This window comes from Myodes glareolus, chromosome 3, assembly GCF_982192425.1.
Source record: "Myodes glareolus chromosome 3, mMyoGla1.1, whole genome shotgun sequence".
NCBI lineage: Eukaryota > Metazoa > Chordata > Mammalia > Rodentia > Cricetidae > Myodes > Myodes glareolus.
In genome coordinates, this window is record NC_142028.1 from 59,388,960 (window position 1) to 59,533,138 (window position 144,179).

The 144,179-nt window shown below is 44.6% G+C and overlaps 2 protein-coding genes and 1 pseudogene across 2 annotated transcripts; 1 reads left to right on the plus strand and 2 right to left on the minus strand.

The window, feature by feature from the left end:
• Positions 1 to 239: 239 nt before the first annotated feature.
• Positions 240 to 64,185, minus strand: Fam194c (family with sequence similarity 149 member C). The gene is given in 19 exon segments (XM_085686739.2): positions 240 to 419; positions 909 to 1,043; positions 1,550 to 1,645; positions 6,043 to 6,185; positions 7,313 to 7,420; positions 9,137 to 9,440; positions 22,831 to 23,077; positions 24,517 to 24,640; positions 28,820 to 28,951; positions 35,133 to 35,253; positions 36,730 to 36,879; positions 41,385 to 41,654; positions 42,528 to 42,672; positions 43,024 to 43,032; positions 43,746 to 43,862; positions 48,407 to 48,547; positions 49,602 to 50,433; positions 55,285 to 55,408; positions 62,989 to 64,185. Coding segments are annotated over 17 exon segments (2,811 nt in total). The 5' UTR covers positions 50,077 to 50,433; positions 55,285 to 55,408; positions 62,989 to 64,185; the 3' UTR covers positions 240 to 325.
• Positions 64,186 to 67,555: 3,370 nt separating this feature from the next.
• Positions 67,556 to 87,477, minus strand: Ccdc174 (coiled-coil domain containing 174). The gene is made up of 11 exons (XM_048438388.2): positions 87,357 to 87,477; positions 84,704 to 84,808; positions 83,502 to 83,602; positions 79,500 to 79,558; positions 76,694 to 76,868; positions 73,810 to 73,905; positions 72,971 to 73,113; positions 72,411 to 72,505; positions 70,317 to 70,449; positions 69,214 to 69,366; positions 67,556 to 68,116 (listed from the first exon to the last, which is right to left on the minus strand). The coding sequence occupies exons 1-11, from the start codon at positions 87,396 to 87,398 to the stop codon at positions 67,839 to 67,841; spliced, it is 1,380 nt and encodes a 459-aa protein (XP_048294345.2). The 5' UTR covers positions 87,399 to 87,477; the 3' UTR covers positions 67,556 to 67,838.
• Positions 82,409 to 82,955, plus strand: LOC125403195 (small ribosomal subunit protein uS17 pseudogene; annotated as a pseudogene).
• Positions 87,478 to 144,179: the final 56,702 nt, after the last annotated feature.

A 144,179-nucleotide genomic window follows, 5' to 3' on the forward strand; every position in this document is an offset into this window, starting at 1 on the left:
ACCATCCAGACCCTTCTGAGGCTCCCCAGGGTTGCTGAATGGTTGAGCAGGCAGGCCCTGGACCATGAGACATTTGTTCACCAGAATGGCAGATTCAGGCTTATTCCTGGACACAGAGGAAGCTCTGAGTTGGAAGTAGTAAGTTTCTAAGAACATGGCCTGAAACTAGTTGCGGAGGCCTTGGGCCTCCTTGGAGTCAAAGCTGGGCCTTTCCCACCCACCACTGCCTCACCCAGATGCTGGAGGCATGCACATTTATTGAAGGGTGATGGGAGACCAGGAAGTAGGGCTGAGTGTGGGGAGGGCATCGTTGGCTCTTCCAGTGTCACTTCTTAGAACCTGACTTCTTACTATTTAACTTCTTACTGCTCCTCCTACTCCTGAGGAAGGACTGCAGTTCTTCTTCAGGCTGTTTCAACCTAAATATACAACAGGAAGAAGCAGGCATTGGGCAACAAGCGAGCAGGGCATGGCCCACGTGATGAGGGCCCTGGAGGGAAGAGTGGCAGGGGACAGCTCCAACTTTGGGGACCAGTGGCACCATTAGTTTAATTTTAGCACTTTTCCATCTTTCTGAAAAGAGTCACACTACAGAATTTTGATTTGGTTCCCTGTCACAATCACCAAGGAACCTGCTGGAGTCGGGGATGGCCTCCATCCTTTTGACAGATGGGCCCAGACTGTGGGGCCTTGCTGCAAAGTGTTATATCCTAGTGCACAACCCTGACACCCAATGGGATACTGTAAAACAGGCTGGAAGTCAGGGGCTGGCCTGTACCTTGGAGGGACACAGATTTCCAAGGCATAAGCCATGCCATGGTAGCCTTAGTGGCCTGTGATTAAGCTAGAGATCCTATAATGAGCCATTCCTAATCTGCCAACCAGAGACAGACATGGGGAAAACATACTTGTCAGGGGGGGTAGAAGGTGCTTTTTCCACTTTGTCCCCAAGCGCCATTGAAGAGACACTTCCTTCGAAATCTTCAGATGGGGGCCTTTTAGATGACTCAGAATCTTCCAGGCTTGTGATAAAGGTTGACATGCTGTAGGGAAGGCTGGTAGGAAGGCACAGCATAGGGATCAGAGGTCAGAGTCTAGAGTTTTCTCAGTGCTATACCACCCTATCCCAGTTCCTAGACAGGCCAGCAAAATACTCTTCCCCCCATTTGTGCCAAGGGAGAAACTTTCTGCTCTGGGGACTCGGGAAACCTTGGCTTCTATATGGGACTGCATAGTCCTCGTTCCCGTGCCACCAGCTACCTGGTTCATGCTACACTGAGCATAGGCAATGTCCGCAGGATACAGAGGGCTTTACAAAGCAGAAAAGGAGAGGTCAAGGAAATGATGCCATCATGCAATGCTGTGGACTGAATGTGTCCCCCAAATTCATATGCAGAAGTTCTAACCCCAGAACCCTGGCATCAGTATAGATATAATTAGTTGTGATGCGGTCATTCTGGAGTGACTAGTGCCACATCAGAGTAATGCTGTCACCAAAGCCAAATAGAGGCTAGAATGTGACTTGAGAAGGACTATGGTCCTCTGGTACCTGCATCCAATTTCCAGTCCTCAGAACTGAGATGATGCGCAGATGCTGCTTAAGCCACTCAGTGTGGCTGCTCTGGCTGCTCTAAAAGTGCTGTGCCTACATGGCAAACAGACCACTGACATGAAGTGCACTCAGTTCTCAAAACAGGCAGTCTATCATCAAGGTGCCAGGAGATTCAGTGCCCGGTGACACTCATGGATGATATCCATGGATGGCAGCCTCTCACTGCTCTCACACAGCAGAAGGGGTAAGCTGGCTTCTAGGTATTAACTTCACTCATAGTCTCTGTACGTGTGACCTAGTCACTTCCCAGTGTCCACGTTCCTAACACCATCGCCATGGAGCTAAGGATTTCAGTACATGAATCTGTGGAACATGGCCCCTTGCTGCAACCACTTCTCCTCACTAGTCCCTGGCAACCTCCTCTTGTGGCTCAGGTGACCCTGCCTCTTCTAAGGTGGGTGGGCAGAAACTATGGCACAGTACAGTAATCCGGGGTGAAGAACTCTCTCACAACTGGTAGCACTCAGAGCACACCAAGACTTCACTTGACGTTCATAAAGATCATGACTATTCACAAACCCTTTGACGTTCTCACACAGGCATATGCATACCAGATTATCTTTACGAGGCTTCACTCCAGTCTGTATGTCACAGGGTACTTGACAGTTTATAAGATGCTTTGTCCTTCATAGATTGCCATGTAGTTTACCAAGTGCTGTGCTGTGCAGGGCACTTCATAGATGACTGGCAACTGTGCACGGCATGTGATAGCTTGCAAAGTACTCTGCTGTTTAGGTTGAGCTGGTCTGAGAGGAGGCCTAGACACCCTCCCTAGTTCACAGGGCACTCAGCAGCTCCCACTGCCCACTGTGACTTATCAGGGATGTGGCAATTTACAAAGGACTTTGTCTCTCACAGATTTCACGACCATTTGCAAAGTTCTCTGTGGTTCACTGAGCACATTACAATTTACACAGCATTCAGTTTATGGGGCCAAGACTGTTTTCGAAGCACTTTGGTCCCTGCAGAGTGCGGCCGTTTCTGACAGAGTTTGATTGTCTCCTGTACGAACAGCTCTAAAAAGGTTATGTTCCATTCCTTCAGGACATGACTGAAAACAACGGTCATAGTTGTACTGCGGCCTGGACTTATCCCCTATTCAAAGCACATCCTTTTCCTTGCTAGCCCTCAGTTTCTTCTTCTGTAAAGTTTATGTGCTGTGCCAAGAGCTCCTGACTCAAGGTCAGGATCCTGGGTTGCTTTTCTGGACATAGCTACCCACCCAGACTCTAGCAACACTGAGCAGAGAACTTGGAGCCTACAGTTCCTCACTCCTCTCCCTGATGACCATGCCATGTCCCACAGGCAGCAAAGGGCCACAAGATGTCACGGGCACACTTGCAAATGTTACACAATTGCATATTTTGCTGCCACAAAAGAAAAAGAGAAGAAACCTGACCAAAATCTTCCCCACTGAGCTCCTGTAGCAACTAGGGACAGACTAATACTCTTTCTAATGTCCCTGTCTCTGCAGTCTTCGCAACCTGATTGTGAACTTTTAGCAACTTTTTGGAGGACTAAGGGCTCTTCTACCTCCCCAAGTAGGTTTAACACCTCTTCCAGGATTGATCCTATTTTCCACTTTATTTGCATACCCACATTCAGCAAATCAGAGTCCATCAGGTACCCAGTACATTCGGACGGTCTGGGGGATGAAGAGACAGAAGTGTTGCTAGAACCGAGGGAGGAAGAAGAAAAGGAAGACTTCAGGTTGGGCTCCAGCCAGTTGCTCATCTTCACTGAAGGAAGACTGCCCTCACTGAAGGCAGCCTTTAAGACAGGCAGGGGACAGAATTGTTCCTATGCAGGAAATTCATGTGAGCCAGCCTCCAGGACATGAACAGTAGCGGCAGGCAGGAACACTCATTTCTGCCTCAGCCTCCAAGATGCTATACTTCCACTGCAGATGACAATTCATTCCTGAGCTGCTTCCAGCCTTCATGACCTTTGTGTTCCTGTTGTTTGACCAGCAGATTTGTTCTGCAAGGGACTGCTCTACATTGGTGCCCTGAAGTCCTCCAAGAATTTTTAAGCTGTTAAAACTTTTCAAAGCTGAAAGAGCTCTAAGAGGCTATCATCCTTCTGCTAGCAAGAATTCAAACCTGATACATTTAAATTGTCAAAACCTGTGTACCAATCTGTTTAAAGTTGTTTTTTTTCCCATTTAAAGTTGTTAATCTCAAATTGGCACTAAAGCAATAAACCAACCTCCTATTGGTTGTCTTCACTGACTGGTCCACTTCATTCTTGAGGAAAGGAAGGATAAGAACCCAGGTGGAGGGAGACAGGAAATGTTTCCACTAGCCATTTTACTGCTACATGGAGGGGGGGGCTCATACTCACACACTTCTGGGACTGCTGCAGGCTAAGTTCCTTTGTGCTTCTAGGGGACAAACTGTTTTCTCTGGTCTGCTCTCCCATCCCCTTAGCCTCCCTGGAAATCTCACACTGCCCTAATTTGGTCCCTCTTGTACCTAATCCTCACTGGAGTGTGAACATGGCAGGGTAACACCTCTCTGCTCACAGACACAGGAAGTGGAGCCTGCAAACCACATGTGACCTCCCTTAGCTGTCCCCAACCCTAGAGAAGAAGGCAGGGGCTAAGTGTGAGTATTGTGTGCAGGTAGATACAGTTTCATTCGGGGATGTTCATGTGAGGACCACATTCTACATGTCTTCCCACTGAGGCTGTCTGGCTACAGACCTGCTGTGCCCTCCCACCGAGGACCCAGAGGCTTGGGTGAGGAAGCTGAACTCTGGGCCCACAGATAAATTTTCATATACCGTATCCTTTGTTGCATAGTTTTCCATAAACTATAAGGTGGCCACAAGCACAGTAGGGGGAAATAATTAGACCCCTCACTATTTGTTCAAACTGTAAACAAATCCATCTTCTTTTGCTGTTTCCTAGTATCTTTTTGTTACAGGGATCTAAGGTGCTGAGTTTATGGACATAAATGCTCAGTAAGACCCAACATATCTCTGGCACATTAACTGTAAACAGATCCTGAAACTCAGCTTTAACTCCCTGGACCTGCCAACGTCTGGTCTCCAGCTGCTCTACTCTCTTCTCTTGGTGTTCTGAGTGATAGGGACTCAGAACACTCAGGATCTTCTGTCTGTCCTACCTTATCCCTACAGGTTCATCCTCTTCCAGCCAAAATATTGGGGTCACTTGGTGTGACCTTCATGGATTGTCCATGAATGTATCCCCAACCCCGGGGAGAAGCAGACTGAAAAAAAAACCAACTCAGCTCCTTGGGGTGAACTGACATCAAGACAGAAAGCTACACTCAGGCATGGTGGTACACACCTTTAATCCCAGTACTTGGGAGACAGAGGAAGGTAGATAGATTTCTGAGCTTGAGGCTAGCCTGGTCTACAGAACAAATTCCAGGACAGACAGGGCTACACAGAGAAACCCTGTCTTGAAAAACCAACCAACCAACGAACCAACCAACCAAACAAATAAACAAACAAAAAGATGGAAAATTAGCATGGGGGACTTAACTTGGTGCTATAGGGGTGCGCCACAGGTAGCTTAGGTCTGCGTATAGATATTACAGATTACATTATCCTGGATTTCATCATTGTTTACCACTTACAGAGCTTGTTAGCAAATACTCTTTTGTGAAATCCTTACAGTCCTGCGAGACTGAGTATTATCTTCATTGTAAAGGCAAAGAGTTAAAGATTTGGGAGTTCACCTGATCAGCCCACCTGACAGTCACCCAGATAATGTAAGGCAAAGGTGGGGTTCTAACCTTGTCTTAGGACACCCAACCTAGCAAGTTTCTCAGGAACCTGCACTGTGGAGCACAATGGAATCCGGAACCTGCCAGTCTTCCTGGAATGCAGCCTTTAGCATAAAGCCCAGGCTCCTCCTGGACTAGACGAGAGTGTCCTGAGCTCAGACTACCTTCTGTCACTCACCAGAACCAGCCTGGAGATGCTTAGTACGTGGCAGCACCTTAGTTGGATGCTGATACCTAAGCCTATTCCACCAATGACTGTCTGTGTCTATGAGACCCACATAGCAATCCAATAGAAGCCAAGGTGAATGTGCACACAGGTTGGACCTGATGGGTGTTGACTGAGCCTCCTGCCCACCCCAGGCATATTTACACTATCTCCATTTGAGCAGGACATTGTGGAAACAAGTAGTGCTTTTCTCACGCAGCCCTTTATCCAAACTTACAATCAAAGAGACTAACAGTACAACCCTTTTCACCTCTTCCTGCCTATTCTTTCTCTTCCCCTGTGCACCTGCAAAACCCTCCTCCTGTAGCTTTTGTTCAGGGGACTGTAGGAAGAGATAGCACTCTACTTTCCTGGCTCTGGCTCTCCCCCACCTCACTTCTTTGGGACTACCTGCTTTCCCACCCACGGCCCCATTATCCCATCCTGTGTGATGCTTTATCCAATTTTACTTGAATTTGTAGTTATCTGGCAGGAAGTAGCCCATTTTGCAATCCTGTCGAGCCCGGAAGATCTGTTTCAGTAGATTCTGCTTGCTGAAGCCATAGCCATTTAGGAGACAGCCCCCAAAAAGGAGCTTCCCCCCAGCAAACATCTGTTGGAAGATAGGAAAGAAATGAAGTAAGAAACACTTCAGTGTATTGACATAGTGGCATGACCGATAATGACAGCCAAGTTCCAAGTCTTGGTATGCCTGGCCACAGGTCCCTCAGAGCCGGGATAGGACTCAGGCCTTTGACAGCATGGGAATGTGTGCTACCCTCCCTCAGCAACCCAGGGAGACATGATTGAGCCTAGCCCCTGCAAGGCCCTCTTTAGTCAGAGGGCAGCCCAACCTGCCCAGTTTTTGGCCCCTAATGAGGGCCTGTCAGATGTACACTTCATACTTTCAAGACTCCTACCCACCTACCTAGAGCTGTGAAGCCCCTTCTGCTTCAAACCCACATAATAGGATGTACCATTCAGCTCATTTTATGAAATGGAGGTCTCATACCCTCTACTCCATTCTTCAACATGGACATCTGTCTAGAGATGGCTAGGCAGGGGTATTCATCATACCATTATTATGGGAAAAAGAAAAACAGGAATAAGGGAGAGAGGAAAAGAACCCAACAGTCCAACAAAAGCAGCATGGGTAGTAATAAGACTCATCCAGTGGTAAAAATGCTGGTGCTACAAACTGAAGATGTGGGATGATGCTCTGTTATCTTACTGGAAAGACGTTGCCCTAATATATGTGTGTGGAGAAAGCAAAGTATCTTGACAGCAAAGGCCAGATACTACAGTGTCAGGTGGATGTGGCCTAGCAGGGGCTCCAGAACCTAGGTGCTGGATAGATGAGCAAGATCCTGGGTGGTAGGAAGGTGTCATTATTTTTCTTGAGGGCTGGAGAGATGGCTCAGTCATAAAAAGCTAGGCTCACAACCAAAAATATTTTCTAGATTGCACACGCTATTTTTCAATAAACATACAAAGTTTTATAATATTTTAGTGTAATTTAATAACAATCAGATGAATAGAATTTGATTTTCTGTGTTAATGTCACCCAACCCCTCCATCTCCTAGGATAGGGATGGGAGTCTATTGGGTGACTGTCAGGAAGTCCTGTTCTCTGGGCCTCAGTGTGGGTAGGAGAAGATTGCTTTACCCCCCATCCCCCATCTGGCTGAGACAGTAGTGGTTGGTGATGGATGTCCAGCCCTTGGCAGGGCCCCTGCTCACCAAAACCATCCCGTGCACCACAGCAAACTTCTGCACCATTAGGGGTGGATCCTTCTGTAGGGGGCTGTCTAGGTCATACCGCAGCAGACGATAAGGGTCATGCCGGCACTGCCAAATAGAGATGTGGGAACTGGTCACCCTGATGCAAGAAGACATGCGTTAACTTCCCTGAAGCCATCACTGTCCTCAGAGGAGGTCTCCAGATCTGCTCTGAGCCCTCTGTGGAGGATGTCATCACTAGAGTGACCCTCCTGCATGTGACAGCACTAGGTTTGCCCTGGGATCTGTGGACTATGATGTCCCTCACTCTGGAAGGTCTGAAGATGGGAGTCCTGCCCTAAGTGGACCAGATTTAGGAAGCTATGTTGCACAGCTCAGAGAAACTTTTTACCCCACCTCTCCCTGGCTGACCCTCTGGACCCCTTTGTGGTGTTCAGTCAGCCGTTGTGGGATGAGAGTACTAATGACCAGTTATTAGCCAGGGCAGAAGTTCAGTCTCTGTAAAGACCAATACTACCTTCCATGCCTATCCGCAGACTCACCGCCTTCCAACTACTTCAGGTCAGATCTTGGCCCCATTCACACTGCTTGTGGCTGGAGTAAGACACCTAAGCATTTTATTCGTTAGTGAAAAATTAATAGCCCCCAGGTGAACATTGTACATTGCCATGAGGAAACAGGTGAGCACAGAGCAGGTTCTCAGTGAACATTCTCTAAATTGAAGTAAGCTGGAAATGAATGCATGAAATAAATGTGGCTCTGTTGCAGGGCTGGGTGCAAGGCTTGTGGCTGGCTGCTCTCTTGAAAAGAGTCAAGAGAAGGGCCCTGGTGGGGAAGGGACATCTGATTTTAGAAAGGCCCTAAATGCTGAGCTCCTGGAACAGGCTGGCAGGCAGCACTCCTAGAAAGAAAGGTTAAGAGGGAGTATTCAGGCAGACCCCTACCCCAAGTTTTCCACACAAATTTAGAACTCTATAGCAGCGGGGTGTGACTGGGGAGTTGGGTGAGGGTGGGGTGCTGGGAGTAGGGAAGGGATAATGCAACAGGCTTTAGGGGAAAGACAGTTTAGAAGAAGTCACCTAGCTCACATGTCCACATGAGTCTGGGGGCTTCTCCAACACTGTTGGGGGCACACTCAGGATGAGGAGGCTGGAACAACTCTAAGAGAGAGGAGGTTCCCTGTGCCCTAAACCTTGTACTCCAATACCTCTTAGACAAATTGGGACCTCAAACCGTCCTCATCCCTACACAGGCCCTGCCAGAGCCCTGAGCATTCTAGGCAGCTCATCCTGAGCCCAGGAGACAGAAGTCACACTTCCCAGAGCTGTCCTGCCATGGCCCTTTCAGAGACCTGTGGCTGCAGTCATACTGAGAATTCCTTCAGGGACTGGCTCATGCTGAACCAGCAATAGGTGCCCAGAGCCTGGCACAAGTCCAGCACATGGAGGGACTTGGGAACAGTCCACATATACTGAACTGTAAGAGCATGGGTGGTGGGCACTGTCTTTGCCCTGAACATTCACACCACTTGTGGACACAAACTGTGCGAAGTTCTCTGAAAGAAAAAGACTGTGTCTTGACCTTGTTTCAAAGGCTAGAAGAAGCATCTACTCTGATGTGGTGACATTCATCCTGGTAGAGAAGAATGAGCAGAAGAGAGAAGATGGGACAAAATGCTGCAGAGAGAAAGGGGAGCGTATGCCACGGTTCAGGAAAGGAAAGGAACTGACAGACACCTAACCCATCCTCATACAGTGGAGGTTATATTTGGTTCTGCTCTCTGTCCCTGGCCCAAGGGGTCTCCTTGCTGGATCCTGAACCAACCTGGGTGCAGGGTGACGAACGGCCCTGCTGCCGATGGCTATACAGTGTGTCCAGCAGCCATTGCAGCTGTGCAGTATTGATGGGATTCTGGCTTGACATTATCCCAAATACCAGCACTTGGTTGGGGTCTCGGGGTGCAGACAGGAAGCGCTCTAGCTCCAAGTCAGACACCAGGGGTGCCTTCACAATACACTTGCAGCCAGCCCGGATGTCTTCCTTGCGAATGAGCCTCCGCAGAACCAGTGGGCAGTCATAGGGTGAGGCGGCCCATCTGGTGGGACTGCGTACTTCTCTCGGCTTCCCTCTACAAAAGGGAACACAGTGATAGGAGCATGTGAGCAGGCTTCAACCTATGACCCTACAGTTCTTGTTTCTAGACAGAAAGAGGCCCACTGCAGTGCCAGGGCTGTAGGCAGATCCTGGTCCAGGTCCTCAGAGGAGGGACCCCTAATCATGCCAGGCCTCAGTTTCCTCATGTGCAAAAGGAGGCATAAGAAGTTATTCGACTAACATGTCAGTCATCCATGATTCTCACGCCACACCCCTATCTTACCATTCCCATCCACAAGCCTCTTCCCCAGTTTGACAGATCCATATTTGTTGTAGAATATTATTTTAAGATATGTTACATTTGTTTATGATGTGGAACATTTGTTTAATGATGCAAAGATGTGGAGCATTCTTTTATGTTGCATTTGTTTAACTCTGTGAAGCTGTGATACTTTGCCTGTCTAAAACACCTGATGGTCTGATAAAGAGCTGAACGGCCAATAGCGAGGCAGAAAAAAGGAAAGGCAGGACTTGCAGACAGACAGAATAAATAGGAGGAGAAATCTTTGAGGAGAGTAGGAGAAGCAAGAGAACAAGGAGGAAAGAAGGGGACTAGCCACACAGTCAGACATGGAATAAGAAGGAAAGAAAAGATATAGAGAAATAGAAAAAGGTAAAAGTCCAGAGGCAAAAGGTAGATAGTATAAGTAAAGAAAAGTTGGCTAGAAAAAAGTCAAGCTAAGGCCAGGCATTTATAAGCAATAATAAGCCTCTGTGTGTATTTGGGTGCTGGGTGGCAAGCCCCCAAAAGGGCCAAAGGATAAAAAGTAATAAAACAACAAATTACACAGAATCTAACTGCCCTCCACTACCCCCAACATAGTCCATCTTAAGAAGTTCCTAGGGGTTTACACTTCCCTCCCTGATCTCTCTTGGATCCACTAAGGGATTCTGTTGGAGGCAGCAGCACTCTGTATCAGATCTAGCTTCTGCTTCTCATTCCCCTCAAGCTCCTCATACTTCCCAGCACTCTCACCATGTTCCCTAGGAAGTCTCGCATGGCCAAACTGACTTCTGCCTTTGCTTATTCCCTCTCGTCACCTTTACATTTATTGAAATGTTGCCTTCCTGTTGACTTTCTAAGCACCCCATTGAATGTTTCCACCTCAACACTCTTTCTTGCCTATTTTCTTTCTCTCAAGCATTGCCTACTGTTTAACATACTATATATCCCCCCTTATTTTTATTATTATACTTTTCTATTCCACTACAAGTACCAAGAAATTAGCTACCTGCAGTATTTCGATTGGTGGAATACGACAGGAACACGTGGCAAATCAAAGATGCAATAGAAATTCAGTCAACACTCTAGCATTTATCAGCCACCTCCTATGTGCTGACATAGCAGCATGGTGCTTTGTCTAAATAAGCACCAGTAGATGTAAAGTACTCTTTTTTTCACTCCTTTCATCATTGCCGTCTTACACATTTAATATTTTACAGGCTCTATGGCCCTTGAATAGGCATTTCCATGGTTAATTTTGTAGAAACCCCACAGGACAGAAACTGCTATTACCATTTACAGGTCAAAATACAGTAGGTTCCCTCCCATGGGTTGCCCAAGCTCAATGAAGTCTTTATATTAGCAAGGCCTCAGGCAAATCAGAACCAAGTCATCCTAAAATAAGAGCAATGCCATGATTCATCATTTGTTAAGTTTGTTTTGCACATATTCATTTTATTTCATGTGTATTTTCTTTGTATATAAGTGTGTGCACAGTACACAGAAGAGGCCATCAGACCACCTGAAACTGGAGGTGTGAACTGCCATATGAATACTAGGACTTGAGCCTGGGTCCGCTACACTTCTTTCTTTTTCAAGACAGGGTTTCTCTGTGTTACAGCCCAGGTTAGCCTGACTTATCTTTTTTTTCTGACAGCGTCTTGCCAGGTATCCCAGGCTGGCTTTGAACTCATGGTAATCCTTCTGCCTCAGCCTCCTTTGTGCTGTGATTATACCCATACACTATCATACCTAGTTTTACAATTTAAAATTCTTCAGAGGAAATTTAAATTCACTGAGCAAAGCTAGTAAGTGAATCTGTTTGTGGAAGAGGGGTGGAGCACAGTGATGGAGCACACATTTAGAGTATGTGAGGTCCTGGATTTGACCCACAACACCAAATAAATAATAAAAATAAAGTAGAGTATTTCTTGTTTAAGAACCTAAACATCCATGGAGAATCTTGAATCTATTCACCATGATTTATACCAGAGATATTCAAAGTGATTAAGGCTTTTAATGTGGGAGAATTTGACTTTATAATTTCTTACAATTTGTAATAGTGAAAATAGAACAAATTAATTCTGCAATTTTGGAGCAAGGAAGCCTTGCAACCAATTTAAAAGTCCAGAACTCAAACTGGCTATGGTGATATAGATTTGTAATCCCAATTCTTGGGAGGTAGAGGCAGGAGGACCAGAAGTTCAAGGTCATTCTCAACTACGTAGGGAGTTCTAGACCCAGTCTGGGCTAGAAACCCTGTTTCAAATGATCAAACAAAGCAAACAAAGCAAAGAGAAAAGACCTTTGGGGTAAAAGTACAAAACGCAAAGAAGAAACTAAGGCAGGAACTCCATACCCAGCTATAGCGAGTAGTTGGTTGCTATGTGAAGACCCAGGAGTGTATTAGAAAAGCCAACATTTGGGGCTGGACAGATGGCTCAGTGAGTGAAGTGCTCATTGTGCAAGCATAAGACTTAAGTTTGTGTTCCTAGCACACATGTAAAAAGCTGGGCATGGCAGGGCACATATATAACTCCTGGAGGTGGGTAGTGATAGACAGATCCCAGGGTCTTGCTGGCCAGCCAGTCTAGCTGAACTACAAACTCCAAGTTTAGTGAGAAATCTTTCTCAGAAAGTAAGGTGAACAATGGTAGAGGAAGACACTGAAGTAAATTTACATTGGCCTCCACATGTACTGGTTCCACATGTATACTCATAGATAAGTACATCCACATATAGTACACACACACACACACACACACACACACACACACACACACACAGATGCACGCAAGCACACATGCATATACACACAGACACATGCATGCACACACCCCCACACACGCATTAACATCTGTTGAAATGAGGACAAAGTAATGAACAATCAATTTACCTACAAGGATTCAGAACGAGTTCTTAAAACTTTGGAAACAGAGAAGTCAACAAAATTAGCAGGGTAGAACATCAAAACTATTATTCCACTAGAGGTGGCAACAAAGTTGGGGAAAGAGAGAGGGAGAGAGGGAGACTGGGCCAGTATGTATATAGACAAACTGACCAAAACCAATCAAAACAAACTTAAGTAAAGCTCAGGAACCAGAATCTGCCAAGCTTTGGGGCAAGGAAGCTGGTATTTCTCTGCCAGTCCTATTCCTAGCTTGCATGCTGTTATAAAGTAGGCAATGTGGACTCAGACTCAAAGAATTGTGGAGGGGTGACTGACCTGTCTGGGTTCCCTAAGGGATTAGCTCAGGACCTGCCTTGAGAAGCCCCAGAAGACAACTATTGAAAACACTTGTCATAGTCAGTTCTATCTATCAACTTGACACCAGAGAAAGCCTCAGAATGGCCTGGGCATGTCTGCGGGGATTTTTCTTTATTGCTAAGTGATGTGGGTGAGCCCAGCCCATGGTGGTTGGTGCCATCTCTAGGCAAGTTGTTTTGGGCTGTCTGTGAGAGGTAACTGAGCAAGCCAAGGGAAACAAGTCAGTAAGCAAGGTCCCTACATGTTATCTGCTTCTGTTACTGTCTTCCTTCAGAAATGAACTATAACCTGTATGTCAAATAAATCCTTTCCTCCCTATGGTGGTTTGAAGGAAAATAGCTTCACATGGAGTGGCACTATTAGGAGGAGTGACTTTGTTGGAGTAGATGTGGCTTTATTGGAGAACGTGTGTCACTGTGGGTGTGGGAGCGATGCTTTGAGATCTCCTGTGCTCAAGCTACACTCAGTGTGGTACACAGTTCACTTCCTGTTTACTGTGGATCGAGGTGTAGAACTCTCAGCTCCTTCTCCAGCACCATGTCTGCCTGCATGCAGTCATGTCCTGTCATGATGATAATGGACTAAACTTCTAAAAATGTAAATCATCCCAATTAAATGTTTTCCTTTATATGAGTTGCTGTGGTCATGGTGTCTCTTCACTGCAATAGAAACCCTGACTAAGACACTCTCCCAGTTTTATTTTGGTCAGTGCTTTTTCACAGCAACAATGAGAGCTAATAAGAACACATGCAAAGGCAAAAAAAAATATCAGGCATGACTTCTTGTGCAAAGGAAAACACATGGGCATAGACAAAAAAGAAAAAGAAAAAAGAAAGCCCCAATAGGAAATAAAAAACCAAAAGATGAAGGAAGGAAGTATATGGCAAAATGGAGGCTTTAAAGCTTCTCAAGCACACTGGAGGACCGAGGTGTCAGGTTGGGAGAGACCCAAGACCACCCTCATCTTTCACCTCTGGAGCTATGCAAGTATAGAGTGATAATGTTGATACACAGTTGTGGATGCCCTGGGCAAAGGCTAAAAGGAGTAATGCCCCAACACAGAGCTATCTGCAACAGCAAAAATGTTCTGGGCCTTAGCTTCAGGGGCTCTCAGGTTAAATCACTAGCTGAACACCAGTAACTGTGAGCAATAAAGGACATTGTCCTCGCAAAAAGAGTTTGTAAAAAAACTAAACAAACAAATCCAACACAAGGAACCCTAGGGAAAAAAGAGTTGGTCTTCAATGGCTACTATATTTAAAATGATCAGTTGTCAAGAAAAGGTTATAAGGAATATACAAAAAAAACACTAAGAAGAAATTGCTCCTTAGGAATTAGACTTCCTAAAAAAGGGGTTTAAGTTAACTTTTAGATATACTCAAAGCAAGTCAAGGAACAAGAACCAAAGGAACCCAGAAGAACAGTGTCTCATCAAACATAGGAAATCAATAGAGGCAGAAATTAAAATATAACAAAACAAAACTAGAACTGATTGCACAATGGCTGAAATGAAAAAGTCAACAGTGAATCTCAGCAACAGAGAGCCAGCAACATTAGTAAGATTAGTATAGTAGACTCTTCACAGACAAACTGTTAAGAGAAAGGCAGGTGTGTGTGGTGGTACTGCAAACCCAGTATTCAAGAGGCTTAAAATAGGAGAATTAAACAGTCCCAGGCCAGCCTGGGCTATTTCTGAGACCCTGTCTCGAAGAACAATACAGCAACAACATCACACACACACACACACACACACACACACACACACACACACACACACACGAGAACCTTGAGAGGAAAAGAAGAGAAGCAACCCACCACATTTAGAGATAAGTTGAGGGGCTGGAGAGATGGCTTAGAGGTTAAGAGCATTGCCTGCTCTTCCAAAGGTCCTGAGTTCAATTCCCAGCAACCATATGGTGGCTCACAATCATCTGTAATGGGGTCTGGTGCCCTCTTCTGGCCTGCAGCATACACACAGACAGAATATTGTATACATAATAAATAAACAAATAAATAAATAAAATAAAAAAGAGATAAGTTGACAGCAAATAAGTAAATAATATATAGAAATCTTAATAGAACCATGATCTATGCTCTAATACATGTTCTCCATAGGGATGCATTTTAGATTCAAATATATAATTAAGTCGAAAATGATAGGTTGAAATAAAGTATATCAATCAAATAATATTTAGGAAAAAAGGAGTAGTTATACTGATACCAGAAAAATATAAGTAAAAAATCATTATAGGCTGGGACCAGAAAAATCACTCACTAGTTAAGAGCATGAACTCTTCTTGCTGAAGATCCAAGTTTAGTTCCCAGCACCATACTGGATGATTCCAGGAGATATGACACCCTCTTCTTGTCTCCACAAGCACCTGCACTCATGAGCATATACATGCACACATACACATACACAAATAATTGCAACTAAAAATGATATTAAAAGAAAAACATGACAATGGAGAGAAGTTATTCCATGTTGAAACACAGTGATTATATCTGTATGTATGGACCAGGGAGTCCTAAATACATGAAGCAAAAAGTGGCAGAAGTGAGAAGATAACACTAGAGATCCTACAGACATTAAGGAGATCATATGAGCTCAGCCAGTAAAGGCACTGGCCAGAAGTTCGACAACCTGAGCTCAATTCCTGGGACCCACCCATTCACATGGAGAAAAGAGAGCGCCTACCTCAGCAAGAACCTGCCTATCCTCTGACCTCCCTTGTATACTAGTTACAAGTGATTATGCACAAATACCAAATAAACATAAAAAGTTTTCGAAAGAAGTTACCAAGGGAAAACTAGGAATAACTCCATGTCTATAAATCCAATAATTTGGATGACTAATCCCCTTAAAGACATGAATCACTAAACATTCATTCAAGAAAAAAAAACAAGTGGCCTAACTAGCTTCATATTTATAAAAACAATTTTGTTTTTAAAAACTTCCCTACAAAGGAGACTCTGAGTAAGATGGTTTCTGGTTAATCTTAGCAAACCTTTAAAGGAAAAGACCTGGATCCAACACAAATAAAGGAGATATACTTCCCAATTTATTTTTTAAAAGTCAGTATTGCTCTTGTAAGTCAGACAATAATATTTCCAGAAAAGAAAAATCATTCATGAAGAACCCTTACAAGTATATATGCAAAAGCTTAAACAAAATCTTAGCAAGTTGTACCCAGAAATACAGGGGGGAAAAAACCTTTATAATTGAAAGAAGTTTATCCAGAAATACAAGGCTGCTTCTATATTTGAAAGTCATGTTAATAAAACAGTACAGAAAGAGACCCACATAAATATGACCCGCCGTTTTTCTTTAGAACAGGGCAAAGACAAGTTAATGAAGGAAAGTATCTATTTTTTTAATGCTGTGGAAACAAATATATAAGACCAACAAATTTGTAAGATCTGTGTAAAACCAACAAATTTCAAATCATACACTGTATCTTATACAAAATTATCTCAAAATGGACGCAGTGTGAAACATAATCTAGGAGTTAGGGAAACAGTCCATAAAGTAAAAGTGTTTGCTGCACAAGCACAAAGACCTGAGTTAAAATCCCCAATACCTAAATAAAAAGCAGGGTATGACCACAAGTTCCTATAGCCACAGGCTATGAGAGAATGGAGACAAGATTACTGGGACTTGCTGAATGCCAGAGCAACTCAGAGCTCAGTGAGAAACCCTGTTCCAAGGAAATAAGGCAGAGAATCATAGAGTATTCAATGATAGGGCATTCAATGTCCCCCAAGTGTGCATATGTACACACACACACACACACACACACACACACACCCCATTTTTTTAGACAGAGAAAGAAGAGCAACATTATCACTGGTAAGAATGTGGAGCAACTGGAGAACTGGAGCTCTCATACACTGCTGCTGGGAGCTGAGCTTGCTAGAGTGACTGGAAGACCAATCATCTATACAGGGAGCAGAGCATATCTATACACACTCTGGTTTTATACCTTGGCATTTGATGATCACATGAAAGACAAATGCCCACAGCAGCACAATTTTGCAGCACAACAGCCATGAACAACCAAACACCTATGTCACTAGAATGCACGGTCCGTGGCATGATCACAGAATAAATTGTTATATAGTGAAGAGAGGAAACAAATGAGTGCTGTGCACAGGACATTGGGAAATGTCAATTCATAACAATGAATGAAAAAAAACACACACCAAGAAAATAAACCACACACATCCATTCACATAAAGTTAGAACAAAAGCTAGTCTGTAGTGTTCACAATGTTTGGCCTGGGGAGGAAGGAAGCAAAGACTGGATTGGCATAAAGGAACTTCTAGGAAGTGGGTAAGGGTCTGTTCCTGACTTGGTGGCTACCGGGTCTGTGCACTTGAGCCATGTGGGTAGAATTTTCTCATTCTTTATATAGGTTTTTCGAGACAGGGTTTCGCTGTAGTTTTAGAGCCTGTCCTGGAACTAGCTCTTGTAGACCAGGCTGGCCTCAAACTCACAGAGATCCGCCTGCCTCTGCCTCCTGAGTGCTGGGATTAAAGGCGTGCACCACCACCACTTGGCTCAGTTTCATATTTTAAAATATATACTTTAAATTATACATGTCTATTTGTAAACATGCATGTGCCATTGCACACATGCATGTGGAAGTCAGAGGACAACTTGTGGGACTCAGCTCTCTTCTACCATGTAAATTCCTAGGGATTGGACTCAGGTCATCAAATTTGATAAAACAGTCCCTTACCCACTGAGGCATCTCACTAGCCCCAATATACATATTTTAAGCTTTTTAAAAAAAAAGATAAATTAATGAGGTTCCATTTCCACATATGGGATGGCACCTCTAGCATAGCGAGGCGACTTGATTAACCTCCTGCTTGCTCCTGTGTTCTCAACTAATATCATAGCTTTATTCTTAAAAAAAAAGATTTTTAAAAATTACATTGATTGTGCGTGTGTATTTGTGCCACAGCGGAATGTAAGAGTAAAACTTTTAGGAGTCAGTTCTCTCCTACCATGTGGGTCTCAGAGGTCAAATTCATGATGTTGGGCTGGTGGCAATTATCTGTACTTGCCAGCTCTATGGCCTCCTTTGTGACATCCCAACCACACTGCTCTTAATAGCTCTCACACATGCCAAGCTTGTCCTTGTCCCCTGGGGCTCTGTAATATTCCTTTATCACATCTCTTTGGGCGGCTTCTTTCTAATCCTTCACTTCTCCCTTTAAATATCACTTTAGAACAGCTTTCCTGACCCTCTGATTGAAGGCAGTCTTGCCAGTCTACTCCACAGCCACTCTGTTCCAGGAATGGGCTAGTCTTTTCTACAGTGGACTGGAAAGTAAGTATCCCACCCTTCAGAGGCCTGATGAACTCTGTCACGAGGACTCGGCATTTTCATGCTATGGGGAAGCATCTATGGAAGGTGGGAAATGGTGGACATGGCTGTGTTCCAATAGAATATCATCAACGAATACTAATGAGTTTCCTCTCATTTCATATGTCATAAAATAGTCTTCTTTTGGTTCTGCCCAAAGCATTTAAAAATAGATTAAAAAATTAGGCATCCAGGCTAGATTTGGCCCATGACCAGTCTCTATTATGTCACACTGTTCTAAACCTTTTCTTATTAGCCCAAGGGTGATGTGGGATGCCCTTCTTTATGCTGTGAATAGGTTTTATTATAGTTGGTTAATAAAGAAGCTGATTTGGTCAATATTCAGGCAGAATAGAGCCAGGCAGGAATTTCAAGCAAAGATAAAGGTAAAAGGAAGGCAGAGTCAGAGAGACGACAACAGCTGTTGAAGGAGTTAGATGCCAGAGTATTACCAGTAAGTCACTGGACACGTGGTGATGCACATATTATTAGAAATGGGTTAATTTATATGTAGATCTAGCCAGTAAGTAGTCTGAGCCACCAGTCAAACAGTCTGATGATGTGGGATTCCCCTCTGTATGCTGTGAATATGTTTTATTACCATTGGTTAATAAAGAAGCTGCTTTGGCCTATGGCAGGGCAGAATAGAGTAAGGTGGAATGCCAAACAGATAGAGGAGGAAAGAAGGCAGAGTCAGAGAGATGCCATATAGCTGCCAAGGGAGACAGATGCTGTTCAGAACCTTACCAGTAAACCAGGAGCCTCATGGTAAAATATAAAATAATGTAAATGGGTTAATTTAAGATACAAGAGCTAGCTAATGATATGCTTAAGTGATTGGCCAAGCAGTGTTTTAATTAATATAGTTTCTGTGTGATTATTTCCAGTCTGGGTGGCTGGAAAATGAACAGCAGTCTCCGTCTACAAATTGGCGCCCAACATGGTTATTTGAGAACTGACAGACTAAAAAGAAACCTCCAGTTATATTATGGCCATCTGGAATGACATCATTTTTGGGTCAGTGAGATGGCTTATCAGGTAAAGATGCTGTGGCTGACAACTCAGGTTCAATCTCTGGAGCTCACACAGTGGGAGAAGAAAACCAACTCCTGTGAGGTATCCTTTGATCTCTACATGTAGTCTATGGCATGTGTATACCCATATACATACATATACATAAACAATAAATAAATAAATGTTCAAAAAGTCAAAGATACCATTTAAATCCATGTGTATCTCCTACCCTTCTCAACCCCTAGAGTGGGAGCTGCAAAGGCAGGTGATGGAGGAGGGTTATCTGTCTATTGTGTTATTTTCATTGGTCAATAAAGAGACTGCCTTGGCCCTTTGATAGGACAGAAAATCAGGTAGGCGGAGTAAACAGAATAGAATGCTGGGAAGAGGGCAATGAGGCAGATGCCATGAAGCCAGCCACCAGGTCAGACATGCTGAATCTTTTCCAGTAAGCCACCACCTTGTGGTGCTACACAGATTATTAGAAATGGGTTAATCAAGATGTGAGAGTTAGCCAGTAACTAACTCTCTAGAGATAATGGGCCAGGCAGTGTTTAAATGAATACAATTTGCGTGTTGTTATTTCTGGGGCTAAGCTAGCTGTGCGGGAACCGGGCGGGATGAAAAGCAGGTCTGCCTGCAGTTCCTCACTACAGATGGCACCCAACGTGGATAACTGAATCCACAGAAAGCTTGAGAAAGCTTGGGAAAGAATAGAGTAAAGCATGTTTTGTTGGTAGCAGCAATTTCTCAGGTCTGCTCTGTTTGCTAGAGGCAAGCAAGCACTCTCATCTAAGGGAGGCTTCCTGACTCAGCTTCAGCTGCAAAACCTTGCAGCTCTTTTAAAAGGTCCTGTTACAAAACACTTAAATGGTGTTGACAAAAAGCTGAACGCATGCTTTTCGGTTTTCAGCTGTAGCAGGAAAAAAGCTGTGCCGTTTTAAAATGCCAGCTTTCTGTGCTGTCCTGCCAGGGCAATCTCTGACTCTTTCAGGCAGGCAGTCCGACTGAGTGTGGTCTGTGAGCAGAATGCTGCGGCTTGCTTGCTGACACGGACTTTGAAATGCCACAGAGTTGTGACAATAAAAATGGCTTCAGCAGTACCTCTGTCATGAGGCTGGAAAGCTAAGAAATGGCCTAGATCCAGCTGTCAAAGCCACGGTTTTAGGCTCATGTGGTCAGAAAAAAGGAGAGATATACAGTAAAGAGAGATTCAAAGATGAAGAAACCTCTAAATGGTTTATAGTGTGTTACAAATAAATGCAGGATAAAAGTTAAAGTTCTTAAAGTAAAAAGAGAGTGGTTATGTGTGGTGGTACACACCTTTAATCCCAATGCCCTGGAGGTAGAGGCATATTGACCTCTGTGACTTCAAGGGGTAGAGGTAGATTGACCTCTGTGACTTCAAGGTGTGGTAGCACACACCTTTAATCCCAATGCCTGGGAGGCAGAGACAGAAGGATCTCTGAGTTCAAGGTGTGGTAGCACACGCCTTTAATCCCAGCACTGGGGAGCAGAGACAGACAGATCTCTGAGTTCAAGGACAGCCTGGTCTACAGAGTTATTCCAGGACAAAGATATACAGAGAACCAGTCTCAAAAAGTAAAAGTAAAAATAAAAGAAATAGAGGTTAAAATAAAGCCATCATAAAGATGGAAAATACACAGAGAATCTTGATACTGTATGCTATTATGCTCTCTTTTAATTGTTTGAATGCTGAGGAAGGAGCAACAGTCGCCAAAAGACATTTGCTTATAAATGCTGCAGAATTAATCCAAGATAGATATTTTGAAAATACCTTGACTTCAGAATTTGGGTCTAAGAATATGATGCTTTGGAAAGGAGGTCCTTCTTTTGTTTTCACAGAGGATGAGACCCTGTGGATTGCTTCTATCCCAATATGGTATGATAGACCACGTCCTCCTGAAAGGTTGCTGTGAACACCCTCAAGAAATTACTTCACTCAATTGCCAACTGAGATGAACCTGGCAGACAGGTTATACCATGAAAGACCTGATTAACTGTGCCCCTATACAGCAGGAAGAAGTTTGGAGAGAAATAACTACGTCCATATTCCCAAATATTGCTTATAAATGTTCTTTTACATTTAAAGGGGGATATGATACAGAAATGAATAATTTGCATTGGTATGGATTTTAAGGTCAATTTTGTTATATGTGTATATATTTCTGATTTTGATTGTGTAATTCATTCAAAAATGCAATGTATAATTAAAAATATAGGTTGTTAATGGATAATCATCGATAATAGTCAAGCTTGTAGTAATGTTAGCCTGATTTTCTAGAAGTGCATGGATATATTTCAGATAGACATTCATATCTTTCAAAGACTACAGAACATGGCATTTAATGTTTTAATAACTTAGGATAATGAGACACGTTTGCTCCTGGCAGCACCAAGCTACTTCAAGAGGAAGATCGGCATCGAAGAGGCTCCTTATGGAGTTGGTTAGCCATTTGGGCAAGAAACTGCTCTTGCCTGGACTGTTGCATAAACTGGACACAGAGAACCCGCAGAGAGAGGACTGCTGAACTTGCCTAAAGGTGAGATGATCTTTCAGGGTTCTTGATTCATAAAAGAGTCTACGAGACATTCTGCAGGACACAGCAGATAGTGACTGAACTGCCTTTGAAATTTCCTGCTTCATGGAAATGTCTCTGGATACTATGGGCCTGAAGGCCGAAGATGGATGCCCCAACAGTACAGAGGAACTTTGGGTGACTGTCCAGGCAGCAAAATGTCTCTGTCATTTCTAGAGTTTTGAAAGTTGCTTACTTCTTGTTTACTTAGGTAATATTATATCCTTCTGGAGTCTTTGATGGAGTTGAAGAATGGATAGTCATAGTTATAGTTTTCTATTATTATGATAAAGATATAGTTATAAATATTGTGACTGTAATTCTTGATTGATAACTGTTTTGTTATATGTAATTTTAGTATGTTAAAATGAAAGCCTTCCTTTTTTGTTTAAACAGAAAAAGGGGAAATGATGGAGGAGGGTTATCTGTGTATTGTGTTATTTTCATTGGTCAATAAAGAGACTGCCTTGGCCCTTTGATAGGACAGAAAATCAGGTAGGCGGAGTAAACAGAATAGAATGCTGGGAAGAGGGCAATGAGGCAGATGCCATGAAGCCAGCCACCAGGTCAGACATGCTGAATCTTTTCCAGTAAGCCACCACCTCGTGGTGCTACACAGATTATTAGAAATGGGTTAATCAAGATGTGAGAGTTAGCCAGTAACTAACTCTCTAGAGATAATGGGCCAGACAGTGTTTAAATGAATACAATTTGCGTGTTGTTATTTCTGGGGCTAAGCTAGCTGTGCGGGAACCGGGCGGGATGAAAAGCAGGTCTGCCTGCAGTTCCTCACTACAGGCAGGGGGCTTGTGTGGATCCCACTACATTTGTACTACCCATCACATCCCCTGGCTCTATGAAAGAAATGAAGGATTAAGCCAACCTTGGTGTGACTTTGGCCTGGACTTTGTTATTCTTCTTTCGAACAGGGATCAAGGGTGTTTGTATAGACTCTTCCTTCAATGTGTCTTCAATTAAAGAATCAGGTCGGGCTGACTGGGATCGTACAAGGGTTTCTCCTTGGTATAAACTTGACTTACGGCTCCGATCAGGATAAGACCCAGATTTCAACTTGACACGACTAGCTTCTGTGTCTTCCTTCATGGTGGGATATTCTATAGTAAACAGACCTGTCAACAAGATTACTGTTGTTACTTTCCCAGACTACCACGCCACCTCTGCCCCTGTTTCTTGGCTCCTACCACCTGGACCATCAGAGTCTACTTTAGCTCATACCCACGGACCCCTCACTGACTTTTGTCCAGCCTGCCTTGCTCTGTATCTAGCACATTGCCCTAGTAAGTAGTCAGCAAGAATAAACACATCTCATTTCTAATTGTCCTGCATGATCTAGCTTCAGTCTTACTTTCCCAGATGCCCTGTATTTCACTCAGCATTTTATAGCACTCAATAGTAAGGTTAGGTACACCATGTGTTCCCTTTGCTGAGAAGAGGCTGGTTTCATCCTCCTCTTTGGTGTGTTGTGGGATTTTTGATTCTCTGTCTTGCTTTTTTACTTAGTCCAGTAGAAATTTCTGAGGCCAAAGACCTACTGCTCCTTTATTCGCCTAGCAAGCATTTATTGAATGAGTATGCTATGCATAAAGACAACTCAAGACAGGCCTTTTGCTGCTGAGAAAAGAGGGGATGGGAAGAAAAGGAGATAAGTATTCACAAGGCTAGGTAACAAGATTTTTATATATAATTTATTTAAGTTTATCTTATGTTCATTGGTGTGAAGACATCACATTTCCCTGAAACTAGAGTTACAGACAATTATGAGCTGCTGTGTGGGTGCTATGAATTGAACCCAGGTCTTCTGGAAGAGCAGCCAGTGCTCTTAATCACTGAGCCATCTCTCCAGCCCTGGTAACAAGATTTATACATAGAGCAGTGTTGAGAACCATCAGAGCAGCCATGGGAACCATCAGAATAGGAAGGGGAGCCCTACTTTGTAAGGGAAGTCAAGGAAGGCTCACAAAGGAAAGGTACAATTGAACTAAGCCTCTGATGCCAAGGAGAGATTCCTTGGGGAAGCTGTGTGGGGAGCCAGGCCCAGCCAGGAGGTAACAGTAATATTTCGTAGCACCGTGTTTCCAAGGGCTACCAGTAGAGCAGAGAGCACAGACATGAAAGCTCCTGAAGCCTGTCTGACTAGGCCCAAGAGTGCTCTGTGTCTGGCAGGGACAGTTTTGTGAAGTGATTCGATTTTTCTCTTCTTCTGTTATCCACAGAAGAGAGAAGAGCAAATGACAGTTATAAAGGATGACAGATGGTACAAGGGACAAAACAGAAAGGGCCCAGAGGTATGCACAAAGTCTATGAGCAATGGAAAAGTAACATAATTGCATGGAGACACTGAAGGCACATAGGGAGAAAGTTCAGGAATTAAAGTTAGCTCAGTTCACCAGTCCCAGCTGTGTGTCCTCAGGCAATCCCCATAGAAATACTGGTTGCCCTTACCTCTCAGGAGGCTGAAACTCAAGAGGTGAAAAGGACTGAATTTTGAGACAGGTGACCCAAGATTTAAGAGACCTTCTAGTAGGCCTACGCACCTTTCTACCCTTACCTGCTGCCAGCAACACAGAGTTCATAAACTGAGTCACAGTCTTCTGAAACCGCTTCTTGATCTCAACCAGGGCTCTGTTTATCTTTAACATCTTTTCATCCACGGTACTGATTCTGCGAACTGGCTGGAGGAAGGCAAAGGGGTTTGGGGTAGTGGTCACCTGTCCCCAGGGAGCTGTCTGCCTGTTCAGCAGGACTGACTTTGCTCTGAAGGTTAAGGGGTTGTTCCTTCTTCCTAGAATACATCTCTGTCCCTCCTGGCCCAGTCTTTCCTGAGTCAGGGCCAGCCCTGACTCAGATTCTCCCATTGTGGAGGGCCTCTCTGATTCCACTGTGTAGTACTACTGCTTGTATTGACTCTCACTGTGCTGTGTGACTGTAAGACAAGGTAGCACTTAACTAAGCAATTGGGTGCATATGTTTTGTCCTCCTAAACTGCAAGCTTCTTGGAGGTGAGGACTGTGTCTTGATGTGCTCTGATTTCATGCAGAAGTGTTCAATAAATGTTATTGCTTTATAAATAATTTGATGCAGAGAGGCTCCTCTGAAGTGTCCACTGACAGTCTCTCCTTATGGTGCATATACATCTTTTAGAATTCTTCCACCCAGCCAGCTACCAGAGTACTGGCTGTGGACAACTCATAGTTGGAAAGCTATGCTTGGCCAAGGTTACAGAGACCAGTGGGTCACCTACTGCACAAAGGCCCAGGCCTTTTACCTGGAGTTGGAATTACTCTGCTGGGTCACCTGGACTCCCTTTGGTATCCCAGAGGCCTTTGATTCAGCTTCCCTGAAATTCAACCTTTCTCTTCCCTAATCCTCAAAGTAGTCATTTCCAGTCAGCTGTGTGCCAGTCTTGTTTTCCGAGGAAGCTGCTGCATAGCCGAGTGCCTGCATGGTACTGCAAAACCATACTCAGAATCCAGAGTTCACTGCAGTCAGTCTTTCCCCGGGAAGCCCTTGTTTCCTTAGCCAGTGGCATTTGCTCTCTACTAAACATCTGCATCTACCCATTCCCAACATGTTTGCCTGGGTCTTTTCAATTTTTTCACTTCCTTTATCTCTTAACTTGGCTGGCTCCTAAGGAGCAGGATCTATGCTTTTCTGTTGCCCTCTTACATTAGTGGAAGTATGAGAAAGTTTCTTCTGTACAATTTAAGTCTCAGGTGGAGTGAGTGGGATGAGGAGTAGACAGATATTCTGGACAAGGACTAAGTTGGTCTTTTTCCCCTACAGGCAAGAACCATGTAAAGGATGGCCTCGGTTACTAGCAAAGTCCCAGCCTCCTTCTGAGCAGTTACAGCCACTGCTTCTGGGCTAATTTTATTTATTTATTTGTAATTTATATCCACCCTGGCTCCAAAAAGGATCTGAAGTGGCACTCTTGGCTAATAAAGCATTTGAGTCAAAGCATCGCCTTGCTTCCAAAGTGCTGCCTAGATAAGAAATATTTAGTGAGAAACCAGGCCTCAGGGCCATAAAAGCTGGGTCTGCCATTCTGCCTGTCGCTGTGATAGGCGGCTCTCTCTGGGATGGGTATCTGGGGAAACCATTTAACAAGCTTCCCAATGACAGAGACACTACCCTCCCCCAGTTTCAGCCTTTCTAGATGGCCATGGATTTTTATAGAACTAGAGCCATTCGAGCACACATGGTATGTTTGAAAGGACTGTGAGAATCCTAGGATGGAATTAAAGTCAGGTTGGCCTTTACACATCTCTATATTGATGGGAAAACGGGCTCAACCAGAAACGTGCCTGGAGTAAGGCCCTGTGGTCTCTTCCTAACCTGGGCTCTTTGCCAGACCCAGTACTCTGAAAGTTTTCTTGGTCCTTGAAACTTTATCAAATCCAAGGATCTAAGATGACCAGTTATTTGAACCTGGGAAGTTCATGCAAAAATAACTCGAAATGCTGAACCTGGTGTTCAGGACAAAGATTGGAAATCCTGTTGCTTGCAGAAAATGATTATATTTATTCATATATTTATGTTCATCTAGTTATAAATATACATTATAGAACATACTGTGCATTTTTTAAATACAAGCAATTACAGACAATGCTTTTTTGGCAGGATGCCTTTACTGTCACCAGTGTTTGTCATATATAATGCAGCATTTTCTGAGGCCATTTTAATGCATCGGCCTGTTTATCCCTACCTTAAATGTTCCCAAGATAGTCATGTTCTTTGAGTTATTGAGTCATTTTAGCTAACTTTTCACCCTTCTTCTGCACTGTCAGACTGTGCCTTTGTGAGCCTCTTGATGGAGATACTACCCTAGACATTTAGCATGGTCTAGTAGAAATACAATGTGAGCTAGTTTAATATTTAGCAACTACATTCAAAACATCCTAAAGTTATAATTCTAACAATATATTTGTTTTACTCAGTATATAAGAATGATCACTTAACACACAATGAAAATTTGAAATTACTGAAAAAATTTATATTAAGTCTTTGAAACATAATGTGTTTTTTGTTTTGTTTTGTTTTGTATTTTACTGAGATCTCTGATCAGTTTGCACTCATTGCACTTCAAGGGTTCAACAGCCCTGTATGACTTTTACTTGAGTCTGCCACATTGAACAGATGCTTTGGGCATCTAATTCCGGCTCACTAAGTTGTACTAAGGTAAGGCAAAATCACATTTGAATTACTTAGTTTTCCTAGGCTCAGAGTGTGCTTGCACACAAGACTTGAGAGTCATTTCATTCAGCTCTCAGGATGGTCTTTAAGTTGCTTATATCATGGCTCCCAGGAAACACTCAGAGATCATCAGACATAGTATGCATTTAACAATGATCATTAGAGTAAGAACCTGGAACCAAATGGACATGAGAGAGGAATCAACATGCAAGCGCATTCATCTCAACTCATTCGACAAGTCTACCTGCCTGCCATGTTTGCTTCCTTACTCCCTTCCTTTCTTTTTGCTGGGGATGGAACTAGCCTCCCATGTGCTAGCAACACTCTACTCTGTACTGCACTTAAGCCCACTGTAGGTATAATTATTGAAGTTGATCCAGCTTGAACTCACAGGCATCTGAGTGTCTTGATGTTTCTATGAGAGCCTTGATGAACACTGTCTCTCCTCATGTCTCAGCAGCTCCCATATGCCTGTTACATGACACTAACCAGGTTGGACTCATAATTGGTTTGTGTTCTTCTGTGCCTTAGATTGAAAGTTCTATTCACTAGAAAGTGCCTTCATTTCTGCACCTCTAGCAGCTACTGTGGCACACTACAAGTGTTAACAAATGCTTGCTGGGTTACTTGGTAAATCAATGCGAGAGAAATGCTGCTAGAATGAAAATGCAATGGGTAAAGCAGGCACGACGCTTTCTTCTGGGAAGAGCATTGTCTTCTTCATAAACTTTGGGTCTACAACGAATTCCTGTCCCATGTCTTTTGTAACTCAATGTCAGCTATCTTGGAAAGCCTGAGAGCTTATGGCATACTATGGTAATATCCCATAGCTTAAGAGCCTCTTGGCCAGATCCTTAAAATTTACCATCCCAGCAGAACATCATTGAAGGGGCAAGGGATACTATTTGTAATTTCTGTAGGCAGACAAGTGTGAATATGGACTGGCACTGGGTAAACTGCTTCTGGTCCTATAAGCCAATGCCAGCAAAGTATCATCAGGGGAATTACAGTGATCTGCCCATTCACAGGAGCTCTTGGTTATTCCAATTTTCCTTCCCATGCCAAGGGTTGCTTTTTGGACACCTCAAGGTTTGGGGATGGCATCCTCTTCATCTGCTCTATCTTTTCCATGATGCTGATTTAGCCCAGGCCACAGCTGGACCAGTGAATGGAAAGACTGAACTTGAAAAGGTTCTGTTGAATTTTATCCCCTCAATAAATAATGGGAAATACAGTCACCACCTTTCTTTGTTTGTGGGATCTATATCCTCACAGATGTGAGCATCTCCACAGATAGTTCAACCTGAAGGTGCTCAAGTCCCTTGGATAAATGGTGTGGGATTCATATCCCGTGTCTTTTAGCCGTCTCTAGATTACTTGGCATACTAGTACAGTGCAGGCCTTGCATCAGTTATTGCTCCACTGTGTTATGCAGGGAGTGAGGCACGAGCAGTTTGTGTGTGCTCAGTTCAGACACAGTACCTTTTTCTGAGAATTTTCCGTTCATAGTTGCTTAAATACGAGGATATGGAAGAGCCTTGCATAGGAGGTAGTTGGAGAAAAGTTTCAGAGCTATGATGTGGCTAGCTTTGCTGAGACACCCTGGGTCAGGGCTAGATGCCCCACCTACTTTGCTCTACTCGTCTACTTTGCCTTACCCGTTTGTCATGCACTATGCCATGGGGACAGCTTTTGGGCGACACACTGAGTGTTACCGTCTCGTTCATGGAGGTGAAGGTGACAGTGATGGAGTCCGGCCCCAAGACTGTTAGCCTCATTTGTTCATTCACCTGCAGGTAAAAAAAACAGCACACGTAAATCCCCGTTTCTTCCAAGTCTGAGGCACAAACCCTTCTTGGCTTGGAGCTGAGATTTGTAAGCTCTTTCTGGGCCTTTTGCTAGAATCTAACTTTCATGCAGAAGATGGAATAACAGTGTTCTTTGGTAGATTAGCTGAGAAAGTAAACAATGCCTTCTTTCCCTGTTTCCTTCCTTCCTTCCTTCCTTCCCACTGTTGGAAACAGCTGTGAAAGAAGCACAGGTGTCAAGCAGGTGAATCTGTCTGAATCCGTAAGCTGCCCTGGGATGTGACTACTCAAACACCAACTAATTTGAGTCTTGTTCTGTTAGCAAGCTGTTCAGTCTGTCTGAATCTCAAACCCTTTAGCATGATGTAGCCATGGGGCTACTATTCAAAGGAGGTTTTTAATGACAGGAGTGTCTTTTTAAGTCATAAATGCTCCTGCCCTCATAAAAGAACAGTGTCAGAGGATGTAGAACAGGGCAGCTTGTTTAATTGTGAAGAGTTTGCCAATTCTGAGTGTTACTCATCTGAAACCACAGAGCGTGTAGCCCTTCATCACTGTGCTCCTCCCAGTCTTCAGTGTTCTGACCTACAACATCTCTTTAACGACAAGATACCCCAGACTGTTCTGCATCAAGAGAATTCTCTGCTCTGTTCTGCTCCTCCTACTTCCACTAGTTCAGATATTGACCCAGTAGCCAGGGCTTCATTTTCTCATCACTGAGTCTCTGCCTCACACACAATGTCATCTGGATCTGGCCCATCAGTATCTGAAAGATAATAAACCATGATGTGCAAAATCTCTGGATATCTTCAGACATGCTGATATCTCTGACTTAAGAGAAACTACCCACTCCGGGTCTTCTTGAGAAACAGAATAGAGATGTCTTCAGGAACTCAAGCTTTGCCTGAGGGACCAGATTCTATTCTAGTTTTGCCTCTTAGCAATTGAATAATTTAGGGAAATCAATAATACAGTCATTCTCTAAGGGTGCTGATATAGTCTGTGGGCTAAAACATGCACAAAGTTTAACATAAGCTCCCTGGGGACGTGCCCTGCTCTATAACCTCAGTCAAGGCTCCTCTTCTGAAGAGATCATTTGATACCTGGCTTATCTGTTCTCTCCAAGTTCTTGTTCCAGGTCAGGAATAAGGTCATAGGTACCCAGAGAGCTTTTCTACTAAGTCAAATCATGATCATCTAAAACCATAAAGGTATAGTAATATATATGCAAAATATTATAACAAGTTTGTTATTCTGCATGCTAACTTAAAAATTAATTTAAAAATGCTCATATTCATTCCTGAATCCCAGGACTCTTGCAATGTCTTCATCCTCATCTATCTCTGCAGTTCATGCCTGAATGCTAGCATTCATCTGATGAAATGGTCCTGTTAAAAAAAAACACTGCCAACATCTCTAACTGTGCTAGGTCTTGCTAGTAACTGCATTAATCATTCTACTCATTCATCTGCTGGTCTTTCCTTTTCTAAAAGATGTATTATTTTTCATTGTGTGTGTTGGGGGTTATGTGTATGCGAATGCAGATGCCCACGGGGACAGAGTCTTCGGATTCCCTGGAGCTGGAGTTACAGGTCATTGTGAGCCATCCAGTGACGGTGTTAGAAACCAAAGTCAGGTCCTCTACAAGAGCAGTACACAGTCTTAAGCACTGAGTCGGTGCTCTAGCTCTGGTCTTTACTCTCATTAACCTTCCACATTGAGGCTGAACTGAGCATTCCAGCTCTCAGTCAAAAAGCTAAGCAGCTGACCCTACTTCTAGTAGAGCTAAACCAATGCCTAAAAGGTTGAACCTCCCACAGGTAACTAAATAGTTGACGAAAATGAAAACAACCCCCCTCCACCCCCCAAAAAACTACTTAGTGGCTCAGAAGAGTGAGCACAGTCAGGCAGATTTTGAAGAGCCAAACTTAAGGATGAGTATGAAAGGAACTTCTGTCTCAAAGTTCTAGCTGAGAGGTGAAAACTACCACTTTCTGGTGAAGGATGCAGAGATCAGAACATGGGCAATAGAAGTCACAGTAAAGTATACAAAGAGTTCTGGAAGGGACTGAGTCCGAGAAGAGTCTAAAATTCTATGTACAAACTTTCCCACATCTCTGGCCAGTCCCTAAACCCTGCATGTGAAGACAGTCTCAAGACAGTTCACAGAGAAATTTAAAATGCTGTGATTTGAGGTTCTGTCTATTGCTGATGCGGAAAAGTTCATAGCTTCAGTTTGACCAAGTTCTTTGCCTTTTAGAACAATCACATCCAATACCATTCACAGAAAGACACTAGAATTCTGAGATTCCACAGCGTAACAGTGGCAGTCTATAACCCAAAATTCTGTGGTAGAAGAAGGAATTAAAAATAATGAGCCATTCTCAAGGCAACAGGTCAATGACTGAAGTTGGCCATGTTTGACACAACCAGGACACTGAAATCTTTACACATTATACTCTGAGACACCTGATGCAACAATATTCAATGATGTAAGGGGAAATAAGCTTGTGAATTGTTGAAAGGGAAGCTCCCTGCAAAAGGATAATATATATAAAAAACTAAAGAGAATTCTAGAATACTGAAATTTAAACTTCTTATAAGGTTATCATAAAAGCAAAAATGAGATGACAAGGAAGTCAGAGAATTTGGAAACAGATCAAGAGAAATTACACACTTCTGAAAAGCAAAGAGAGAAAATTAGAACCACAACAAAAAGAGCTTGAAAGACCCATGGGGCAGTCAGGAATTAAAAGCATTTGCTACTCTTCCAGAGGACCAGAGTTCAGTTTCCAGAACCCATACCAGGTATCTCACAACTGCCTTTTAGGGGATTCACCATCCTTCCCTGGCCTTCAAGGGCATCTACACACATGTGGCACACAAACACACCTTAAAAGTATAATACATATAATTGGCACCTCCAAAGAAAAGAAGAAAGTCTGGGACATAGTTGTATTGTGTATTGTTTATACTTCTAGAAATGATAGAAGATTTTTCAAATTTGATTAAATGCATTTACATATACTTACAATTTAAAAGATTAAAACACAAATAAAATAGAATAAACATGACAACCATACTTTAAAAAAAAACCATCAAACTTAAGTGTCCTAGTTTGCTTTCTATTGCTGTGATAAAGACCATTTTGCCCAAAAGCAAGTTTGTGAGGAGAAGGTTTGACTTCCATGTCCCAGTTGCAACCCATCACTGAGAGAAGCTCACACAGGAACTCAAGCATGGCAGGAACAGAGACAGAAACTCAAGTAGAGGTCATGAAGGAATGCTACTTATTGACTTGTTCCTCATCACTGTTCAGCTCTCTTTATTTTAAAACATTTATTTTTATTTTATATGTATGGGTATTTTTCCTGTATGTATATCTGTGCACCATGTGTATACATTGTTCATGGAGGCCAAAAAAGGGAGGCGGATCCTCTGGAACTGGAGTTACAAATGGATGTTAACTGCCACAAGGATGCTGAAAACTGATCTTATGGGAGAGTGGCCTGTTTTTAATCACTGAGCCATCTCTCCAGGCCTTCGTCTTGCTTTCTTATACAACCTAGAACCACTTTGCCTAGAAGTAGCATTGATTACAGTGTGTTGGATTCTCCCACATTAATCATTAATAAAGAAAATGCTCCTGCCACAGACTTGCCTACAGGCCAATCTAATATGAGAGTCAATTAAAATTATCTCCCTTCCTAGATATGTCTAGGTTTGTATCAAAATGACAAAAACTAACCAGCACACCAGAAACTGAGAGAAAACCTTTAAAATGTAGCAACCAGAGAAAGCAAATTTGGGTAACTACAGATTCAGACTTCATCCTAAACTATGGAGGAAAGGTACAATGTGACACTATTTTCAAAATGTTAAAAGAAAAAAGAAAGCCAATCCAGAATCTCATATCCCATAAAAATATCCTTTAATGGCCAGGTGGTGAACGCCTTTATTCCCAGCACTCAGGAGGCAGAGGCAGGTGGATCTCTGTGAGTTCGAGGCCAGTCTGGGCTACAGAGTGAGTTCCAGAACAGGGTCCAAAGCTATACAATGTCTTGGGGGAAAAATCCCTTAACAATGACATTTTTCACATGAAAACAACAGCAAACTTGTTGCCAAAAGATCTCTATTTATAGAAATGCCAAAAAAGTTCTTCAGATTGAGAACTTCAAAGTAGCTTGGATTTGGAGGGCAAAATGAAGGGAGTTAGAAAAAGCCAGTATTTGAGTTAAAACTGGTTAAATACAGCATGCAAACTCTCCAGAGCCTGATACCTGGTGCCTGTCATCCTACTCTATGTTATCTACTTTCTTCCATAGGAAGCACATATGGATTCTTAACAGGTGCCACACCAATCCCCCAACACAAAGCCTTTAGAAGTAATGGTCATTCTTTCATTTTACTGAGAATTGTACTCCCTTCCCCACCTCTGAATCAAGCACTGTCACTCCAAGTTATAATTCATGGGCCACTTTCAATTCCAGGCAACTTCTGATCATATAGGCCTTTGCTGTGCACCTCCCAGGGGAACTAAAATATAAGGCACAGTGCTAAATAGCTGGGCATGACAGTGTACACCTGCAATCCTAGCACTCAGAAGACTGAGCAGAAAGATAAGGAGTTCAGTGCCATTCTATCTGTATTATTGCCACAGACAGGCATTACTGTGCAGCAATTTCCTCTGAACTGAAACACTGTCCTGGAGGGAGGAAGGAGGCTCCTAATACTTAGGAAATAAACAAGTTTAAAAATCCAGGAAAGCTGAAATTTAAAAGATTGTTAGGGCCCCTGCCTAAGTTATGCAAGACATAAGTTCTGGGGAGGAGACTCTGGGGTCAGCTAAGCTGTGTAGAGAGACTCTGGTACCTGTCTAGCTGCTTACAAGCTGTATAAAAAACTCCAGGGATGCATCTTTTGTGGGTTATCAAGCATGCCAGGGTTGGATGTCTGATAATGCAACTAGTTGCTTTAGAGTCAGGTTTTGTGAACATGAATATGTTCACAAGTAACTCCAATAAGCCTGACTGTGGTAGAATCATTTCTTTAGCCATGCATTTATGCGCTATGTAGGGTGAATAGACATTTGTTCACATCTTAGGAAAGTCACATAATGGGCACACACACACACATACATACATAGACACACATAAAACCCTATAAGGTCAGCAAGATGGCTCAGTGAATAAAGGTGCATGCTTCCAAGACAGACTAGGGGATTCACATGGCAGGAGAGAACAAATTCCTTGCAAAGGTGTCCCCTGACCTCTGCATGTGTTTTATGACACGCACGCACGCGCGCACACACACACACACACACACACACACACACAAAGAAATATGTGCTACATATTTATTGAGTATGTTCCTTACATAGACAAATTGCTGTCTTGCACTCTGATAGCTGAATAACAATTTTGGCCTAAAAGTTATAGAGATATAGAGACAAATGAAATAAAGCCTTACTTCTAGCCTAAGTATGCCAAATTTGATTTTGAGACACAGCTAGTTCTCTGATTAGACAAGTCCTACTTACTGAAGGTAGAATGTCTTAGCTGATACCCATAATGTTCCCTTCTGTAAATATGCTTAACCACAGTGAAATTTTCCCTCCATGATCATGAAACATAAGGTTACCTGTAAATAGACATGTAGGCAAGAAATTACAAAACTGATGTAAGCCTATAAAAACTGTAAGAAACTATAAGTGGGCAGTTGGACTTGCAGAACATGAGCTCAGCCCAAGCTAGCTAGCATAAAATGAACCCAAATTCTCCAATTCTTCAGGTATTGCTTGGTTCTTTACTAGCCAGTTTTCTACAAAATAAATGTAATAAATTTCTAAAAACCTGAAAATTAAATTATCAAAAATAACATTGTTAACTACTGTAACTGTTGCTTTGTAAAATGAATATTCCACAACAAAATGCAACAATATAAATAAAAATCAAATAGAAAAGAGGTTGCCATGAAGGGTCAGTAAAGTAGCCCACAGTTGCTACAGGCTGGAGGAAAGCAAGAGAACCTACTCTAAACCACTACTGACTGACTCAACCTCTGAAGATCATGTGGCTGCTGGGGCAGTGCAGTCTCACAGGTGCCTGCCTTTCGATGCTGAGCAGCCTGTGGAAGCCACCTCCCACCCATGATGCCCACATACCTTGTATTCCAGAGAGAGTAATGTCTCAGTCTTGTTAGTCCAGCTCCACTTATGGACTATGCAGCCCTTTTGGTCATTTGTGATTCCACCTTCCTCATCCAAAACCAAGACATATGGACTGCTGGGAGATACACAGAAGATAGAAACTACTTAGAGGCCCTGAAAGAATTCCCTCCTTACTGCAGGCTACACACAGGCAGGGCTGGGAAAGCCTGCCCTAGTCTGAAGAAATGTTTACCTGACACAAACAACCTGAGGAAGGGAAGGAAAGAATCTGAAGACTCTTGTGAGCAGCTTCACCTTTCCACCCACTGTAGTCTAGGACTCCTTACACCACCTGACGCTAGTGGGGCATCTTTGGAGAGGGGACAGGCTGAGGCAGATAATGTAGGCTCAAGCAAAACCCAAAGGATTAAAAATGAATTTTTTTCTGTAGTTCTGTAGCCTGGCACAAAGATATCAAGCACCAAAATGTGAGCTACAACATCCAAACATGAAAGTAACACCTTCCAAAAACTACTTATGAAAAGCTACACAAAGGTCAACTCTTAGCTATCAGGAGAATGTGCTGCTCTAAATCTGAACTGTCAACTTGAGTAGCTTGGATATGCCTAGATTAGTGGAGTGTGCCTCTGGGTTTATCTGTGCTTTCAGAGATGGACGGATCCTATGTGTTCTGTCCTGATCAGTAGATTAATCCTTTGATGGGTTCATAATATGCTGGCATCATTAGGAGGTAGGGAAAGACAAGAGGAGGAGGAAGCTAGTCACTAAATTGTATCTTGGGGAGGGCTGTATTTTGCTCTGATCCCTTGTAATCTCCTTTCTCTATTTCCTAAGTCACCATGAAATGAACTGCTCTAATCCATTGTGCTATAACAAACTAACACCTCTGAAACTGCAAACCAAAATAAATCTCTCCTTCAAGTTATTAATGTCAGGTACTTCACCACAGTAATGGGTAATAAATACACCACACAAGTTGTATTCACAATTTGTTTACCCACTCCTAGTGTAAGATACTTTTCCACTAAAAAATTCTCCTGGGGTGAAAACTGGGGGTGTGGCTCAATGACAGAGTGCTTGCCTAGCATTTATGAGGTTCTGGTCCTTGGCACTGGAAAACAATGGCAACAAAAACCCTGTGTATCAGTCAGGTGGTGGTGCACACCTTTAATCCAGCACTTGGGAGGTAAAGGCTGGTGGATCTCTGTGAATTTGAGGCCAGCCTGGTCTACAGAGTGAACTCTGGTACAGCCAGGGCTACACAGAGAAACCCTGACTCAAAAAACAAAAACAAAGATTAATAAACAAACAAAAAAACCACCCTGTTTATCGGACCAAGAATGGAGGGAGATCTTGGTGTTCTGGTGTACCAGTGGGAGGACTTAGAGTAGGTTCCTTCTCACTTTGTAAAGTACAACATGTACCTAGAAGCTGGGCCTCAAAGAACCACAGGTTCCTATGGGTACTGCTTCACCCTGCCTCAGCACCTCCCTAGACTCCTTAAACTAGAAACTTTTAGTCACTAATTATACACAGTACCAATTATCTCAAAGGATACTTCATGAGGTTAGATGTCCCTTGACCTACTCACCAGTTCTTTAGGTTGTAGTAAACACAGCCTTGGCCATCAGCATTGAACAGAGCCAGGAAGGTGTTAGGCATGTCATTAAAGAGGCAGGTGATGGGTTTCCCTCTGCAGCATGTGGGAATCTGAAGCATGGCGATGTTTCCGGAGGGATAGCTGGCAGACACAGTCAAGTCAAACTAACACAGCTCTCCAGGTGCTGGCTATCAGGGTCCCCGCAGAAACAAGCCTTCTTACAAAAGGATGCTTCTGTTGCGCACTGCTTCCTTCCTTCAAAGATCCTGCCTATGCTTTGCATGTGTCACAGATAATTATGGAACCCAGCCATGCCCCAGGTCCTTCCTCTCTACTACCTTCTGGGAAGTGGTCCTTTCTCCATTTCACATGTCAGGGTTTTCACAGGTCTAAATGGTACTTCATAGACTTTTAATACGAACACATGAAGGTCTTGGGTGCAGGGTGAGGAGGTCACCCCATGTTTTGTCTCATCTTACACCACCAGCGAGTGACAGGGCCAGGGGATGATCTCCAGAACCAGCAGTATTTCTAGTACTGTCAGGCTGCCTCCCCCTTGGGCCAATTTAGTGGGAAAGGACATTCTCTCTGCTCCTTCCTTATCTTGAGAGGTCTCAAGAAGCACTGGTCCTCAGAAGAGCTGTGTTGGCAGCTCCTTCTCTATACAGAACTGCAGAAGCAGTGTTCCAGGTAGGACTGTAGTGACTGGTACTGCAATCTGTCCTCCTAAATCTTTCCCACCAGCCAAATAAAAACAGAAGTGAAAAGAGGGAGGGTGACAAGCAAGTGGAAAAGACACAGAGTGACACACAGAGTGACCCACAAGATGGCACAGACCAGAAATTCTAGACCTAGATAGGTAGTCCAATGATTGAAACAAAGATTACACTAAACAAATGAAGCAGCAAGTTAAAACAATAAAAGAAAAAATAACTGTTTTGGAAAGTAAATGAGTTGAAATTATACAGATTGTACATTATAAAGGAAAAGAAGGAACTGTATGAGAACTTATGCCTGGACTTTCAGAACTTGGGACACTGAGGCAGGAGATGATTGTGAGTTCTAAGCTAACCTGAGCTACACAGTTTCAGGTCAGCCTAAACTACAATGTGAGATATTATCTTTTATTTTTAATCCAAGAAAGAATAGATCCTCAGAACCCCAGGAAAGATCATTAGAAAGTCAGGAAAGAGAGGAGACGGAGAGGAAATCTACAGAAGCAAAATATACTGAATGAAGCTGGCCATAGTTGCACATATCTTTAATCCTAGCATTTGGGAAGCAGAGGCAGGCAAAAATCTCTTGAGTTCCAGACCAGCCAGGGCTACACAGAGAGATCTTGTTTCAAAAAAAGAAAGAAGAAAGAAATTTCAAACAACTAAAACAAAAACAAAAACCAAACTGGGAAGATTCACAGCACGTGTTGATTTAAAAACTTACCACAAATCTTTAATAATTGAACCAATGTGATATGGCATAAGGATAGACACCAAAATTATAAGAGTAGATTAAAAATAGACACTTCCATCAATTTATTTTTGCCAAGCTCTCCATGACCATTCCAAGTGGAAAGAATGGTCTCTTTGACAATTGGCACTAGGACAGTAGGATACCCGTGTGCAGAGGAATGAAACAAGGCCCTTAACTCATATAAGATGTAAATATTGGCTCCAAATACCTCAAAGATTTATATTAAGAGCTTCACCTATAAAGCTGATATAAGAAAACACAGGCTAAATCTTCATGACCTTGGATTTGGCAGTGATGTCATGGATGTTGAAACCAAAAGCATGATTAATAAAATGTGGAAATTTGGACTTTATCAACATTAACAACCTTTGGGGTTAGAGGCAGAGCTCAGTGGTGGATGGAGCATGTTTGGTACATTTGAGGCCGTAGGTTCAAGTTCTAGCAAGTGCCACACCAAAACACAACCAAGGCATGAGCAAAATGCTAGAACACATACTTCTCCAAACAGAAGCAAATGTAAAGCTGCTCAACATCACTGGAATCAGGAAAGCACAAGTCAAAAACAGGGGGTTCCAGCTGATTTCTGTGAAGAATGGTGACACGAACACAGAACTGGTTCTGAGGGCTGGACCAGCAGGTTCAAATCAGCTATGGCTTGCAACCTGATGACTATGAACAAAGACCTACCATTTTTATCTGAGCTCTGTATGTAAAAACAGAGTTGGTGGCTAAAGCCACTGTTCTGAAGAAGCCAAGAGGTGAAGAAAAGCTTTCCAAACATCTTTCACTCGGGAGGGACCCAATAGCTGGCTGGTGTACCTTACTTAGCCTTTGGACACAGAGACACAGAACTTCTTTAAGATTACTGGATCCAGCTCACTCATCATGTAACCAATAGAAGTGAGGCACACAGATTGAGTAATGTGTGCAGGGTCACTGTGAGGGCTAATGTGGACTGTCAACTTCATGATATTTAGGATTACATAGGAGACAAGTCTCTGTGGGTGTCTGTGAGAGCACTTCCTCCGAGAGGGTTTTAACTGAGGTAGACCTAAATGTGAGCAGCACCATTCCATGGGCCAGGGTCCCAGGCTGGCATTCATCTCTGTTTCCTGGCTGTGACTCATGTCATCAACCACTTTGCACATCTGCCCTCATGCCTGACATGAAGGCCTATACCTTCAAACTGAGAGCCAAAATAAATTCTTCCTTCCCCAAATACCTGGTGTGGTATTTTGTCACACTGACAAGACAGGAAATGAATGTAGAGAAGAACTGAACCTGGTCTCTGTAATTCCCAAGGTGAAAACAGACTAATTGTCAAGATGCCATCACTGATGAAGTAGAAGTCGAATGTCCCTGCAGCAATGGAGAAGAGGTTTGAGATGGTTCCATATGAGGTATCCCATAATTCTGAGACAGGTAGGAACAAAGATCCATGGCAAACATTCTCTGGTCCCATTGCTAGAAATCTAACCTGTAAACACAGTGTTGAATCTGGTTAATGTAGTGAAGAGTCAGAAATAAGGGGCTAAGGAGCTCCACAACCTTCTCAAGCAATAGCTACCTTGGAAGGAGTTTGCCTCTTCTATATTGGAATGAGGAGAGGCAGGGCTGGGAGGGTGTGAAGAATGGATCCATTTATGGGCAGAGAAACAATGAAACTCCTTTGACATGGTGCTTAAATCTTTAATACCCAGTTCAGTAAAGTGGAAGTAGAACAAAGTGAGGAGGCTGTTTCTGGGCAAACTTGTTCAGTGCCATGGCCCCATGAAAGGAGCTGAGCTAACTCAGATACCCACCCTCTGCTCCAATGGTAGGAGATCTGATTACCCAGGGCCTTCCAAGTCTTCCTTCTATGCTTTTCTACTATGCAGAATGATCTTTAAGGACATAATGTTGGTATCTGAGAGAGGACCAAAACAGAGGCACAATAGCCTTTTTTCTCTTGAGGCTTTTTCACCAAATTCCTTTTGTGACAAAGAGGTCACACTGCCTCTTTGGGGCTCAGTTTCCCTGTTTCTACAACAAAGGAGCAAAACTAGATGACTCTGTGTCATGTCTCCCATCCTTGAAGTTAGTGTAACTCAGAACCTGGAATAAGTGTTTTGCCTCCAAAGGACTCAGAGTTCACATTGCCCTAAGGCTGGACATCTGGATCTGGTGTAGCTCTAGAAGATGCTGGAGAGGAAATGGGTGAGATGTGCCTGAAAGGGACAGTAAAGGGGACTTTTCAACTCCATGTTTTCCAAAAGGATCTCTCTTTTTGACCTTTATCGTCAAATTCAAATTCCTTTCCTAATTTTAAAAGACAACAATCAGACTAAAGTTGCTCCTTCTGAGGTTCTCACGAACCAGGTCTATCCAGTTCATTATTGACCCACTGTACATAATAGCTACTTGTTACATCTCTGTGAGTAGAAAAAGCAGCCAACTCAACCCACTCCAAGGCATGGCACAAACCTGAGCTTTCTGGACTGGAGTTCAAGCCCAGGCAAAAAGGCTGTTTTCTGTGGGCCGCAAGTTTCCTGCAGCTGCAGCTCACAATTTGCATGTGTGTGGATATGCACATATATCCATATTTCTAGAAAGAGGGTCTATACTGCCCATCAGATTCACAGGGGGAAATGTGTCCTCTTCTGCCACTTTTGCACCCAACATTCACATTCAACCACAACCAAGCAGACCTCAGTTGCGGTCAAACAGATGTGCAGCAAGTGGGATGAGTGCTTAGACTCTAAGCACTCGAACCTTAGAGGTGATGTGCAAGGACCACAGGGTAAAACTAGTGAATAAGGAACCGAGAAACAACCCCTACCACAACATTTAGGGACACCTCACTTTTTCTCTCAGCTGGAAATGAACTGCCCTGTCTATAGCTTTCTCTCTCCTGGTGGATGCCTTGAAGGCAAGGATCCATCTACACAGACAAGATTTTCACAGGTATAAGGAGCTTGATATACTCCTACTGATGTGAACTATACTGGACTTGTACTTAACTTTAAATTCCTTCCTCACTCCCTCCAGAGCGTGACCTGAACCACCACTTATCCCTGGAGCATCCTCACCAGGTTTCTCTAGTTGACCAAGAATCCCCATTGACTAGTTAGCTGTTTCAAGCCCTGGAGTTCTCTGGGGCTGAGTTGAGGAGAAAAACAAGCCCATCAAAAGGATATTAAATGAAGGAAGAGCCATCATAGAAAGTGTAATGCAGCTTGATTGGCTTCTTGGGCCCCTTCCACTCTTGAGAATGGCGACCCGTGTGAGCATGGTGGCTGGAAGGCTGGTTAGGAGTGGAAGCAGTAACCTGAGTCCCCGCAGTGGGAGGTTGGTGAGGGTCCCCCTTGGAGGTCAACATTAAATGAGAGGGTATCTTTGCCCTGTAGTTGCGTAAAATCATGGGGCAGGAGATATTCCTCCCTTTCCACAAGATCCTTTCGGCTTCTCTGTGGGAAGGAGATGAACGCATCTTCTAGGCGCCCGGTTCTCTCTCTTCAGAGAGGTTCTCTATAGCCCCTTCTTAGCCCAGTCCCCTTGTCCTAAAGGACACATCTTCTTCCCAGTCTTCCTCATGAGCAAAGGCAGTACTTTTAGGAGGAAGTGGGAAGGTGTCAATATGCCCTGGAAAGACCAGCTGTGTCTGACTGTCTGTCTGGACCTATGGAGTAGGGCTCTATGGAGCAAACTCTGGAGCAGCTGGAGACAGACTATTCCCTCATCCGCCCTACCCCCCTCATCTAGAATGTCATAGTACAGAGGTAAACTGGGTGGCTGTTGCCTACCTCTGCCGTGGCCATATGATCCCAGGAGACATATATAACTTAGGTATGAAAAGGATTTTAGTTTTTATGAGCTGGGCCCTTAGAAAAATGGGTTTTTGTTAGGCCTCACAGTATCCCCAAATAATATACTAGGAATCACCTATGTAGATGATATATTTTGGGGGGAGATTTTTTTGAACACTTGGAAAATTATGCCAAAAATTAGCACTTGGGGCATAAAGTCTATGAATTGCCAGGAGCCACACAAAGGACTTCCTTGGGCGAGGGAGGATGTTACAGAGGCAAAGAGCATTGAACAGGAATTGGGCTGACAGAGCTAGGCAAGCTCAGGAACTGCTTTACTTTTCTTATTATCTATAAATTGGAAGGACCATGGGCTTGTGTGTGTGTGTGTGTGTGTGTGTGTGTGTGTGTGTGTGTGTGTGTGTAGGACACAGCTGGACTGGAATGGGGGGTGCACTTACTGCTGCAACACCCATCTTATCTATCCTTGTGTCCCACTTCCTATGGATGCCATCCCCATATCTAGGCACTCACATGTGACGACACATATCCTGCAGCTTTTCCCGGGCCTCAGGGCAGGGGTCCTGGACCTGGGCCTGGAACTCAACGACAGTGCTTTCAGGAGGGGTTCGGGCTCGAGGGAGTGGGGTTGTGATCTCATCTATAGCCTTTTTGTTGCCTGTAGTTAGAGGTAAGGAGTAGAAATACGGTGGGCTTCAGAGGTGAGTTCCTGAGCAATACATTCTCTTGGGGGAGAGCTGCAGAACATGTTAGAAGACTCTTATACTCTGCAGCAATGGGGGTCATTGGCTGAACTTAGTCAGCCAATAACTAAAGGTACATCAGAGACTGAGGAACACAGTAATGAACAGTAACAACAGCAATGAAGTGGGGCTTAATGCTGATGCTTCCATAGGCCCTTGTAACCAGTTCTCTTTTACCAAGGAGGGTGAAGCATGAGAAGACAAGTCACACAGGCAGCCAGGACGGGTGAAGACTTGGCTTCAAGCTTCTCAACTTCCAGTCTTACCTCCAGTGTCTGTGGGAATCAAAGGGGCAATGTGAACCAACCCTGCCCTCCTTCACTATCCACTCCTCCCCTACCTGTCTGTCTCATTCATGCTGTCATCATAGTTGGTAGGGTGGGTGGAAGGTCCTGAGGTCTCTCTTATTCCCAGCAGGCCCCTCTCCACCATACCCTCCCCTTGGAGCTGCTTTCTCTCACCTGTTATTTGCCCTAAGGTTCTCTTCCTTTCTATGTGGGCCTTTCTCAACAGGGCAGGGGAGTCTTCTGTGGTTTTGCATCGTAGCCCCTCTAGAACACAGAACTGGAGCCTGCTAAGTTTGGGACACAAAGATCACTATTTCTCCACTGACCGTGTGGCTGAACAGAGCTGTCTTATTCACAGGCATCAGATTTGGATGCTACCTTGGTTGAAGGACTTAATTGCATGGGGGACACACACTGGAATGGAATTCAATTCTGATTGCACTGACTGGAGGTGCTGCAGCTCTGGAGGGCTTATAAGGATCTGTGTCACAGGCTGCTGAATCTCGGCGAGTTGAGTATCCTTCTAGCAGACATGAGACCTAACCATGCTACCAACTGCACAGGTTAGATGCTGATCTAGTCATTCATTTCTCCTCCCAATCCACCATCATCAAGGATAGAGGGTGTGTACTCTCCCCACCAGAGAAACAGGCACAGAGAGAGTGTGTGTGTCTGGCTGAAAACATTATTTCCTTTCTCACCTTTCTTCTTGCCTTCCTTTACTGTGGAGAGGGAGAAGCTCAGGCAGGCTGTGGAAGTCTGGTAGACCAGCTGGTAGGGCGTGTTCACTCCCATGGCAGAGATGTTCATTGGGGAGTCTAGAGAAGAAGAATGAATTTTCTTTAGAATCTCTTACAATTTTACCTAAATTACAAAAATGTAATATAGTTTTCTTGTTCAAACAAGATGGTGGGCCAGATATTGCAAAGTTACCTATAGTCATAAACCAACCAGGAAGTCTTCTGAGGAGAGACTTCTAGACATAAACGCAAGAACACAATAAGTAAGCAACATCTTAAGGCTCCCTTTACAGGTCTCTCTGCCCCAGCCTCTTCAGGGTGAAGAGTCTCTCACACTTACATAAGGAGCAGAAAGAAAGCACAGGGAAAATTCTTCAAAAGGCAAGTGCACATGTCAGTTTGGCACTAGGTGTGGACAAATCTAGGCAGTAGGGAGCAAGGGATGAGAGTGGGCACTCCCATTATCTAACGCATGGGAATCAGATGTTCTTTGAACAGCCTCTCAGTCCCACAGCATCACACTGTCTTCCGTGCCACCATCTGATACATGAGTCTTAGGTTTAAATAGAGGACAAGAATTATGTATTATAATAGAGGACAAGAATTATGTATCACCAAGTAATCCTGCCCAAGGTGTAGGCTTGTCCAACACTGACAAAGCACTGATTCTGAGCTATGACCTACAAGTTGTCTGTCCTGTGTGAAATCTCTTTCTTGGAGACAAGTTTTCCCACTGATTGGCAACAAGACTCAAGTCTTTTTCCTTCCCAAGCATGAGGCTCCTGGGGAAATTCCATTTCTTTGGGTTCATTGTACCAGTAGTCTGAGCGCCAAAGGGAAGAGCACAAATGATCTCTATAGAATATCTGCACTCTTACTTACAATCGTATATGAAACCCATGGCCTCATTCACTGGTTCTTTCCCCATAAACAGTTACGTCACTGGTTGGGCATAAAACCATGTTGGAAAACGCTCAGAAATTCATTCAACACACTCAAATTCATAAAGAAAATGGTAAACCCAACCTCATTAAGTAAACAAAGACTATAAACAGAGCCTCCACCCTGGAGGAGCAAAACAACAATCACTTTTGCTAATGCTTCAGCTATTAAAATTAAAACAGTTTTCAGCACCTTCTACTCTAGCACAAATGAGAAAAATGGGTAAGAGCTAATGGTCAATCTGTCCATGTAGAGAAAAGTCATGTAGAAAGCTGTATAGACTGTAATCCTCTGCCCCAGTAATCTCTCACCTAGGAAATTAGTCTTAACCAATGCAACAGAATGAAAAATACAGTTGCATATAGAAGTAGAAGCAAAAAGCGTGTAAAGCTAAGCTCTGAGATAAATATGGAATGTGAGTGTTGGAGTCTATCCCCACTCACATGGCACATGCTGCAAACCATACTGCCACCCAGGCAAACATCTTCAGTTGACATGTAACAGAAACTGAGAGACAATGACAATACTATCAAAACATATATGCATGAACCAAGATAACAAGAGTGTTTTCTTTTTGGATTTTTTTACTCAGCAATGTCACTGTCAAAGGAGAATAAAGGAGCAGCCCTGAGTTAGTCTGTGACAAGTCAGGAGGGCAGGTGTCATGACAGGAAGACAAGCAGAAAGCAGTCGTACTACCAGGAAAACGTCTCCTTAGCAAAGGGTATGTTTAAGGAGCCACGCCAGGCAAATTTACTAGAATGCATCCCATAAAAACACAAATTTTGCAACAAACTATCAAACTTTGAACTTAATGCATTAGGAAATCTAGTTAATTAAAATCCTAAGTCAAATGAAAGCCTTCCCAGAAGAAATAAATGGACCATTCCTTCCACTATATTTGACTATTTTGACCACCTACCTGTCCCCCTCCCCCTGCAAAAAGATCCTCAGAGCTTTTTAAAAGAGAAGACTTTCTCAGTCTAGGGAGATAGCTCAGTAGATAAAACCACTTTGAAAGCCTGATGAGCTGAGTCAATCCCCAGAACCTGTCTAACGATGAAAGAGGGGACCAAATTCTACATAGAGCTGTGCTTTTACCTCACATGTACACATCATGCACACATATACAATAGCAATCAATAAAATTTTTAAAGTGAGAGAGATAAATATCTGCGCCAAGTGTTAACCAGTGCGAGATTTCTGAGTGACTTCCATGATGGGGGAGGGGGAGCTTTTCCATGGTTCTGGCATCTTTTCCTGCTGTAAGATCTCTGTGCAGGCCTGGCTGTCCTGGAACTTCTTCATCACCTCTTAGTCCCACCACAGTTTTCAAGGACTCCCTACATTACTTTCACTAACCTCCATGAAATCCTATGCTTTTTCCTAGATCTGGAATTTTTACTATTTAACCGATTTACTCTTGATGTGTCTATCATTATCAGGTATTTAACCTCTAATCATCAGGGGAGCTTGATAAAGTCACTGACTCGGTGGCAGGGAGTAGTGAAATGGTGGCTGACTCCTCAGGCGACAGAGCACAGGTATAAGATTTGTTCTGAGGTCTAATGACAGTACTGCTAAGCATTCAAATGAACACTAGTGTATAAAACCAAACTAAAGATATAAAACATCACAGGGGGATGTTGATTGAAAAAAAATCAGAATGGATATTTGCCAAAGACATACAAATGGCCAACAATATATAAAAAGATGTTTTAAGTTATTAATCATCAGAAGACTATAAATCAAAGTCACAATAAAATATCATTTTGTGACTTTTATCAAAAATAAAAAAAACAATAGCTAGGTGGTGGTGGCACATGCCTTTAATCTCAGACTCAGGAGGCAGAGGCAGGATGATCTTTGTGAGTTTGAGGACAACCTGGTCTGTAGAGAACGTTCCAGAACAAGCCAAGGCTACACAGAAAAATCCTGTCACAAAAGCAACAAAATAATAATAATAAACAAAAATAAAAACAATAATAATGCTAATGAGGGCATGGAGGAAAGAGTTTTGTAACTGTGGTAGCACTGTAACTGAACATAACCACAATAAAGACTCTCTGAAGAGCTAAAACTGCTGTGTGGAGCAGCACAGCTGTGACCACAGCACTTGAAAATCTAAGGCGGGAAAATTACAAGGTAATGCTACATAGCAAGACCCTGTGTCAAATAAAACTTATAAATATAACTACTGTATGGCAACCCCACTTGCAGGTAATTTAAAGGAAATGAAGTCAGGACCATAAAAGAGATACTTGTATACTTGTGTTCACTGCAGCATAATTTCCAACAGTCAAATGGGATCAGCCTGAGTATCCATCAGTGGGTGAACAAATAAAAAGAATGTGATACACATACAGAGTAGGACAGTGTTTGGTCTGACAATGTAATGGAATCCTACCATTTACACCAAGATAGAGAAGTTTAGAGGGCATTATGCTAAGTGAAATAAACCAGGCACAAAAGATAAATCCTGCAAGAGCTCACTCATGTGTGAAATCTAAAACGTTCAAACTCACAGATGTAGAAAGAACAATGGTGTTTGCTGTGCATATTCAGGGTGATGTTGGTATTAGGTACAAACTTTCCTAAGTACTGGGATCAAATGAGCAACATGGCAGTGTTGTCACTTTACAGTTTAGTGCACTTGATATTTGCTAAGAAGGTCGGCAGAGCTTAGCTGTTCTCTTCAGGCACACAGGTAAAGAGGTGAAATGAAAACAGATTACAAACATTGAACTGCTGACCCGAGTGAATTGTGATATTGCAGATCTTGCTCCCTTACTTCCATATCTCCAAAGATCACCTCCTCTAATGTTTCTCCTCCTGTTCAGCCATATTTTGTGATATTCATAAAAAACATCTCTTTGCTTATATTAAACTATTAAATAAATCACCACAAACACATCCTTTCATACCTTCTTTTGCCAGATGATATTTTTTAAGAATTACCTACACTGCTGAGTTGCTTTGGGGTACAGGGTCTCATGTAGCCCAAACTGGCCTAGAACTCATTAGGTAACTGAGAATGATCTTGAACTCCTAATTCTCTTGCCTCAGGACGAGAGGTATGCATTATGTGCCCAGCTTGATTTGTTCTTTTTTGATGCTCACTATGAAACAGTATCTGCATGGACCATAATTTATTCATCACCATTGATCGACAGCTGTTTCTAATCTTTCTCCCTTTCCAAATGGTTCTGTGATAAACATTCCTGTAGGACTGCTTGTATGTAAGGACTAAGTTGTGGCCAGCAGATGGGAGCTGATTCCCATATGCCATGAACAGGTGAGCTCAGATATAAAACGTCAGAACTGACAGCAATCTGAGTCATGACTTCATTGCTACGACATATTTACCATATGTACTGAAGGGCTGGTGTGCAACAGACTGAAAATTTTAGAAGCTTGACTCTTGAGAAGCATACTCTAGAACTAGAAAGAGGAGTTACATGGTGAGTTGGGAGGTGTAGACATTTCTACCAACAAAAAATTAGGCTGCCCTCCACCAGAGGTGTGCGAGTCGTCCCTGCTAGCAGCTGGGGTCTAGGGCTCCTGCTACTCCACAGCCACCTCAGCTCTTGGGAGCTTTGGCCTTTCAACTATAGCTTTTACCTTCCTAGCACCTTCTTGTTGGCTCTGTTTGCATATTTCCCCTGCGGGAGGGTACCCACCTTTCCCCAGCTGTGCTGAACTAAAGCAGCTTTTTCCGACAGTGCCAGTCAGACAGTCAAAGGCCATCTCCTTGGCATTGAGATGGAGAAGCTGGCTGGCCTCCACAAAGCGCTTGGTGATGTCCAGAGGATTGGCACCTGCTGAAGGAATGAACAAAGACAAAGTGTTTTCTTCCTGGCAAGGATGACTCTTCCAGAAAAGACCTTTGCAAATAGCCCAGGAAATAGTGGAAGACTAGGAAGGCCCAGAAAAAGGTGGACTCATTCCTGATGTAAAGCTGAGGCGCTCCTGACATGTACACTGGATTGAGCAGAGAGCTCAGGATCCAGCAGGCAGTACTTTACTCCCAGTCTCCCTGCTTGCCTGCCCACAGCTGAGCACTGAGGCCTCCAAGAGACTTCTGTTGACACTCTCTTAGGTTTTCCCCATCCCTGGAATAATGCCCTCAGTTTGGAGGCACTGGGCTCAGAATTTTCTTGGCATTGGGTGGACCAGGCTCTTGATTCATAAATTCTACGTCTCTTCTCTCCAATGCAGCTCTTTCCACCTCTGTATCATCATCCCAAATGCTCCCTTCAGTGTCTCTAATGTCTCATTGCCAACACTGCTAACTTTTGGATGGGCACTCGAGATGGATGACTGGGAGGAAAGTGGGAGAAACAAAGAAGGCAAAAGGAGAGTACTTGGCACGGAAGAGGGAAGCATGGTTCTTGCAGCACGCCCAAGGCCACCACTCCCATTTCTAGTGCATACTTATATAGGTTAAGTATCCCTTAACCCAGGGCTTGAGCTAAAAGAGTGAGGGACTTTGAGGGAGACTGGGATTTGGGAATATCTTCCTTTACATATGGAGATATCTGGGGATGGGACTTAGACATGGAATTTTCTGATGTTTCATGTGCACCCTGTATGCAGACTGAAGATCGTCTTAAATGCGAATCACCGTGCACTGTCAGCTGTGGAATGTTCTGTGGCATTATGTGAGCATTCAACATCCTCAGACTGCAGAGTATTTTAGATTCTGGATTGTGGATGCTCAACTTATACCTGTTGGGGTATATGTTATGCATGTGCACAGATACCACACACATACAACTCATACCTGTTGGGGTAGATGTTATGCATGTGTACACACACAGACACACATGTACCTATTCAGAAACAGAGGGGAAGGGAATCTGTGAACAGCCTTACCAGAGGCAGACTCCACCATGGCCTTCATCTTCAGGGAAAGCAGCTCTGTCAGCAGGTGGATGGATTGCCGCTGGAACTTATGCAGGGTTTCTTGACCAGTGGGCACCAGTCGAGCAGAGGCAGGAGTGGGGGTCGAGGGCTTGCCCCTGCTGGAAGTTGTCAGCAGTACTGGTGGGGGTGGGGGTGGAGGGGGTGGCTTCTTCTGCAAGGGGACCTGCACTGGGATCACCTCTGTAAGCACCACTGTAGGAGTTCCAAAGCTGATCACCAGATCCTGGATTTCAGATGGGGTGGGCACTGCAGGGTCACAGATGAGTTCCTCCCAGGTGAACTCAAAGATATTCCTGATGCCTTTTGGGATGGCAATGCCTGAGTTTCGGCAGACAATGAGGAGTTTGGAGACGTGGGCCAGCAGTTTGGGGGCTGTGGCTGAGTATTGTAGGAACAGTTCTCGGTTACTTTTGCCCTGGTTCATGTTGCCTGGGCAAGCATACTGCTAGGTGGTATTGTCCATCTCAGAGGAGAGGGACCTTCAGCTGTAAAGACTCTGCGGTCTGAGAAGTGAAGTGTGTAGGGTCAGCTCTTACCTACAGAGAAGCTTTGAGAAAAGATGGAGTGTACATGCAGAACTAGCCCTCACAGGTCATCAAGCCAGCAGTTTCTGTCTCAGAAGGATAAGAAAGTTGCTTGTCCTTCTTCCATGCTAGAATAAAGTATTGTTCCCTTCCCTCATCTTCCCAGGAACAGCAATGTGGGTGAGTTAGACTGGAAAAGGCCTGCTGCCAAGGATGGGCCCAGAGAGGTTCCAGAGAGGGCCACAGAAACTGAGTACCTAGATGGACAAAAGGGACAGGACAAGGAGGAAAATCTCACCATACTTTTGTTAGTTAGCAACCTGAGGACAGAAGATCTGCCTGTGGTCTACTAAAAAAAGTTTGAAAAAAATTAAAGGATGCCATTGGTTCTTTCCAGAAACAAGGGACATGAGAGCTTCTGGTCACAAACCTGGGCTGGGTATCCGATTAATCAACATGTACAGTCTAGACCAGAGACAGAGCATGAAGGACAATGCAACCCCACAATTCAGTATCTTATAGCACAGATCACATTCCACCAAGTCTAGGACATCAACAATTGGAAAATGCACTGTTAGAAAGATACCATTGGCTGGAAGATGTAACACAACTGTGGAGATGTTATAGTGTGAAAAATGCATACCCTAACATTAGGGATTGTGGGGAGCATTTTCCTTCTTTAAAAGAGATGCTTAAGGAGTCTCAATGCTCAAATAAGCACTGGGGGGCAGGGGGTTGGGTTTAGATAACATATGAAAACATAAATCCTCTTTCAGATCTTACGCTGAACAAGAACAATGCCCAATAATGCCTGTTTATTTCTGAGGCCTTCATGAGGATGTGAACTTCTACAGGAGGGCAACACATGGGACTGCCCATCTGTAGCATTTCTAGCTTCTCCTTACCGTGCTGGCTTATCTCTACCATCTATCTGGACGCCAATCTAGTATGCTTGCAATGTCAGCCACAAGAGCAGAGGGTGGGCTGCTGGCTGCATCTGGCGAGTGCAGCTGTCCAGTCATCCCTTTCCCACTTTCCCACACAGGCAATCCTCTTCTCCTTTTCAAGCTCTGACCTTGGGGCCCACCCCACGTTCCAGGAGCATTCCAGGACAGCTCCTCGGGCACACACCTGAAGTGCTTGCAGAGGTCCATGCTCACTAGCTGTGTACAACCTGTGGTGAGGAGACTGTTCTCTCTCCTAACTTGCTGAAGAGGAACCAGAGCTCTAGACTGGGACATATCTGTCCCTAGAGTCAAAGCATGAAGACTTTTGCAAACACTATACCACTTCTCCCTGGCCTTTGATCTATCTTTGCCCATCTATCAGGAACAAAGTTCCCAAACAGCAAGAGTCCCATAGGACAAAGTTCCTAATATTCTACAGGCTTGAAGACAAAGTGGCTTCCTGTGTCTATCTGCTGATCTCTAGCACTGCCATTTCTCAGCTTCACAGACTCAGAAAATAGATTTATTCTGGAATGGTCAGTCCACAGAACAAAGACGCCACTCAGAATCTCAGGGATTAGGGCAGCAAGTCAGAGAGGTCTGACCCTAACTGTACAGGGCAGATGATGATGATATTTCTTCCCCTGTCACCCTCACCATCCCACCCTCCTTTTTTTCCTCCTCCACCTCCTCCTCTTCCTTCACTCAGGACTGAAATGAAGAAAACATGACTAAGCAATCCCTGAAATCCTTGCAATGCTAACTGTTTGGGAAACTTCTCTCCCATACTCTTAATTAGTTCCTATCACTTGATATTAATTATGAAGATATGCCATGCATATAGATAAAAGAGCAGGCAGAACTATAAACCCCACATTGTGTGCCTCAGTTTTTGTAAAATGAACATTTATGTGTTGTATATTCAGAAATGCAGCCAATATTATTGAATTTTAGAGCAGTTCATCTCCTAAACAAGTATATTTGTGATCACTCCCATTTTGCTTATCCCAAACAACTTCATCTAGCCTGTGTATATAGACTGACCTGTTTTTAAGATTTTTTAAATGATTTTAATAAGGTATAGGTATGTACATCCACATGTGGGTACATATACATTAGTGCAGGTGCCTGCAGAGGCCAGAGGCATGGGATCTCCTTGGAACTGAAGTTATAGACAAGTTGTGAGCTGCCTTTCTTGGGTGCTGTAAACTGATCTTGGGTTCACTGGAAGAGCAGCAAATGTTAACCACTGAGACTTCTCTCCAGTCCCAGATTTGCCTCTTTTTTTGAAATGTATGTTTATATACATATGTATGTGCAGATATATGTGCATGCTTGTACAAGAATGCTAAGCAGTGGTGGCACACGCCTTTAATCCCAGCACTTGGGAGGCAGAGGCATGTGGATCTCTCTGAGTTGGAGGTTAGTCTATAGAGCTAGTTCCAGGACAGGATCCAAAGTGACAGAGAAACCCTGTCTCAACCACCCACCCCCCCACACACACAAAAAAAGAAGAAGAATGTGGAGACTAGATATTGTTTCTCAAGAGTCACACACCTTGTTTCTTTTTAGACAGGGTCTCTTACTAGAACCTGGGAGTCACTTATAGGATAGACCAGATGATCAATGAGCCCCAGAAATCTGTTTCTCCCTAGCACTGGAATTACTGCACAGTAAATATAGTACTGGAGGTCAAACCCAGGCCTTCATGCTTGCACAGTCAGCAAGGTATCAATTGAGTTATCTCCTAGTAGCCCATATTTGCCTGTTCTGGACATTTAATATAAAGGGAATTATGAATTATGTGGTCCTTCCTACCCCAATTGGTACTTGATGGTTATTGGAGGAAGAAGTAATGTTTGTTTGAGAATATGGTTCCCAAGTACCAGTTGATGAACCCACACCCATGCACATAACAGAAACACTAATTGGACTTGGTGGGCATGGTGGTTTAAATGAGAAATGTCTCAGGCTCACATATTTGAACACTTGGTCCTAGATTGGTGGCACTATTCTGGGGGAAGTTTTGGGAGCCTGTAAGGAGATGCAGGCTTGCTGACTTATATCACCGGAGTTAGCCTTGAGGGTTTTTAGCCTTGCCTCACTTCCCAATCTAACTTTCTGTCTCTGCTTTGGGTGAGTAAATAAAGTTGTAAACAGTTAGCTTCCTGTTCCTGCCACCATGCCATGCCTTCTTGGACATTACAGGCTTTCCCTCTGGAACAGTGAGCCAAAGTAGTAAATTCTTGCTTCTGTAAGTTGCTTATAGTCATGGTATTTGTCACAGAAACTGGAAGGTAGTCAATATAATAGGCTTTAAAAAAAAAAAGGAAAGAAGAGACAAGAAGTTACCAGGTGAAAAGATTAGCGGATTTTGGAGGGGTAGTAGGAAAGAATGGGTGTGTGTGGATAAGGTCACAATACATTATATGCATGTATGAAATTCTCAAAGAAGAAATAAAAGCATAAATATGCGTGCTCCTTTGTGATGGTTGTTTTGTTTGCCATGATGTTTTTAAAGTTTATCTGTGATGGGCCATGCATGATGGCACATGCCTTAGTTCCAGCACTTGAGAAGCAGAGGCAGGCAGATTTCTGAGTTCAAGGCTAGCTTGGTCTACAGATCAAGTTTCAGGAAAGTCAAGGTTACAGAAAGAAACCCTGTCTCAAAGAAAAAAAAATAGTTATGACCTGGAGACATGGGTTAGCAGTTCAGAGTGACCCAGGTTCTCAGAACTCACATGGTAGCTCACAATGATCTGTAACTCCCGACCCGGGGAATCTAACGCCCCTCTAATGGCCTCTTCAGGCACTGTACACACAGTGCATAGACATACATGCATACAAAACACTCATACACAAAACAAATTTTAAAAGTCCACCCATGTAACAGCATGCACAAATACTTCATTACTTTTTGGGTTTTACTGTTGCTTGTTTGTTGAAACAGTCTCACTATAGCTCTGGTTTGCCTGAAATGATGTAGACCAGGCTGCCCTCAGTACTCCCAGAGATCCACTTGTCTCTGCCTCCTGAGTGCTGGAATTAAAGGCAGGTGTCATGGGGCTGGAGAAATGGTTCAGTGGTTAAGAGCACTGGCTGCTCTTCCAGAGGACCCAGGTTCAATTCCCACCACCAACATGGTGGATCACAACTGTCTATAACTCTGGTTCCAGATTTGAAGCCCTCCTCTGGCCTTAAGGGCACCACTCATGCAGATGGTAAATTAACATATATGAAAACAAAATACTCATACACAAAATAAAAAACACCACCAGATCTTGTTTTTCATTTTATCATTGTTGGTGCATGTGTATGAAGGTCAGAGAATAACTGTATGTAGTTGACCCTCACCTTCTAGTTTTACATGGATTCAAAGAGCTCAACTTAAGTTACCCAGGGTTGCACAAGAAGCACTTTACCCGCTGAGTCCTCTTACTAGCTCGTATATTTCTGAGGGTGGAGTGGGGTGTGTTACATGTGTGGAAGGGTACATGTGCATGTGTGTGTGTGTGTGTGTGTAAATGGAAGCTACAGGTTAGTTTTTAGTGACTTTCTTGACCATTCTCCATTTCACTTTTGTCTTTTTTTTTTTTTATGAGTGTCTTTCTCTAAAACTAGAGCTCACTGATTGGCTGGACTGGCCTTTGTCTCTCTCCACCTCCATTTACTCCTTCACCGCATGCTGGGGCTCAGAACCCAGGTCTCCAAGATTGCACAGCAGGCACTTTATTGACTGCACCATCTCTCCAGTGCTCAATGTTTATTTTTCTGAAGAACTCCAGGCTTTAGCAAAGCAACAACCCTACTTCACAGTCACCAGCAATGGTACAAAGGTCCCAATTTCTACATTCCTTGTAGACAAATCTTATCACTATTGTTTTGATTCTGGTATCATCACAGTAGGTATGAAGGTAGTGATTTGATTTACAATCCCATGTGTCTAGAGATGCTAAGCACTTTTCATATGCTTACCAGGTATTTTATATAATTGGAAACATATCTATTCAGATCTAAGAAACAATTTTAAAAGAAATGTTATTTTAATTAAATGCACAGATAACATACTACATCTCCTCAAAATTTGCCTTAAAAAGTGTCTTACTAAGTCTATCTCTAAGATGAATATGAAGCTGTTGAGTAGAGGACCTTGAGACTTACCTGTAAAGGAGGCTGTCTTTATAGAACACACACCTTTTAGTCACTCACTGCCCTTCTCATATGTCTTGCCTGGAAGGGATGAGATAGGAGTATTCCCAGCAGTCATTTTGAACCATGAAGTTACCTTGAAGAGGGAAGCCATGAGCTAGGGGTAATTATACAGAACAATAGAACCTAGACTACTGATAATATTGTAGGACCCCATACCATCCTTTTGCCAAATTTCTCCCACATAGAAAAATGACCCTTTTGTGTTTGCTCCTAGTGTCTAAAAGCTACTTCTTCATTCACACCTCTATTCTTGCCATCAAATATTATTTCTGAGAAGTAGCCATTTTGGGTCACTCCACTCTCTTGTCTAATTTTATTCTGCCACTCACTCTTCCAGGATTGAGCTTTGGAGAACCTCAATGCCAAAAGGAAGAATGAAACGAAACTGCCTTCAATAGGAATCACACTTCAGAAGAATGTGCAAATTCTTCTGTATATCTACGTTTCTATTGTGACAAAATATCGTAACCAAGACAAGCTATGGAAGGAAGGGCTTATGGTTCCAGAGGGATCAGCATTACCATCACAATGGGGAAACATGGCAGCAGGAAGACATGGTGGTAGGAACAGCTGAGAGACCACATTTCAAACTTCAAGCAGCAAGCAGAGAGCAATCTGAAAATGGTACAAGTCTTTAAGCTCTCGAAACCTGTCTCAATGATGATATCCTCGTAAGCCACATCCCCCACCCCCAACAGTGCCATAAACTAGGGACAAAGTATTCAAATGCCTGAGAATACAGAGAATACACTGTTCAAAACTACCACATTTCACTCCCTGGCCCCCATAGTATCATGGCCATATCATAGTGCAAAATATATTTAGTACAACTTACAAAGCCCTGCAGTCTTTAGTCACAGCACTGTTTAAAAAGTTCAGTTTCACCGGAACTGGAGTGGGACTGAACCGACTACCTAGGACAGAGAGAGAACAAGCTCCACCAGGAGCAGAAGCCAGAAGCAAACCCAGTGCCAGGACACAGGTGGATCAGGATTGAGCCAGCGACCAGATCCAGAGTCAACGATCTCCACCGGAACAGATACAGGGGAGTAACTGCTGAGTGAGTGAGCCAGAGACTGTTAAGGGTCCTGATGTGAATCCGGGACCTTCAAGGGAGTAGACCTAAGACAATACCCGGGTGGGTCTGGGTGAGAGTCTATGACATCCCAGGAACTAGGCCTGAGCCAGGACCTCTGCCAGTCTGGGCATGAGTAAACCTGGGTCCTCCGAGGGAATAGGCAGGAACCAGAGATCTCAGCGGGGGTCATGCGTGAGTCTGGGACCTCAGAGAGAGTAGGCCTGATCCAGGACCTCTGTGGGTTCGGGCATTGGTCTGGGACATGAAAGGGAATAGGCAAGAACCTGGAACCCCCGCGGGTCCAAGCATGAGTCTGGGACCTGTGAGGACGTAAGCAGGTCCTCTGCGGGTTCAGGAGCACCCGAGCCTGGGACCTCTGAGGCAGTAGACCAACTGGAACCAGAAACCTTTCCAGGTCCAATTCCAACCCAGGGACTTCTACAGGAGGGAATCCAGACCAGGATTTACAGATACAGGTCAAAACCGGTAACCTAGGCCAAAATTGCCCTGAGGCAAGGAACTCCACCTTGGGCAACAAATTCCACAGGTGTGGAACAAGACACCTAGGAAAGAGAGGGCCTGAGGAAACAAGCTCCACTGGGAGCAGAAGCCAGGAGCAAATTCAGTCCTGGGAGCCATCTTTGTTTGTCACAGCCAGAACCTGGAAACAACCTAAATGCTTAAATGCCCCCCACCAACTGAAGAATGAATAAGGAAAATGTGGTACATTTACACAATGGAGTACTACACAGCAGAAAAAAATAACGACAGCTTGAATTTTGCAGGAAACTGGATGGAGCTAGGAAACATTATTTTGAGTGAGGTAATCAGACACAGAAAGACAATTATCACATGTACTCACTCATAGGTGGTTTTTAAACATAAAGCAAAGAAAGCTAGCCTACAAACCACAATCTTAGACAACAATGCAGACACTAAGAGATACTTACATAGATATAACCTACATGGGAAGTAGAAAGTAGAAAAAAGACAAGATCTCCTGAGTAAATTGGGAACATGGGGACCTTGGGGGAGTGTAACAACTGGGCAGGACAAAAACCCCCAACAAACAAACAGCCCCTCATGTTACATAATGGCGCCAACGTGGATAATTGAATCTACAGAAAGCCTGGGAATGCTTGGTAAAGACTAGAGTAAAGCATTTCAGTTTTCAGCTGTAGCAGGAAAAAAGCTGCGCTGTTTTAAAATGCTGGCTTTCTGGGCCGGCCTGCCAGGGAAAACTCTGACTCTTTCAAACAGGCAGTCGGGACTATGGATACAACGTTGCAGCTTGCTTCCTGGCAAGGACCTTGAAACGCCATATAAGCTTTTGAGTGTTGTCTTCTCCATAATCCTTACCAAATTAAAGACCCATGTGGTCAAAAAAAGAAGAGATATACAGTAAGGAGAGATTCAAAGAGTAAGAAAACCTCTAAATGGTTTACAGTGTGTTAAAAATATATGCATACTTGAAAAAAAAAGGTTTAAAGCCTTAAAAGAAAAAAAGAGAGTAGTTGGGTGTGGTGGTACACACCTTTAATCCCAGCACTGGGGAGGCAGAGACAGACAGATCTCTGGGAGTTCAAGGATAGCCTGGTTTATAGAGAGAATTCCAGGTCAAAGATATACAGAGAACCTGTCTCAAAAAGCCAAAGGATAAAAGTAAAGATAAAAGAAACAGAGGTTAAAATAAAGCTGCATAAAAAATGGAAAATATACAGAGAATCTCGATACTGTATGCTATTATGCTCTCTTTAAATCGTTTGAATGCTGAGGAAGGAGCAACAGCTGCTAAAAGATATTTGCTTATAAATACTGCAGAATTAATCCAAGATAGGTATTTTGAAAATACCTTGGCTTCAAAATTGAAGTCAAAAGGTATATTACTTTGGAGAAGAGATTTTGCTTTTGTTTCCACAGAAAATGAGAGGCTCTGGATTTATTCAGAGTTAAGAAAAATCATCTTTGACCAAGGGAGACCACCTGAGCAATCTCCAGTAGGAACAGATGGCCCAGATGTCTGAGTTCTTCATCCAGAACAGGTTCAAGACTGCTGCCTGAGATGATCAAGACTCACAAGATACTTCAGTCAGGACTTGATCATAACTCTAAATTTTCTTTAGGTCCCCATAAAATTATCAGCGCCCCCAACCAGCAGGAAGTAGCCTGGAATACTACACCCACATTCCCAAAAACATGGACTATGGATATTTTCCTTTGTTTTTTTTTTTTTAAAGGGGGGGGAAGTGGTACGGGAGAATTGTCTGTATTCTGTCAATCATGCTGTCAATCATGTTTTAAATAAATGCTGATTGACCAGGCAGGAGGTGTAGGTGGGAAACCCAGACAGGAAGTGGAAATGATGCAAGGAGAGCAGGAGGAATTCTAGGGAGGAGGAAGCTGATTCCCCCACTCCTGCCCAGATCACCGAAGCAGCAGGATGTGAGCTGCCCCAGCTGAAAAAGGTACTGAGCCACATGGCTAACATAGATCAGAAAAATGGGTTAATCAAGATGAGAGAGTTAGCTAATAAGTAGCCTGACCTAATGGGCCAATCAGCTTTATAACTTATAGAGATCTCAGTGTGATTTTTCTCTGGGACTAAACAGCTTGGGGGGTCGGGCAGGACAGAAAACCCCCAACAAGCAGGCCCGGCCCCCTCATGTTACAGGGGGGGATAGAAGGGAGAGGGGAGAGACAGGGAGGGGAGCAGAAAAAAATGTAGAGCTCAATAAATATCAATTAAAAATGTATTAAAAAATGCAAAATTTCTTCTGAGACTTAAGGCAATCTTTTTACTGTAACCTCCTATGAAATAAAAAAGCAAATTATATACATCCAAAATACAATGGCATAGACATACATTACTATTTCAAATAGGATGACTGGGGGTATAGGGAGAAAATACTAGACCAAGCAAGACCAAAACTCAGCAGGGCAAACTCCAAATCCTGTAGCTCCATGCCTAATATCAAAGAGCTTATATGGTTTCCTATCTTCAGCTCTGCTGCATGCCTCTCAGACTGGTCCCACTTCCTTTGTTCTCCCTTTGACAGATGCCTCACAACATACTGGGGTCTCCAATGCAACACAAGCTTCACTTCCACAGCTTCACACAGTGGCTTTTCAGGGCTTCCATATAGGGACTCCCCTTCAAATGCCTGACTTCGGCAGCTCTCTGAAACCACAGAGGAAGATTCCACAACTTCTTAACTAGTATATCCTTTATGACTCTAGAACCAGCACCATATAGGCAGTATTGCCAAGTTCAGCTGCCAGGTCTGGATGAACCCTGGGCCCCACTGAGTCACACTTGCTGCACTTTTGTTTACTGTTCCTTTCTAGGTTCAGAAAATTCCCTAGACCTTTTCTTTTCACAAGCTGGAAGTTTAGCTAGATAGGGTCTCTCCCTGAGGGCACTCTTCCCTTTATTTTACTATAGATCAGACCTCTCTTTAATTTCCCTATCTCTTTCAGCACAAGATTTGGCTGCAACAATTTCCTGGAGTTCTTTTTCTCTTGAAATTACATTTTATATTTCTTCCTATTCTATTTGTTCTTTTTCACTGCATAAGATTACTAACTATGCAACAGAGTCAATATGAGGAGGTCTTAATCTCCTATGGCAAAGTCCACTGCTTTTAAATTTAGTCTCAAGCAAGTTCTTAGGACAGGAGTCACAGTTTTACCAAGATAACAATCTTGCACACTTGTTAATATTGTTCCCCCCTGAAACCTATTGAATTAGGCTTCCACCATCTACATAGCTCTCAGCACTGCTGTTTTCCAAGCTCCAACTAAGGTGGCCCATTAAGGTCTGCTAACAGTGTTCGAATGCTTTTCTAGTCTAAAGCTTCAAAGTTTCCCACATTCCTCCAAAAGACAGCATGGTCAGGTCTGTCACAGCAATACCCTACTCCTGGTACCAACCTGTTACTTTTCCTTTGCTGTGAAATAACTCCATGATAAACAGCTTATGAAGGGAAGGGTTTATTTGGGTTAAAGGCTCCAGAGAGATAAGCATCACATCACAATGGGAAGCACAGCAGGTAGGCATGGGAGCAGGAACATCTTAGAGCTTCAATTTCAAACCTCAAGCCACAAGCAGACAACAAACTCAAATAGTGGCCGGAGTCTTTAAGCTCTCAAAACCCACCTCAGTGACATACCTCCTCCAATGAGGGCATAGCTCCTACCCCCCCACACAAATAGTGCCTCAAAATGGAGGCCAAGTATTCAAATGCCTAAAAATAGAGGAACATCTATCATTCAAACCACCATAACACCCAAAGAAGTGTCAAAAGAAGGCAGACCAAAAGATGTCCCTGAAGTTATGAAGGCAACAAGCAGTTCAGAGCAGGGAAAAAAACCACATGATGTTATAGCAGAGCCCTCTGAGGCAATTGGGCCTAGAGAGAGTCACAGATGAAACAGGATCATGCCTGTTAAACTAAAGCTTGTAGTTGCCGTGTATTCACACATTTCAGGCAGCACTGCCAAGGGCTCATGATGACAGAATGCATGCTCACCACTTCAGATCACAATGGAGTTGAAATGTCCCATCATTTAGTGACATCACAGTTGTCATGGCCATGACAGCACTGTGAGGCAAATTACTCCTACTTTTTGTGACACTGCTGTGAGCACACATACCACAAAACAGCAAGGCACATGTGACACGAGGCAAATTTGTGTTGAGATTTAAAAGGAAGGACACACATTCTTTCCTGTTGTGGCACTGAGCCATGAACACATTTGGGTAACAGTGCATATAACAATACACAAAGGGAAAGCAGGCTTCCTCAGGTCATCTGGTCCTGCCTTTCTACTTTCTGGCTCCCTCTGGCTTTAGTTACAGATGTCCATACAAGGAACTGGATGTAGGATGTGGTTTGTGTTGACTGTCCTGTGTACAAGCATGGCTTGTGGTGACAGAACAGAAATGCTCATCCCTGCTGCCCTCTGAGCTGCCTGGCACCTGAGGGGATATGTGGAGATATGCTAAAGAACTCTAGCAGGGAAGAAAATAGGTTGCATGGAAAAGTGCATCTTAGCACACATGGTGAGCTAGTATGCAGTCTGCTTCACCTCATGTTATGCCAAGGCTCAACATGAAACCCTGGTGATGCAGTCCTGGGGTGCCAACACTTCTAAATAACTGGCCACTCTGCAGGGACATCCACTGCAGTGTCACTAACAAGTCCCAAATGAGATGGATTTCCTGAGAGGAGAGATCAAGAATGTCTGTCCATATGACCTAGTGATGTCACGTCTCAAAGCAATGCTCAAGGCAACATTTCAAAGGCAGAGAGAAGGCTACAGTATAAGACAATTGTTAAATCAATCTGAAAGATGCCCTAGCTGGTAGCTCCTTCTTAACAAATCTGAACACTGACCTGTGTTTGTGTTTGTTACTTTAATGAACGAGGCAGTGACTGAAACCTTAAACAAAAGCTAACCAGCCCCATGGTGTTTAGTTTACATTATACACTGCACTGACCACCATTCTCTAAAAATTCAAAATAGCATCCATAGAGCTAGAGAAAATTTTTACATAAACCACATGTCCTGCATAACTCAGAATACCTGTAACCTGGGAGGCCATATAGGGAGCAGAGCCAGGTCTTTTCACAAAACTTCAAACCACAAAAACTGTGGAAGGGTGGAGAGGATGAAGCAGGTGGGGAAGGAAAAGGTGGACACCAGCTTTCAGTTCAGGGAAGCTTAACACTGACAGTGAATAAGACACAGAAGAGGATAAAGCACAGCCTAGAGAAAATGCTTGAAACCAGGCCACACTGACAAAAGCACGTAGGCTTCTGGAGTAAAGGAAAACAGGACAGTTAGAAATGGGTTTAAATTAAAAAATAAAAAGGGAGGGAAGGACCTAAAGTGATTGTTAAAAGGAAAAAAGATCCTGACTGCTCCTATTGGTGGATACTCATTTACTGTACACACACATGCGCAGCCTGGATGTAAGAAACCACTGTAAAGCACCAATGTTCTGCCAGAGGTCAGGGCTTATTTAATTTAGTTGTTTTTTTTATATTTATTTATTTATTATGTATACAATATTCTGTCTGTGTGTCTGCCTGCAGGCCAGAAGAGGGCATCAGATTTCATTTCAGATGGTTGTGAGCCACCATGTGGTTGCTGGGAATTGAACTCAGGACCTTTGGAAGAGCAGGCAATGCTCTTAACCGCTGAGCCATCTCTCCAGCCCCCTAATTTAGTTGTTTTTGAGACACATATCACTGTATAACGGTGGCTGAGTTGAAACTCACTATGTAGACTAGGGTAGTCTCAGATCTGCCTGCTTGAGAGCTAAGATCAAAGGCATGCACAGCCAACCCCAATATGGGTTCTTATGAAGACATGGTTTCACATGAGCATCTTGACTTTCCAGTTTCCCAGACATTAGCATCAACCCCACCACACTGAAGCCCTCACATGCACCACACTTGCCTACTCTTCAAACATGGAGGCAGATGCCCACAGCCTTTACCAACCACAGTCAGCATTAGTCTCCTCTCACCTTTCTAAGTCACCAAATCATTTTCAATATCATCACTCACCTTGGCTAAGCAGCATTTTATGTGATCAGTCTGACATATAACTGACTCAGCTTGCTTGCCTCACTGGCTCAAAAGGAAACTTGAACCACATATGCTGTGGCTACCCTGCTGTGTTAACTGTAAAGACCAGTACCCAACCCCGTTCCAGGTTCTAAATTCCACTGCCTCATCTGTATGTCACAACCAGGCCAGCTGAACAGCAGCCCTGGGGAATGACCCAAGTCTCTGGCAAATGTATAGCTAAGTACAGTATGCATCTCATGTATATGGATTTGAACATTCTCCTTTGGGAGTTCTGCAGGCCAGCAGAATGATTGACTGCATCAATTCAGATGAACTACACCAATGCACACAGGGCCTGGAGAGAAGTTACAATGAAAGCAAGGAACTCAAAGCAGCTTCTTCCTAAACGGTCTGCTTTGCTCTCCAGAGGCACAAATAAGATGCAGGAATGTTCTGTAGGTTTCACCATTTCCTGTCCCCAAGTAAGACACAGTCACAGAGTGTCTTAGATGTGCATCTGAAAGACAACTGACTTGCCAGTCCTTTGGTCACTAACAAGTAGACAATGCACAGGGACCACAAAACCAGTAAATGATCATTTGGAGCAGTCCTACTCAGAAGAGGTTAGCACAACAAAGGAATTACACATCAATTTCACTGATTTAAATAGAAAATGGTGGGGAAGGAGAGCCAGATAACAGAGTAAAGCTGCTTGCCTAGCAAGCCTGGAAACCTAAGTCTGAGCTGGAATTAACTCATGTAAAAGTGGAACAGAGGAACTAACTCTGTTACAAAGTCATCTGGCCTCTACATGTGTGCCATACACTCTACACACAAATATACATATAATAACATAACAATTTGAACTAAAAATTGAAGCTGGGGCTGTAGCTCAGTGGTAGTGCATTTGACAAACATGTGTAAGATAAAACCTAACATCTCAAAAAAAAAATTTTTAAATTTTCACTCAAGTCAATTATCAGAAAACTTAAATGTTTGGGACAACTTGGATATGAATTTAGTTGTTTTTTTTTTCAACTGCTTTATAACATCTAAGTACAGATAAAAAATGTTTCTGGTGAAAAATAAGTATGCAAGGTCAGTTACACTGTGGGATACAGTGTTCTTTGAGGACTTAATACGAAAAAAGAACAAAGAGGGCTTAGCAGTTATAAGTGCTTGTTATTCTTGCAGAGAACTGTTCTCAATACCCATGGAGCAGCTTCACCTGTAACTATAGTTTCAGGAGATGACACCCTCTTATGACCTGAGGGCACCAGGCATACATGGCACACATGCATACATGCAGGCACTCACACATATACACCAAACCAAAAGTGGGTGTTGTGGTGCACACACATCTTTATTCCCAGCACCAGGGAGGCAGAAGCAGACTTATCTCTGAGTTTGTGACCAGCCTAGTCTACATAGCATGTTTCAGGACAACCAGGGTTACTTAGAGACTCTGTCAAGAAAACAAAACAATACAAATAGAGTATCTATTGATGGTCCCTGTATCCTGACTATATACTGAGATGTTCTGGATATACTAAGATCAATAGAAAAATACTAATTTCACTTTTTAAATGTGGTTCTAACAAAGCTAAAATGACCTGGAGTGTAGTTCAGCTGGAGAGTCTGCTTTGCTCTCCAGAGGCACAAATAAGATGCAGGAATGTTCTGTAGGTTTCACCATTTCCTGTCCCCAAGTAAGACACAGTCACAGAGTGTCTTAGATGTACATCTGGAAGACACTGACTTGCCAGTCCTTTGGTCACTAACAAGTAGACAATGCACAGGGACCACAAAACCAGTAAATGATCATTTGGAGCAGTCCTACTCAGAAGAGGTTAGCATTACCCAAATGCAAAGAAGTCCAGCGAGGCATAAACCAGATGTGGTGGTGTATACCTATAATGCTAGTACTCTGGAGATAGAGACACAAATGGGGGATCAAAAATGCAATATTGACATTTTGGCCTCTCTTTGACTATGCACATGGTGCTCAAAGTTCTGAGAACAAGTGATGGCTGAGTGCCTCTCCTAAGTTCAGGAACATCAAGAAAGGGAACAGAGAATGTAAAAGCTAGAAGACAGAGAAGGCTGTGAAATGCCATCTTCAGGGCACAACATAGCCACTGCATACATGACAGCACATACAATCTCAGAGCAGTTTCAACTACCTTCTCAGGACCTCCAAAAGACTAGAACTGTCAAGAAGCAATCATTGACTGGTGAGGGATTCATGGGACCCTATTTCTCCTTGCTGAACAATGGCTACAATGGATTTTGGGGAAAAGTCACTGTTATTGTCCAGGTTCCAATAGACAGTACTAAACCCATGGTCTCACAGACAGTCTCAGATAAAATCAGTGGATCACAAGACAACAAAAGAATAGAATCTGAAAAAAGGACTTGTAAGAAAAAGGGGGGGAGGGTTATGGGTGAAAGGAAATAGAGAGTGGAGGGTAAAGGGAAAAGCAATGCATTATATACACACATATATGAAATTGTACGACTACAAAATCATCTCTGCTACATATCCAGTTGGAGCTGCATAAAACTGTCTACCAAAAAGAAAGAAAACCAAAAGTGACACTTTTCCTTGCTTCCCTTTGACGCCAGTACTGTTTTGGAGCAGGAAACTGAACTCTGAGGGTCTGCTGCCATCTTCTGGACACTCGCACACAAAACTGCTCCATGAGAAACAACTCTGAAGTGGATTTCATGTTTCATCTGAGGAACTGAAACAGGAAGGTAAGCTGGGCTTGTCAAAAAGCCTTATAATTGATGTGGTAAAGAAGGGATTAGAAAGTGACTTATAGAGTCTTCAAAATCCCAGAGAACATGTGACCTGCAGTTACTAGTTGTCAGTGATGAGTGGCTGTGCTTGACTACTTCTGCCCACATAAAGGTTGACTTTTTAGTTTCTGTCCTTACTTTTGGGTCTTTGGTTTATCCTGAGTTGCCTTTTAGATATGGTTTCAGGTCAAAACTCATTGCTTTGCCCTGGACAATATGTTGTGAAATGTGTTCCTTCCCATTGGATGGTCCTGGCACCCTTATTAAGAGTCAACTGCCCATGAACACCTGGCTGTATTCTACCCTACTGACCTATGTGCCTGTGTTCTTGTGTCAGTACACCATTTGTACTGTGGTAGCTTTGCAAAGTCTTGAATCAAGAAGTCTGGTCCTCCATCTTTTCTCTGGCTATTCTGGGTCCCTGGCATTTCCATTGAATTTTAGAATGCATTTGTCATTTCTGGAAAAAAAAAAAAAAGCAGCTGGGTTAGCGTTTTGATGTATATTAAGAGGTATTTGCTTGATGACATTGTGTCTAGCTTTCCCTTTGCTGTGGAGTTCAAAGGTAACTTTCTTCAACTGGGACAAGACTGGGTGCTAGAAAAAGGTGCATCAGTCTAGAGGTTAGATATACGTTGGTTAAGTCCTGGAACTGACACTTAGATGCCACATGACCTTGCACCACGTGGGTCATCACAGGACGAATAGAACACTTCTACTCATAATGCTGAGTGAGCAGAGAAAAAGCTATCAAGGAGACCCCAAAGAGTAGGTCTTCCCTCACACCTCTTTCAATTCTTTCAGGGCACTGCAGAGACTTTCCTTGAGTTGGAAAGGACCCACTGCTCCCACAAAGGCTTGGCGGCCAACTCCTGACTGCCTGTCTGCAGTTGCATGGGCTAATCCTCTGACACCGCTACTTAGTGACATCCTGTGGATTCAATAAGGATACAGGCAGGGACCTACCTAGTCTACACAATGGGGTCCAAGTCAGGCTACAGAGAGTCAAGAAGCCTCAAGCAATGGAAACACCAGGATGTACTCAAGCAATGGAAACACCAGGATGTACTAAGGCAGGAGAGAAAGACAATGCCAAAGCTCTAATTGGCAAAACTAGGAGTGCTGGTTTCTAACCAGGTTCAACAGCCTTCAGGAATGCCCAAGTAATTCAGCACAACTCCAGATGTCCAGAGAAACAGGGATATAGGCAACTGGATAATATGTTGACACAGATCAGCAATCAACTTCTCCCTCTCTGATTTGTACGTGCTCTTTCTGACCTTATGGCTTCAGATGTGACTGCTTAGTTAGCATTTCACCAGTTTCCCTTTTCCACTTTGCCTCCTACAATAGTCCCTTATTTGCCTGATGGACAGGTAAAAACTCCTGACATTGCTCCATTACCTGTCTGGGAAGTTGAATCTGTGGAACAGATACCAGCATGCTAGCATTTCTGAAAGGAAAGGAATGTAGTCCTATAAGCGAAGTCATGGGTAGGTGTGTTTGTGAAGCAGGGTTATACACTCCTCTGCAGGGTATGGACAGATGGATCAGTAGTTAACAACATTGGCTGCTCTTGTAGAGGATCAAAATTCAGTTCCCAGCACCCACATAGTGGCTCACAATTATCCATAACTCCAGTTCCAGGGTTCCAATGCACTCTTCTGACCCCTTTGGGCACCAGGCACACACGTTGTGCACACATATATAGAAAGGCAAAACATTCACACATATAAAATAACCTTAAAAAGTAACAAGTTACTCAGTATCAAATTTTAGATTAGTATTTACAGTTCTCACACCTGGAAATCCAAATGTGTTACAACTGGGTCAGCACAAAGGGGAGGAGTTAAATTCCCTCTACACCAAGCGTTAAAAATGGACGGCTAAGTAGCCAGTGAGCTCCCATGGGTAGACTCACTCCTCCCTTCTAACTAATCTGGCCCCAAGCCTGTGCATCCTAGGGAAAGGACAGGAAGGAAGACGTAAAACTCAGTCCTATCCTGACTTCTGATGACACAAATGCAATAGCATGCTTTTTAAGGTCATGTGACTTGTTTATAATAAGATATCATATCATCTAGGGTTTGGAAAGTGACTGTGGAGGCCTGTGATGGGCTTTCAGAGGCAGAAGCAGATGTGTGTGAAGAGCCAGAGCCGTGCCCCGAGTCGCTTGGTGCTGGTCCCGGTTTGCTCCATGGCTGGCTGCTCAAAGCACCAGTTCTCTTTTGACCCACAAAGTAATTCGATGGTGGGGCAAACTCAGGATCTCGATCAGCCCGGAGTTCTGACTGCTTCTTCGACCAGTACCCAAAAGAAAATTCTAGTGAAAATAAGAAAGAATATTATTAGAAACAATTATGAACCAGTCAAGTTTACTATAATTTTTCAGTTTTTTTTTTAAATTTTTCTGTTCTTATATGCATTTAAAAGCTACCACAGGCTGGGCGGTGGTGGCACATGCCTTTATTCCTGGCACTTGGGAGGCTGAGATAGGCAGATCTCTGTAAGTTTGAGGCCAGCCTGGTCTACAAAATGAGTTCCAGGACAGCCAAAGCTAAACAGTGAAACCCTGTCTCAAAAAAAAAAAAAAAAGATATTCTGTAGAGAGGCTGACATGCTCTGGACCTGCCTAAGTTGCTCATGCAACTGCCTAAAGGACACTACAATTACAGAGAACTGAAATAATCAATTATTTGCTGAAGTTGACATGGTAGGTGTTTCACATCAAAGCAGTCTGTCATTTGTTGAGTTCTGGAGGACACAGAAGGGACTCATCCGATCTGAACAGTGGCTCTTAGATTTCTCTTGTCAGCTCCAACAGCAGGAGCTAAGGTTCCACTGAGTATCTTTAAAACAGGCATAAAACACAGTCTGCTGCAGTGAAGACTGTGGTGGGCACCTTGGTGAAAACTTAGAAAGATGAGCACGCACAACAGAAGCTCAGGTAAGCTTTCAAACAAACACAAAGGATGGCTAAAGACAGATTTCCTCAGAATACCAAACCTCCATCATACTTTAAAAGCAGTTCCTGAAAAGTTACATTCCAGAACGTAAAGACACACCTAAAAATATGGGTTTAAACTTGCCAAGTAACTTTCAGAAATGTATTCATTCTGTGGACAGAATGCCTTCGCAGATGCTGGTCTTCTGTGATCACATTTTCCCCATTTCCCTGTATAAACAACTAGTGTCCAGGATAGAGACTTCCGTAAGCCTCAGGAGTACTACGACTCCCTGTGGAGCTGACGATGGAGCTCAGATGCAGAGCTCTTCCTAGCGTGTGTAAGGCCCTGGATTCATCTCTACACCATAAAAAAATAAAAATATAATCGCACCAGAATCTTACTTTGATTTAAACAAAAACTACTTTTCCAAGGGCCTCACTAGAAGTTTTCAGACCTAAAAGTTCCTCCCCACCTTTTCCGCGGTCCCACTCTCGGATGTGTGGGACTCCAGGCTTGGTGTCCTTCCGCTCCTGGATGATGACCTCTACCTTGCTGTTCTGGGCCACAGGAGGTGGAGCAGGTACAGCCTTTGGTTCTGATGGCAAAAGCACAGTAACATCTCCACCTAATTTTGTAAGGAAATAAGACCTTATTACCATGGGTTTAAAATTTAACATACTAAGCTGAGAGGTGGTGGTGCACGCCTTTAATCTCAGCACTCAAGAAACAGAGGTAGGTAGATCTCTGAGTTGAGGCCAGCCTGATCTACAGGGCAAGTTCCAGGACAAAAAACAAAAAATAAAAATTTAACATTAATTTTGAAGCAAATGCTAATGGGAGCAGCAAGCATGTCTGATTAGACAGACATTAGTATGACAATACTTATTTCTCTATGTGAGTGGGTGTGACTGCCACAGCATATGTAGGTCAGAGGACAACTTTGTGCAGTTGGTCACATCTTTACCTTGATTTTTATCACATAATATATGCAGTTATGGAAAACATCCCATGGTACCCCCCCAAATATGTAGCTTTATATTTTTGTCTATATTTTTAAATTTAAAAACTTTATTTCTTATATATGTATACAGCCAAACTTTTAAGTCTTGGTTTACTAAATTGTCATTATAAGAAGCAACTCAATGTGTCTTGTCTATTGCCTAAAAACATGAGAATGTCATTCCAAATCATTCTAGCTATAAAAACTGCTCCTGGACAGTGAGATGGCTCAGTGGGTAAGAGTGCCTGCTAAGGAAACCTGATGACCTGACTCTGAACCAAGGATCTCACAAAGAAAGCAAAAAGCAAGCTACTGAAAACTGCCCTCTAACCTCCGTACCTGTGTTTTGATTGACACATACTCACCCACACTCGCTCACACACCACATACAGTAACAAATAAGTAAATGGAAATACTTAAGAACAATAATAAAAATTGTTCCTGGTGGTACTTCAAAGGCACATGATATTTAGAGATAAAACTAAGCTGCCGATTCCTACACTGTAATCCTATTAGTGAACACCAAGAGATATAAAATTTCCCTGTGAAAGTCAGAAATTTAAGACATGAAATACCTCTATTTTCTTCTTCAGTCCCATCTTCCTTTGATTTTTTAATCTTTTTTTGTCGAAGTTTGGCAAGTCTTGCTTCTAACATAGCCTTTCGCTTTTCCTTTATGTTTTCTCGTTTTATTCTCTGATCTGTTGTCTGAACAGAACAAAAAATTATTCACTCGAAGTCAAATTCACATTTCTGTTTAAAATGATGAAATAATTCTCTTTTTTAAAAAAGTGCTAATTAATTTTAACAGCACATCTAAGCAGCTCTCCCCAAGACCCTGAAAATGGTGGCCTATGAAAAGGAATGTCCTTAGGAAGCTTAATGAGAACTCATAGAGCCCTATGGAAGCCTCCACATGGAAGAAAGCCATTCAGTTCTCTTCTGCTCCTTAATCCCTTAACACAGCTTCCTATTTCCTCACCCAGATCATCCCAAAATGCCATGTTTGAAACTAGACTTAAAACAGCAGGGCTGAGAGCTGGAATCAGTAGTTATGAATACTTTGGCTCTTGCAGAGAACCCAGATTCAGTTGCTAGCACCCACGTGGTAACTTACAACTATCCATAGTTCCAGGTCTAGGGGTTCAATGTCCTGGATAGGAGCCACATGTGCATATCGTACACATACACAGATGCAGGCAGAGCTTCACACACACAAAAATAATAATAGTAATAATAAAACAGCAAGGCTAGCAAGATGGCTCAGTGGGTAACAATTCATGCTGGAATCAACACAGAGATGGAAGACGATATCAACTCCCTAAAGTTGTACTTTGACCACCACACATGCCATGACACATACACATTATATACAGATATATTACTAGTAAGAACAAAACCTAGCAAAGTACAGTTAAAATTTTAGAGTTGAAAAACCCACAATAATTTAACAATTACCTGTATGTAACCAACAATGGCATTCTGAATATCAATTTTCAATTTACATTTTTTAAATTCTTCTCTCATACAAATATGTCCTGACTAGTTTCCCCTCCTTCCCCTTCTCCCAGCCCCCAGCCCAAATCCCCTTTCTTCCAGATCTACTTCTCTTGTGTTTCCCTTCAAAAAAAGAAGGTTCATATCCTCTTATGGATATGAACCGAACATGCCATAACAAGATGCAGTAAGACTAGGCATAAACCCTCATCAGGGCTGGGCAAGACAAACCAGTGGGAGAAAGAGGGTCCCAGAAGCAGATAAAAAATCAGATACCCCCACTCCCACAAAAACAAAACAAAACAAAAAACCAACACCAAGCTAACAACCATAATATATATGCAAAGGACCCAGTTCAGACCCATGCAGGCTCTGTGATTGCTGCTTTAGTTTCTGTGAGCCTGTATGAGTCTGGAGTGGTATTTTGTTTGTGATCTAACAAATAAGCTTGTCTGAAGATCAGAGTGCAGAGCTAAACCACTAGTTGGTCACAGAGACTAGGCAGTGGTGGCACACACCTTTAATCTCAGCACTCAGAAGACAGAGGCAGACAGATCTCTGTGAGTTCAAGGCCACTCTGGGCTACATGAGATTGAATCCGTCTAAAAGAGAAACAGAGATTATACGAAGGTGATTCCAGCAGTTGGAATCACATGCCTTTAATTCCAGCACGATGGAGATGGAGACAGAAGTAATATGGCTGAGTGGAGAGAGGAATATGTGGCGGGAAGAGACAAGAGCTCAGTTTAAGCCTGAGGTTTCGTAGACAGAGCATTCAGTCTGAGGATTCGTAGGGACAGAAATCGCCCCTTTGGTCTGAGGATTCTGCTTTTATGATCTTCAGCATTAACCCCTATATCTGACTCTGGGTATTTATTATTAAGACCAATTAGAATTCATGATACATGAGTCCTGCTTAGTTGATTCTGTGAACTGGGTATTCTTATGTCCTCAATCCCTCTAGCTCCCATTCTTCCTCATTGTTCCTCCCTCTCTTCCAAGGGGCTTCCTGAGCTCCAAGGGGAGGGACCTGATGGAGATCTTCAGTTTGGACTCTCTCTCTGCCCAAAGCTTGATTATGCATATCTGGATTTACTACATTTTTTAAAGCATGACCTATCAATAAGAAAGTTATTCAAACCTCTAACAAAAACCTTAAATTTAACTTATACCTGTTCACGAAGCATCTCTAAAGTTTTCATTTGCTTGTTTCTCAATTCTTTGTCTTTGGCAAAGGCAAAATATCCAACACCAAGTTGTCGGGCCTCTGAAATAATCAAAAGTATCAAAACATTAGATTTCTCTGATTAGCAAACCACATTTACAGCAAGTTCCCTAACAAACCAAAAGAGACACACAGTGATATCAGCACAAGTTTAATTTAAAAAAAAAATTGATTAAGAAAAAGCAAAAAAGTCAAATGGCTAAGTGAAAGACACATAGACAGGCTACTCGTCCCTGGCTATATCTTCTTCTCTCTGGGAAAAAATTCTTAGGCTAACAGACATGTTAGGAAGAGACCCCTAATTTCCTTAGGCTGTGGACAAAGAGGATGATTTCACCCTCTAATGCACAATCTGACTGCATCAGAGATACTGCTTTGTCAGCACCTGGCTTTGTGCTTACTGGCTAGGGACAAACAAACAAAAAAACCCACCACCACACACACACACACACACACACACACACACACACACACACAAATACCCCTCCCCCACCCAATCAACAATACCATTTTCCCGAATGTCTTCATAATGGATAGGGCCCATTGGCTTTTTCAAAGCCTCCCTTTCTTCTTCTTCCCATTGCTGGCGCTGAAGTTCTTTCCTCATGTCTTCAGATAATAAAGTTTTCTCATTAGCAGGACTAACGAAACTAGGAGAGAAACAGAAACCTATGTTCAGGTGAGTGCCATGAAACAGCAACAATTAATTACCAGACTTATAGATGAGTATGATAGGATCTTGCCTCAGCGTTCAAGACAACCAACTTCCTTTCTAGACTTGTCCTGGTTGACATATGGAAAGTGGCCTAGCCAGGAAGGATGAACCACTGGACTTCTCTGAATGGCCTCTGGCCTAGAGACATGGACATTGCTAGAGTTCCCTGTCCCAGCAGGTGGTCATGGTTTGTGCTGTGGCCTCTGTGTGTTTACTCCAGGCTTACTCACAAGATACCTAAGACAGGAAGGCTCACACAGGTCTACTCATCCCTTTCAGCAATTATAAAGTACATGACCAGAACAGAGTGCCTGCTTGGGAAGCTAAGTCAGAAGAATCATTTAAACCTAGATCAAGGCCAGCCCAGGAAATAACGTGACTCATTTCCCCGCTATTCCCCTGAAAAATGGGTTTCAGGAAAAGAAAATCAATTAATAAATAATAATGACATTCAGGTTGTTCCCTGAGCAAAGTTAGAGTGTCTGAACACGTTAATCATTACAGGCTTCAGTATATAATAGTCTTACACATTAAAGATCTTAATAGAGCAGAGCAACAAATAGTCAGAAGCCTCTCCCACGAGACAATCCCCATGGCTGTGTTCCAAACAAAGGTCACATTTTAAACTTACAGTCTTCCCTGAAGATTTTTATCCATCTCCAATAGATCTGGTAAATCCTTTCTCATGCAGCGTCGAGATCGGCCCAAAGAGTCTACATAATCCACCCTGAAAGTGAGAAGTTGGGAAGACCGTTAGTACAATGGGCAGATCACTAGGTCAGGGAGTTGGCACTTAAAGAAGCAATGCCGTTACATACCTTGTTACCAAGAACCTTGAAGCCAAGGGACCACTAACACAGAGAAAAGGCTTCTTAATTAGCAGATGACATCCAATAAGCTTTCTGTGCCCTCCACAAAACCTCAATTTTTCTATTACTGCTCTAATTCTAATTGACACATTCTTTCCAGCAATCTTAGGAGTTTCTTAATGTAAGTCATGGTAATTTTTGGACCCACTTTAATTAACAAGACAAACAATATATACCCTTCTTCCTCTTTGCCCAAAGCAGACAGTGGAGACAGGGCAAGCTGGGCACACAGTAAGGTTAAACAAAACACTGAGATTTCCTAACAACACAAAAGGTATTCATAGAAAACATCTCCTTTGTACTATGGTGCAGCAGAATTTTGTTTTTGACAGGGTTTCTCTGTGTAACTTTTGGAGCCTGTCCTGGAACTCACTCTACAGATCAGGCTGGCCTCGAACTCACAGAGATCTTCCTGCCTCTGCTTCCCGAGTGCTGGGATTAAAGGACACCACTGCCTGGCAGTGAAACAGATTTTTTATATTTGCTATCATAGGCAAGGAATCTCCCACAGTCTGTAGTAGAATGCACAACACACAATGAAGGACCTAATATATGTGTGAAGCAAGTTAGCAAAGCGATGAAGGTCAGACTCAGCTAGCTCTGCAATTTCTTTCTTCTCAAGTGATCCTGATTTCCTTGTTAGCCCATGTTTTAAAAACCAAAAACTTGGAAATCCACTCCTACAGACGACTGTCAGAAGAGATCAAACCTACAACTATATAAAGCAGCAACTTCATTTTCCTTTTTTTAAATGAATTGGGGAGGGGGGGAGAATCTAGCCAGATGGTCCATGTAATTATTTACAGTATTTTTGCAGAAAGATTTCCCACCACCTGGAATTTAATTAACAAAAAGATTTACAAGCAGTAACAATTTTGGAGCTTAATACAAAAACAAAAAAAGTGTGGGAATTGCTTGCAGTGCGTCTCACTGCACCATATGGTATCATGTGACACCTTCAATTGCCCTCCAAACTCTTCAAATTGCTGACAAATTGCTTGTAATCCTACAGATATTAATAAGAAAAATAAATAAAAGACATTAGACCATTCAAAAGAGATGAGATTTCTGCCTTGAAAAGCAATCACAGCTATTGTGTTCTGGAGCAGGCCTCCAAAACACACAAAACACCAGCAAAGGGAATACAGTAGTCAGCAATGGTTCTAGCTCATCAGCAACTGCTCACTGAACAGTCCCAGTGTAAACCTGGAGAAACTGGGTGATCCAAGGAGGGTTGAGTACTCTAGCTCTACAGGGCTCTAGGGAAACAGGAGGGGTGCATGCCACAAAACACAATTTAAGCAGATTATAAAAACAAGCAAACCGGCAAGTGTTGGCACACACCTTTAATCCCAGTACTTGGGAGGCAGAAGCAGGCATATCTCTGTGAGTCTGAGGCAAGCCTAGCCTACAGAGCAAGTTCCAGCCAGAGCTGTCACATAGAGAGACCCTGTCTTAAAAAACAAACACACAAACAAAAACCAGACAAACAAAAGTATGGCTCAGATGTTTTGCAGACAATAAGATCTAGAGTGGGTCAACTATAAATAAAGTGTAAGACCCAAAAAATAGTTCAGAAGAGGAATCAAGTACTTAGACTACAGATGATGAAGAAAGGCACAGAGAGGCTGTGTTCTCTGTGGTTCCATGTGGCATACAGCCATATGCCTACCCCCACAATAGTCTCAAAAGGTAAGAAAGTATGGACCACAATGGACACCTTCCATATTATGAACAGAAAAGTTCTCTGCCATCTACAGCAGTAAAAACATCTCTATTTATGCATAAATACTTGTCCAAAGGAGTTAGCAAAAGGCTAAGAAATCTACAAAGAGTCCTGAGCAGCTTCTAAGAAATCCCCCAGAACAAGAGCATCAGTGATATCTAAGTAATGGCAAGCTTTGCTGAATAAGTGTCTAAGTGGCATAAAAGACACCATTATGGAATTTGTACTCTGATCTATAAAAGGCTGGGTTCCTCCATCCTTTATGTATGTACAGGTAAAACTCAGGAAAATATCAATAACAGAGCTTTGCAAATATCTGCTTATGTTTCCAGAACGGAACACACTTGCTTCCATGAGGGAATTTAAGGGAAATAGTTGTGCACTGAAGCACTGCATCTCTACTTTCCATGGAAGGAAGCTAGGCCTCAGAGAAACTGCAAATTTATCAAGTCCACACAGGCAGAAGGCAGTGCTGGAACCCACGCCTCAATACCAGAAAAAAAAAAAAATGTAGTTAGAATATAGCTTACTGTGCCTACCCTGCCAGTTTCTTTTGCAGGACTCAAAAAGGACCACTTCCCAGGACCTGACATCTGAACCAGGACATGCAGGTAAAGCAGTAGCATGGTAGTAAGGGGAGCAGGATACTGATGCACTGCTCAAGGATTCGTGGGCCTGGCACCACACTGGGCACAGCAGATGCTCAGTTCTTATCTGCAGTCACTGATGTTACCGCTCCACTAGTGTGGTTAAATCTATACAACACTAGCCCAACCTAAGTTAGAGGGGATGGGTCTCAGGACACAGAAAACCCAGGCAGAGTAAGAAAAGATGATGTGATACCATCAAGCAAAATGATTCTCAAAAAGTCAAAGCAAGTCTGGGGGGCTCACACTGATCTAAGCTCCAATATTACCCACCACTCCTCGCTGGGGTCTTGGGGAGGAGGTATGTCTTTTTCAGAAAATTCTTCATCATCATCTCTCTCTTCTGCATTTCGAGACTCTCTAGTAGCACCAAGCACCTCCATTTCTTTTCGTTTGTCTATGATCTTCTGTGTGAAATCCACAAGGTACATGTCCTCCACTTCCTCATCTAGAACACAAAAATCAATTTATGGATTCTTTACATTAAAGAAAACCATAGCTGGAATTAAGAAGTGGCCCTACTGCCTGACTGTTCGTTCACCAGTCAATGCCTTCATCACGGACAATTTACAGAGACAACAGACACAAAACACCTGATAGAAAACTTTAAATAGGCCATTCATAACACAGACCATAATACTCTTTAAAAAGCTTTGAGTTTCCTGCTGTTCATCAATACATTGTGTGAGCAATAGGACCATTTAAAACAACACAGTCACTGATTTTGATGTCTAAGAGAAGCAAAACAGCATTTCTCCCTATCAAAATAGTGGACCCTTCTTGCTGTGATGTAACAGATCTTTCTAAATATATGAGTTGCATCATTTAACTCTTACACTAATGTGTGGTAGAAAGTGCTTGAAGGTCCTAATGCAGGTAAACAGTATCCTCTGAAGCTGGGGCATGGTGTGCACACCTTTAATCACAGCACTAAGTAGGCAGAGGCAAGTAGATCTGTGAGTTCAAGGTCAGCCTGATCTACATAGTGAGCTCCAGGTTCAGTAGGGTTACATGGTGAGACACTGTCTCAAATGTGTGCACACACACAACACACACACACACACACACACACACACACACACACACATCTTTTGAGTTCTTTTCACAAGTTGACATCGTTTTCAAGCAAGGCCTGGAGTTAGATTCTACAGGGATGAACTCAACATGTTTTGCTTTGTTTTCCCTAAGGCCAGAGATTGAACTACAACAGACACTGGGTTCCCTATGACCAAAGTGGTGGTGCTATCCCCCTTTACAGTGCTACACTGAAGACAACTAAGGCTCCAAGACTTAACCAGTTCAGACACACAGGTACAATAGAAGGATCAGAGGGTAGGGCTGCTGGCTTTGACAAAACCCCATGTCCATAAACACATTCCTTTTGATTGAATTATTGTATTTTCATTTTATTTTAAATTACACATATGAGGGAGAGGGGTACATGGGAGTGCTAGTGCCCTAAGAAGGCAGAATAGGACATTAGTTCTGTAGCTGGAGTTATAGGCAGTTGTGAGTACATGGGTACTGGGAACCAAACTCTGTTCTTCTGAAAGCACAGCAAGTGCTCTCAACTGTTAAGTCATCTCTCCAGTCTCTGGGTTTCTACAGTAACAATAAAAGTTTGAACCAGAGTAAAAAGAATAAAATAAGTTTTCAAAATCACATAGTATCTCAAAAGGGAAGAGGTATGTTTCTGAGAGGTGAGGTGTAGAGGTATACACCAGTGAGGCATCCTGGGAATGGCCATCTTGTTTCTTAGAATGTAGCACTGTCACCATAGCCCCCAACTTTGTAAATGATGCAGTCTGAGAAAAGGCAAATGATGGTCACACCCACTGGTGTCTTATTTGCTAGGCAAGGTAGAACTGCTGAGCTCCAGTCCTCCCCACTCTGAAGATCCACTATTACCACTCTCCTCGACAGGATCCTTTCCTCCAGCTCACCAAGTCAAAGCCCATTTTCTTCTAGAAATTTCCTGAATTCTTACTTGCTTTCTCTGCCTCCTGCCAATGGTGTGTACACTGGCCCAGAAAGTTTCTTACACAGTTGTCCAACTATGAATTCTGCTATCTCAGGGGGGTATGACAAAAGGGAATTATTACAAATTTCTAAACCAATTCAAAGCACATTGTACAACTACTAACTGAATACGCCATGAAGTCAAAATTACTTAGGGTACATAGAAATAATAAGTATGATAAAGGAAAGAGGCAAGGAAAATGGAGAAATAGAGGAAGCAAAGAGAAGAGGAAAGGGAACAAATATTCTGGAGATAAAACAAAAAGAGCAAGGGATTAGCAAAAAGAAAAATTAAAGATTTCCCAACTGGCTAAATATAAGGAGAGAACTAAAAATTAAAACTGTGAGATGAGATGACTCAGTGTGTAAGTACTTGCTGTCCAAACATCAAGACCTGAGTTTGAATCCCCAGAACCCACATCAAGCCTAGTTTGTAGCACATCCCAGTATTCCTATAGCAGCAAGATGGGAGGCAGAATAGAGCCCTCAAATTTTGCCTTAAACAAAGCAGGAGGTGAATATCAACACATAATACATACCTATGCTGTAACATGAACATGCTCACACTCACACACACTAACATACACACAATTACACATCACACACACACAAATACAGTACGGCAAAACCATGAAGTTAAAAAAAAAAAGCACATCACAGAGATAAAACTGAAAATAGAGAGACAACAGGAAAAGAGGCAGCATAACCCATACTTCGGCACACCTTATCTTTCTCATATGCATGGATGTCCGTACATGCAAGGCTGGTCTATTTAAACTGTCTCCTGGTGCTGTGGTGCTGTGCTCTCCTCCTCCACCAGATGAGGCCTGCTGTGAGGGCTGTAGAACTGGTTCCCTATACTCTCCTGTCCCTGCCTGGCACCTAGTGAACCACTGGAATATTACTGAATATTTTCTTATCTCTATGTAACCACTGAAATTAAAGTTTTGAGTTGGTTTTTTAAATTTCTCCCTCTTAGAATCATTTAAAGAGATAATATAATACTGAGGATCTGTACAAACTGTAGACAGTAAAGAAATACGAATAAACATTTGTTTACCTGGAAAGTCTCCTTTAGTCATCTTTTCATATAATTTGGCCTTTTCTTCCAATTTTTCCCTAGGAGAAAAACAGACAAGAATTAGAAATGGTCTTATAACTGTCCCTTCTGCCACTAACTTCAGCCTGACAGCTGACAGTTAACACCTCCCCTGAGGCCTGTCATGAAAAGATGGGCACAACAGGTGCTGACTGTCTACTTCATTAGTAAAAGCAGAACCAAAAGCCATACCTGATACAGAGTAACTGCTCAGTAAGTATCTGAGGAGTAAACAAATGGGATGCACTGAGTTAAGGTTCCAACAACCTAGCGGCTAAATGCAACTTAAGTTCATGTGACAAGAGAGATGTATATAAACATTCTCTATTTAGTCTGCCAAAAGGATCACCTGACTCAAGGCAAGATTCTTTGCCATAGTGTTTTTAGGTCCTGGTCATTTGTGGCTTATTATATTTCTTTATACCAATTTAATTTGTTAAAAACATGACAGTATCTATTTCAATATCACAAATAATACACTGAAGCTACATACTAAATAAGACAACAACCCGGGTATGTCAACAAAGCAGACTCGCTGCTCACATAATTTTGATGGCATTTAGCAAGTAGTAACAAGCTAAAAGGGCCAGGAAGTCTCTAATTGCCTAAAAATAGAAGCCCCAAAGAGGCCATCTGTGTCATGATCTCATTAATCACAATGGGAAATTTAACTCCTAATAGGGCAAAGAGGCTACAAAAACCCTAGGTCACAAGATTATGACAAGTTACTTAACTTTTCCTTTCTGTGTCTCAGCGCCTCCAGATTGACAGAAAAGCAAAATCTTTTTTTCTTTTTTGCTTCTCCAGATTGCCACAAAATTAACTTGATAACACAAAGTAATGTCATCTCATCTTCATTGTTATATAAGTTAGCAAGGTGGTTCCATGTGTATTCCTTTGGGTGCCCAAGTATCAGTCAGTGTACATGTAAAGACCAGAGATTGACCTTAGGTATCATTCCTTAGGAGTTAACCACCTTGTTTTTGAGACAGGGTCTCTTAGTAGGACCTGGAGATCTCTAAACAAGCTAAGCTGGCTGGACAGTAAGCCCCAGGGATCTCTACTCCCCAGCAGTGGGATTACAAATCTATCAGGTCCTCAAGCTTGTACAGCAATTATCTGACCAACTGATACATCTCCCCAGTCCAATGAAGCTGCAGAGTTCCTATCATGTACCAAAGCAGATGGCTATCATGGCAGATGTTACAACTTAGAATTCTCCAGGCACAGGAGACTACTGCCTCTTCTTTACAAAAGAATGCTAGCTAATAAGCAGAGGAAATCCATGAATAATTCAGCAGCAGCACAGCTTACTAACAATACAAACCACCCATGGAAATATAGTAATGACCAGGATACTTAGTCTCAAAGCTTCCCACCCCAGGTTACTATTAGTCACATAGGAGAAAGGGCATCTTCATAGAAGAGAATTCTACCAGACTTTTCTAAGCAAGTGATTGAACTCATTACCAATAATGATTCAAACTGGCAATTATGAATCTCTAGATAAGATTCACTGTAAAACACAAAGACTACATAGCAGTCTTAACAAAAAAACTTTAATATAACCTCATTCAGACATGGGTCATGGCAGAAAAAAAACTGACCTGAACACTTAAAAATGTCAGCAGGGTAACTGACAAAAAAAGGGAAAAAAAGTGGAGAGATCTGAGAACTATAGGCATGAATGAAATATAATTTTTAAATCCCGATTTTGTTTTCCCTGATTTTTTAAAGACAGAATTTCTCTGTGTAATAGCCCTGGTTGTCCTGGAACTCACTTTGTGAATCTTGAATTTTTACAAAACCTATTTAGGACAAAGATGTGTTGGGACAATGGTAAAATCTGAAATATGAGCACACAGCAGTATTAAATATAGTAGTATAATGTCCTTGTTCAGATAGATATATACTGAAATATTCACAGTTAAATTATCATGACACTTAAAAGTCTTCCTCTACAGGTGTGGCAGAAGGACAAAGGAAAGCAAATATGACAATATATTAATTAGTGAATTTAGGAAACAGGTATTAGAATGTTCCCTTTACCTTTCTTCAAATTATAGTCTTAGTTTGCGAGGAAAATTTTGGGGTCTCTAAATACTAATGTCCTATCACCTAACCTAGAACACACCATGGGACTCTTTTTTTAAATAAATAAATGTATTTATTTATTTTACATCCCAGTCACAGTTTCCCCTCCCTCCCCTCCTCCCAGTTCCTCTTCCTAATACCCCCTCTGTTCCCATCCCCTAATTCACTCCTTCATTTCTGTTTAGGAAAGGACAGGTGTCCTGAGAGTATCAACAAAACATGGCATATCAAGTTGCAATAAAACTATGCATCTCCCCATGTATTGAGGCTGGGTAAAGAAACCCAATATGGGGAGTAGGGTCCATGAACACTTCTCCCAGCACTTTGGAGGCAGAGGCAGGTGGATCTCTGTGAGTTCGAGGCCAGCCTGGTCTACAAGAAACCTACTAGTTCTAGGACAGGCTCCAAAGTTACAGAGAAACCTTGTCTCAAAAAAGCAAAACAAAACAAAAAAAATCAAAAAAAAATTGTTAAGCTGAAGATGTGGTTCAGTGGACAAGACCATTGGGATCCCATCCCTAGAAATGCAAGTTTTAAAAAATTGCTGATATAGGCCAGGTGGTGGTGGCCCAACCCTTTAATCCCAGCACTAGTGAGGCAGAAGTAGGTAGACCTCTAAGTTCAAGGCCAGCCTGATCTACAGAGTGAGTCCAGGGCAGGCAGGGCTATGCAGAGAAACCCTGTCTCAAAAAAATGAACAAACAAACAAGCAATCAACAACAACAACAACAAAAAATGTTGATATAGCCTTTTCTTTTTCTCAGGCTGTCAGAAAGATGTCAGATATTCAGACCGAGTGTGTTTACCAAAAGCAGTCCATGATCTTTTAAAACAAGAAGTGGTTCTATGGGCAAGGAAAAGCTCCCTAGTACTACAAGAACATCAGTCTAGGCTCAACATGCTCAAGGAGGCCATCCAAGGCACCTAAACAGACAAAAATGCCTCTTCACTGATAACATCTCTATCCGAGAGTGGATCCTGTCTGGTGTTGTGACCAAGATGAAGGTGCAGAGGACCACTGTCATCATCTAGATCTATATCTACTATATCCAAAAGTACAATTGCTTTGAGAAGCACGACAAGAACATATCTGTCTGCCTGTCCCCTTTTTGGGAACGTACAGACCAGTGACATTATCAACATGGGAAGATGTAGGCCCAACTTAAGACAGTATTCTTCAATGTGCTCAAGATCATCAAGGCTGCCAGCACCACGAAACAGAACCAGAAGTTCTGAGAGGACGCTGGCCAACTAACAGAACAAACAAAGTTATTTCCCAAATTAAAAAAATTGATATATTTAGTATGTGATAAAAGCTTAAAACAGGACCCTACTTCATCTTCTAAACTCAATTTTTTTTCTTTGTGTAAGACAACAGATATGTGTAAATTACAGCATTTTTAGGGGACAGCTGGGCCTCCACATCTAGAATCCATATCTCCAGATTCAACTACCTGGAAAGAAACAATATTCCAAAACAATGTTATTGTTGCTAATATATATTGTGCTTCTGTCTGTACATATTTTCCTTCTTGGCATTATTCCCTAAACAACACAGAATAACAACATATTTACAAAGTACTGACACCATATTAGGCATAGCAAGTAATCTAGAAAAGATTTTAGAGTATATTGAATGTTTTCACAGACCACACACACTAGTTTATCTATTTGGAGCATCTTGAGCTTTGGTATCTGAGGAAGAGTAGGATCCCAGAACCAATCAACACCCCTCAGATATCAAAGGATACTGTATTTACATTCATAAAGCATTTGCCCAGAAAGATGTCTATCAGATCTGTACATCTGGAAGAGTACCAACTAAACATTTATCTCTTGGTCTGGAAACCCCCTTTCAGGTGTAACTACCTTGCTTTGTCTAAAGTCTTCTGCTCTTCAAGCTTCTGTTCAGCATCCTTCTCTGCTCGACTGGAAACACCAGCATTCTGCTTGGTCCAGATACTTGGCTTCTGGAGAATAAGTCAAAAGAACAAAATAAAACCTCGTGATCACAAAGCAGTCTCAACTTGTGTGCATCAAAATGGAAAGAAAATCCTTGGATCTCATGAATCATCAAAGAACTACTTATTCTGACAGCTAACTTACAGCTTACAACAGATGTGACAGGCACATGATAAAGCTGGAGCTGAAGAAAACTCCTAAATCATCTAAAGAATTTCTTTCTGAACTTCACTGAGTTACTTTCTCAACTGACATTTACCCATGACTGATTACAACATCATTCAATATTCTAATGGATATGAGCAGAATACAAAGAAATATAGTAAGCAGATTATTACCTATAAAAGTCTTAAAACACTTAAAAGATTGGGCTGGAGAGATGGCTCAGAGGTTAAGAGCATTGCCTGCTCTTCCAAATGTCCTGAGTTCAATTCCCAGCAACCACATGGTGGCTCACAACCATCTGTAATGGAGTCTGGTGCCCTCTTCTGGACTGCAGCATCCACACAGACAGAATATTGTATACATAATAAATAAATAAATAAAATTTTTAAAAAACACTTAAAAATTTTCATATTTTAAGTCTATTTCTATATTTTACAGTTGTTTATCTCTATTTGGACACAAAATACATGCTAATCTTCCATGAGAATGTGAACAACCCAATTATTAATAGCATGTTAAAGAATAATATAGGAACTGGAGAGATAGGTTAGCATTCATTATGAGGGCTTACTGCTCTTGCACAGGATCTGAGTTCAGTTCCCAGCACCCATAATACTTGGCTCACAACTGCATATAACTCCAGTTCCAGGAGATTCAACACCCTTTTCTAGTTTCTGAGGGCATCTACACAAAGATGGCATATATATGCATGACATATGTATACATATAAGTACACACACAACATATATACTTAAAATAAGTCTTTTTTAAAGAATATTAAATAATCTTACTAATTTTAATATTTAATAAAGTTTATGCAAATGTTCAATTATAAGTCAGAGACTTTTTTCTTTACATTTACTTATTTACAGATAACCACTGACATTTTTCAAAAACTTATAATGCAATTCTCCCATATTTGGAATCAGTAGAGGTATTTTTACCTTATTAGTTGTCTTTGGTTTTCCAAAGACTCCAGAATCTTTTAGAAGTTTTTCTTGTTTGAATTCTTCTTGTTTTCGGAAGAGCTCAGCCTTAAGATCTACCAACTAGAATAAAACAAGAAAGTAAACAATATTTCATTCACTCTGGCAGGTGACTGGATTGCTAAGCAACTGTAATTCTCCAAAATTTTGGCTTCCTGAACATGGACAAGAAACACAAGCTTAAATATAGAACTCCACACAAAATTAAACAACATTGAGTTTCATTGTAGTTTTGCTACAAATTTAGTTCTACTCCAACTTTTACTACTCAAGGCTCTTTTTTTTTTTCTGCCAACAAAAAAGTGACATAGTAAACAAATGAAATCTACTTACAGGTATAGATAGGATCCAACTAACTTCTGAAGTACTTTCTGTTTGTGGGACACATGACCAGAAGTACAGGGTAAAGCTTTACTTTTTTTGCTTTTGTTTTTTTTTTTTTTTTTTTTTTTTTGTTCTTGTTATTGTTGCTTTGATTTGGCTTGGTTTTGGTTTTTTTGAGACAGGGTTTCTCTGTATAGCCCTGGCTGTCCTGTAACTCACTCTGTAGACCAGGCTGGCTTCAAACTCACAGAGATCCATCTGCCTCTGCCTACCAAGTGCTGAGGAGAAAAAAGGCAAGCGCCAACCCAGCCCAGGGACTTAGTTTGTTTTTAAAAGGAATCACAGGGTTTGAAAATGTGATGGGGGAGCACAGGTGAAGAGATGAGGCAGCTGGGCAAATAGTTGCACCTACCTCTCTGCTGTATTAGTCCTAACAAGAGGGAGGAAATGATGTGATGGCAAGTGGTAATACATACAGGCACCTGTAAATCAGGCACTACTGGCTGACAAGGAAAATAAAAATGACTGAGTTCAGGAGCTAAATAAAGAGATGAGTCAGCAGTTAAGAATACTTGCTGCTCTTGCAGAAGACTCAGGTTAGGTTCCCAGAACCCTCATGTGGCATACAACCATTACAACCATCTATACATAACTCTAGTTCTAGCGAATCCAATGCCCTCCTCTGGCTTTTGAAGGCACCAGGCACACATGTGTTGCACATATGAAGGTGCAGGCAGAACAGCTATAAACAAAATAAATCTTTTTTAAAAAATGATTCCTTTTTTATGTTTGGGGCAGTAGTGTTTTGCTTGCATGTGTATCTGCATGAGGGGATCAGATTCTCTGGAAAATTGTGAAAGTTGTGAGCTGCTATCTGGGTGCTAGGAATAAACTAGGGTCCTCTGGAAGAGCAGTCAGTATTCTTAACCACTCTCTGAGTTATTTCTCCAGCCCCATACCTTTTTTTTGGGGGGGGGGGGGACTGAGTTCAGTGATTTCCATTTGAAAGAAATTTATTTAAAGGTACTGCTGGTAGGAATTTTAACAGTATAAAGGAGTCTCACTCCAGGACCCAATATTCAAAATTCTTTAAAAAGGAAGGAAGGAAGGAAGGAAGGAAGGAAGGAAGGAAGGAAGGAAGGAAGGAGAAAAGTTTGCCTTTTAACTCCTCTTAAATGCATCAATTATCTAGTTATATGTTTTTCTATTCTACAACTACTTCTGGATTTAAGCTCACAAAATGACCAGTTCCTGGATTTCATCTGTATTGTAGCTTTTGAAAATGTTATCCTCTAGATAATCTGGCTTTAGTTTGGTTTTTAAAGACAGGGTCTCACTGTGTAATCCAGGCTACGCTGAAACTATGTGGCTCGGACTGGCCTCTGAATCACAGAGATTGGCCTCTCACACGCTGGGGGTAAAGACCATGTGCAACTACACCCTGCTGAATTTAGTGTTTAAGCACTGAATCCAAATTCTGACAAAATGTTAAATCCAACACTGCTTGTTTTCCTCTTATATTCTCATAGTCTTTGTAAATTCAAGTTTGAGTCAACGGTTAGGCAATTTGTTCTAAGGTAATAGAAAAACAAACATTTTGCAGTCAATCAAGCTCAGTGACCTGGGTTCTCACAGGACAAACCTGTATGTAAATTGAGGAAACCAGGATCACCTTTGGGTGTCACCTTTATCACCCATGAGGAGTGACCATTAATTGCACCTATATCCTAAAGCACATCTGAGGACTCAATGGTAGCATGCACATGAAGCGCTCGTACGAAAATGTGTATAGTATTTACAAGCTTTCTGCTCAAAGTGGTTATGTTAGCAAAACTCCCTACATCCTGTCAGCTCTTGTGGCCCGAGGCAGCCCATCTCACAAGTCACTAACTAACTTGTCTGGATCTTGCTAGGGGGACCCTAGGTACTCTGGAGTCCCGGGGAGTCGAATCTCTGTATTGGAGATGCCAGGAAGGGCACAGGTCCTCCAGGTCCCCGCAGACAGCGAGGCCTGGCTGGGCTGTGGCGACTGACCCGCAGGATGCACCCTGAGATCCCGGGGAGGACGGCTTTCGGGACCTGTGTATGGAGCGAGCCTAGTCCAGGTGCCTGCCGAAACCGGGCTCAGGATCCTATGAATAAGGAACTGTCGAGGTTCCCCGCGGAGAGAAAGTCAAACGGTGAGTCCAGGCTCCTGACCTGCGTGAGGTACAGGTTAGGTTGTCATTCTCGACTAAGAAAAGCGGGGGAAACTCAGAGCACGTATCTAAGCCGCACTCGAACTCACCGAGGAGGCTGTAACGTCCAAAGGTTTTTTCTTTCGGTCCATCGTGCCGCCAGGATACCGGATCACAACACTTAGCCTTCCCTCAGCCTCTGTCAGGCCTTATGAGCCCGCCCCGAACCGGAACCGGAAGTGTCTTTGCAGCGACGCTGAGTTTGCGTAATTTTGCGACACAGATTTACGATCTCGACGCCATCTTGAAAGCGTCATTATGAGGTGACGCTTCGTTTTGTCGCCATTTTGAGAAGGTCAGGAGTTCGTTAGGGTTGAAGTTGATCGTTGTGGTCGTCTTGAAGAGAGCAGAAAGTGAGGCGAGATAGCTTTGTCGTCGTCTTGAGGCGGGCGGAAAATAGCTTGCATTGCAACAGATACTACATTGAGTGGAGAGGCTTAGGTGATGGAAAAGAATGGCGCCATCTTGAGGAGGGCTAAGTAAACTCAAATGTCTTCATGAAAACAAAGAAGATTTAGTAAAAATGGAAAACAAATTATTATTTGAAAATGGGCTGTGAGGAAAAAAACCTGCCATTTTATTTGGTTTTCTTGTCTTTTTCTGAGATACGGTTTTACTACACTATGTAGACGTGGGTAGCCTCAAATTTGCAACAATTCTCCTGCCTCTGTAATCCTAAATGCTAGGATTACAGCTGTAATTTTTAAATATCTATCTATCTATCTATCTTAAATACATTGCCTATCTATCTATCAATCTATATTTATTATCAACTTATTTACCTACCTATCGATCTGTTTATGAGACAGGGTCTCTCTGTGTATTCCTTACTGACCTGGAACTTGATTTTTTAGAATAGGCTGGCCTTGAATTCACAGACATCTGCCTGCCTCTCTCTCCATAGTGCTGGGATTAAAGCTGTGTGTCACCACAACCAGCCCCCAGAATATTTTATTTTTGAAATTGCTGTTTGAACTGCTAACTTATTAAGAGAATTTTGACTTGGAGTTAGAACAAAATTCCCAACAATTTCCAAAATGGTCCTAAACATGCCTTTGCTGTATTTCTGCAAGGCAATGTTCTCAGCATTGAGGAGGATGATAAAAATCGAAGCAATCAACTCTGAAAAACACTGAAGATGCTCTGTGTCCTATAGTATCAAATATTTAGCCAGTACTTAATTATTTATGTTAAAAATAAGCAATCACCTCACTAGGATACAAATTGGTTTTCATCTTTAATAAATGGTGAAAATATACATATACCAAAGAATTGTTTTTAAGTAAATTTCTCTATAACTTGTACATTTATTTTATATACCTGGGGTCATGAAAAAATACTGGATAAAAAGAGGTTGTGAGTGGAATTTTAAAGAAGTCCTGTCCTAGAAAACTAATGGTAAGTCATTAGAGTCTTACTTTGTCTGTTGACTGCCTATGGGAAATCTCTGGTTATCTTCTGGTTAGCTATACAGTTTACACCTTAGAAATTCTCATGAAGAGTGGCACCCCACTAGTAGGAATACCTCCCAAGAAAAAGGCATTACTAGAAAAGGATGGGATGTAGTTCAATGCTATTGTGCATCAAGATCCTGGGTTCCATCCCTAGTACAGAAATGGGGAAATAAAAATAAGCTTTGTTCCCCCAGCTATCAGACAGAATGTGATGTTGGTCAGAATGCTGCCCTGGCAGGTCCACAAGTTCTCATACATTGTGTTTCCAAAAGCTCCTTCTTTCATGTGATGCCTTCCCAGCAGCTGGGACTGTCCGGAATTACTTTCCTCTATCAAGTCCCAATAATGCAGCAGTGATCCAGTGCCTGTTCCCAGAATGTTGTCTTCTAAACCAGACCCTGGACCAGGATCTCAAAGGCATCCAAGTTTATTGCAGAAGACAGAGGAAGAAAGGGACTCGGATTGGTGACAGGGGCCCGGGCACATCTCATCACCCTCTGAATTTCAATTCTCTTACCTGACTGGGCACATGGGAGGTTTGAGACCATGAAATGAAAATGGCTCTGTATTCATTATTTTTCTTGTTATGACCAAATCTTGACAAGAGCGCTTAAGGGAGGAAGGTTTATCTTGGCTCATAGTTTGAAGGGATACAGTCTATCACAGAGGGGAAGGTATGGTGGGAGACTGCTTGATTCCACAACTCCAAGCTCTAGCCAAGCTGGGACCTTTCACTTCCTTGAATTTTGTCCAGCCTGGAAGGAATTAAGCTATTCTCTTTGACTGTCAGACAACTGAAACAATGGATCCAAAAAAAAAAAAATGTAATTTCCCCCATGAAGTTCATGCTGGCAGAAGACTGCCATGCTTCCAGAGAACCTCCCAGCACCCATATAGCAGCTCCCAACTATCTGTAACCCCAGTTCCAGAGAATTTGATGTGTTCTGACCTCTGTGGACACCAGGAATGATTTGTAGGCATACATGCAGGTGAAACACCCATAGACAAAGTTGTGTTTTTTTTAAAAAAAAAAAAAAAAAAGCTAAAATGAAAAAGTCTAAAATTTGGACTAAATATAACAGAAACTTTTCTCCTGGAAAAAGATTTTCAGACTGCCTTGCAAGAGAGTGGAACCCAAGACAGTGATGAGAAAACCTCACCTTGATCAGGACTGCTTAGCAGTGCACAACCTGGCCCTCTACTTAACCCTTAACCTTACTCTAAGACTCCTGAGATGCCCTTGAGTGGGAGTGGAATCACTGAATCTGTCTCTCTTCCCAGTGTGGCCACATAGAATAAATCTCCTGTTCCTTTTTTTCACTATAATTTGGCTCTTTTAATTGGTTTCTCAAGGATGGTAGGTTGAACCTGCCTTGTTGGGGCATAGGGTGTAACCATAAATTCAGTAGTAGCATCTAGGTGGAACAGAAAGTAAAAAGTGGAGAGGAAGTAGGTCTCAGATTAGAATAAAATGTCTTCAAGATTTCTTCATGGTGATTCTCGTCTTCCAGTGAGGGCCCACATCTGAAAGTCACAGCTTTCTGGAACTCACCATTATCCAGGGACCAAGTGTTCAAACGCGTGAGAGTATGGAAGACATTTCATATTCAAGCTAAAGCATGTGGAAACAGATGTGTGCGCATCCCTCGCAGACTCGGAGCTGTGGGTGACAACAGTCTGTATGGTGACACTGCATATTTGACAGTGTGTCTCACGCCTGCTGGGCCCCAGGGGTGTGCAGCGGGTGGCAGGTGGATTCTCTTCCCATTCATCCCTGTGGGATGTGCATTGTCTATGAAGTCTCCTAATGGCTTTAAATCAAGAGGAGATCTTTCCAAACAGTCATCAGTCATCTCCCCCGGGAGCTTGACTCCAGCCAGGCTCATTTTCAGTGTCCTGCAGGGGGTTTCCAAAAAGGCAGTGCTGAAGAGCCAGCCTCACCCACTGCACTCAGGGCTGCTAAGGCTGCCGGAATGAGATTCTAATCAGCTGTGAAGTCTACAGGCTTAATTGAGCCCAGGAAGTCTTTTAGCATATGAATGGCATTTTCCTACACATCCGGTTTCCCCAAAGGAAAGCTGTGTCTCCCCTCACTTGTTCAGCCCACAGAGTCCTCACCTTTGTTTTCTCTCTGACACCACTGGCTCCAAGGAGAAATTGCTCAGTAATGGATGAATGAGCTGAGTCCAATGTGTGCGAAAAGATTAGGTTGGAGGGAAGAAAATTGGGTTTTCAAGAAGGGCATGGGATGAGGCAGGAGGCATGATAATAAGCAGGGGGGGACCCTGGAGGACAGTGCAGCTGACCTTCGTGGAGATCAGGCCAGACTGTCTGTAACATTATGGCACTTAATTTCTGCAGCAGCCTCAGGGGGTGGGTGCTGTCACATTGTTCTTCTACAGGAGCAAACAGAAACACAGAGAAGGCAGGTAGGTAAGTATGTATCCAAAGTCACACAGCTTTGAGTCAAACTCTACTGGGGAAAGGGAAAAAAACTCAGCCCCCTGTCCCAAATTATTTCTGCAGAAGAGACCTGTCATTGGGTAACTCCGAGTTCCTGCTGATGGGGTGACAATCCTCAGTTTTCCTTGGCTTACCACCATGTCTTTAACCCTGCTAATGCACCTCCCTGGATTTCTATCTTTGCATGAGTCTTCATGTAAAGGCACTGGCTACGTGAGACAAAGGGCCTTCTGGAATTTGGGGTGACCTCACTTTAACTAATGACATCTACAGTGACACTATTTCCAATGAAGGTCACAATCTGACAGCATTTTTGAACTTACATACATATTTTTTCTTTTTTCTGGGGTTGAGGGGAGCAAAGCAGGCCCTAGTACCTGTCTTGGAAAATATCACTTGAGGTCCACAGCATTGGTGGGGAGGGGACCTGAGACCCATGGCTGAGAAACAGGGCCTGTCGTTATTAAGAATACCATCACTGAGTGGCAAAGAGACTGGATGAGGATGGAGATGAACAAAGCAAATGCCTATGCCACTCAGGCTAGGCTGCTGGGAAGCATGTCTCCCTGTCTCGGCTGGTCACTGCATGCTGCCACCCTTCCCCACAGAGTGGTGTCTCCACCAGCCTGTCTCTGTCACAAATGATGAAGAACCAACATACAATGGGGAAAGGTTCATTCAGGCTCATGGCTGCAGAGACTTGAGTCCATGTTTGGTTGGCCCTATTGTTGTAGGCCCATGATGAGGAAGCATAGCATTGCAGGAGTAGATGGTGGAGCTAAGTATTTACTTCATGGCTAGGGAGGGAAGAAGGGAAGGGGAGGGAAGAGGGGAGAGTGCACATGCATGTTAGGGATCAAGGATCCCGCTGTTCCCTTCAAAGGCACACCCTCATCACTTAAAGGCCTCCTGATAAGCTCTGCCACTGCTCCACAGCTTCACCCTTGAAAACAGTCTTCAGTGCATGTGCCTCTGGGAGATTCCAGATCCAAGCATTAGCAAGGAACAAGGGAACTCACCTTGGTGAGAGCCACATCTGGCAACAGGTAAGAGCTGAACTGGTGACAAGGAGAGCACTGGACGTGGGGAAGGCCATGGTGTTGCATAGAACTCTGAGAAGCTGCTTGACTACGGGACTGGGGTGTCCAGGCAGATGAGGGACAGACAGGCAGGCAGGTGTAAGATGGCCACCACAACAGGGAGGAGGTGCTTGTACCTCCTGACGCTCCCCAGAACACCTCAAGCCACACTGGTGTCTGTTCTGTGTAAGGCAGGAGTCATGGAGAGTGCTGGGCAGAGGAGGGATGTGGTGGTCCAACTTAGGGTTTAGAAAGATTCCTCTGCTGCCGGGCTGGCCAAGACCATTTTCTAATAATGGGGCTAGTTCCCTGATTCAAGCTTTCACAGATAATCAGAAAAGGCTCCCACACATCTGTGTTTTAAGGCTAGGCATACGCTATGAAGCCAAGAAGAAAGCCTGTGAGTGCAGTAGCTGTGAGCCCATGGGAGTGCCTTTTACACACCAGGCACTAGGCAAAGTGCTTTCTTAAATGTAGTTTAGAATAAACTTTTCTATTTTTAGTTTTTATATTTATAGAAGTATTCAAAGACAGCATGGATAGTTCCTACATGGTCCTTGATTACTTCCCTCTGTTCACATGTCACTGCAGGACTTTTGTCACATGCAAGAACCAACGTTGATGCATGCTGTCAAGAGGTCTGCTCTTCCTTCCTAGTATTGTCCATCCAGGCTGCCACACTACATTTGTACACCTATGCAAAATTATTTTGTCAAATTGTATATATGCATGTTTCAACCTCGGTTTAGGACATTTTGTATATTGATACAACTTTTAGGATATATTTTTATATTGCATTATATATTACTCCTACCTCTGATCAAGATACTTATAGATTGTTGACATTTTGAGGTTATTGTCCTCATTTGTTGCACATTTGTTTACAGATTATTTAATATTCTGACATGAAGTTTTAGTCTTTAAGTTATACAGGTAGTAATTATTATAAGTTAATAGTTCTTTGTGTTTGTTGTACATACAGTCAGATCAATTAGGTTCTTTAGATATATAGAGATTGTATTCTGTCTAGATAGGTAATCTTCAACCACTTCAAGGATCTGTGAAACATGGCATTTAAATAACTTAGAGTTCTGTTGACATGAGACATGATTGCTTCTGACAGCACCAATCTATTCCTGAGAGAATGTTGAGCATCAAAAACACTCCACATGGAGCTTGTTTTCTTCTTGGTAAAACTGGCCTTTGGACAAAGAACTGACAATGCTTCAACCACTGACAAGTTACATGATATCCAGAAATGGATAAGCAGGACTCTCAAATCTTGCCAAGACAGGGTAAGACAGTTTTAAGAAATTTTCTGCCTCTGAAAATGATCTGTCAGTTATGCTAGGCCTTAGTCAAAGTTGGTTGCTTTGACTTTAAATAATGAGACTTTGGGTGATTGCTCAGGTAGCTAATTGTCTCCACCATATATTGCTCACTTTGGAAGCTACTTTATTGTACTTCCTGCCTGCTCAAGTAATATTATCTCTTTTCTCAGGCCTTCAATGGGGTTGAGGATTAGATAGTCGTAGTTACTATACTCTTATGATCCTGCCAAGCCATTTCCTATACAAGACTTAGACTCCATAGGATAGAATATTTATTAAAATATTTAGCATATGTTCCTTTCTTAATACTGTTTATGCTGGCTATAATTCTAATTATACTTGATATCTGTTTCTAGTGTATATAGTTTTTTTATAAAAGATTTACTTACTTATTTATTATGTATACAACATTCTGCCTGCATATATGCCCACACACCAGAAGAGGGTGCCAAATCTCATTACAGATGGTTGTGAGCCACCATATGGTTGCTGGGAATTGAACTCAGGACCTCTGGAAGAGCAGGCAATGCTCTTAACCACTGAGCCATCTCTCCAGCCCCTAGTGTATATAGTTTTGTATTGGGTTTGGAACTCTCTTATTTAAAGAAAAGGGGGAGGTGCTGTGGAAGCACATTCTGCTCCTTCAACCAATAGCCTTCAAGATATCAGCTCACTTGGGCGTGGTCTCTTATACTATAAAAAGCAGCGGTCACTGTGTGCCTGCTCTCTGGCTCCTGCTTTCAGCTGCTAGACTCTGTTCCTGTTCACTCAGAGGACTGTTGTCTAGGACAGTGATCTTTAAGTTTTACCCTTAAATAAATAACCCTTTTATTTTCTATAATTCTGAGTTGGTGTGGGATTGTTTTGTGACTTATGTATCACCTCATGTCTGCGAAGCAGAGGAAGATAGAGAGGGAAGGATGAGCGAGAGGGAAACTCAACTTAACCCTAACCCAATACCCTCTTCTAGGGCATAGCCCCAGAGACCTAACTTCTCCCCCTGTGCCCATCCCCAGAAAGGTTCCACCACTTCCCAGACACTGGAACTTTGGGAGCCATTCAAACTTCAAACCACAGCACTGATCATCCTTGTTTCTGGTGACCTTTGCAGTTTTCAACAATCCTGATCAGGTTTTGTGTACATGTACACTCCTGCTTTTATGTATGTGAAGCATATGCCTGCAGTACTCAGGGAAGCAAGAAGAGGGCCTTGGATTCCCTGGAACTGGAGTTACAGGTGAGTGTGATTACAGACAGTTATAAACTGCCATATATGTGCTGGGATTTAAACCTGGGCTCCCTGCAAAAACAAGTGATCTAAAATGCTCAGCCCTTTTCCAGTCCTTGGTATTTTTCTTTTGTTGTTGTTTGGGATTTTCTGTTTGTTTCCTTCCTTGCTTGCTTGTTTGTTTTGTTGGTTGGTTGGTTTAATAGCAGACTCTTCAATTTGAGTTTGCCTGACTTTCTCAGAGCCTGAATGGGATGTGTTGAAGGTAGGGCATCATAGGATATTCACCTGATAAAGTACATGCTGTTAAGATGACTTAGGAGTGGGAGCCTCAGTCCCCTAGCATAAAGTGCTCTTTGCCAAGTTGCTCCATTGAAAGCCACTTTCACACTTGCTTTTTCTTCAGAAGCAGCTTACCTTACAGCAGCCCACTGTCAAGTGGTGCTCCAGGTAATTATTTTTTTCTTATGTATTTATTTTTGTTTGTACATATTGCTTAACTGCATATCAGTATGTATGCTGTGTGCATGCAGAAGCCCCTGGAAGCCACAAGAGGGTGCCAGATTTCTTAAAATGAAGTTCCAAGGAGTTGTGAGCCACCATGTGGATTCTGGGACAGACCAGAGTTCTCTGCAACAATAGTAAGTACTAGTAATTGCTGTGGGACAATGGTTTTACCCTGTAATCATTTGTTTCTTGTGCTTGTTTAATAAAATGCTGATTGGCCAGTAGCCAGGCAGGAAATAGAGGTGGAGCAATGAGAACAGGAGAATTCTGGGAAGAGGAAAGAGTCAATTTGCAGTTGTGATCCAGCCGTAGAGGAAACAAGATGAGAACGCCTTGCTGATGAAGGTACCAAACCATGTGGTTAACACAGACAAGAATTATTGGATAATTTAAGATGTAAAAATTAAATAAATAAGAAGCCTGAGCTAAAAGGGCAACCAGTTTATGATTAATGTAGACCTCTGTATGTTTCTTTGGGACTAATGGCTATGGGACCGGGTGGGACAGAAACCTCAGTCAACACTTAATGGCTAAGTCATCTCTCCAGCCCAAATTTTTAATTTTAAATTGACAAATAGTCCACGTATTTATAGGATATGCGATGTTTTGATTTATTTTGTACAATGTGTGATGATTTTATTGGACTCATTAACAAATCTGTCGCCTTGCTTATTACTCTCTTATGACTGGGATGTTTAAAGTCTCTTTCAGCAAATTTGCATTATTTTTAGTTTGGTCAGCACTCTGCAGTACAGTCCAGGGTTGTGTCCGTCTTGCCCAGCTTAAACTTTGTGACCTTTGATAAATACCTCTTCATCTCATCTACCACCCCATCTGTAGTAACCACCACTCTTCCTCCTCTTCGATTTTGTGGCGTAAGCTCTAGGTTGCACCTAAGAGTGAGAGCATGTGGTCCTCGCCTTTCTGTGCCTTGTTTGTTTTCCTTAGTATAATGCCCCCTAGGTTTGCCTATGATATCACAAACAGCATCCCTTTAGAGGCTGCATTGTATATCTGCACAACATTGTTTATTTGATATTTTAGACAGGTCTTGTGAGGTAACTCATGATGGCTTTAAAGTTGTAGTCTTCCTGACTGTACCTCCCAAGTTCTGGGATTGTAGGCATATGCCACCACTCCTTGTAATGACATTCTCTGTCCATGTATTGGCTGACATATTCCTAGGCTCCTTACAACTCTTAGCTAATGTGAAAAGCTCAGCAAAGAACAAGAGGAAAGTTTACCACTAGACACGTCTACATAAAAACAGGATGTGGGAAGCCAGGCAGCAGTGGCTCACGCTTTTAATCCCAGCACTTGGGAGGCAGAGGCAGGTGGATCTCTGTGAGTTCAGGACAGGCTCTGAAGCTACAGAGAAACCCTGTCTTGAAAAACAAAACAAAAAAAACCACACACACACACACACACACACACACACACACACACACAAAAACCCAGAATGTGGGAAAGAAGATCTTAAATAAACAATATTCTGGTTCAGACATGGTAGCGAATGTCTTTAATCCCAATACTCAGGAGGCGGAGGCAGGCTGAACTCTGTGAGTTCAAAGCTGTCCTGGACTACAAAGCAAGTTTCAGGCCAGTCAGAACCTTGTCTCAAAAATAAAACAAAATACATTCTATCTCAAGGAACTAGGAAAAATATAAAAGCAAAATAAAGACCAAATCAGTAAAGAAAGATCGGAGCACTGATAAATTTGATTTATTTAAATTTCTTTTTTGTCTTCTTTAGTCTATTTTTGGCTGTTTATTGTATGTTTGTTTATTTGTTTTTGAATAAAGTTTTCTCTGTGTCGCTCTGGCTGCCCTAGAACTCACTCTGTAGACCAGGCTGACCTAAAACTCACAGAGATCCATCTGCCTCTACTTCTGCCTCTCAAGTGCTTGGATTAAAGGCCTGTGCTACCATTGCCCAGTTTACTTTTTGTTTTTTGAAACAGGATCTCTCTATGGAGCCCTGGTTGTCCTGGACCTTTCTGTGTAGGCCAGGCTACCCTTGAATTTGCAGAGATCTGCCTGCCTTCGCCTCCCCTCCTGAGTGCTGGTATTAAAGGGGTGTTCCACCGTGCCTGGATTGACTCATTTAATTTTAACAAGAGCCACCTGGCAAGCTTGTCACTGTCCTTCCTTTACAAATTAGGGAGCTGAGGCTCAAGGAGGCCTGGAGCCCCACTCAAGGCCATGGAAGAGCTGTTCACCCATGCTCTGCTGATGGTCCCAAATGCCTGGGCTCCTGGACAAATCTCTTCCCTCTCTTCCCTTTCTCTACATCCTCCCTGCTGAACCCATCCTCTCATATCCAGAGACAGAAGTGTGAGTTCCCCTGTGGCCCCAGTACCTGACATGAGGCTGACTTGAAAAGAGGTCTCAGATCACATTCCTTTTTGCAGACAGGAGCCTCAGGGCTGAGCTATTTATTGCCAAGGACCTGGTGCCCACTTTAATTTCCTGCCTGCTCTAGATGGATACAGATAGAGACAGCAAGCTGGGAGGCACCGCTGGGAAGGGGGTGGGGAGGACTGTTTTTGTCACAAGGACCATAAGAACAACTGCCGCTCTCCTGGATTCCTCCTGAGAGAGACCATTCACAGCAGAGAGGGCATCCATGCCTGGGACCATGACTTGGGCAGGAAGGCAGCCAGGGTCACAGTGTTGAAGACTGGGGATTTGCTAGCCCCATGGTACTATGAGAAGGAGACCGCCAGGACTGGAACCCTTGCATGGGTGACCTCATCTGCCTAATGCTCACTTCGTGAGTGGCAGTGTCCGTCCTGGAACTCAGGCCCAATGCCCTTCCTCTATGGCTTCACATATGTTGGTCTTCAGCACAAGGCCCTCACTTGATTCTGGAACCGTGCTCTTGGGCTTCCCAGTCCCCAGAACCATGATCAGAGTAAACTTCTGGTGTCGGATAGTTTATTGTAACAATGGAAAACAGGCTAAGGCAGGGAGCCAATTTCCTACACACTTACTCTAGCTGAGGGTCCCCATATCAGAGTTTGTGGCAGGCTAGTGCCTGTGGATGCATTGCCCCTGCACCTGTTTGTGTAGAACTGTCTCTGGGATTTGTGATGTGTTACCTGGGGGTATGGAGCTGACATCCAGAAAAAAAAAAAAAAAAGACTAAAGCACGCCACCCTTAACTAAGATGCTTTAATAAAGAGATGTTTATTTCTTGGTGTGTATGCATACATATGTGGTTTCATGTACCCATGTGCACATGTGTTTGAGGCCAGAGGTCAGGAGATCAACCTCGGCTCAGACATCATTCCTCAAGAACTGCCCACTTTGTTTTTGTTGTTTCGGGTTGGCTAGTTGGGTTTGTTTGTTTGATTGTTTGATTTTAGATCCCAGAGAGAGCTCCCTGCCTCTGCTTCCCAAATGCTAGGAATGAAGGCATGTGCCACCACATTGGGCTTTACCTTTTGGGTTGTTTTTGCTGTTTGTTTGAGACAAGATCTCTCACTAGCTTGAAACTCATCAATTAGGCAGGCTGGCCAGTCAGTAAGTCCCAGGGATCTGCCCATCTCTGCCCCTCCAGGACTCCACCATGATTGACTTTATTTTATAAAAATTTTAGATTTTTTTTAAGTTATATTTACATGTGTATTGTGTCTACCACGTGCATGCCTGGTGCCCATGAAGGTCGAAAAAGGACATTGGACCTCTTGAGAATGGAAATTAAGTATAGTTGTGAGCCACCCTGTGGGTGCTGGGATCTGAACTCAGGTTCTCTGTAAGAGTAGCCAGGGCTTTTAGCAGCTGAGCCCTCTCTCCAGCTTCTGAATTTTCTTGATAGATATCTATACGTGGGTTCTGGGGATCCATCTCAGGGCTTACTGTTTGCAAGGCAAGCACTGAGCATCTGTGCATCTCCACAGCCCTGAAATGCTCATCTTTTTATGGTCCAGCTTGGGGGTTGATTAAACTTATCTTTAGCACAACCCCAACAGGGAAATCCCTCAGAGAGCTCCATTTGACAGATGAAGAGGCTCAGAGTACCAAGTGAGTAACACGGTATCCCACAACTTACTCAAGTGTAGAGTTGGGACTTACAACCAAGTGTATGTGACTCTATAGCCTGGGCTTATTCTGTTTGTTTTTCTGTATAAGTTCCAACATCGTCCTGAGTTTTTTGTTTGTTTGTTTGTTTTGTTTTTTTTAGGTAAAGCTTGGGCCTGGGAAGAAAACTTACTGGTACAGTGCCTGACATGAAAGAGTGAGAACCTCATGTTAGATCCACCCACAACTCATGTAAACAGCCAGGGTGTCACTGTGCTTCTGTCCCACCAGCACTGGAAGTTGGAGGACAGAGACACTGACGTTAACTGACCAGTCAGTTTAGCCAAACTGATGGGCTTCAGGTCCACTGACAGACCCTGTCTTCAAAAAAAATAAATGGAAGTGGAAAGTAATCAGGGTGATCAGGGGAAAAAAAACCTATCAAACTTGGGCTTCTACATGTATGTGCACTCACATGCATCAGCATGCATGTGTACACAGCACCACACACAGTACAAGCATACACATACACACACACACAAAGATAAAGCTAGATAGGTGCAGTGGCAGACACCTATCATTCTAGCATCTGTTTCCCATTCTTCAGAGGCTGAGGCAGGAGGATTATCTGAGTGAATTTTCCACTGTTGTGTGCTATAAGCAAGGGGTGTCTGCACTAAGCGTTAGGAATAGTAACAGTGCCTGGGAGTAGCTACCACATCCTACCCTAGACAACATACCAAGACCCTGCTCTAAAAAAAAAGAAGGAGGTAGAGATATAGTTTGATTGACAGAAAGCTTTCTTAGCGTGAACAAAAGACTGGCACCACATAAACTAGGCATGAGGATTAGAAGTTTAAGGTCATCCTCAGCTACATAGAGTCCAAGGCCAGCTTGTGCCACCTGAAATCAAAGAAAAGGAAAGGGAAAGGAAAAAGGAAGAAAGAAAAAATAAAGTTGAAAACCCACCCTTCTCCTCCTCCCCCCAGGTCTGTGTTGGGTAACACACGCCTTCTACAGCAAGCACACATTTAAGCATTCCCAGAGCACACAACATCTGCTGCTGTACGCTCGCCTTCCCTCTGCAGGTGCACAGTTCTGAGTGGGTGAGACAGAGTGTGGCAGAGACACTATAAATGCCGATGCGCTATTCGCACCCAACTGTCTAAGAATCAGCAAGCTTTGCAGAAGTGTGAGGGGCAGACGGGCCTCCTTCAGGCACTGTTGTCTATGCAGCAGGCCTGGAGAACCATGAGGCTGTGCTGAACCCTGTGTGACTGTGTCGACTGTGGCTGTGAGGGCACACTCATCTGTACTGACGCCCAGTGAGAACGCGGGGGCTTCGCCTGGCGGAGCTGAGGGGTGAGTCATGAGCAAGAAGCATAATGGTGACATTGGTAGACTAATGACTTTCCTTCAGATGAGATGCTGCTTCCTGTTCCTTAAAGAAAAAGTCCTTTCGTTAATTTAGAGAAGAAAACCAAAACCAAATCAAACTCCGCCTCTTCCGTGCTATAGGGAGACTCATTAGCACGAGAAGTTATTTCATCAAAGAAAATGGACTTTCTCTGCATGGAATCAACATAGAGAACTAATTCACACCATCAATCCTGGACAACTGTTACAGTCCCAAAGCCTGTGTTCCTCAAATTCATATACTGAAATTCTTACCCACTGTGTGGCAGTTCTAATCACTCCTTTGCAAGAACTAGTTTCTAAGCCACTATGTTTATGGTATTCTTCTACAGAAGTCCAAAAGACAAAGGGCCCTATGTCTTCCTCCCTTGGCCCTTTGGAAGAGGCAACTCTGATGCCTTCATTGGAGGTTCTCAGCTACCCATCTACCTAGTTATCCTGAAGTGAGACGCACTAATGAGTGTCCTCTGGGAACAGAGCTAGGCACAAGTTCCTGATGGCCACATGAAGGGATTATGAGGAAGTTCACATTCTCCTTTCTGGTCACAGTGTCCTGATTTATTATGGGGAGCCATCACTTCCTCCTCAGATTACAAGGCTAGGGAAGAGAAAACTTGCATTATGAAAGCCGAGGTCAGGAACTGAAAGAGAAAAGGAGCGCCAAGATTTGTGGACTGAAGAAGGGTCCTGCTACTTTCTAGCTCCCTAGAGACAGTACTGTAGGGGATTGCCTCTATGTGTACTGTGCACTGACCACAGGAAACACACTCACAGCTGCCACTGTCTGGCTCTTCCTGGAAAACCCTGTGGCTCTGCCTGTTTGTGTTTCTCCAGTTGCAGGAACACTTCACCACACAATCCAACACACGAGAGAGGAGAAGCACATGCAAAATGTTACTGTGGTAGACCCTGGGTTACTCAAAGCTTAGTGGCAAAATGCCTGCCCAGCATGCATGAGGAGGCCCTAGATTCATCATCAAATGCCTCAGACGAAACCTCTCACCCCTCAAAGCCAGCGTGGACAGGGCAGAGACATCTGGATGTGAAGCCTACAGTGCAGCTCTAACTACCTGCCTGCTGAGAGCAGGCTACCACCTTTGTTCCACTTCTTGAAATGCACCTGTGCTCATGGACTGGGGGAAGCCAGAGGGAAGAAGATCTGAACTGTTCCTAGTTTTACCTTTAGAATGAGACTTCATTAGTATTTTGACATAGCAGCTTCTTACAGTCAGTTGCAATGTGGCACACACCCTTCAGCAGACTGAACAGGTGAGGTTCCGGTGTGGTGGTTTGAAAGAAAATGGCCCCTAAAGGGGGTGGCACTATTAGGAAGTGTGGCTTTGTTGGAGTAGATATGGCCTTGTTGGAAGAAGGGTGTCACTGTGGAAGTGGACTTTGAGGCCTCATATATGCTCAAGCCTTGCCCAGTCTCAGTCCACTTCCTGTTGCCTGAAGATCAAGATGAAAAATTCTCAGTTCCTTCTCTGGCACCACAACTGCCTGTATCCCCCTATGTCCCATTGTGTTGATAATGGACTGAACCTCTGAAATGCAAGCCATTTCAGTTAAATGTTTTCCTTTATAAGAGCTGCCATGGTTGTAGGGTCTCTTCACAGCAATAGAAACCCTAACTTAGACCCCACAAACACGAATGGGACAGATGGCCGCCCCCTGACCTCTCACAGCTCCTACAAGCTACAGTGTTCACTTGTGCACAACCAGCACTCTTACTGGGACCAGAATGGGCATGGAGACATGTAGGCAGGGTGTCTGTTTCTTGGCACATGTGCAATGTGCCACACAAACCCAGAAGGGAGCACTCCACGTCACAATGCCTGGGGCACCCCTTATCATAGCCTACTTGGCTCTCAGTTTCCAACTCACATCAGTTTTAAGTTTGGAGTCTGAGACAATGTCAAGGACGATCGAGTTAGTCAAACAATGGATTCATACTCATATTACCACAGGCTGGTGTAGCATCCCTGTGTGAATCCATGAAGCATCATCTGGAAGTTACTGTCCATGCCCATTCTGCATGGGACATCTATACAGTATATTTGGAAAGTGAAGAAATACAGACTCTGGCACACTGACCTTCCTCCCCATTCTTCCTCTCCTTCTCTCTATTCAGAATCAGTTTGACAATCAGCTAAAAGTAGCAGCGCCAGAGACTGGCTGACCACCTCTCTATGTCCTCACTGTGCTAGAGCCATTGCTCTGTGGCTTTCCTAAGCCCACCACCCTGTGCAGTGTGACTTCATGGCTCTTCCCATTGAAGAGGGAACATTTATCTCCACCCGAGTGTAACCTGACCTCATGATTTACTTTGGTGGAAACAACAGTGTCCAATTCTAAGGGACAGTCACATACTCCCTCTCACCTTCCACGGTCTCGTCTGTTAGGGGATGTTGGGGAGAGCCCAGGAAGCCCAACTCACATCCTGAAGAGGTAGGTCCAGCTTGCAACAGCTGAGCTCTCTCTCCAGCCTGGGCCGGCACCATACACTTGAAGTAGTTCCTACGAATGTTCATGGAACCACTGTTTCTCCTCTTTGTGAATCTAAACATTGTACCTTGATTGTGTTAAGAGCAGCGAGAATTAGCTAACCTGTGCTGTCTCCCAACTCCAGGAGGCTCTGGTTCCAGCCCCAGGTACATTTATAAAAGACAGAGAAAAATAGCAGAGGAGAAAACATAGTTGGTCCTGGCCCTGGCAGCCTCACCAGCCATGTGGCCTCCTCGGGCCTTGAAGTTACCATAAGCCTCATGGTCTCTGCCCCTGGAATCTGTCAATACTAAGCCGTTGGGATTGCCTGATTTTCAGAATCATGCTCTCCTTTCCTACAGAGAATGATTTGCCTGAAGCTTGGGAGGAAAGGTCTCCCCAGCCTCTGCCCCCTCACCCTGAGACCCCTCACCCTCGGCAGACTACAGAGGCCTGTCCATCTGGCAGCGCCTGAGGCTTCCTTCTCACGGCTAGACTTGCTGGCAAATTACCACCCCTGTGGAGCAGCTCCAGCCAATGGCTGACAGCAGTCAAGGTACATGCATGCCAGCTCCAGCAGCATTCAAGTAGGACAGCTCCTGAGTGCCTCTGCCCTGCGTCTCTCAAGTCCCTGGCCTTCTGGTCCAGTGGTTCAGACAGCATGTGGGCCCATTGCTCTGCACCAGCTGCTTGCTCTCTGTTCTCAAGGCCTCTCAATACACTGTCCCCTCCAAACCACAGCTGGACCTCCCACCTCTCAGTACACTGTCCCCTCCAAACCACAGCTGGACCTCCCACCTCTCAGTACACTGTCCCCTCCAAACCACAGCTGGACCTCCCACCTCTCAGTACACTGTCCCCTCCAAACCACAGCTGGACCTTCCACCTCTCAGTACACTGTCCCCTCCAAACCACAGCTGGACCTCCCACCTCTCAGGGTTCACCTCTGAGGAGAACCAAACTGAGAGGTATGTTTCTACAAGGCTCCAAAGGGGACGTGGTAGTATAAATGAGAATGTCCCTCATAGGCTGAGCTGTTTGAGTACTTGGTTTCCAGTTGGTGACACTGTCTGGGTATGTTTAGGAGGTGTGCTCTTGCTGGAGAAGGATATCACTGGTAGTAGACTCTGAAGTTACAAAGCCTGATATCATTCCCAGTTTGCTGTCTCTGTGTGGTGCCTGCAGTTCGAGATGTGAATTCTCAGCATCTAGTTGCTGGAACCCTGCCTGCTCCTTGCTGCCACACTTCCCAACCATGGCAAGCTCTCATCCCTCTAGAACTGGAACCAAATAAACCTTCTTTCTATAAATTACCTAGGTCATGGTGTTTTATCACAGCAATAGAAAAAAAAACAACTAATACAAGGGATTCTAGATCCTTCCTCCTTGTCCTTTGGCATTGAGAACCACCCTTAGAAAGCCATCAGAGAGTCCCAGAACACAAGTCTCTCTACCCAACACAGGACTTCAGAGAAGGGATTAAGATTCTGCTGGCTATGTCACCTGGGATAAGAGCCTTGAAGACCCTGGACATTGTTTTTCTTACTCATCCAGATAGAAGTCCTATTCACTCCCACTTGCCCTCCCCCACAAGATGTGCAGAGTCTATGAGACACACAAATGCTCTTGTCCTGACACAGACACTGAGCCAACCTCAGCCTGTGACCCTCCAATGTCAGGACACATTCCTGAATACACGTTGTCAAACAAAAAGATCTTGTCACATTCTGCTCTGATTTACTCCCTAGGTGACCTCCATAGCAAGCCATTTTGCATCAAAAGTAGTTTAATGGTCATTTATGAAACTGCTCATCCCCTCATCTGGAATGATGTTTTGTAATGACAAACTAGCAAGACACATGTTCCCTGCACAGCTAGAGGGGAGACAGACACAAGTCATGGGAAAGTTCTCTAAGTAACTTCCCTGCTTGCAACTGTGGGTCTTGACTTCCAGAACTCGACCTCCGCTTGGAATCCCTCTGGCTCCAGGAGCAGCCATGTGAGCCCAGCTGGGCCAATCAAGGCTGTTGATTCCGCTAGTCACAATAGTTATTATAAGCATCAGCACATGGCCCAGAGTGGACCAAAGATACTCAATTCTGGAATTTTGCTAGGCCATCTTGGAAATGATGACTTTTGAACTTGAATCGGGGAGGCAACATGTGGAACCCGAGATAGTCTCTGTGAGTTTCTGAGAGACAAGGAGGAAGGGTCCAGTTTTTGATAGGGTCCCAGCAGCACTACTTAACCCTCGGTCTCAACTCTGGAAGCCTAGACTCCCCCGTTGTACATCAATTCTCTCTCATGTTGGTCCTCAGTTGATTGCTCCCCGGAGAGCATGCCTTACATGTGGTGAGCTCAAGACACGAGGCAAGCACATGATAAGGTGAGCCCTTGCAGGCAAGGGACTTGAAAACTTGTGAAGTAGAAGGTTTCTGTTCCAGGTTCTGAGGGATGGAGGGAAGCTGGTTCTGTAGGGATCACGGCAGGGAACAGCACTGTTGGATCTGAAGCATCCCTCTAAGAGACTCATGAGCTAGAAGCTTGGTCCCAAGATGGTGGATCCAGTCATTGAAAGGTAGTGAGACCATAGGGGTTCTCATGATCAATGAATCAATGGATCAATAACCTGTAACATTACTGGGAGGTAGGGGGAACTGAGGGTGGGACTTGTTGGAGAAAGTGGGTTACTTGGGGGAGTGTGAAAGATGTATATTGTGCCTAGCCCCTCTGTGCTTCCTGGCTACAGTGAGGGGGCTACTTCTGCCCTAGCCACCCTCTCTGCTATGACAGTCTGCTTTACTTCAGTCCCAAAGCAATGGAACCAGAGACTACAGCCGCAAACCATGGGTCAAAAGAAATCTTCCCTTACTCAGGTGTTTTGTTATGGTGACAAAAAGTTGACCAACACAGAGACATAACTGGACAGATAACCTAGAGGTGGGATCTGGGAGTCCTTCTGCTCAGCTGGTGTAGGAGGCCATTAGGTCATTCCCACGTTCTCGGCCATGAAATAATCACACAGAAACCATATTATTTACAATACTGTTTGGCCAATAGCTTAAGCATATTTCTGGCTAACTCATATCTTAAATTAACCCATCTCCATTAATTTGTGTATTGCTATGAGGCTGTGGCTTACTGGGTAAAGTTCCGGCATCTGTCTCCAGTGGGGCTACATGGCTTCTCCTTAACTCCACCTTCTTTCTCCAAGCATTCAGTTTAGTTTTCCCCACCTAGCTCTACTCTATCCTATCACAGGCCAAGGCAGATTTCTTTACTAACCAATGGTATTCACAGAATACAGAGGCGAATCCCACATCAAGTTGGAGCACTGAAAATGAAGCAAGAGTATTAGAAGGTGCCAGACTCTGGAAAGATAAATGCCAGGCTATGTGGGTGGGCAATAGGCAGGTGCCTGTTCATGATAAGTAAAAGAGAGAGAGAGAGGTTACAGAATTAATGAATAGATGCAGACTTATAATAGAAGATGTCAGCTGGAAATAGGCAATAAGCATAGACTGAGGCTGAAGGTTAAGATAGTTATATGACCCACCATAGTTGCTAGCCTAGTTAGTTTGATAGTCAACTTGGCACAGCCTAGAATCATCTGAGAGGAAAACCTCTACTGGGTAGGTGCCTAGATCACATTGGCACGTCTATGGGGCATTGTCTTGATTGTTAATGAATGTGGAAGGGCCCAGCCCAGCACCATTCCCTCGGCAGGTAGTCATGAGCTGTATAGGAAAGCTAGTGAATCTGTGAATGAGCCAGCAAAGCAGTGTTTCTCCATGATTTCTGTGTCAAGTTCCTTCCCTGACTTCCTTCAGTGATGAACTGTGACCTGGAAGTATAAACCCTTCCCTTCCCAAGTTGCTTTTGGTCAGAGTATTTTACCACAGCAACAGAAAGGAAACTGAAACAATAGCCAACCTAATTAAACATATACAGGCATTTGCATGGGTGCTGCAGGAGGGAGGGTGAGGGAGGTGTGGGGTCAGCATGTGCTTCTGTGAACATCTTGACCAATTCTCTGAGGCAAGCTTGAGTCCTGTGGTGCTTGGGTCTCAATCCTCAGCAGTTTCTGGGGCCATACTCCTAGGAAACTCCCTCTGGAACAGATTCCCACAGGTCTCCTGCTTTAGTGACCTCACAAGATTGTCCTTCCATAGTCACCCATTTCTTCCAGTTGTACTGCAACGATACTTGGACACCTCCTGACTCTGTCCCTTTAATTCAGCTAAAGATTAACAGGCTATCCCTAAGAACGAGGATTCACAGAGTGAGGCAAAAGCCTTGAGTGGGTCGCCTGAGGCCACATAGCCTGGCATTGATCTGGCTCACCCTGAGTTTAAAACTGCCTGGCGCACCCTGAAGCATATCAGATATATGCAACCCCAGTGACATCCAGACCCACTGAGCCTTGAGTTGCAGTTGAATAAATCCCCAGGGACCTGTGTGCACAACACGTTCAAAAAGTGGCACTGGGCCCACACTGCTTGGAAGCAGCCAGACAGAAAAGTACCACAAACCTGACGGCAGTGGGGTTAGAATGTGAACATTATAAAGAGTTACAATTCTCTTCTGTGCATTCCGCAAAGGAGTTTTACGACTTTCATAATGAAAAAACAAACACTTAAAATTGAAGAAAGTTGAAACCACAAAATTATATGATGTTATAAAGCTAGTAAATTAGGAAAAGCTTATTTGTATTTAAAAAGTAGGTCCATTTACAGTTTGTTATTGCTTTTTGTTTTAATTGTTCTTTCTCCATCCCCACCCCCATCCTTTCCCATCCCTCCCTCCCTCCTTACCTCTCTCCCTCCCTTTTGCCTCCACAGCCTGAAGCTTGGGTGGTTTTGAAGGCTGCTTGGGCCTTGTTCTCCTGAGGTTGGTCAGAACAGAAAGACCATCTTCTGCCCACACAGGGAGTACATTGGGGCATAGGTCTTACCGTCGCTGGATGCAGATAACCGTTTCCATGTTTACTGAGACCGAAAGCAGAGCCTGACATGAGCAGTGGGTGTAACTGTGACTAGCCTACCCCCATGGTGACGGCACAGAAAGGAGGACTTCAGCTGTTCCTGAATATCTCAAGGTTTTCAGATCCCCAAACTGCTGAGTTCACACGTGGTCTCTTATCTCCTTCTCTTTTCCTTGCCCTTCAGTGCTCAGCATGAATGTCCCTTCTCAGGGTAGCCTTCCATCACCCTTTAGTCCCTTAGCATCAGACTAAGCTCTCACTGCAAACGATGGGAAAACAAATTTAGATAGACTTAAGCCAGAAAGGGTGATTGCTGGTTCAGATAACAGAAAAGCCTGGTGGCGGGGGGGGGGGGGGGGGGGGGGGGGGGAGATGTCTGGCTTTGAGTAGCGCTGGATCTAGGATCTAGAATCTCAAATGGCTTGAGTCCAAGCTTTGGTGAACTCTCCCTTAGGGCCTCAGAGCAGCTCCGGATTTTTGATCTTCCAGTTTAGAACCCCTAGCTGAGTGAGAGCTGCATTTTCTCTCAGTTGTCTTTACAAAAACCAGGCTTAGGTCACAGCTACATCTCCAACCAATCATCAGAGAGGTCAAGGAGTGGAATGCTATGATTGGTTAAAGTCAGTACTTACCTGAAGTGGCCCTAACTTCATCCTGCAGTCATGTGGGATGATGGAAGGCAAAGGGGTTCCCAGAGGAATCTTCCAAAGGTTAAGACCATCAAGCTAGATGGGTGACAACAGCAGCTCTGGGCTTTGGAGCACCACCCTCTATGTGCCTTGTAAGGTTGGCTGGCTTTGAAAGATGTGTATTAATTCAAGTGGTTACTTTAGCAACATCTGTCTCCCTAGTTAGTCCAAAACTTAGCACAAAGATTCTGGGTCCCCACAGATTACGGCCCAACAAACAGTAGGTGTTCATCAAATCTTGAGCTCTCTCCAATTGCCTTCCCTGCAGCTCCTTGTCTGAGGCGAGCTGGGAATGCTGGTGAACAGGCTTCCCGTTTTGAATCAGATATGCCTTGGATGCAGCCAGAGCCTCTGCCCAGCTATGCCCAGGGACAATCTGCACCAGAGCATGCTATCCTGCAGACAGAAACATCTGTCTAATGACCAACAGCAACTAGGAACTGCTGCCAAACAGCAGCCCCTGGGGTGGTTAGCAGCAGAAAGGCTATGGGACTGGGGCTTATAAATTCTGCCACACTGTAGGGTAGGCATCCAAAACTTGGAAAACTCCAGTCTCGTCATCCTCAAAGGACAGTTAGGTCTGCCTATTTCAGGGGAGAGTCTGAGGTTTTTACTGCGTGCACAGGTCTCCAGGCTCCCACTCAACAGACCCAGTTCTGGTTGAGCCTCTATCTGGTCAACCCCTAAATCAAGCCCTAAATCAAGTATTTGTGTGTGTGTGTGTGTGTGTGTGTGTGTGTGTGTGTGTGTGTGTGTGTGTGTGAGAGAGAGAGAGAGAGAGAGAGAGAGAGAGAGAGAGAGAGAGAGAGAGAAAGAGAGAGAACTCCTTTCCTCCTTTCCTCTTTTCTGGAGTCACACTCATCCCAACATGTATTTGCCAGAGAAAAATAAAGAACAAGAATGTAGGTGGTGGAAGGGGAAGCCTGGAGGGTTTTTGTTTGTTTTTAGAATTACTTATTTTGTGTATGTGTGTGGGTGTGGGTATACCACAGCATGTGGAGGTCAGAGAACAATTTTCTGGAGTTGATTCTTTCTTCCCATCATGTGTGTTGTGTGTTCCAAGGATTGATTTCAGGTCATGAGGTTTGACAGTAAGCACCCTTACTCACTGTGCCATCTTGCCAGCCCTGGAATCTCAAAGTCTGGACTTTTCACATTTCAATGATTTTTAAGTAATAGGACATTTCTCATTCAAACCTCCATACCTTCCTTGGAGCTCCATCTCCAAGTTCTCCTTATTGGACACTGCCTTTCTCTCCTGCTGCAGAGGACACAGCCTTCACCCTACCGAGCCATCTGCTGGGAGTGTGGGCTGCCCACTGCCCCCAGCTGCACTTCCCTGGAGACTGGGGAAAGTCAGGGAAGAGACAGTGGAGGAGGGACCTTTGAAAGCATTGTTCCTGTCCCAGAGCTTCTTGGGGCTCAAGATGAGGCCAGACTTCTCCTAAGCACTTAGCCTGGCTCAATTCTGTTTTCCTTTCTGTTTCCCCTGTCGTGCCTTGGATTTGGGAGGGGTGCTGATTGGAGGATACTGGGACAGATTACTGGGGAGTAAGGAGTTCATTCGAATAGTTATTCATGGACAGATAGACAGAGGAGCAAACGCATGGCAGGGACTCTGAGGACAGTTCAGGCCCCAGCACCGGTGGCAGACAGCATCATGGGATCTAAAGAGCAAAGTCAGCCTGTGTGGTAGAAGTGGAACCCATTCTTAGACTTCCTGGGGAAGGGAAGGCTTCACTGTGGGAGACTGTAGGTCAAGAGCTCTAATTCCCAGGAAGGTAGGGAAGGGCTGAGAAGCAGGAAGTATGGCTTTGATGTAGAGCCATCTCCTAGGTAAGCGATCCTGGCACCAGATAGTCTATTAACTAGGGACTCAGAAAATGTCTCAGTAGGGTGCCTGTAAGAGGAGGCTGCTGCAGAGACTGTGGCCTGGGCAGAGGCTGGATTCTAGCCTTGCTTTCGCTGTGAGAGTTTGCCTTTAAAAAGCACTTACAGAGGGACCCTGAAGTTTGGCCCTAAGGGCTCCTGGTCTAAGGCAATGATCTTCCAGGTGGTGTTTGCTTCTTCCAGGCCTGATCTATAAACACCCCCAAAGCGGTCCTGTCTTCTGATTCCCCTCCCATCAGCTAGCATATGTTAAAATGGTGGCCACAAGCAGGGCAGTGGTGGCGCATGCCTTTAATCCCAGCACTTGGGAGGCAGAAGCAGGTGGATCTTAGTGAGTTCAAGGTCAGCTTGGTCTACAAAGTGAGTGCCAGGACTGTTACACGGAGAAACCCTGTCTCAAAAGAAAAAAACAAAAAACGTGACCACAGCATGAAGGAGGTTTGGGCCCTGAGTGACTGCATGGAGAGGGTGACTTTAGGTGTCACACGGGTAGAAACCAACCTCTGCCACTGTCCAGTCATTATGTATTTGAGGATCTGTTTGCTACAACAGCCAGCTATCACCACTGTTAGGTAATGTTAGAATACTCTTTTGTAAAGCACCTCCATTTTGGCTAAACAATGACAATGCCCCCTCTCCCCGAAACAAGAGAAATTTGGTTTCCAGAAATAAAGCAACTTAGTTTTTTTTTTTTTTTTTTTTTTTTTTTTTTTTTTTTTTTGAGACAGGGTTTCTCTGTAGCTTTGAAGACTGTTCTGGAACTAGCTCTTGTAGACCAGGCTGGCCTCGAACTCACAAAGATCCGCCTGCCTCTGCCTCCCGATTGCTGGGATTAAAGGCGTGCACCACCACTGCCCGGCTTGTTGTTTGTTTTTTAAATAGGGTCTTTTTCTTCCCTTCCCTTCCCTTCGCTTCCCTTCCCTTCCCCCTTTCTTCTCTCTCTCTCTCTCTCTCTCTCTCTCTCTCTCTCTCTCTTTCTCTCTGTCTCTGAGGAAGGGTCTCACTATGTAACTCTGATTGTCCTAGAACACACTATGTAGACCAGACTGGCCTCAATTCAGAGATACAGTTGCCTCTGCCTCCCAAGTGCCCTCACCACCCTACCAACCTCTCTATCATGGCTGGCGACAGGAGACACTTACCTACCACCTAACATTATTTAAGTTACAATTCACCTTCTTTCCTTAGCTACAGCTAGCAATGCCTAACTAGAGGCCCCAAAAGGAAAACTTTCTGCCCCTTCTCTTTTTCTGTCCTGTAACTACCATACTATGTCAGGAGGGGCGCAGTGTGTTACACAACAGATCCCTTCCCTGGGTTGCCCCGTCACAAAGCATGCCCTCCCATGGAGTCACTTGTCTATCCTGTAAAAGGACCACATCATACATGACACCTGTCTGTACTTGTTCCTCTCTAGCTGTCTTCACAGGCACCACACCAGTCCCTGATGGGTTCCGTTTTCTGCAGCTCCTGTCCAGTCTAACCTCCCAAAGGCCACAGGATGAGGGTGCCACACCCCCCATATCAATTTTGTCATAGTCTGTTGGGGTTTGAAGGTGACATGTCCCTCAAAGACTCATGTGTTGGAACACTTGGTTCCAAACTGTTCTATTTCATTTTCAATCTTTGAGACAGGGTCTTGGATAGCTCAGGCTAGCCTCAAAAACCAATGTGTAGCTGGGTAGTAGTTGAGCACACCTTTAATGCCAACACTCGGGAGGCAGAGGCAGGAGGATCTCTGTGAGTTCAAGGCACTAGCTCCAGGACAGCTAGGACCATTACACAGAGAAACTTCGTTTCGAAAAACGCAAAACAAACAAACCAAAAACAGTATGTAGCTGAGGATGATGACCTTTATCTCTTGCTTCTACCTCCCAAGATCTGGGATTACAGCTGTGTCCCACCACACTGGGTTGATAATGGCACTGTTTGGCAAGGCTGCGGATCTTTGGGAGGTGGGGACCAGGAGGCAGGTCGGGTCTCAAGGCTTATTATGGTCTGGCTTTGCTTTCCCAGTTTTCAGCTTCTGGTTCTGCTAAGATGTGAGCAATCATCCTCCCACTCTTGTTGCCACGCACCCAGCTCCTGCAGCCACCATGCCTTCCCCACTGCAATGGATAATCTTCGTTATCAGTTGGACTGGATTTAGGGTTACTAGGGAAACATGTTTCTTGATACATCAAAAGGTTTGACTGAGGCGGGACATGGGCTGGGATCCTGGTCTGAGTCAAAAAGAAGGAAGCGAGCTGAGTACCAGTGTTCATCCTTATCTGTTTCTTGACTGTGGGTGCAGTGTGACCAGCCACCTCAAGTTTCTACTTCCACGGCTTCCTAGCTATACCCTCAAACTGTGAGCTAATGAACTAGATGAACCCATGTCTCTAAAACATTTCCTTCCATAATTTTGGAGCTTAATAATCCTAGAGTCTCCATTATTCTTTTCTTTTGTAATTTGCATCATAAATGCTTTGTTTAACCATACTCTTCCTTCACTGTCACTATGTTTTAGTTTTGGTTTCTATTGCTGTGAAGAGACACCATGACCACGGCAACTCTTATAAGGAAATCATTTCATTGGGGCTGGCTTACAGTTTCAGAGGTTCGGGTCATTATTATCATGGTGGGACATGACACCACGCAGGCAGACATGTGTAACATGAGGGCCAGCTTGTTGGGGTTTCTGTCCCTCCCAGTATCCCAACAGCTGACAAGCAACAAAGAAAATCACACACAAGACTCCATAAGGTTATAAACTGATTGGCCCATTAGGTCAGGCTTCTTGTTAACTCTTATAACTTATATTAACCCATTATTCTCATCTATGTTAGCCATAATGGCTCCGTACCTTTCTCAGCTGGGCAAGTTACATGCTGCCTCTTTGGTGGTCTGTGCAGGAGTGGCTGAGGGACCTTCCTTCTCCGTAGCCTTATTCTATTCTCATTGCCCCGCCTCTACTTCTGTCTGGTTGACCCGCCTATACTTCCTGCCTGGCCAATCAGCGTTTTATTAAAATATGATGGACAGAATACAGACAATTCTCCCGCATCAGACATGGTGCTGAAGAAGGACCTGAAGGTTCTACATCTTGATCCACAGGCAGCAGGAAGTGAACTGAGACACACTCCCTCCAACAATGCTACAGCTACTCTCACCAGGCCACACCTACTAGTAGTGCTACTTCCTATGAACCTAAAGGGGCAGTTCCATTCCGACCACCATACACTACCTACCAGTTCATGTTTCCTATGGATCTGCTTTTCCTCTTGTGACAATCTTGCCTGTCATTAAAAGCTCAGCTCAAATGCCACTTTCACCAGGAAGCCTCACTCCAATGGTACCAGCATATAACTGATTCTCTCTCTCTCTCTCTCTCTCTCTCTCTCTCTCTCTCTCTCTCTCTCTCTCATGTTTTTGTATGTATTTGATCTTTGCATATGTACGTACTGGTCTTCTTGCCAATGCAGGTTCAAGGGGAGGCCAGGGGTTAACACTATAATATCTTTCTCAATTACTTTCCATCTTATGTTTTTGAGACAGGGTCTCTCTCCAAACCTAAAACTCACTTGCCTAGGCTAGAGAATATGCTTGCCCTAGCCCCGCCAGAGCTGGGGTTACAGGTGTGTGTTACCATATCAAGGTTCTATATGGGGATCCCACCTCTGGTCCTTATGCCCACACAGCAAGCTCTCTATCCATTGAGCCATCTCCTGACCCTCTCTTGTCTTGACTATTTTTGTCTTACTGTTTTGCATGGCAAAAGAGACTCTGCTTTTATTACTGAGTCCACTCCTTGCTCTAAGTACTTAAGATATTCACTTAACTAATTTCATCTTACATTTACCTGTGTCATATTTGTTGGTCCTGCTTGCTTCCTCTCTTTTCTCTCCTCATCTAAGAGGAATGAAGAAGTAACTGTTACTGCTTCAAGTGTCCTGTGTTAGGATATAGACTATATATCGTTGGCTACTTTATCTGTTACCTTCATATTAGAATCCCTCTGATTCATTGGAATCCAAAGCAAACTTGTACTTTTTCATATTTTGAACAGTTCTAGAGTCCCAGACTATTTTAGTTTCCCTTAAACTTTCCCATTGATGTCTTGAGTTTGAATACCAGAAAACATTTTTAACATTTTCTGTTTGTTTTGAGACAAGGCCACTATGTGTATCCCTGACTGGCCTAGAACTTGTTGTGTAGACCAGGCTGACCTCGAATTCACGGTGATTGGTTTGCCGCTGCCTCCTGAGTTCTGGGATTAAAGTTGTGTATCATGCTTAACATGATTTTTCAAATACACAGTACATTATTATCTATAGTCGTCCTGCTGGGCAACTGAATTCTTAAATTTGTTTCTCTATTTAATTCAAATGTTATCTCTTATTTTAAAAAACATTTTTCATGTGCATAAGTATTTTGCCTGCATGTATGTCTGTGAACCACATGCATGCCATCCCAGAAGTCAGAAGAGGGCGTAAGATCTCCCTGGAACTGGAGTTACAGATGGTTGTGATCTGCCATGTGAGTCTTGGAAATTGAACCTAGGTTCTCTGCAAGAGCATCCAGTGCTCTTAGCTGCTATGTCATCTCTCCATCTCTCAATTTGTCTCTTTTAACCAGGATTCCCCAGTCCCGACACCCCAGCCCACAGCTATCATCCTGTTCTCTGCTTCTGGAATATTCATTTTGAGGATTCTACAGACAACTAAGATGATGCAGTTTTGCTTTTTTTTTTTTGGTGCCTATTTTGATTTCGAATTTTATCCTTATATATTTCTCTTCAATTTATCCCGCTTAAAAATTGGTATCTATTTTCTCCACTAATTTTGAAAATTTTTCAGTCATTATGAAAAATATCAGTTTTGTTCCATTTTATTTCTTCTTCCCTTCTAGGATCAGTTACATAGACAGCAGATGCTTTTCCTGGTCCCCAGGTTTAATTTGTTTGTTTTTCATTTGTTCTTTATACAGAAACAGTTCTCTGCATATCTGGTGAGAAACTGTCTTCCTATCCACTAATCCTCTGCAGATATGTTTATTAACCTGTAAGCTCGTGGATCAGGTTCTTGATGGCAGAGGATTTGAACATTTTATTTTTTGGTTTTGCACTGATGACTTCTCATAGATCCTGGTTCTCTGATGAAATTCTCCATCAGATCACTGTCTCTGGAATGGATTGCTCTTGTCTGTGCTTGAAAACACTTTCTACAGAGACAATACTAAGCTTCTTCGTCTATTTCTACTGCTTTTGGGGATTTTTTTTCTTCTAGTCTTGTCTGTTGATTGGTACAGTTGTCAAAAACTTGTTTTTAAATAGGAAATTGGATATTGTGCATGAAACCCTGAAGAAACCTGTTATTACCTTTCTCAAGAGAAGGGTGCAGTTTCCCGTGGCTGTAGACACACCAAGGACATATCACTCTATTCAAATTAAAAATTGCATTGAGTAAAGCATTGTGCTGTATGTCTTTGATCCCAGCACTCAGGCAACAGAATCAGGATGACTCTTTATGAGTTCAAGACCAGCTAACTCTGCCTAGCAAGTTAAAGCCAGCTAGAGCTACCAAGGGAGATCCTGTAAAACACAAATTAGTTGATTAATTAGAAACCAAACTGACCTGAGTCTGGGATGAAATGCTATTAGTTGGGGCTTCCTTAGATCTCCCTGATTCCTGGGTCATAAACATCTAGTGGTCCCAACTGAAAGCCTAGAATACTTACTAGTAAGGCCTTACCTCCTTACTGGGCTGTGCCCTCCACTTCAGTCTCCCAAGTATAACAAGGTTAGAGATCATTCCCTACTTCCTTTTCAAGGGGTGACAGATGTACAATCACACTCAGGGGCTTTCACATGCTAGGAACTTGCACTACTGTTGAGTTATACCCCCAGAGCTTGGTTTTCTGGATAGAGTCTCATTGTTTAGCTCAAGTTGTCCTCAAATGTGCAACACGCCTGCTTCATCATCTCCAGGGATTAGAGTCTTAGTCACCATGCCTGATATTCCTGCTGCTTTTTGAGGAGATTTCTGCTTTTTTTTGTTCCCATTCTCCCATAAGACTTCAGAATTGGCAAATACCTATAAGGAACAACAGTTCATTCGTACATACCTTCTTCTCTCTCAGATTCTTGCTCTGTTGTCTTTGATTTTGGAAATCAGCTTCAATATTCCCAGTCTCCCAAAACTATTCAAAACATGTCTGGCTCCTCTATTTTGTTCTGTGCTGCTGATACCCAGCAAATGGCTGAAAGGTGTATCCTGTGGCAAGTCTCTCTTCTCTGGACTCTGGATACCTTGAAGCCCCTACTGACACATATGCATAAACTACTTTCTTATAGTCAGAAGCAAGTCTGTCTTTAAGAAGGAGTTTCTGGGTCACAGGTGGCTGGTGGCACATGCCCTTAATCCCAACACTTGGGAAGCAGAGGTAGGCAGATCTCTGTGAGTTGAAGGCTAGCCTGGTCTACATAACTAGTTCAGGACAGCTAGGGCTGTTATACAGAGAAACCCTGTCTTAAAACAAAACAAAACACAACAAAATTAAAAACAACAACAAAAAAGGGAGCTCCTGAAGAAAGGGTGAGCCCACTAGTCCTAGACCCCTTTTGATGACAAATGGAGACACTTCTAAAACTGAACAAATAATTACTTACATCAGTGATTATAAGTCCCCTTCTGAAAGCTAATGACATGGCAGGCACTGTCCATGTCCCCTCTGTGCTTGTCACTGAGCCTGGCTTACAAGGTCTATGCCAGCCCACAGTTCTGAAGCTTTCAGCCAATGGTCCCTAGACCGTGTTGCTTTAGGCTTGGACAGTACAACTTCTCGTGATGGAATAGGCATGGTGGCACACATCTTTAATCCCATAGATGTAGAAGCAGTGAATCTTGTGACTTCAAGGCCAGCCTGGACTGCAAGGCAAACAACAAAACCCCTGGTTTATCAAGGTGGGACCCAGGAGGGAAGGAGCTGGCCAGAAGGAGGTGAACCTGAAAAGAGGGACCATATCCTGACATCCCCGTAAAGGGTCTGTTCCAGCAAACTTACTTTTCCCCATCAGGCCTTTTTAAGGTTCTGCCACCTCCCCCCAGCTCCATGGGCTGGCAACCATGTATTTAAACACTCGGACATTTGGGGGACATTTATTCAAACCACATTGAAAAGTTTGGAATCTGGAGCCCTCCAGGATCATGTTCCCTAAATGGTCTCTAGGATACTGAGAAGGGCTCAGGCTGTGGTCTGGCTGAGGGAGGTGGCAAGCAATAGCCAGGACTGAACTACAGGGCTCAGAATAGGGAAGCCAGTTTCCTCTACTCTCTTCCCTTCACTCCACCCTGCATCAGGCCTGCTCTGGGTAACTACAGCCACACTGAGTTCAAAGAACAGAAATCTTGGGGCCAGGAAGATGGCTCAGTCAATAAAGTACCCATGGCACAAGCTTGAGGACCTGAGTTCAATTCCCAGTCAACCACGTGGTAAAGTTGGTTGTGGTTGTGCTTGCTTGTAACTCCAGCATAGAGGAGGCAGAAAGAAGCAGCTCCCTGAGCTCACTGGTTAACCAGTGTAGTCTAAATAGAGGCCCCAAGTCTCACTGAGAGATTCTATTGCAAAAACAAGGTGGACAGCTTTCCAGAAACAATACTCAAAGTTGACCTCTGACATTACATGCTAGTGAGTGTATTTGAAAACATACACACACACACACACACACAAACACACACATGATCTGTAATCTCAAGTGCTGAGATGACTGGGGCCCCAAGGCTTTGCTCCACGAGATGCTGTTGTTTTTGCCATGCACCTGTGGTCTGTTTCCCCTGGTGACCATGTGGTAATGAAGGGCGAGGAGAGGAGTCAGCTTCTAGCCCCTCTGGCTAGCAGGGTAAAGCTTTCTCGGAGGCTAGAGAACTTCTCCTCCATGCTAGAATATCCTGGACTTCTTTATCCTTGGCTGGATAGTAAAGATAGCCTTCCACTGAAGGCCTAGTTCTTTCTCCACACACTACATTGTATGATCTTGGATGAACTCTTTGCCCCTTCAGCATCTGTACTTGTCAAAAGCTGCAGAAACCAGGATTAGAATGTGGTTCTTTATAACAGGTCTTTCTTTGGATCACCAGATCCTGAATAATGACACTGAGACTTTTTATTAACTTGACCTTAGCTTAGGCCTGCTCCCAATGAGTTCTGAAAACTTAAGTTAATCTGTTAATATAATCTACATTTTGCCACATGACTCTTTACATCTCCCCAGTACTGTACGAATGACTCTCTTCAGTACTGTCCTCCTCTGTGTCTGGCTGGTGAATCCCCCACCTCTCAGATTCTTCCCAGAGTTCCTATCTAAGCCTGGAAGTCCCACCTATTCTCTCCTGCCTAGCTATTGGCCATTCAGCTCTTTTTTAAACCAGTCAGAAGGTGCCTTAGACAGGTGAGGGGAAAACAACAACATATCTTCACACAGTGTGATCAAATATCCTGCAAGAGTTCTTTCTGGATCTGGGCACACGGAATGCCTCTGCAAATGTTACCAACTTCTTACCTACTTTTATCGGAGCCATACTGCAAGGTTGGGGAAGGGAGAGCTATGAGTTCTACTTCCAAGGTGGGTAAACTGAGGCTCAGAGGGATGCAGTCTGGGTTTGTGTAGCAGGTGAGCTGATCTGTCGGCATGCTAGTTCATGAGAACAAAAGCTTTGGTTCAGTCACTGATGTACTCTAGTGTGGAATATGGTGGCTCACACTTAGTAGGTGCTCAATAAATGTCCACATAGTGAATTATGAAGCAATGGTGTGAGATTTGGGTCCCAGTTATGTGACTACAGAGCCTTTGCTCTTTTGAATGCTCAACACTGTCTCCCGTTAGACCAACACAAAGATCTGGATTATGTTGCAGAAGGCCAAAGGCATACAAGCATGTAGAATACCAACTGTGTGGTGGCAATCACCAGCAAAGAATGAAGAACAGCTAGGAACAATGGGAAGGCCGGGCCACACTCAGTTCCATGTGGTGCCTTGTACAGGAACTGCAGTGAGAACACAAAGGCTGCTGGGAGCCTGCTGGGTCCTGCAGTAATTGCAGAGCAACTCTTAGTGCTGACTGCAGGTATACTCACCCAGATGGCCAGCCTGTGCTGGGGTGATTGCTTTTGCCTAGGGTTCTCTGAACTTCCGGGTCTTTTGTGGGTAAAATGGTTTGGGAGTACACGCCCCCAAATATGCACATGGTTATAAACTGAACACATATGCTGTTGTCAATCCATGTCAAATATAAGAAAAGCTTCCCATTTGATTTTCACATTAGAAAAAGATAACTAGCCTTTCTCTGTCTCGGTGTTTTGCCTCAGCCCCCTCCAACTCCGTCCCCAGGCCTAATTCTCTCTACCCCCACCAAAGGCTGACGTATCCCCCAAACTGCCGTCAGCGTTTAGAGCTCTAAAGCACCTGCCACTGGCCACCAGAGCCTTGTCCCTCCCTTGTCTCCCCAGGGAACCCTGGGCGGAAGGCCTGGAAGCCAGTCTGGGCCGAGGGTCTGTGCCCTCTTGGAAATGGCCTTGGTCTGGTTCCTGTCTGCAGCAAGTCATGTGCTGTCACCAGCCTTCTGGCGGGGACTGGGACCTACCTGCTCAGAAGCCTAGGTTATGTAGGATGGGGATGTGCACTGTGTAGCATGAATGCCAACTGCATGGGCTGGAGTGCCACTGAGGTGATAACAGTCAGCTAAACAGGCTTTTTGATCAGCTGGCTCCTGACAGCCTTCTCCCTGCAGCTACTGTTCTTCCAGGTACCTCACACTTCCATAGTGTCTTCTCTATAAGGCCAGCAGCAGATGTTTTATTTACGTGAACTCATTCAACCCTATGCCAACCCCTGCAGACAGGGGTGACTTTACCCTCTTTTACAGAGGAACCGATTGAAGCCAACTAGAAAGTCACCGGAGGCCACGTCCCAGTTTGAAGGACAGGTGGCACATTGCCCCATTACTATTCCTTCCATTTCTGTTTCTCTGAGTGCAACTGATGTCAGTAACCCCAAGGATTGAGATGTTTCTAGGTATCCTGGGCTGCTCTTCCTCCTGCCCCCTTTACTATGTGTATTGCAGTGGGGTTCTATTCACAGCACCCCACTTTAAGTCAAAAGTATCCTAGGTTGAGGGCACCTGGAACACCGCTGGCCTGTGGCCCATCATAGCCCAGCTGCAGCTTACTGCAGATGTCAGGTCGCTCCCATCATGGCTGGGGCTGACACAGACTGACTGAATACCTTGCCACTTGTGACTGTCCAGAGCAAAGAGCAAAATAGGTTACTTTTTTTTTTTAACAGAGTAATATATGTTTCTTTCTTTCTTTTTTTTACAGCATTGCCAAGTCAAGAAGTCCCGAGCCGGCCCATCCTAACTCAGGGGCCATCTGTGTATTACCATCCTGCTGTCATTTGCATCTTGATCTGTGTTTTAAAGGCTTGATTCCCCAGAGTGGCATTCATGGGAAGTGGAAAGACTTTAAAGGGATGGAGTCCAGAGGTCTTCAGGTCATTATAAGCACGCTCTTGTAGGGGTTAATCTGGGTCTTGCTTCCTGCTTTTCGTTCTCTTCCTTCCTAACCCTGAGAGCTTCTGCTAAGATGTGTGTCACCACAGGCCCCAAACAGCCTGGCCAGGTGATCGTGGCTGAACCCTCCAAACCTGTGAGTCAAAATCAACATTTTCTCTTGAGAACTTGAAGACTTCTGTTGGAGTAACAGAAAGCTGACTGGCCTATCTCCCAAATTGGGGAGGGAGCAGTGCCCCCTCAAGCCACCTTCAACGACCTGTTCCTGCTCAAGTTGCAGATGCCAGGAACCAGCAAAGGAGCCTCCAGAGGATCCCAGTTGTCGTCCACTCTGCACCCTGTCCCACCTTTTATATCTTTGTAGAACTGTTACATGTCCTCTGTGCCCACATTCCTACCTACAGAATTCACAACCATAACGAAACGACTATTTTATATGACCCTCAGTGGCCCATTCAGCACCAATAGGTCACTGAAGACCCTTCCCACACAGGCTGTTCCTACACCCTGCCACTGCCAACCATGCAGCACCCCGAGTGTCTTGGCCTCTTCTGGGGACCGTCCAAGTGTGGGGCTCTTTACCTCTTCCATCAGCAAATCCTCCCTATCCTCTGTGACACTTTGGCACTCTAGCCAAAGGGACCATCATTCTGGGCACAGATGGGAGAAACCGCTGTCCCACTCCAGGGAGACTCACTTCCTTTTTGGGTGCACAGCCATTCGGCCTAGTTCTGGAGTTCACTCTGCAAACTTGAGTCTGGCTGATCTCTTCCTCCCTGACTCTGCCTCAGGCCTTCTGACTGAAGTGATTAATGGTTCCAAATGAATACCAATCTGTGATGAGATCAGTCAAGGGTTGTTAGGAGCACAAACAAATGACAAACATATGTGTCAGACTTTGTGGGTTGTGCTGATTGGGGAACCTTGGGGCTTAGCAGACCTGGATTTAAATGTCAGTTCTGTTAGCTCCTGGCTGTGTGTCCTTGGGCAGTGTGCTTAACCTTTCTGAGCCTTGGGATCTTCGTTCGCTACATGGGGCCAATTACAGCAGGTTGAGGATCGGGCATCACACACTTCTGAAGGCACTACTTCTGAAGGCCAAAGTTTAAATGGCTGGGTTGATAGGATCAAGCTCCTGCTTCTACCATGGAGTTGCCTTCTAGAATGCAAACAAACTCCTGGCACCAGCCTGACCTGACTACAGGGACATTATGGTGTTCTCAGATTTGTAAGTTCAGAGACTAGTGGAGGCTCAGAGAGATAAGCGATTTCCCCACAGACCACACAGTTTCCAGGCAACAGAGGCTGCTCACCTTCGCATCACTTGCTAGGATTGGCTGCTCTATGCAAGCCCCCTCTCTGCTAACCAGAGAGACCCTCTTGTATCCTTCAGCTCCCCTGAGGATGTTTCTCAGAGCTGAGATGGGCTGAGCTCAATGGCTGCCAACATGGCTGAGTAGACTCATCCCTAGGTACAGAGTCAAATCCAGTAGACACCCTCCCACTCCACACACGTGCCCCATCCAGCCTTTGAAACTTCAGACAAGTCTTATCCTTCTTGAACCTCTCTGGCCTTACAAGAGCCAAGTCTCAGGCTTCCTTCTATAGCAGGAGGGAGCCATGTCTTAGGGCAATGTCCTGGATGAGTTTTGTCTGTCACAAGTAAGGCTGGAGGACATTGATTCTTTTAGCAGTCAGCCATTTATTCCCTTCATTAATTTCCTCGTTGATTATTTTATGATCTCATTCATTTATTCAGTCAGCCATTTATTCACACCCTTTCAATCTATTATCCACTAGTTCATTCATTCACCCATCTATTCATTCATTCATTCATTCATTCCACCGTGCATCATTCATTTCTAACTAAACCCATTCATTCCTCATGCATGCATGCATGCATTTATTCTCCCATGCATTCACTTGCTTATTCTTTCATTCATTTATTCATGATGCAATCATTCATTCATCCTTGTGTTCATCTCTTCATTCCTTTACTTAAACATCCATCCATCCATCCATCCATCCATCCATCCATCCATCCATCCATCCATTCATGCACATATGCATACATCCCCCCACACATTCGTTCATTCATGAATTCTTGAGTGCAGAGTGCTGGGGCGGGAGGCTGGCGCTGGCAGGTTGCGGGTGCGAGGCCCTCCTCCTCCGGGTGCCCCTCCCGCCCGACTCCCGCGCCGCGCCGCGTCGCTCCACCCCGCCCCCGCCGGGAAAGCGCGCGCTCTCGGGGAGCCGCTGCTCAGCCGCGGGCGGGCACGGAAGCCGGAGCGAAGCCGGCGGCATCTACGGAGCCGGCCGCCCATGCCCCGCGCGCTGGGCCCGCGGCCTCCGGAGCGCTGCGCTGCGCCCGGCCCGGCGGGGCAAGGCCGGGTGGAGCCGCCCGGTGGCTGCGGGGATGCGGGGCTGGCGCAGGAACCTCGCGCTCTGCCTGCAGCGGCTGCCGGACGAAGGTAGGACGCGGGTGCGGAGGGGCAGGACGTCCCTGGGGCCGGAGGGTCACCGCGGGACGCGCGTTTTGCACAGAGCGCGACAGGACCGCGGTGCGCACAACCGCAGCGGAGCCGGGCCATTAACCGCCACGTGCCTCCTCCTCCGCGCCGCCCGCGGGGCCGGAGCGCAGGGACCCCTATCCCTCAGAGCTCGGCACCCAACTTTCCTGCGCACTCCTGGCCTGCGGCGCTGCGCGCACCCGGAGCTCGCAGCCGCCCAAGTTACAAAGAGACTGGCGCGGATGAGGGTCCCTGCCGGGATTCCCCTGCCGCAGCACTGCGTCGCGGCACCTCCAGACTGCCCCTCCCCTTACCTGTTGTCTGCACGGCCCGCAGGGTAGAGGCTGAGGGTGAGGCGGCAGTGGGAGGACACGCGCCGGGTTGTCACCACCAAGCAAAGTTTGGGTTTGATGCTAATTAGGAATTGCTAGGACGGCGAGTCCCGGACCAAGAAAGGCAGAAGGCAGTTACTACCACCACCACCCCACCCCCTATAGCTCACATTCGAGGGTGATACTAGGTGACACGGGCACCGCTTCACACCTGCCTCTACCTTTAACCTTCACAACCACCTCTCGGGGGCGCTATGATTCTTTCCACTTTACAGGTGAGAATGGCTTCAGAGAGGTGAAGCCCGGTTCCCAAGGTCACACAGCCCGGAAGTGAGGATAGTTGAAATGTGAACTTAAATCTATGAGACTCAAAAGCTTTAAGTGGCTTTCGGCTCCCAAGTTGAGTCTTGTACAGTCTCATGGGGAAGGATCAATTTCTGGTGTTTGTGGGGGGAAGAGTGGGCCTGGGGAACTGGACCTGCTCATCTGTTCTGCTTAGACCCCCATCAAGCCTGAGTTGGTACCTTTGATACTTACGGGTCTAGCACTCAGAAGCTGAACTGCAGACCTGGGCACCTTAGGGATGCAGAGGGGCAGTTTCTTGCCTAAGGCAGAGGAGGAGGCATATAGGGCAGTCAGATGGGAGTCTGAAACTCCCTCAGGGAGTCAGCAAACCAAGAAGGAATTCCAGCACAGTCGGGTGCACACCACCCACCTTTAGACAGATAGGGGCTTTCTGGAAAAAAAGGGCCACTTTGACTAGGTTGCCCTCATTCTGAGGCCATAGTCCTGACCAGACACATTCCCCAGAGCCAGCTTTGAAGTGGACAGCTGTAGTGTCCTGGTGGGGAAAGCGATACTCTCTTGTTCAGCCATCCTGCTCTATATGCACACACAGGCCTGTAGCATGAGTCATGTGGCAAGGTGTGCATAGGTACAGTACAAGGATGTGCATGTATGTAAGGTGGATAGTAGGATATGGGGTGCAAATGAGGCCTGTGACACCAGGGAGGGATGGGGGTCACAGACACGTGCAACAGCTTTGCCTGCCATGGGAATCATCTGATGGACAAAGGCCACTCCCTTGGTGACAGGCAGAACTCAGCCTTTGAGTATTTCCTGGAAAATCTTCACCGGGATTGATCCTTGACCTCGGCGCTCCAACAGAGGGTGGCTGGTGCAGCCATCTCCAGGCAGGAAATTACTATTTTAAAGAGACAAAATCTCTGGCTTTCTCTGGACTACAGGAAAACTGGTCCCTGTGGGCCTGCCACTGATGAGAGACTCTGAGATGTGGGTCCCACTGGACAAAAGACTGAGTGGTGGGTGGTCAGCTAAGCTGAGAACAGGAGAAATACAGAGACAGGGCCCCTGACATCTCTCAGAGAGGAGCTTTATCCAGACAAAGGGATGTTCTGAACGAGACTGACTCCTCTGGGTACCATGACGGGTAATGTAAAGCCTTGGGGAAGAGGAGCAGGCTTGGGGACCAGACTCAAGTCTGTCTAATACTGTTCTCCTAGTTTGCTGAGCTATTGCTGTGATAAACACAATAACCAAAAGCAACTAGAGGAGGAAAGAGTTTATTTTGCTTATAGGTTAGAGTCCATTATAGTGGGAAGCCTGGGCAGGAGCTCACGGCAGGAATCTGGAGGCAGGAACTGACAGAGACCATGAAGAAACCACTACTGAAGAGACTACTCCTTGTCTTGTTCCCTGGCTCATGTTTACTTGGCCTTTATCGTCCAGGCCTAACTGCCGAGGGATGCTACTGCTCACTGTGTCTGGGTCCTCCAACATTAGGAGTCAAGAACTTCCTCACAGACATGCCCATAGAGGCAGTTCCTTCATGGAGGTTCCCTTTTCCAGGTGACTTGTGTCAAATTGACAGATGAAGCTAACGATGACAGCTTCTCTAAGTGCCAACTGTGTGACCTTGGGCATGCTAATCTCCACCCCCCCTTTCTTTTTTGCAATGCTAAGCATTGAACTCCTGCATGCTCAGTAAACTCTCCATCCTGTTTTGGAACTTAAGTCTTCTCATCCCATCCTTCAGGTATTATGAAGAGTCCCTGCTGTCCTGTCTTAGTGTAGGGACCAGCACAGAGTAGGTCTTCCTTCCTGATGGATGCAGCTGACTTGCACACACAATCAGTAGAGAGCTTGGGACCCAGTGTGGATTTTGTGCAAGACTCTCCATTACTACTATTTGGGGAATCCACAGGGCCGTATCTATAGTATGGCTAATTGATCCACTGCCTTGCACTCAGAGGTTGACTTAAAGTGACAGGACTACTCAGCACCATTTTTTGAACCTGGAGTAGTAACCAGGTTCTTGGAAGAGGGAAATACACGGCCATGCAGTTGCAGGGAGCATTCTGTAATTCTTGCTTCAAGATGCTTCTCTCTCTCTGTCTCTCTGTCTCTCTGTCTGTCTGTCTCTCTCTCTCTCTCTCTCTCTCTCTCTCTCTCTCTCTCTCTCTGTGTGTGTGTGTGTGTGTGTTCCAGTGAACCTTCATCCTGACCTTCATGCTCCTACAGTGACACGTTCTTTTCCATTCATTGCAACAAATGCTTCATGAAAGACCCCCCCACACGTGCACACACACACACACACACACACACACACACACACACACACACACACACGGGGCAGTGACTGTGTGTTTAGAAAAATAAAAGTTAGTCTTTAGCTGAAAGTTGCTACAGTTTGCTAGACAACAGACATGCAAGGTGCCCAGTGCAACCCACTGAAATGCTCGACTGTATGCCACCAGCATCTTCCCCATGTTGCCCTAATTTGGGTTGCCCCTTTTCTGGTGCTTCCTGCTCTCTGTCAGAGTTTTGAAGTGTTAGCCAGGGAGTTATCAGAAGTCATCACACTTCACCTACTCCAAAGAGATGGAGAATGAAGCAGCCAGTCTGTCCAGAGCCCTGTTCTGTGTGTGACAGATCCCATCATGAACAAAGACAGGGACAGATAAAGAAGTGCTCAAGTCAGAGTGGAAGGGACGGCTTCAGAATCTTCCCTTGAAATGAGCTGACTTGTCGGGGAGATGTACTGCAAAGTCCTAGGGAAGGGATTTCTTCAGGCAGGGCACATGCGGCCAAGGAAGGTGACTTCAGTTGCCTAAAGAATAAGAAGGTCCAGCCAGGCCCAGAGCAGAGCAGCAGTGATTTGGGCCAGGAATAGCAGACGCAGAGAAGCACGGGTGTTCAGAGATCCTGCATGTTGGACAGCGTGACTTGAAGACAGGAAAGCAGGCAAGAGGGAGAGATCTTGAGATGCAAAGTGTCTAGCCGGTATGGCAGGGACTTTTTGGTGAGAGCCTTGGGAGTACTTAACCCAGGGCATGGACTGGCTCCACAGACAAGTAGGATCCTCAGTAGTGTGAATAGCAGCTGGGAGAGACATCCCAAACAGAGATTGGACACAGTACCAGGCAGATGTGGGAAAGCAATGAGAGTAGAGGTGGCTACAATAGGCCCGGGGCGGCTCCGGGAGCTGTCCAGGGTGCTGACAGGCGCGTGCCAAGTGTCTGGCATTACAGGCTGTTAGGATGGCATGCAAGTGCGTGTACACGCACACGCCTGTGTCCTGTGGTACCCAGCGAGCTGATGTGTCCCTGTGTCGGTTACCTAGGAGACAACGGGAAAGATGATACGACGGAATGTGATTGGCTACTCACTCCTGCTGCTCATCTCTCTGTCAGACCCGCAGGCAAGGGTTACAAATGGTCCTTGTGGGCACGCCAAATGCCGGAGAGAGCCTCGGATGCTCACAGCCCCCAGGCCCTCTGCATGAGTGTGGTTGCCAGTGCGTGCCATGCACTCAGCTTGAACAAAGCGACATCTGGAGCTGATGGACGTCCTGCTGTGAAACATCTGCTCAGGGCTTTAAATCAGGTAGCAGGGACCCGATAAATTTAAGAAGAACTAGCCAGACTCTGGAAGGGATCTTTTGTTTGGTTTTAATAACTGCAATGTCAACACACAAGCTGATTTTAAATGCCTCCTTGGGCCTCCAAAAATGCAAATAAGGCTTTGAACGGCGGAAGTTATTTCCCATGACGAGGCGGGTGATGTCAGTGAGTGGCTGCCCCGCCTCCACCTGGCCCGCTGGGTGGTGTGAAGCTGTGATTGGGCTTTTCTTCTCTGCTCCCCTGTCTTTAGAACATTTCTTTTTCTTGTACATTGTGAGTGAAGGGGCATAAGAGCCATATTCTGTTTAGAAAGGTGTTGGGGGGACAAAGCTGTGGGACATCTTTCCATAGCAGTCAGGGGTGGGGGTGGGCAATCATTTAAACAACTCAAACAGACAAAAGAAAAGAAAAGGGAAATCAGGTCTAAGGCCACAGAAGGTTATCCCTGTCCATCTTTTCTCCCAGGGTGTGCTTCAGATCCTGCAGGAGGTGTGGCCATGAAGGAAGGCAGCAAAGTTTTCATGTGCCCAGAATGAGACGTCTCAGCCTTTTTTTTTTTTTATGTTTAATGAGAGCAATAACAAAAAAATTTCTTCCTGTACAGCCAGCATGGTGGTGCATGCCTTTATTCCCAGTGCTTGGGAGGCAAAAGGAAGCAAACCTCTGTGGTTTTAAGGCCAGCCTGATCTACGTATGAAAGTCCAGAGCAGCTAAGATTATATAGCATAGCGACACCTTCCATTCCTCACCTTCTCCCCAGTTCTTCCTTTCCCATGTCATCCTCTCAGGCTGTCTGATGGGCTCCATTTGAATGGCACATCTGGGTGGCTCCCACTGATTAAACACCACTCCTGGGGTCTGCACGTACTCAGAGAGAAGACAGGAGGCCATATAGAGGAGCAAAAGGAGTCTAGGGCTTCTGCACTCTCTGTTACCTTCATCGAACTGACCTTCTGCTCTTCTCCCATCCCTTCCTTGACCTGTGCAACTGTCCCTTCCCGGACCACCCATCTAACATAGTAGCCCTTCACCTCTGCAACTCTCTCCCTGCAGCCCCCGAGGGACCGACTTCTGTTACCCACCTTTCGCTCTAGCGTGTATCATGCCAGCCACTATCACGTCTGTTCTCCACTCTGTGAGATACTCAGCTGCTCCGTAACAACACACAAGATGGAAGACAGAGGGACCATCTCCAGGGAGCACCTGTTGTGATCCCAGGCCTGGGCACTCTTTCTCACACTCTTCCTGTGACGTGATGCCCCCAGGGAAGACAGACAGACAGACAGACAGACAGACAGTGAAGCCTGATGAGGGAGACCACCTGGTCTGGGCATCCCTGATTAGCTGAGTGTTCTCTTCCCAGACTTGTGCAGCTCCCTTTCTCCTGCTCCTACTCAAACCTCTGTTCCAGACTACCCCATGGGGCAGATTTCAGTCCCAGCAGTTGTCCCTAAGCTGTGTGACTACATTTGATGACTTTGCCTCTGAGCGCCCTGTCTTCTCTGTAAAGTGGGAGCATGAACAGTCTCTAGGCAGAGGAGCGGTGAGAAGCTAGAAAGGTGAAGGTGGGAGAGGGGGAGAAGTCAGAGCCTAGTTCTGGAGAGCAGAGTAGGGGACCAAATGTCCTTCTGTGCCCTAGGGCCACGAGATTAGGGGCCAGAGACCAATCAATGCACTCTTCTCTACTGGAATGGGATAAAATCATGTCCTACCATCTTTAAAACTTATAATCAATTTTAAAAAAAAACCTCTCTCTGTATGTGTGTATGTGTGCACATCTGTATACACATGAGTGCTGGTGCCCATGGAGGCCAGAGGCCTGGGTTCCCCCTGGAGCTGGAGTTACAGGAAGTTGTAAGCTGCCTGGTACAGGTTGTGGGAATCAAACGCAAGTCCTCTGCAAGAGCAGCCAGTGCTTTTATCCGCTGAGCCATCTCTCCATCTCCATATACTTTTAAAAAAGCTAATTAAAATACTCTCAGACAGAAACCCCTTGTCTTTTATGAAAAATAAATAAAAATATCCCAAAAGAAATAAAAACAAAAAAGAACGCCTCGGGTCACATAGCTCCTATGGTTGCTTGGTTTTCCCATCAGGCCTCAGTTTCCTCCTCCCTCAGGAAAAATGAGCAGATAACCTTCCACAAGGAGGTGGCATGTGGATGCAGGAAAATTAAGCAGAAGAGGAAATGGTTTGGAAATCACAGACCAATCTTGTGATGCCTTTAGGAAGGTGGTGGGAGGAGAAGGTGATGTCTGGTGACCCTGGAGGCTAAGCAGCAGTGGCTCCTGAGTGTGCTGCATGCCATGCTCTGTGTGCTTTGCAGATTAACTATTAGTTTTCATAGCAACCCTATGAAGCAAGAACTTGTTTTGGTTTTTTTGGCAGTGCTGGGATGGAAGCCAGGGCTTTGCATACGGCAGGCAAGTGCACTACCACTTGGCAACATCCTCAGGCTTTGGTTTCCTAAGACAGGGTCTCATTGTGTTGCTGGCCCTGAACTCTCAATTCTTCTGCCTCTGCCTTCCAAGTGCTGAGATTACAAGCATGCAGCATCATACCTGGCTGAGGTAGGCACTATTTTTAATCCTATTTTTCAGATGAGGAAACAGAGACAGAAAGGTTGAGTGACTTCCAAGGGTGAATAAGATGAGGATATGGGCCTGAACCCAGACTGCAGGGCCCAGGGTTTGTTTTGCACCACATCACCTTCCCCACGGTGTCCTTTGGATGTGTGCATCCTGTCCTAGAGGGCCTTTCCTGGCTTGGGGATAGGTTCTCCTCCCCAGGACTGTGGTCCGTAGAGCTTGATCCCAGGACAGGGAATCATGCCTCTGGCTGGACCCTGTAAACAGAAGGTGATTAACCAGGCCAAAAGAGCAAAAGTGGTGATGCTGGCTGTAACATGGGACTTGTTTGACTCTCCGTGGCTTGATAGATCAGTTATTAACTTTAAATAGGAGGAGAGATTTCACACTGCTTGAAAAACATGGCACATGTCTTTGAGCTTACACTCCTCCTGTCGTAGGGAAGAATTTTACCACACTCCCCACCCAGCCCTATCAGCCACCTCTCACCAGCTCAGTCAATGGCACACTAGAGGAATTTGAACTTCCGTCTTTCTCAGACATTTGACAGGTTTTCAGGTGGGAGAGTGGCATCGCCAGAAAGCTTCCGTCATTTGCTGGAGGGTTGGGAGGCAATCAGGCCTAGGGTGAACACTGAAGAGCAAATTAAGAGCAGCTCTTGTAGGGCCTTACTCACATTTTCTACGCCTTGCCACAGCCTTGCCAGACTGAGTTGTCAACTTATTATCAGTTGAGGAAATACGTAACCAGGGGTTTTTCCCCCACTTGCCAGTTCCCAAATAACCACTCTGAGGCTTATATTAATGATAAAAGTTTGGCCAATGGCTCGGGCTTATGTCTGGTTAGCTCTTACATTTAAACTAACCCATTTATATTAGTTTATATTTTTAACCAGAAGCTTGTGGCTTGTTACCTCATATCTTGCTTCCTTGGTGTCTCTTGGCATCTCTCTTGACTTTGCTTCCTTTCTCTCTGTATTCAGTTTGGCTTTCCCACCTAGCTATATTCTGCCCTGCCGTAGGCCAAGGCAGATTTATTCATCAACCAATGAAAGCAATACATATTTGCAGTGTACAGAAGGACACCCCACATCAGAAATAGAGACTCCAAAGGTCAATTTCACAAGGGAAACAAACTGGGAAAAAAGGAACCAACAAAGGTTAAAAGGTGTTTTATGACACAAGAAGCCACTTGCAAGAAGTGTTTTTGGAACAGGACACTGGCAGAGGAGAGGATAATATCCTGAGTGCAGAAAGATCCTTCTGGTGGAAAGAGATACAAATCTAAGCAGTAGTGAAATCTGTAGGGGAAGTTATTAGCAGCAATATGGAGAAATGCAGATGCCCAGGGCAAAGAAGAAAGATGGCCACTGCATCACCTTTGGCAGTTGTTATGGTCGCAGGGGGAAGACACTCAAACACAATAACACAACACCATTTTTCTTAAAGGCTTATTTTTTAAAGGTTTTGTTTATGTGTGTAAGGGTTTTGACTGCAGGTATGTCTGTGTACCATGTGCATACAGTGTCCTCAGAGACCAGGATTGGGCATCAGATCCCCCAGAACTGGAGCTACTTATAGTTGTGAGTTATCATGCGAGTGAGGGAATTGAACTTGGGTCCTCTGCAAGAGCAGCCTGTGAGTGCTCTTAACCACTGAATGAACCATCTCTAACTCCGTAATAGTGTTCAAAAGTTTTATTTATTATTGTGTGTGTAGGTACACATACCAAAGCACATGTGTAGGCCAGAGGATGACTTTGGGGAGTCAGTTCCTGCCTCCTGCCTTTACATGGGTTCCAGGAGAAGAACATAGGTCATCCAGCTTGCATTGTTAGGTGGCAAGGACCTTTACCCACTGGACCATCTTGATAGCCCCAGCACAATACCAACATACAAATTCACAGTCCCTAGTGTTGGCAACACCATGGGGAAGCAGGTATTGACATTACAGTCAGTAGAACCATGTTGGAGGGGATTGGACAGTTACCTGCTAATCTAGAAAATACCGACATCCTTTGGTCCTCGCTTCCTTTTCTAAGTATTCTAGAGAACTATCTAGCACAGGGGATGGGATGAGGAGATCTGTTTCTATGTGTCTTAGTTACTTGTCCGGTCCTGTGACATAACACTCTGCCCAGAACCATGGCCTTACCTCTCCTATGCTGGGGAACCACAGTAAACCATTTCTAGAAGCCTTTCAGAACATTTCTGTACCTCAAGAAGCCACTGCTGATACTTTCTTGCCCCATCTTTCCACCAATGCCGGCATGCCAGCCCATGCTTCTGTGCTCCGCTGTAAGATCTGCTGTGCCCAGAGACTGGCTAAAGCAAGAGAGTGCACCTTTGGGATTGGCGTGGTGGTGCACGCCTTTAATCTCAGCACTCGGTAGGAGGAGACAGGTGGATCTCTGTGAGTTTGAAACCAGTTTGGTCTACAGAGTGAGTTCCAGGATAGTCAGGGCTCCATAGAGAGACCCTGTCTCAAAGCAAAGAAAACCCATGAGCGAGTGCACCTTTGAGAGGCCATGGGGGCTAACTGCATCCCTCCCTGGCTTAAGCAACAGAACCGCCAGCACCCAGTACCACACAGCTCTCGACAGGCTATTCAACCTTACACTGCCTCTTCTTATTTTTTAATTTTTATTTAAAAATTGTTTTCGTATACTGTATTTTGATCATATTCTTTCCTGTCCACAAAACTCCTCCTAGATCAGGCCCTCCTCCCTATTCACCCAAACAAACAAACAAGAAAGAGTGAAAATCAAAATAAACAAAAAAAGCCTATTAAGACAAAAACAAAACAAAACAAAACAAAATACAACACAAAAAAAAAACACAAAAAGAACATGGAGTCCAAGTCTGTTCTGTGTTGGTCAACTTTCCTGGGCAGAGAGCTGCCCTGTGTGGTGGCTGATACACCCAGTGACAGTCTATTAGGTTGTCCCGCCTCCTAAGAGTGACTTATTTGGTGGGAAGAGGACTCTCCTGCCATTCAGTGGCCATGGTTAACAAGTGACAGTTAACTAGTTCCTTGGCAAGGTAGGGACCTCAGGCTGGGAACAGGGGACATAGGCAGTGAGATGGGCTGGTAGGTAAGACACTGGGTCTTCCTGCTGGGATTTCTCTAACCCCAAGAACTGGGGAATCCTATCAGGCAGAGAGCTATTCAAACAGCCATCCTTGTGAACTGCTTCCGCCTTCCTATCCTTGGAGGTAATTCATCCCAGGGTAAGGAATGAATTCTCCCATGATGCCTCCCTGCCAGAGACCCTGCAGTTTGAGATTTACAGCTTGCCTTCTGTGCAGAGGTCTGAACTCCAGATTAATATCAGAGTATAGAGTAGCTGCTTGGGGTTGGTAAAGTCTTGGGTGGCAGGCGGCAGGGATAACAGTATTTCACTGGGAGGCTGGGCCAGGCTGTAAATCAGCAGGCTGAGGCCGCTTCTCCCCAGTGATGCAAAGGGGTCCTGGGAGACCACACCCGACATCACTTAAGACTACCCTCAGAAGCCACTCGGTTTGACTCTCCTGGGTTCTAGGAGGGGAAGTGCGGTCCTGAGAAGAGGAGCGGTGGCCAGGGGTCCTCTGAGTGAGTCCTTCAGCTCTTTTCTTCCTTTTAAGCGAAACCAGCTAAGCCACAGACCTCACACGGAATGACTGGTTTTAGGTTTTTGACGTTTTGAGACAGGGTCTCACTATATAGCACTGGCTGCTCTGGAATTTGCCGTGGAGTCCAGGCTAGCCTCAAACACAGAGATCTGCCTGCTTCTGTTTTCCAGATGTTAGGATTAAAGTCGGGTCATCATGCCGGCCAACTCTGAGTCAAGAGCCAGCGATTTGCTGGGACCATAGCAGTGACAAAGGAATTGGTGTCCCCTGCCAGTAGGAACACACAGGCTCAGTTAGCCTGCTAGGGGTGGGGGTGGGGCACATCTGTGATGGAAGAAAGGCAAAAAAGGACACCAAAAGCTTCCATTGGCATTTTATTTTCTTGTTTGCTTCTGTGTGTTACACATGACACACTATGAAGGGGTGTGTGACTAATTGATAACATAACATACACATGGGGCGGTGGAAGCATCACTGATATCTTTTACAGGTGAAGATTTAAAGTCAAAAATGTTGGGTGACCATTTCTTGCCTACCTGCAGGACCTGGGATCTTAGAAGGTGGGGGATGGGGCTGGCAGGGAATGACTCAGTAGTGAAGTTTCATATCCTGTTCTTGCAGAGGACTCAGGACATTGATGTCCCAGCATCCATTGTCAGGCCCAAAAGAAACAGGACAAGTGGCTAACTGTGGTCCCTCTTAGCATACCAAAGCACATGCGGACCTTCATGTTTTCTCAGTATTATGGCTACCCTGGCACTGCTTAGTTCTCCTCACCCCACCCCTACCCTGAACTTCTCTAGCTCATGGGCTTCCCTTCCCCTGCTTCTCATTTCTTGGTTCTCCTCTTTTGTCTTCCCCTCCTGCACCTCTCTCCGTCTCCTTTGCCCACACCCTCATCTCTTCTCTCTCGCCTACCCCCTCTCATGGTTAAGTCCAGCCTGCTGGCCATGTTCATATGTACTACTGTTCTATTATTCCAGATGCCCTTGACAGTTCTCTCCCTCCTATCTATGATAAAAACCTTCCCCGCAACTGAACCGTGGAGCATTCATGTCCTCAGTTTACACATCTACTGCCCAAACCCTCAGTTCACACATCCATGTGATTCATAACTGCCTGTCACTACAGCTCCAGGGGATCCGATACCTTCCGGTTCTCAGGGCATTCACACACACGTGCACATACTCGCACATAGACACATATATACACAAGATAATTTCTAAAATGTAAAAACAGAGAAAGATTGTTTAGGTAGTGAGTCCATGATTTAAATCCTAGTGGTTTTACAAGAAAGGGAACATCACACCCACATCCATATGTCACATGATCTTCTCTATGGCTTTGGGACTTTGTAGCAGAAGGATGAGGCTCCTAAGGCTTTACACCCAGAACTGTGAGCTAAAATGGATCTTTTTTTAAAAAAATAAGATCAGTAGCCTCAGGGATTTTATCATAGTCAGGAGAATCTGACTAATGTCTTGTATACAGTCGAGGAGCTGGAGACTCAGGAAGGAAGGAGGTTCACCTGATTCCATCTCGCAGGCCAATAGCACGGCTCTTTCTTTTCCTCTCTTTCTGATCTTGCAAGGGGCTTGCTGGGCAGTTAAATCTTGTAAATAATGAGAAAACGTCAGCAAACAAGAGTGGCTGCCATGGCCATTTCCCACATAGGTGCCCGAGTCTCTGACCGTTGACCAACATTTAAAAAAGAAAAATCAGTCTTTTGTCATGGTGCCTTTCAGATTCAGGATGTGCCTGTTGTTACTGAAGACCCTCATGACAATAAAGACCCAGCGCTCCCTGGGCACGCTAGCGGATTTTGTGTGTGTCTCTGTCACACCACACACAATCCTCTAATGTTTGCTGTGCCTTCACAGGCTTCCCAAGGTCAGCATGCTCCTGGGTTATTAAAAACCCTTCTTGTTGTAGTGTGCCCCATTGGGTGACCAGACGAGGCATGGTTTATTTACCAGCTTCCCTATAGCTGGGCACTGAGGTTGTTTCCAGTCTTGCTTATAAAAACCGTGAGAACCGCGTGGCATGTGATTCCTCGTAACTTTCCCACAGGTGTTATTTCTTGTACTTGTCATTTTTAATGGCTACATAACCTCCAGGAGCATTGTTCCTCATGTTCTAGGCCATTTTGCCCTCTCTTCCTATGTGGCCTCCCCTTCCTCTATGGGAATGGACCCCTCGCTCCTAGTACCGTTAGGTGACCTTAAACAGGGAGGAAAGGTTGCAGATCTGTCCCCAGGACATTCGTTGCCCCCCCCCATCCTGCATTTCGGCCACCCTCCTACTGCTCAGCTGGCCTGGCCTGGGTGCAGGAACAAACACACTGAGCCTCTGCCCTTGTGGAGCAAGGCAAGTGAACTGGACGGGGGGCAACGGATATGTCTTCTCAGAGGGAGAAGAGCTGCTCCAAGACAGGGAAGGTGGTCCGTCACAAAGGGTGACTTTTGTGCTGTTACCAGCTTAGGGAAGACTTGGAGGAGGGTGATTTCCAGCGGTAGGAGCAATGGTGGCCCAGTCCTGGAGCAAGTATGTATACCTGGGTGTTTGCAGGACAGGGGAATGATGCCACCATGTGTTCTAGTGAGGTGCAGAGTGAGCTAGGAAGCAGGGGTGAGTTCCCCAGGCTAAAGGCAGGGCTGAGGTCCATGATGCAGACTTCTGCGGGGTTCTAACAGGCACTGCCATGTGATCTAATGGCTTGCGTGTCACCTCCCACCTGTTGCCCCTTCACTGAATGGACCGTCCATTTCCTCAAAGGGAACAGCAGTGCGATCATGGAGGAATGCACTGAGAGGTGGGCCAAGGTGACAGTAGGGCCAACCATGCCACTGGTACCTGAGAGCAGCTGCCGTAACTGTCTATGAGGGAAGGCATGGCTGAGGTCTGTGTACTACACAGGCTACTTCGTGCTCCTTTAAGTCTAACCCGCCTCCTTGATGTGACCGACTAACAGGGCTTCCTCCAACAGGTGCCTTGTGGCAGGGTGGGCTCGTACGGTTTTGGTCCCTTTCCCCACTTCCCTCAGTCCAAGGCTGCCCAAGGACTGCACTTGTGTCGACCTGTCCCAGTGAAACACAGCCAGTCCTGTCTCCCATAGCTGTAGGGATGACGGGCACCTATCAGGGCTCTCGGGCGTCCACTCTAGGATATTGAGTAAGACATCTTGAAAACTACTCTTACCTTGAACTCTCTATCCTGTTGGCTAGAGGGTGTGAGTGAGCCCTGCCTCAGCCCCTGCCTGTAGGTACCCTGGAGGGAGGTGGAGAGTGGCCTCTCGGGAACAATCAAAAGCAATTGCCGTGGTTCCCCACATTTAATTTAATAAAAAGACCGTGCAGGAAGGCAGAGGCAGCCAGGCAGGGCCTGTGGGCTGAGGGCAGGCGTGATTCCAGGGAGATTTATGGTGCTTCATAAAAGATTCAGCTCTGGCTGATCTGGGACATGGCTAGGTTCAGTGCTTAGAGCCTGGGAGGCAGATGGTCTGCACTCCCGAGGGTTCCAAACACTGTGTGATGCTGGACCAGCGGCAGTCCCTCTCTGGGCTCTGCAGCATCTGCTTCCTCTCCTAGCCCTTTGTCTTTGGCTGATGTGTGTTTTCAAGCGTTTCACAGGCATGAGGCCTGCTTGTTTAGAGCTTTCATGTTTCTCCCAAGATGCCGTTCCATTTCACAGAGGGGGAAGCTGAAGCTTCGAGAAGTTCAGCATCTGGCAAGCCTGGTGCAATGCTGGGACTGAATGGCCCTTGGAGGTGGGAAGAGCTACACAGTGGGCTAGAAGGGCACCTGGGAATTGAGGGAACTCTGGCTCTTCACACAGCCTTGGCGTCTGCTCTATCAGGTTTTATTTTCCTCTCAACAGAAATGGCCAGGACAACTAAGGAGCTAGTATAGATTCACAGCAGTAGTGTTGTGGTCCTACCTTCTTCTGGCAGACTGCACAGGGCTTTAGGCCTTCCTTTTCTGGGGCTCATCTCCTCCACTTGCCTGCTGTGTGACTCTAGGCGAGTGAGTAGCCTTCTCTGAGCCGCTACGGTGGCGAGAATGACAGTACTTGGCATTTTCAGTGCTGTTATGTGGATGGATACCTGGATCAGGTGTTGGCCGGTAGCTTCTACTTCAGAGATTCTCATTCCAGGGCTGTGCGCACTGTGGAAGGGGTCCCACTAGAAAGCCACCCCCTCTTGTCACAGTTGCCAGCTCTGCTGTTGCAGCCTGTGTAGCTGCCGGGGCAGAGGAGGGAAGGAACTCAGCGTGGGCTGTGGTGCAGATGGCAAGCAACTAATTTATTTACCTCTTCCTAATAAATATGCACAACACATAAATAAATTATCTCACTTGTCCCACTCCATCTGCACCCAGGCACGGCGGCAGCCGGCCACACAGCACAGAGGCTGCCTCTGCCTTTGGAGAGTGGCCCAGGTGGGAGCTGGGGACTCTGTTTTAGATTCGCCTTCCTGGCTCAGACTCCTCAGACGTGGCACAGGTCCTTCCATTCCCCAGCTCAGCTAAGTGAAGACCAGGGCCTTCTGCTTCCCCTGGAGGAGGGCAGGACCTGAGTAGACTGTCCTGGAAGCGGTGAGTGTCTGTGTTAGTCTGGTTTTTGCTGTTGTGATCAAAGTCATTTGACTCACACAGGTCCAGAGGCTTCAGTCCACAGTCAGCTGGCCCCATTGATTTTGTGCTTGAGAGGAGGCTACGTCCTGGCTGAAGGACCTGGTGAAGCAAAACTGCTCACCTCCTGACAACCAGGGAGGGGAGATAGAGGAGGGACGGTGGCCAGGCATAATCCTCAAGAGCAAGCCTCCAGGGACCCACATCATCCACCCAGGCCCTCCCTTTCTTGTTTCCATAACACCATGGTGTCAGGAGTCCACTGATGGATGAATTCACTATTGAGCTAGAGCCTTCACAATTCACCATCCAAAGCCTCATCAACAGCAACCAAGATATTAATACATGAGCCTCAGGGCTCAACTACCATTGAAGCCCTGCCATCCTGTGCTGAGTTGAACTGGGCTGCAAGACTGTAGGAGCCATTCCAGAGGGTCAGACCATGAGGGGCCCAGGACTGAAAGTGTTGATCTGTTTGCCCGCCTCCCCTGCCTGCTCCCTCCTCCAGATAGCTCTCCCCTGCTCTTCCTAGCCTTCTCATCCTGGAGCTGAGAACCAGCTCTAAATCCAGAACTGCTACTCTAGAGCCTGAAGCAGTCTAGAAAGGGTGGAGGAGCAGGCACAGGATGAGTCAGAGGCCTGACTCTCCCTCTGCCTTGGAAAAGTCACGAGATTTCTTGGAGTAACTGCTGTTTTCATCTGTGAAATGGGTGTTGTTGGCCTGGGGGTGGGGGTTGGTGATACTTACAGCTGTCTCTCTGAGCAGCAACCACACTGCCATAGACCCTGGTGGTTCACTGCTGAATGGGACACACTAGGACTCCACCTAGTGGATCAACAAAAAGATGCGCACACTCACGAGAGGTCACGAGATGACCATAGTGGAAGCATTTGTGTAACAACCAAGATCCACGGCCTGCCTAGGTGTGCATCACCAGAGGAGAGGCTAAAGAAAAGCTGGTCGGTATATGCAGCCGAGTCTTGTTCAAATATAAAGAATGAAAATGCAGGCTGGAGAGATTGCTCAGCAGCTAGCCGTGTGTCCTTCTCCCGTGGAGGACTGGCGTTCCGTTCCCAGCATCCTGTCGGGCAGCTCACAACTCCAGCTCTAGTAGATCCATCATCCTCTTCTGGCTTCCGCGGGGTCTTTGCTACTTTTCTTTTGCTGTGACAAACCACCAATGACCAAGGAAACTTAAAAAAGAAAGCATTTGACTGGGGGCTCAAGGTTCCATAGGGTTGGAGTCCATGACCACTGTGGCAGGGTACATGGTGGCAGGCAGGCAAGCATGGGGCAAACGGGAGCTGAGAGCTTATATTTGCTTCACAGTGAGAGAGAGAGAGAGAGAGAGAGAGAGAGAGAGAGAGAGAGAGAGAGAGAGAGAGAGACACAGCGCACATGTGCTAACTGGAAATGGCATGAGCTTTTGAAACTTCAATACCCACTCCCAGTGATACACTGTCTCCAACAAGGCCTAATTTCCTAATCCTTCCCAAACAGTTCTATCACCTGGGGATCAAGTATTCAAATATATGAACTTAGGAGGGCCATTCTCATTCAAACCACACACACACACACACACACACACACACACACACACACACACACACTTTTGGCCAAGCATAGTGGTACATGCCTTTAATCCTAGCATTTGGTAGGGACACAGAGGCAGGTGTATCTCTGAGTTTGATGCCAGCCTGGTCTATATAGAGGGTTCCAGACAGACCAGCCAGGACTCCATAGTCTCAATGATGATGATGATGATGATGATGGTGATATTTTTCTTTAAAAGAGGAATGAAATTACATCATTTTTAGGAAATGCTGACATTGGGGATCATCTTGTTAAGTGAATTAAGCCAGAGTCAGACACCACACATTTTCTCTCAAATGCAGATTCTAGATCTGTATGATATGAAAATAGGAGAGGAACTCTAGGGGGAGAGAAGAGACCAGTGGGAAGGGGAGGGGACAGAGAGAGCCATGGGGTAAGAGTGGGCAATGTACCATGCTACATGTGCACAACAAAGCCCTTTATGCTGTGTACGCTAATGAAAATCAACACCAGCAAATAAGTGAGGCAGAGCCAGGGGACAGAGTGGGAGCAGATCACTGCCCAGTCCCTCGGGGCAGGTCTCTTGAGTGGGGAGGAATCATCAGCCCTGAAGAAAGGAAACCACAGGGCTTTGAGGAGTTTGAGCAGGAGGCCAGGTATGAGCACAGTGAGGGGAGGCTGGAGGCCATTCTAGCATGGCTCCTGGTGTGGGGCCAATCTCGCTGGTCCCCCTTTCCTCTTCCCCACTGCCCACATGTTTTCTTGCTCCCCTTGGCCTATGCTTGAATTCTTTGCACACCCTGTTTGGGAGTCAGGGATTCACACAATGCTCAAGCTGGAAGGATTTTATACTTGTGCAAAGACCCTCCAGGTGAGACCCATTGGGTAGCCTGTGGCCCTACCTCCTTCGCAGCGGTATACCATTTAGACTTGCAAAGGGTTTGCAACCAGAATATAGAAAGAGCTTCTATGAACTAACAAGAAGCGGGGGCAGTGGCTAACCAATGGCTAGTTCTGCACTCTGATCTTCAGGCAAGCTTTATTTGTTATAGCACAAACAAAATATCGCCACTGAAAGCCATAGTGGAACTCCTGCCAGAGGGCTGACATGAATGACCTCAAGAGGCTGGGAAGCTCTGATAAGTGGGACAGTCCTGTAAAAAAGGAGCGACAGGCCGCTTTTCGTCCCAGCCGGCTCCCTTACCCGAAATAATTACACAGAAACTGTATTCATTTAAACACTGCCTGGCCCATTAGTTCTAACCTCTTATTGGCTAACTCTTACATATTCATTTAACCCATCTCCATTAATGTGTATTGCCACTTGACTGTGGCTTACCGGTATGAGTCTAACCAGCATCCGTCTCAGAGAGGAGAGCCATGGCATCTGCCACATTGCCTTCTTCCCAGCATTCTGTTCTGTCTACTCCGCCTGTCTAAGCTGCTGTCCTATCAAAAGGCCAAGGTAGTCTCTTTATTTAACCAATGAAAGCAACACATAGAAAGAAGACCCTCCTACACCACAGCCCTCAGACAAGAATGACACGGTCATGCTTGCCCGGCTGAGCTCTCATGGCACAGCCTGCCTCCCAGCAGTCCTGTTGCTAGGTCCCTTCTCCTAGTTCTCTCTCCTTGGCCTCTTCTGTTGCCTTGTTACTCAGCTCTGTCTACAAGCTTGCATACACAGGTGCCTAAAGCACAAGGCAGGTTATCATGTCAGTGAGCCTCATTATTCCTCCTCACGCCTCTTGGAGAGGCAATGACAGCTAGATAGTGTAGCAGAAATCTAGTCCCAACTGGTGTGCAAGAGAGAGAGAGAGAGAGAGAGAGAGAGAGAGAGAGAGAGAGAGAACTCCCGTGTTCACAGCAGCTTCAGGAAGGGCTGTATCCAGAGATTCACAGAGCATGCACCCACTCCTTCCCTGCACTGCTGGTTCAGTCTCAAGCAGTCTATCAGACTCTTGTCTTTCTGGTGTGTGTGTGGGGGGAACGTTTGGATGGCTTTAGCGGAGTGTCCCAGGACCTTCTCCCATTGGTCAGTATAGAATCACTTCTCTGTTCCTCGCTTGGAGAATTGCTTGTTTGGTTGCTTGGATTGGATGGATTAAGCTAGTACCTTTCTTGGGAGCAAGATCAGTTGTTTTAACTACACCACATGGACAGAGAGGTAGGGAAGAGTTTGCCCCAGGACAAAATAAGGGGGTGGGTACCAGAAGGAGGTCTGGATGGTTTGTGGGCACTCAGCTGTTCATCTGAATGAGGAGGGTGGAGCCTGGATATGCTGCAGAACTCTGCCAGTACGCTCTCTGTCTATCTATCCACCTACCCACCCACCCGCTCTCTACCCCCTGGGTGTCTGTCTTTCTGTCTGTCTGTGTCATTTTAAGGAACTGGCTCACATGACTATGGAGGCCAGGCTGGACTGAAGGTTTTTCTGGAGGAGTCTTGTTCTTCTATTGAGGGCCCCTTGCTCTGCTATTAAGGACTTAATTTCCACATCAAGGAGAGACAACAAAGTTTTCTTGGTGTCCACGCATGCTCCCAGATAACGTTTAATGTCTGACTAACCTGCTGGGCACTGTGGCTCAGCAGTTTGAGTACTGGAGGCAGAGGCTTCCTGACACCTTGAAGCAGTTTAAGCATACTGCCCTTGTCCGCCTGTGGCTATTGAGGCACCGTTCAATGAGGGGCAGAGGAGGCCCAGGAGAGGAAAGGGGAGGGGGGCAGAATGTTCTCCAGCTACCAGTGTAAGTGCTACAGCTCTAAGCGGAAAGGTATCCTGGTAGTCAGAGCTGAGGAATACCACAGAGTCACACCACACAATAAACCTCACACAAGAGATTTATTAGAGAGGAAAAATTCCAGGAGGGTGGCTGCCTCAGCTTGGGCAAGAAGCAGCACAGAACTGGGCAAAACCCAAGGTTTATATAGGGTTTCTTTAGCGGGGCTGTTTCCAGGGTGGAGCTTCTCAGGGTAGGGATTAGTGAGTTTTCAAGTCCTGAGCTTGGGTTTTTCATTCTGTAGGGTTGAGCTTGGCTGCATGTGTCTAGAGGGGCTGGCTCTGGCCATTAAGGCTGTTAGAGTACCCTGTGTGTGGAGCTTGGCCATTGGAGGTCCTCAGGGGTGGGGATGGGGCAGACTTTGAGTTCATAGATCAGTCATAATTGAATGCTGGTAATGAATTACCAGCTGCACCCAGCCTGGCCCTACAGGGACCCAGAAACAGGCCTTGATCCAACTGCAGAGCACAGGCTGAAGTCAGCAGCCCTGGGAGCATCCTGGCACAGGACAATTTAGCCGTCAGCCACTGCGCCAAAATGCACAGTGCTATGATAGTGACAAGAATCTCAGTGATTAGTAACAGGAGGACCACCACTTAAATGTGGCAGGAAAGATCCCTCCATCCCTGCCTGGCAGTGAGCACAGCCCAGAGGCCTGCCTATCAACAGCATATGTTCCAGTTGCTTCTGCCACTGGGGAGCCAGAAGCCATAGGGAGGTGTTTGTCTCTGCAGGCCAATAGAGTTCTAGAGGCATCTAGTAAAGAACAGTTGTGCCTTGGTATCCAGCCTAGAGCCAAGGTGAGAAGCAGAACGAATTACAAAAGTGAACGACTGATTCGTGGCCCTGTCGA

Coding starts and splice junctions, on each gene's coding strand:
- Ccdc174 (XM_048438388.2), bottom strand. CDS start 87,398: ATGGACCGAAAGAAAAAACCTTTGGACGTTACAGCCTCCTCG. Junction 83,603..84,703: donor AACCAAAGACAACTAATAAG/GTAAAAATACCT, acceptor CTTATTCTCCAG/AAGCCAAGTATCTGGACCAA. Junction 79,559..83,501: donor AAGACTTTAGACAAAGCAAG/GTAGTTACACCT, acceptor TTTTTCTCCTAG/GGAAAAATTGGAAGAAAAGG.